The 144,179-nt window shown below is 42.1% G+C and overlaps 1 protein-coding gene across 1 annotated transcript; it reads right to left on the minus strand.

Annotated features, from left to right (window-relative positions):
* Positions 1–28,067: 28,067 nt before the first annotated feature.
* tmtopsa (teleost multiple tissue opsin a) lies at positions 28,068–95,571 on the minus strand. The gene is made up of 4 exons (XM_031806353.1): positions 95,131–95,571; positions 78,121–78,449; positions 50,017–50,250; positions 28,068–30,453 (listed from the first exon to the last, which is right to left on the minus strand). The coding sequence occupies exons 1-4, from the start codon at positions 95,501–95,503 to the stop codon at positions 30,100–30,102; spliced, it is 1,290 nt and encodes a 429-aa protein (XP_031662213.1). The 5' UTR covers positions 95,504–95,571; the 3' UTR covers positions 28,068–30,099.
* Positions 95,572–144,179: the final 48,608 nt, after the last annotated feature.

The following is a 144,179-nucleotide window of genomic DNA, read 5'->3' on the forward strand; positions in this document are numbered from 1 at the left end:
AAACTCTAACCTGCAATTGTATGCTGATGATACTGTTGTGTATGCTATTGCCCCCACGGTTGACCAAGCTCTAACTATAGTCTGCCTTCATTGTATTACAGAAAAACTTTATTGACCTGAAATTAGTATTGAACGCAAGTAAAACGAAGTATACAGCATGTTGTTCTCTAGAGCACTTAAAAATAACTGATTTCAACATATGTATGATGGTGTCTATACTGACCGTGTACCTGCTTACAAATTTCTTGGCATCTGGATAGATGAAAAGCTGTCTTTTAAAAAGCATATTGATGAGTTAAGAAGCTGAGGATAAAAATTGGCTTCTTCTAAAGAAATAGATCCTGCCTCTCAATAAATAGTAGAAAGCATATTTTTCCATTGACATTCCTATCGGTCCTAGACTATGGCGACATCATCTATATGAACACAACTGCCACTTCATTAAAGCCGTTAGATGCTGTTGTGCACTGCGCTTTATTACGGGTGACAATATTAGTACTCATCACTGCATTCTCTACCAGAAAGTTGGTTGGCCCTCTGTGATGTCATCACTGCATTCTCTACCAGAAAGTTGGTTGGCCCACTTCGATGTCACGTAGGTTGATACATTGCTATGTTTTCATTTATAAAACCCTTCTACAAAAAGTCCCACTACCTAACACCTTCACTAAACTTTAGACATCCCACTGTACCTAACATCTTCACTAAACTTTAGACATCCCACTGTACCTAACATCTTCACTAAACTTTAGACATCCCACTGTACCTAACATCTTCACTAAACTTTAGACATCCCACTGTACCTAACACCTTCACTAAACTTTAGACATCCCACTGTACCTAACACCTTCACTAAACTTTAGACATCCCACTGTACCTAACATCTTCACTAAACTTTAGACATCCCACTGTACCTAACATCTTCACTAAACTTTAGACATCCCACTGTACCTAACATCTTCACTAAACCTTAGACATATGAGTTTTCTTGCACCTTTATTGTGGAACAATCTTCAAAATGTTCTTAAATGTAATGTTGTGGTTCCTCTAGGGCTGTGGTTCCCAAACTCGTTATAGTCCCGTACTCCTTTAAAACACTCAACCTCCAGCTGCGTACCCCCTCTAGCACCAGGGTCAGCGCACTCTCAAATGTTGTTTTTTTCCATCATTGTAAGCCTGCCACACATACACACTATACGATACATTTATTAAACATAAGAATGAGTGTGAGTTTGTCACAACCTGGCTCGTGGGAAGTGACAATGAGCTCTTATAGGACCACGGCACAATTAATAATATCATTTTTTATTTAACCATCTTACATATAAAACCTTATTTGTTTTCCTAGAAAATTGTGAATAACTCACCACAGGTTAATGAGAAAGGTGTGCTTGAAATGGGGTTGTATTGGAGAGAGCCTCAGTCTTAAATTGTTTTCCACACATAGTTTGTGCCTGTATTTAGTTTTCATGCTAGTGAGGACCGAGAATCCACTCTCACATAGGTACGTGGTTGCAAAGGGCATCAGTGTCTTAACAGCGTGATTTGCCAAGGCAGGATACTCTGAGCACAGCCCAATCAAGTAATCAGGCAGAGGCTTCTGGTTAAATTAAATTTTCACAGAACCGCTTATTGCAATTTCGATGAGGCTCTCTTGTTCAGATATCTGTAAGTGGACTGGAGACAGGGCATGAAAGGGATAACGAATCCAGTTGTTTGTGTCATCCATTTCGGTACCTGCCTAATTGCCCACCCAACTCACTCAGGTACTTTGCTATATCACATTTGACATTGTAGGTAAGCTTGAGTTCATTTGCACACAAAAAAAAATCATACAATGATGGAAAGACCTGTGTGTTGTCCTTAATGCAGACACAGAAGTGCTCTAACTTCTTAACCATAGCCTCAATTTTCTCCCGTACACTGAGTATAGTTGCGGAGAGTCCCTGTAATCGTAGATTCAGATCATTCTGGCGAGAAGAAACATCACCCAGAGAGGCCAGTCGTGTGAGAAACTCGTCATCATGCAAGTGGTCAGACGTGAAAATTATGGTCAGTAAAGAAAAGTTTAAGCTTGTCTCTCAATTCAAAAAAACGTGTCAATACTTTGCCCATATCATTGCATAGTGCAGAAAATACACAAGAGTTCAGGGGCCTTGCTTTAACAAAGTTAACCATTTTCACTGTAGTGTACAAAACATCTTTCAAGCTGTCAGGCATTCCCTTGGCAGCAATAGCCTCTCGGTGGATGCTGCAGTGTACCCAAGAGCCGTCGGGAGCAACTGCTTGCGCGTTACCACTCCACTATGTGTCCCTGTCATAGCTTTTGCGCCATCAGTACAGATACCAAAATAAGCAGCAGCTACGTTTGGCTAGTGACGGTTGATGTGATTGTATGTTAATTATTTGACTAGGCTACCTGTATTTGACATTGTGTTGTTAATTCGCTGAACACTAGATGGTTTAATTTTATTTTTTGGCAGTGAAATGAGGCTACTCAGGCGAGAGAAAGAAAAAAAACACACCCAAATGTATAGCCCTTTGAAAAATATAAACGGACTGTTTGACATTTCTAAGAAAAAAAGTGTTTATACATTTAAAAAAAGTGAATCACCTTTTATTTGGCGTACCCCCCTGGCTTACCCCCCGACGGCAGGGGTACCCCAGGTTGGGAATACCTCCTTTAGGGTCATTCAGAAAGCTGATTGAGGACCATATTACTGATGAATGTGTTTGTTTTTTATGACCCTGTTTTTCTTTCTACTTGCATTTTGGATTTATATTGACGTGTGTATTTTCTATAATTTAGGGCTCATCTATTAAGAAGGTGGTGCTGTATTGTAATGTTGGGTGTATCACCAGGTAAGGCCTTCAGGAAACATTTGTTTCTGTCAGGATAAATATCACAAAGTATGTGGTAGTAGTTATCAGACTGGTGCTGATCTTAAACTTATATTTCTGCCTGTCTCAGTATGACTCCCTGATAAAATAAAAGGTTAAATAAATAAATAATATCTTTAACCTGGTTTAGGGGAGGTAATTTTCCTAAACAAGACTAGTCAACATTCATGCACTGTGATAACAAAAACAGTACAACAAAGTGCAAAGGTCAGTTGGAACACTATGAAATGCAGTGAAAGGGTCATATTGAGATGGCCCTATGATTTCTCCATTGAAGAGCATGATCTGTCCCAAGGCAGATGCATTCTTTGCTCAGAAATTAGATGGTACAACTGGTACTCTCTGCTACTTGCTTAAAATAATTACCCTTTGGTGACTAAACTGACTATCAAAATGGTACAGCCTATGAAAGGAAGACCTTACACCCAAGTCAAATAAAATGTTTTACAGCTAAATCAAGTTTACACCGCAGAGTCATTTGGTTCTAGAGTTGGGGTTATGCACACGAGTTAGAGTATCTTGGGCCGATAAATAAAATGATGCATCCCTTTGATAATGTCTTATAACTAGCCCATTGTAGTGTATACATTCCTCTTTAGAGCTATCATGAAGAGGCAACTGGGTAACTAGAGAGGGGTTCCAGCATTCATCTCACTTTCCAGTAGTGCCGAAGATCAGAATTGTTTCCCTTAGAAAAAAAATAATTCCTCTGTACATTATCTCACTGAGAGAAATGAAGTTTGACGTCCAATCAATCTCACAAACGAAGCTTTCGGATCATCTCTGCCGATAAGAGAGACCTCCAATTATCATAGCAAAAGGATCTCACACAAAGGAATTGCAGAAGCTCTTGAGACGTTCACAGAGGGAATATTTTGTTTATTGTCTATTCCATTTTCTTTGGCAATGTAAACATATATTTCCCATGCCAATAAAGCCCATGGAATTGAATTGAGAGTTGTGGGCAGTCTTACCTCGATTGATTCTAAAGTAACACATTGTGGTCCTGGAGTTTCAGTGATATAGCGCAGAGTTCAGTTCCAACCAGGCGACCACTCCTGACTGCTAATCACCACACTAATTTAACTAATTGACCTATCACACCAACTTAAAATATTTATCTATCTCAATGATTAGTTGAATTCCACCTATCTGGTCTCTCAGGTTCTAAGGCAAAGTGGATAATGTCGTGTTCATTAGGGCACAACACAATGGAAAATAGAAATTACTGTTTTTTAGTGGACAAGTTCAGATAGCGACTTAACGTTTCACTCTGTTTTGGATCATTTTCTTCATTTGTGCCTACTGAACACAACCCTGTACTTGGGGCTCTTCAAAGACCAGGGTGGTCTTCCCCTGTATTAGAGGCTTGTTCAAAGCAATGTATAACAGCCTAAGAGCGCTGATGATTTGATTGAATGGATAGTGTGATGGACATCTTTATTGCACTATTTCTCGGTTGGTATAGCACGTTATAATACTTTCAGTTGATCTGTACAACGTCAGCTAGCCTGCTTTCTTCCAAAACCAGAATTTTCAGAATGTCCTGTCATTTTATGGTGATAGACATAGAACGTAGAATGTAATTGGTTAATAATTGGTTAAAGTAAACCAATGGCAGGTCCCTCCCTAGTTCAGGAGGAGAGATCCCTAACATTCAGAAGTTTAACAACTGGAAGTACGAGTGGAAGCATAACATTTAGAATCCATGAATTTCTATAAGGTACACTTACAAAACTTTAATAATTTTACTTAAGTTAGCTTTCAGTTGGAAATACAGACAGTTATGCAAATAGTTTCTCAGCTGTGAAAATGTATTTGGGATTTTTTACATTGCTGTTGTATAATCATATTTGTAGCAAGAAGCAACAAACCATATAAACCACTGTAACTCAATTCACCTTCGTACTTTAACTCTCATTCTGTTATCAGTCTTTCCCCTCCCTCTCTCCCTCTAGCCTTCAGCCTCAGGGACCCAGGAAATTAATTAAACGACGGAAAATGACAGGCTCTCTTTCTCCCAACTCGCCCCAGCAACTGTCCTTTTCCCTCAGGCCCCAGGGACGACACATTGATTTCCCCGCAGTCTAATTTTCTCAAGCCATGTCTTCCAGGGGAAGTTTTTTGTAGCTTGAGTGGGTGGGATAGAGAGAGAGGGAAGAGTGAGAGGGCGGATAGGAGGGAACACACAAACAGTCACTGTCCGTGAAGGCCCTTCAATAACCCACAGCACCGTTCCCTAGGCATCATGGAGGAAGGTCACCCAACAAAGGAAGGACTCCTGTAGTGGCCGCAATTAAGATGCCGTATTGCTGCGTAGCTTACTTGTAATAGGCTGCAGTATAGGAGGGACTTCATGTGGGTTTGCCTGATGCGCAAACAACAACAAAAATATTCAGTTGATCAGAATAGCGATTAACTGTTAATAATTGTGAAGTAAATATATTGGTACTGTGTTTTTAATTTACGGTAAAGAGTCCTTACACATATTTATACTGGGGATATTTCAATTTCTCGACTCAGAGCTCAAACAATATATATTTGTTTTTATTTTTTTATAAAAAAACATCCATCTTGCCTTGCCTGCTGTTCTTCTAGCTTTAGAGAAATACGTAAATATACAAATACATCACAGTGACTAGTCTGTTTGAGGGACCAAGCCTCAATTAAAGGATTTTGTCAGGCAATGATGGAGAGGATAATAGTTATAATTTTTTTCAAACCTTAAGTGTGCTGCCCTTTACAGCCAGAATTGCAAAAGTACTGATTAAAAGCAGGTTAGCGTTTTTTTTTGTCAGGAATCCCATTCTGGAGGCAGCTCTGCAGAGTGGTCACTAGCTGGCACAGCCACAAAGTCATACAATCTGATTTTAAACCTACCCTTAACCTTTTGTTAAATTTGATTTAACTAGGCAAGTCAGTAAAGAACACATTCTTATTTACAATGACGGCCTACCCCAGCCAAAACCAGCCGACGCTGGGCCAGTTGTGCGCCGCCCTATTGGACTGCCTGGATTCAAACCAGGGACTGTAATGACACCGCTTGCACTGAGATGCAGTGCCTTAGACCGCTGTGTCACTCGGGAACCTTAACCACACTGCTAATCCTAACGTCTAACCCTAAACTTAACATGAATAACAATGTCTGTGACAAATGACATTGTTCCAGTTTGAAATGACATTGTTCCAGTGTCAAGAAGTTCAGGTCGGGGCCTCCCAAGTGGTGCAGCAGTCTAAGGCACTGCATTGCAGTGCTAGAGGCGTTACGACAGATTCAGGTTAGATCCCGGGCTGTGTAGCAGACGGCCGTGACCAGGAGACCCATGGGGCGGTGCACAATTGACCCAGTGACGTCTGGGTTAGGGGAGAGTTTGTCCCGAGCCGGGATGTCCTTGTCCCATCGCGCTCTATTGACTCCTTGTGCCGGCTGGGTGCATGTACGCTGACTTCTATCGCCAGCTGTACGGTGTTTCCTACGACACGTTGGCGCAGCTGGCTTCCGGGTAAAGCATTGTGTCAAGAAGCAGTGTGGCTTGGAGGGGTCGTGTTTTGGATGACGTACGGCTCTTGACCTTCGCCTCTCCTTTTCAACAGGACAATGACCCAGCACACCTCCAGGCTGTGTAAAATATATTTTGATTTGTTTAACACTTTTTTGGTTACTACATGATTCCATAGGTGTTCTTTCATAGTCTTGATGTCTTCACTATTATTTTATAACTCCCCAGTCCTTAACGATTACAAGCATACTCATAACATGATGCAATCATCAGAATGCTTGAATATATGGAGAGTGGTGCTCAGTAATATGCGATATTTGTTTTGCCCCAAACATAACGTTTTGTATTAAAATCAAATCAAATCAAATCAAATGTATTTATATGGCCCTTCGTACATCAGCTGATATCTCAAAGTGCTGTACAGAAACCCAGCCTAAAACCCCAAACAGCAAGCAATGCAGGTGTAGAAGCACAAAAAGTTAACGGCTTTACCATATTTTTTGCAGTATTACTTTAGTGCCTCGTGTTCTTCACAAACTTCCATCTTTTCACTCTGTCAATTAGGTTAGTATTGTGGAGTAACTACAATGTTGTTGATTCATCCTCAGTTTTCTCCTATAATAGCCATTACACTCTAACTGTTTTAAAGTCGCAATTGTCCTCATGGTGCTATCCCTGAGCTGTTTCCTTCCTCTCTGGTAACTGGGTTAGGAAGGACTCCTGTATCTTTGTAGTGACTGGGTGTATTGATACACCATCCAAAGTGTAATTAATAACTTCACCATGCTCAAAGGGATACTCAATGTCTGCTTTTTACAATTTTTATCATCTACGAATAGGTGCCCTTCTTTGCGAGGTTTTGAAAAAAACCTCCCTGGTATTTGTGGTTGAGTCTGTGTTTGAAATTCACTGCTCGACTGAGGGTCCTTACAGATGATTGCATGTGTGGGGTACAGATATATTAATTGGCACCTTCTACCATACCTGGCACCTACTACCATACCCCTTTCAAAGGCAGTGATGTAAAATATTTAAGTATATAATAATGTACTTTCTACTCCATACATTGGAACATCCCTGGTCATCCTACTGCCTCTGATCTTGTAGACTTACTAAACACACATGCTTTGCGTGTAATTTATGTGGAGTGTTTCACTGGCAATCTGTAAATAAAGAAAAAAAACAAGATCACTTTTAATTGAGTCATTTTCTATTAAGATATCTTTACTTTTATTGAAGTATGACAATTACGTACTTTTCCCAATACTGTTCAAAGGCACTTCATATTTTGTCTTGCCCATTCACCCTCTGAATGGCACACATACACAATCCATGATCTCAATTGTTTTAAGGCTTAAAAATCCTTCTTTAATTAACCTGTCTCCTCCCCTTAATCTACACTGATTGAAGTGGATTTAATAAGTGACATCAATAAGGGATCATTGCTTTCGCCTGGATTCACCAGGTCAGTCCAGGTCATGGAAAGAGCAGGTGTTCATAATGTCCTGTACACTCAGTGTATACAAGAAACATGTCCAGATTGATATTGTATGACAATATCTTGTTCCCCATGATAGATGAAATCACATTACTATGGTCCGAACTTGATTCCTGCCCAGGTCAATGGATTATTCCACTGATGGATGATTAAGGGGCTTGGGTTCAGGGGGTCCCTAAAAAAAATCACGGCAACTCTTACTTAATCCATCACGTGAGGGGTGTAATCACTTGTTGATGGGTGAGTCTATACAGGGAGATGGGAGGTAGGGCGAGACTGATGAAGATCAAGGGAGCAGTGGAGGAGAGGAATAGGAGGAAGGTAAATCACTGCCTCTGCTTCAACAATTTAGACCAGCCGTCAGCCAGTGAGAGATTAATGGAGAATGGAACACTATCGGTTTTCCCTGGAAATGTTCTCCTCTGGCCTGAGTGATTCAACTCCTGATATCCTCACTCTATCTCCAGTTTTTCCCCTTCGGCCCAACCCACTGGGCACAGGTGTTAGTTTACTTTCTAGTTTTGATTTACATTTGGTTGAGTTTGCAAATAACGTAAATTCAAACAAAACATTTTTCCATATCATTGGATTTAGGTTAAAAGTATAAATATGAAATGCCCTTACGTTGCCCATTGGCACAGACATCAATTCAACATCTATTCCACGTTGGTTCAATGTAATTTAATTGAAATGACGTGGGATACAACGTTTATTCAACCAGTCTGTGTGCTGTGGGTAATGACTTTTTGCAAATCCAATCAGTTTTCCATGTTGATTCAACATCACATATATTTGTTCTGTTGAAATGAAACTTGTGTACTAAGCTTAAGTATAGTGGTTCAAGGGATACTTCAGGATTTTTGGCAATCAGTTCATGTTCATTGGGTTCGTGATGAAAAAGGATGGCTCCTGGGAGGAGTACGTTGAAGAGCTCCAATGATTTTTCGTTGCTAATGACATTGATAAGGCCGTAAAGAATGCACTGTGTGGCTGAGTTTGTGCAGGGGGGAGTGACATATTCTACATGACATTCTCTGCTCATCTCCGACCCTGCTTTCTGCAAAGGGTTATGAGGATAAAGTGGCATGTGATGTGACATTTCAGACCAGCTCCGTCAGAAATTGTGCAGAGATTTAATTTTCATAACTGTAAACACAAGGCAAATCAAAATGTCTCCAGTTTCATTGCGTAGGTCTGCGTAGGTTTTCAGGGGGACTGTAATTTTGGAGATCAGCTGGAGCCGATGTTGCGTGACAGAATTGTTTGTGGGGGTATCAGATGAGTCTCTCCAATGGCACCTATTGGCTAAAACCCAAATCCTTGGCGGCTTAGACTGCTGCAATTAATGCTGACTGCTTTACACTGTGAGACCAGATTCTCCGACTGTGTCTGACATTCGTCTCACTGTACGTAGTCGGCTTGGGGGGGGGCTGTTTCACATGTGTGTGTGTGGGGGGGGGGGGGCATAATTCCAACAGCTGTAGGTTTAGTGCTGCAACCTGTCACTATCGTAAACGCAGGGGACGTATAGCTCGAGTATGTTTGAAAAAGTCCCAGTCTCTGGCAGCTGACCCATGCCCACTAGGGCCACACAGCAGACACATTTGATAAACTGTGAACCCTGAGGAGTAGGTGGTCTATAGTACTCATGGAGGGCCACAGCCCGACAGGAAGAAGGCCTGTATGTCCACAGTCCTGCAAAATAGCCAAAAGCATGTCATGGAAATATATACAGTAAATGCCATTTAGCAGACGACTCCATCCAGTGACGTACAGTCAATACAATTTCACTTATGGGTGGCCTGGGAACCAAACCCATAACCCTGGCATTGCAAGCATGATGTTCTATCAACGGAGCCATACAGAACAGGAAGTTGACTCAGGCTCTGGATGTTTCACTGATTAGCGAGGAAACCTTCCATGGGTTGTGTGCACAGAGCTCTTACAAGGTAATGTCGTTTTAAGGCAATGGTCCCAGGTCCAATTTAAGTTCTGGGTAAGATGTTGTGGACGTAAAAGCTATCGAACGGACCGGCTACCCCTGATCCCTCATTCAGGCCACTGGAGCCAGATAACTGGGCTGCGATTGGTTTGTGCCTTTGGCCATCGAGGTCACGGGGTTTTTATCACATTCAAAACTCTCTGGATTTGATTATCAAGCAGCATGGAGAAGCTTTCCAGAGCCTTGGGCTTTGCATAGGGGCTCCTTTTGTCCATAGCCATCAACCCTAAGTAGCCCCCTGAGTCCTTAAAGGTCACCCAGTACCCCTCACTCTCCGGCTGAAGTTAGATGAGTCTCTGGATAAACCACTGGCCCAGGGGTTTTCAAACCAGTGAAGCACTCTAAGTGGGTTACATCCATTGTAGATGGGCTGCTAGCCCACTATGATGATAGAAAACCCCTGTTTACTGGTCTGTGATGCGTTTCCGTATGGTCTCTGTGCCTTGTTGAGTCATGTGGAATATAATGGTCGGGAGGCACCTGTGTTTATTTGATTTATTTTACCTTTATTTTACTAGGCAAGTCAGTTAAGAACAAATTCTTATTTTCAATGACGGCCTAGGAACAGTGGGTTAACTGCCTGTTCAGGGGCAGAACGACAGATTTTGTACCTTGTCAGCTCAGGGATTTGAACTTGCAACCTTTCGGTTACTAGTCCAATGCTCTAACCACTAGGCTACCCTGCCGCCCCAACCTGTGTGCTATGCATCTAGGACCCTAACTGCCAATGAACAGACCTATACGCTGCTGGATAAAAGAAGCCCTGGTGATTCTTTTTTTTCCCGTCAAGAAGTTCCATCAGTATTTGTCAGGTCGCCATTTTATGGTCTACACCAACCACAAGCTCTTATTGGGCCTGTTCCATCATATGAAGTCAGAGCTTGATACTGGGACCCCATAGTTATGAGCTCTGCTATCATCCAACAAAAGCAGCTGGCTAGTCCTCTGCCACTCGCTACACCTGTCTGAGCCACCACCTCCCTGGGAAGTAATGCTGTTGGAGGGGTGGTGCCTGATGCCCCTCACCATGCTTCTAGGATAGCCGCACTGACCTTGAAGGATCCTGTATGGATGGGCCTCTGGGAGGTTCCTAGCAGACAGTTTGGGCCCTACTGGTCTCGTCAGAGGAACTTTGTGTTGAGGGGCAACCAGGTGGTGGTTCCTGTCCTGGCGAGGGAGGGGGTCATTTCCATGCTGCATGATATGCATCCTGGAATAGTGAGGATAAAGGCACTGGTACAGAGCTATGTTTTTTATTTTTATTTTTTTTCACCTTTATTTAACCAGGTAGGCAAGTTGAGAACAAGTTCTCATTTACAATTGCGACCTGGCCAAGATAAAGCAAAGCAGTTCGACTCACATACAACAACACAGAGTTACACATGGAGTAAAACAAACATAGAGTCAATAATACAGTAGAAAAATAAGTCTATATACAATGTGAGCAAATGAGGTGAGATAAGGGAGGTAAAGGCAAAAAAAAGGCCATGGTGGCGAAGTAAATACAATATAGCAAGTAAAACACTGGAATTGTAGATTTGCAGTGGAAGAATGTGAAAAGTAGAGATAGAAATAATGGGGTGCAAAGGATAAATATATATATATATAATAAATATATACAGTAGGGGGAGAGGTAGTTGTTTGGGCTAAATTATAGATGGGCTATGTACAGGTGCAGTAATCTGTGAGCTGCTCTGACAGCTGGTGCTTAAAGCTAGTGAGGGAGATAAGTGTTTCCAGTTTCAGAGATTTTTGTAGTTCGTTCCAGTCATTAGCAGCAGAGAACTGGAAGGAGAGGTGGCCAAAGAAAGAATTGGTTTTGGAGGTGACCAGAGAGATATACCTACTGGAGTGTGGTGTGTTGTGGCTTATGTGTGGTGGCCTGGGATGGACATGGAAGTTAAGGCGGTGGTGCGCAACTGCATCATCTTTCAGGAGTCATGCCAAGCTGCCTTCACTTCTGCTGAGTTTAAGGAGTTCACTGGGCGGAACAGAATCAGACTCGTCACCACAGCCCCATATCATCCATCCTCCAATGGCCAAGCTGAACATGTTGTCCAGACAACCAAGGAGGCTCTGTCTAGGATCTCAGTGGGTGACTGGCAGACCCGACTGTCAAGGTTCATGCATGTTACACCCACGATCTCTTCTGAGAATTTTCCAGCCAAGCTGTTAATGAACAGGCGATTGACAACTGTCTTAGACCGGCCGCAGCCAGACTTCACAAGTGACATGCGTCTTAGGCAGGAGGACGATGTACACAACGAGTTTATCCACTTGGAGGAGCTGCTCTGCAGGCGCTAAGTTAATTAATGAAGCCAGTGACTGATGTGGTGCCTTAAGTGGGTCCCTGCAGTCGAGGAAGAAGCCTCCTGTCTCTTACAGGACTCCTGCGGGGCTACAAAGCAGCAGCATCCATTTGCTGCCACCTCCTTCCTCCCTGGCCTGGATGAGCTCGACACCTTTAGGCGGAAGCGGAGTGCCAACTTCAAAGCTATTCTCTGATACTCAGCGCCAACATACAGCTGAGCCCTTTCCGGACCCAGCTAGGGTGCCACCTTCACAACATTATGGGGAACCCACTAAAGTTCACAGTCACCTGCAGACACGTTGTTCATGTCCATTGCCTGCACCATGGAGTAAATAGCCTAAACTTACCGATGTGCCTCGTCGTTGTTGGATTTCTACTTTCACCATGTCACAGACCTAATTGAAAGTGACCAATGGAAAGTGATCCAACTTCTAATACCTTCACTCTATCCAACTGTTGATATCTCCACTGTATCCAACTGTTGATATCTCCACTGTATCCAACTGTTGATATCTCCACTGTATCCAACTGCTGATATCTCCACTGTATCCAACTGCTGATATCTCCACTGTATCCAACTGCTGATATCTCCACTCTATCCAACTGCTGATATCTCCACTGTATCCAACTGCTGATATCTCCACTGTATCCAACTGCTGATATCTATCTCCACTGTATCCAACTTCTAATACCTTCACTCTAACCAACTGCTGATATCTATCTCCACTGTATCCAACTGCTGATATCTATCTCCACTGTATCCAACTGCTGATATCTATCTCCACTGTATCCAACTACTGATATCTCCACTGCATCCAACTGCTGATATCTATCTCCACTGTATCCAACTGCTGATATATATCCCCACTGTATCCAACTTCTGATATATAGCCCCACTGTATCCAACTTCTGATATCTATCTCCACTGTATCCAACTTCTGATATCTATCTCCACTGTATCCAACTTCTGATATCTATCTCCACTGTATCCAACTGCTGATATCTATCTCCACTGTATCCAACTGCTGATATCTATCTCCGCTGTATCCAACTGCTGATATCTATCTCCACTGTATCCAACTGCTGATATCTATCTCCGCTGTATCCAACTGCTGATATCTTCACTGTATCCAACTGCTGATATCTTCACTGTATCACTCTTCAACTCATGATATTCTCACTCGTTCCAGTTTTTCCCACTCCTACGAGGCCCCGGAATTATTTAAGATCTTTCCATCGTTCCATTCCACTTGCTGGGCCTGGGAGCCCGGCAGTGGTGCTTAGTGACAAATGTGGGGGGAAAGAGGAAAGGAAGAGGGGGGGATGACGACCATAGAGGAGAGAGAGCGTCTTTATGAAACCTTAGTGTCAGGGTCGTGGTCAAGGGGCACAAGGGAGAATACGCTGAAATTAGTTATCGTAAATGTCACTGGCAATATCCAAAGGGACTTTTTGAAGGAGAGATATCTGTGACCTAAATGAGCAAACTGGGGCGAAAGGGGGTTTCGTTTATCCCTGCAATAGGAATCCAATTTCAGTTGGGGAAACCCATGAAGGGTGGTTAGGAAAGATTGTGGTAACAAAATGAACAAGAGACCATTTGAAAAACTCAAAGTATATACTTTTTTACTGATTTAATCTTTATTTATCCAGGTTAGTCTTATTGAGTTAAAATCTATTTTACAAGAGAGCCCTGGTCCAACCAAGAGGCGATTTTTTTTTCTTCAGGCGTAAAGAAAAAACAACGCTCCATAAACAAATTATATACGTAGACACACATACATTACAATTACAGTGCATTCAGTAAGTTCAGACCCCTTGACTTCAGCCAAATTTTTTACATTACAGCCTTATTCTAAAAAAAAAAATGTTTTCATCATCTATCAATCTACACACAATACCCCATAATGACAAAGCGAAAATGTTTGCAAATGTATAAAAAAAATTAAACAGAAATACCTTATTTGCATAACTATTCAGACCCTTTGCTGTTAGACTCGAAATTGAGATCAATTGCATTCTGTATCCATTGATCATCCTTGTTGATGTTTCTACAATTGGATTGGAGTCCACTTGTGGTAAATTCAATTGATTGGACATGATTTGGAAAGGCGCACACCTGTCTGTATAAGGTCCCACAGTTGACAGTGCGTGTCAGAGCAAAAACTAAACCATGAGGTTGAAGCAATTGTCCGTAGAGCTGCGAGACAGGGCTGAGTCAAGAGACAGATCTGGAGAAGGGTACTAAAACATTTCTGCAGCATTGAAGTTTCCCAAGAACACAGTGGCCTCCGCCATTCTTAAATGAAAGAAGTTTGGAACCACCAAGACTCTTCCTAGAGCTGACCACCCGGCCAAACTGAGCAAACAAGGGGGAGAAGGACGTTGGTCAGGGAGGTGAAAAAGAAACCGATGGTCACTCTGATAGAGTTGTAGAGTTCCTCTGTGGAGATGGAAGCACCTTCCAGAAGGACAACCATCCCTGCAGCACTCCACCAATCAGGCCTTTATGGTACAGTGGCCAGACAGAAGCGACTTCTCATTAAAAGGCACAAGACAGCCTGCTTGGAATTTGCCAAAAGGCGCCTAAAGACTCTCAGACCATGCGACACTAGATTATCTAGTCTGATGAAACCAAGATTGGACTCTTTGACCTGAATGCCAAGTGCCACATCTGGAGGACACCTGGCACCATCCCCAAGGTGAAGCATGGTGGTGGCAGCATCAGGCTGTGGGGATGTTTTTCAGTGACAAGGACTGGGAGACTAGTCAGGATCGAGGCAAAGATGAACGGAGCAAAGTACAGAGAGATCCTTGATGAAAACTGCTCCATAGTGCTCAGGACCTCAGAATAGGGTGAAGGTTCACCTTCCAACAGGACAACGACCCTAAGCACACATCCAAGACAATGCATGCGTGGCTTCGGGACAAGTCTCTGAATGTCCTTGAGTGGCCCAGACAGATTTTGGACTTGAAACAGATCAAACATCTCTGGAAAGACCTGAACCTTTCTGTGCAGCAACGCTCCCCATCCAACCTGACAGATCTTGAGAGGATCTGCAAAGAAGAATGAGAGAAACTACCCAAATACAGGTGTGCCAAGCTTGTAGTGTCATACCAAAGAAGACTCGAAGCTGTAATCGCTGCCAAAGTATCTTCAAAAAGTACTTAAAGGGTCTGAATACTTATGGACATGTTTTTAGTTGTTTTTATTTGGAATACATTTGAAAACATTTATCAAAAATGTTTTTTCATTGTCATTATGGGGTATTTGTGTATAGATTGAACTATTTAATCCATTTTAGAATAAGGCTGTAACATAACAAAATGTGGAAAAAGTCAACGGTTTGAATACTTTCTGAATACACTGTACATACAGAAACATAGAAACAATGTAGATAAAAAATTAATCATTTGGATTAATTGGTCATTTGCCTCTGTCATTCTGGTTGGTATGAGTAGACATTTTTTATTTTCTTTATTTTATATAACTTTTGTTTAAAATAATTGATGGAACCCTTTATAACACTTGAGTGGAAAATCTGACACAAATTGCACTGTTAATTTTTAGACAAAAGAAGGGGACAATGATTGAGCAATTGTGGAGTGTTGAGCCCAAGACGATTATCCTACTGTACTGATTGACAATATAGTCAGTTGCTATGACAGAAGAAAAGTGGAAATGGAATAGACAAGGATTTTGGAAAGCATGTCCATTGTTGGCAGGCTAATGAAAATCAAGTGAACGATTAATGACCTCTTCGTTGACCTTTTGACCTGAACGATACTTTCTTTGGGCGGCTAAAAAGTGACAGTATTTCACTAAGGTCATTTTACGATTGAAATAGATAAAACAGGAAGTTTTGTAGTCCCAGCCCTTGGAGAGCTGCAGTGTCTGCAGGCATTTGTCCCGTCCAGACAGCGAAGCCTGAATCGGCAGCAGAGCTCGTAACCTCCTCCGTGAATGGGATAGAAACTAAATTGGATGAAGACAACAATCAGTTAAATGTGATATGTGCTGCCTCCCAAACGGTGCAGTGGTCTAAAGCACTAGCAGCGCCACTATAGATTCTTGGTCCAGGCTCCATTGCAACTGGCCGCGACAGAGAGACCCATGCACAATTGGCCCAGCTCACGCTGACACGGTCACCAGGTGTATGGTGTTTCTTGCAACACACTGAAGCGGCTGGCTTCCGTGTTAAGTGGGCATTGTGTCAAGAAGCAGTTGGTTGGGTTGTGGTACTTTAGGGCGACACACTATTGGCCCAGCGTCGTCGGGGTTTGGCCAGAGTAGGCCGTCATTGGGAGTCCCATAGGGCGGCACACTATTGGCCCAGCGTCGTCGGGGTTTGGCCAGAGTAGGCCGTGATTGGGAGTCCCATAGGGCGGCACACTATTGGCCCAGCGTCGTCGGGGTTTGGCCAGAGTAGGCCGTGATTGGGAGTCCCATAGGGCGGCACACTATTGGCCCAGCGTCGTCGGGGTTTGGCCAGAGTAGGCCGTCATTGGGAGTCCCATAGGGCGGCACACTATTGGCCCAGCGTCTTCTGGGTTTGGCCAGAGTAGGCCGTCATTGGGAGTCCCATAGGGCGGCACACTATTGGCCCAGCGTCTTCTGGGTTTGGCCAGAGTAGGCCGTCATTGGGAGTCCCATAGGGCGGCACACTATTGGCCCAGCGTCGTCGGGGTTTGGCCAGAGTAGGCCGTCATTGGGAGTCCCATAGGGCGGCACACTATTGGCCCAGCGTCGTCGGGGTTTGGCCAGAGTAGGCCGTCATTGGGAGTCCCATAGGGCGGCACACTATTGGTCCAGCGTCGTCGGGGTTTGGCCAGAGTAGGCCGTCATTGGGAGTCCCATAGGGCGGCACACTATTGGCCCAGCGTCGTCGGGGTTTGGCCAGAGTAGGCCGTGATTGGGAGTCCCATAGGGCGGCACACTATTGGCCCAGCGTCGTCGGGGTTTGGCCAGAGTAGGCCGTCATTGGGAGTCCCATAGGGCGGCACACTATTGGCCCAGCGTCGTCGGGGTTTGGCCAGAGTAGGCCGTCATTGGGAGTCCCATAGGGCGGCACACTATTGGCCCAGCGTCGGCGGGGTTTGGCCAGAGTAGGCCGTCATTGGGAGTCCCATAGGGCGGCACACTATTGGCCCAGCGTCGGCGGGGTTTGGCCAGAGTAGGCCGTCATTGGGAGTCCCATAGGGCGGCACACTATTGGCCCAGCGTCGGCGGGGTTTGGCCAGAGTAGGCCGTCATTGGGAGTCCCATAGGGCGGCACACTATTGGCCCAGCGTCGGCGGGGTTTGGCCAGAGTAGGCCGTCATTGGGAGTCCCATAGGGCGGCACACTATTGGCCCAGCGTCGGCGGGGTTTGGCCAGAGTAGGCCGTCATTGGGAGTCCCATAGGGCGGCACACTATTGGCCCAGCGTCGTCGGGGTTTGGCCAGAGTAGGCCGTCATTGGGAGTCCCATAGGGCGGCACACTATTGGCCCAGCGTCGGCGGGGTTTGGCCAGAGTAGGCCGTCATTGGGAGTCCCATAGGGCGGCACACTATTGGCCCAGCGTCGTCGGGGTTTGGCCAGAGTAGGCCGTCATTGGGAGTCCCATAGGGCGGCACACTATTGGCCCAGCGGCGTCGGGGTTTGGCCAGAGTAGGCCGTCATTGGGAGTCCCATAGGGCGGCACACTATTGGCCCAGCGGCGTCGGGGTTTGGCCAGAGTAGGCCGTCATTGGGAGTCCCATAGGGCGGCACACTATTGGCCCAGCGTCGGCGGGGTTTGGCCAGAGTAGGCCGTCATTGGGAGTCCCATAGGGCGGCACACTATTGGCCCAGCGGCGTCGGGGTTTGGCCAGAGTAGGCCGTCATTGGGAGTCCCATAGGGCGGCACACTATTGGCCCAGCGGCGTCGGGGTTTGGCCAGAGTAGGCCGTCATTGGGAGTCCCATAGGGCGGCACACTATTGGCCCAGCGGCGTCGGGGTTTGGCCAGAGTAGGCCGTGATTGGGAGTCCCATAGGGCGGCACACTATTGGCCCAGCGGCGTCGGGGTTTGGCCAGAGTAGGCCGTGATTGGGAGTCCCATAGGGCGGCACACTATTGGCCCAGCGGCGTCGGGGTTTGGCCAGAGTAGGCCGTCATTGGGAGTCCCATAGGGCGGCACACTATTGGCCCAGCGTCGTCGGGGTTTGGCCAGAGTAGGCCGTCATTGTAAATAAGAATTTGTCCTTAACTTACCAAGTTAAATAAAGGTTCAATTAAATAAAAATAGAAAAAAACATACATTACTTTGTTGAACTCTCAAACTTAACATTTTTTATTTCATGATGCTTTGTTTCTAATTGTTTGCTTTTGTGAAGATTCACAATGTTGTGTGAAGTGAATTTAATAGTATGACAACTGGAATTATTTGAGTCGAGGTTTCTGTCTATAAGGTGAATCGAACAGTGCATTTAATAATAAACCTATACACTGCCTTAAAAGTGGTGCATTGTCAATATCCAACCAGTGATAGTTTGAGGAAAGTACACTTATGAATATTTAGAATGAAAATGATGTACCGTGAACATTGAGAGAATAGATGTTTTAGACCAAATGCTGCTAAAATCATCCCTTGTTTCAGCTAGTGGTTTTGCAATGCAGATGTCCATATACCATCTACCTGCCTGTGCTTTACAAGTCAAATTAGTGAGGATAGTTGTGATCAAGAAGCGAATGTCAGCACGCTTACTAATGTCCTGCTAGATTTTAGATTATGTAAACATTTTAACCTTCAAAAACAACTTTCTCACAACCAATCAATCACTATCATTTTCTGAACTTCAGCAGCCTTAGAAATGCTCATATCTAACATTTACATGCATCTAAGACAAATGTACATGGAATTTACATGCATGTAAAACTCATTCTAAAATAACTTTTTAATATTTTCAAATATCCATAATAAATCCAACAGTAAAGATTGACATATTAAGCTTGGGGCATGACCTCTTCAGGCAAAGCCTAACACTGTTTGCTAGCTCTCAGTTCAACCAAGGTGCGTGACATGAGTAACAAACTGGACCTACAGAGGGTGGTCAGCCACTCTAAGGAAATTGAAAGTTTAATTAAATCTATAGTTTTAAATAATACAAAATATACAGTTTTATTGAACTTATCTTCAAGTGTTGCCAAATATCTTCTGTAATGTCCCACCTTTCTAACCTATGTCCACCCTCTAGTGCAAGTGTCCTCCTACTCTCATTTTCTTGACCCGAGACGCAAAGCTCATTTCACTACCAGACAGACTCCAACCCAAAGAACTATAGCTATTTAATCCCTCTCTTCCCTCTGTATCAATCATTACCTGAAAGTGTGATACCACTGAAAAGCTCATTGCTATCTGAAAAAAACCTCTCATGCTACAACAATAAACAAAAACAAAAAATATATATATATATGTTTCTCTGACAAACACTTTAGAATTACAGTTTTAATTTGTCCCTCCCTCAGATTTAGAGTTTAATGCAGGCCTGGGAAACTCCTCGGGGGCCTGATTGGTGGTCACACTTTTGCCCCAGCCCCAGTTAACACACCTGACTCCAATAATCAACTAATCATGATCTTCAGTTTAGAATGCAATTAGTTTAAATCAGGTGTGTTCGCTAAGGATGGGGAGGAAAGTGTAACACCAATCCGAGGACTGGAATTGCCCAGGCCTGGTTTTAGAGAGAGGTTCTCATCATATTAGATGGGGCAAATAACATGTCCTTGCATAATCATCTCCCTTTTCTGTCTATTATTCGTCTAATTCCCATCAACCACTGTCTATGTAATTCAATTGTATAATCAACCCACTCTGCACTGTGGAACATTACAGAGACAAAGTGTGATCTTAATATAAATCACTCTGTCACAATGACTGACCGCCTTGTATGATTTTACGAGCTTTTGAGTCACCGTGGCTTCCGTCTTCCAACCGTGACCTAGTGCGCGTCCTTTATAATGCACTACTTTTGAGCAGAAGATAATAGAGTGCCATTTGCGACACAGACTTTTGTCTTCTGTGGTGATAAGGCAGACCCACAGTGTGTAGAAGTGTTAAAGTGTAGGAATAGGCTACGTGATCATGTCAGTCATAAGGCACTTCATCTGTGTTGTTGAATTGGATGACGCTTTCCTTAATGGATCATTATCAGCTAATAAATTCTTTAGTGTCCACAATTTCGAGATCTTTGAAGAACTTGTCTCTTTTTTTCCCCACACTTTTTCACAGATTACTCTACATACACTCCCCTCTTAGATTTGAAAATAGAATGTCACCTTATATATATTTTTTGTATTTTCATACATATCATTACCGTTTCGAAATAAAAGCACTTTTTGCATCTAGTCCCCTCATTTGAAGAAGTCAGAAGTAGTCAAGACGTTTTCACTAGGTTTACTTTAGTATATTAAAGTAATTGTTATTAAGTATAATTGGTCCGATAATTGGTCACAAGCAATGACTACATACAGCTTGTGACTCTACAAACTTGTTAGATGCATTTGCGGTTTGTTTTGATTGTGTTTTAGATTACGTTTAGCCTGTTTTCACAAAGCGTCTCAGAGGAGGAGTGCTGATCTAGGATCAGGTCTCGCCGTGTCCATATAATCATATTTACTATGATCTAAAAGGCTAAACTGATCCTAGATCAGCACTTCAGAGTTAATTCACCTGGAATTCTAATCCTGACCCTGTAGAGCTTTCTAGTCATGGATTCCACAGCCTGTCACTCCAATGTTATGCTTGTAATGATAACCAACTGATGCCAGAACGTGTCTTGGAACTAGATTGGCATTTCTAAAGTAAATCATCCGTTTGTCATTATTATGACGTCGTCAGGTTTAGTTTAGATGGCTATGTTACCATTATCTATCACCTATCGTCATCAAAAGCCTAAACTCAGCTAAACTCTGGTGCTCTTCATGCAATCTGAGGTAGCTAGCTAACGCTACGTTAAAGAAAGGCGGGAAAACATTCAACTGCCTATACAAAATTGGAGGTATGGCTGTCGTCTGCAGTGCTGTCAACACAACAGCAGTAGTTATATGAGTGGGTCACACAAAATCCCAAGTGTTTGAGTCCCTCTCGACAACAACTAGGCCGTCATTGTAAATGAGAATTTGTTCTTAATTAACTGACTTGCCTAGTTAAATATTAAATAAAAGTAAAATATTTAAAAAATCATGGACTGATACAAAACTAGAAGAAAGTTTGTCTGTCTGTTTGTACAGGATATTTCCCAGTGCATTTGAAAAATGAAGAAGAATGATATATATGAAAACCAGCCAAAATTAATTGATTGAAAGCAAGGATATTGGGCAACTAGGCTTATCTATTTTTAATTTTCTCATTATCATCCTCAGTGGGGAGCCCTCATCACCAGTACCAATTTAGGAAGTCGTGAAAAGGGGGAGAGGAAGCTTACATCTGCTCCAGACTCCAGTGGTAATTGGCTCCAGGGTTTTGAAAGGTTTTCTAGCAGAGCAGGGCTGTTTATACATTTTTGTTCTGAGCCCAAGTCTGCAATGTTGCTTAACAAAAAGGCTGTATAGCCTAATGGAGGCTATATTATATCAGATCTACTGGGGGCTAGATTATATTAGATCTACTGGGGGCTAGATTCTATCAGATCTACTGGGGGCTAGATTATATTAGATCTACTGGGGGCTAGATTATATTAGATCTACTGGGGGCTAGATTATATTAGATCTACTGGGGGCTAGATTCTATCAGATCTACTGGGGGCTAAATTCTATTAGATCTACTGGGGGCTATATTCTATCAGATCTACTGGGGGCTAGATTATATTAGATCTACTGGGGCTAGATTATATTAGATCTACTGGGGGCTAGATCCTATTAGATCTACTGGGGGCTAGATTCTATTAGATCCACTGGGAGCTAGATTATATTAGATCTAATGGGGGCTAGATTATATTAGATCTACTGTGGACTAGATTATATTAGATCTACTGGGGGCTAGATTCTATTAGATCTACTGGGGGCTAGATTATATTAGATCTACTGGGGGCTAGATTATATTAGATCTACTGGGGGGTTCAATTCTATCAGATCTACTAGCCGACACTCACATAGCGGTTGATTTGGCAGTGTTGGAGCCGGAACTGTGTTAGAGCTGTCAGATCCACCAGTGGCACTCTGCATTGTACATTTAAATTTTAGTCATTTAGCAAACGCTCTTAAGAGGACATCGCTAAGCGGACATAGCCATTGGCTGCATGGAGTCGCATTAGCAGGAATCCCATATAGCTTTGTTAACAAGTTCGAACACTGGAATGTGAGATTATCAACACCTCGATTAGGCTGATAGAAATACTCATTATTTTGTTGAATGATTTTCCATTTGGCTGTCATTATGTCTATATAGACTTCACTTTCTTATTCTGAACTTCTAATGGGAGTGGGACGGGTGTGGCTTCGTGACAATGACCACACGAGCAGCAGCTCACCAATTTGACAGCTCTAACGCAGATACATCTCCGACACGGCCAAAAAAACACAGGTCGGCGGGTGTTGTTGGCTATCACATGTTAAAGCTTGAATTGATTAAATTTAGGCCTAGGATAATGTGTGGGGTTTCAAAATGTACGGACTGGGACCAGAAATCAGCCCTGGAAACATTTCGGGCGATTTTGCTGTGACATTTAGCTTCCATTTCTTGCTGCTCACTACACACTCGTAATTATAAACATAATACAATTTCACAAATACAATAGTTTTTTTGTACTCTATTTGTCAATAAATAATCACATATACTTCTTGTAATATGTCACGCCCTGATCTGTTTCACCTGTTCCTGGGATTGGCTCCACCCCCTCCGGGTGTCGCTTATTTTCCCCAGTGTATTTATCCCTGTGTTTCCTGTCTCTCTTTGCGAGTTTGTCTTGTATGTTAGTCAAGTCAACCAGCGTGTTTTTCCCGTACTCCTTTTGCTATTCTCTTTTTGATAGTCTTCCCGGTCTTGACCCCTGCTTGACTCTGGACTACTTCCCCACCTGCCTTATCATCCTGCCTGATCATCCTGCCTGTCCTGACCTTGATTCTGCCTGTCATTCGGTACTGTTTGGACTCTGAACTGGTTTTGACCCTTTTGCCTGTTCATGACCATTCTCTTGCCTAACCCTTTGGATTAATAAACATTGTAAGACTCCCACCATCTGCCTCCTGTGTCTGTATCTGGGTCTCGCCTTGTGTCATGATATAATACATAATTGTATTTTTACAATGCCCAAATAATTAGCTTATTAATTAAATAACCATAACAATGATACCAATAACCATGGCTATTTGCTTGTGTTCAGACTACCCCTTGATTTGTGCACCCATCATGTCATCATATGTATTCTGTATCACTACAGAACCGATAAGAGAAAGGTGAAGTAAGCAAGTACGTTAATTTGATCGTTTGACAAACCCTTACCCATGTCCTTTCTGCAATGCAATAATGATTGCCACATTAGTGGACTCCCTCGAATTTCCAACAAATAAGGTGTTCTGGAACTGATTTCAAGAGTAATCTAAGGGGGGACATGCTGCTGCTGCAAACACATCTTGAGCGTCCTGAGCGGTCAGATGGAATAATAGTCTTTTAAAAAATCCAACGAGGCAACTTCTTGTAATAATACATATAATGAATCAATTATCTATTGAACTTCCTGCCCCATCTCTCTGTATATTTACTCAGTGGTTCATCATTTTGCTGCTGGCCATCCACTGATAGCTGGGCACACAGCCAATCGCCATGGCAGTGAGTGTTATTTGGCATGAGCGGAAGATAAATTCCACCTGTTGGGGTGCGTCAATTCAAGACAGATTTGGAGCACTACAGGTGTCACAGACGCTATTCATTGACAGGAGCAGAATACAAAAAACATCAACAGCCTCCAAGCCATGTGCTATGATTTAAATGCAATTTCAAATCTCACAGAATATTTCTCAGTGGTCTAACCTGTGGTTAAGGATAAGAAGAACATGCATTTTGGACAGATAATTGCCACAAAATGGAAAAAAACGAAATCACAAAAACAATTATGAATTAAGTTAATTAATTCAGTTAAGGATTACTTTTACTAACACTAGAGTAATCTAAAAGTTATTGATTTAAAACAATGCTAATTATTCGTAGTGGCAGCTTGTGTAAACTGTGAAATAAAAATGAACGGCAACATGATGGAATGGAGGCGAGTAAATCATGGGGGAGGGGGAAATAACTAAGTGGAAAACCGTCCTCATTACTCAAAAGAAGTCAACTTTCCGTCAAAGTTCAAGAGCAGCTTTTCATTTCCTGCTGCTGTTTTTGTTTTCCTCTTCTTTAATCACATCGAGGAGTCCTTGATGTTCTACAACTGCGGGAAGGTGAAGATAGGACGCAGGACCTGTGTCATTACAGGGCAGGTATTTATCAAAACAACTGAATGAATCATTTTCTTTGCTCATTCAGAATGTGAGGACACCAGGCTGTCCACAAGGTTAATAAGCAAGTACCTGCAGACTTCTGAGGGAAATCACAAGACCTAAGACAATGAGGGCCAGCCATGTGGATTATTAAAGTGGCTCTTATCTCTACTCTGCTAAGGCCTCTCTGAACACTAGTGTCCAAATTATAGCCCCACACAGCAAACTCCAAATGTCTACTTCACTCCAGGCTAATAGCATCAGTTTGGGTCCTGATTCCATCAACCCCAAGGTATATTACAAGGAGTACAATCTAGAGAGGCCCTGGCCACAGTGCCCCAAGGAGGATAAGTCCCTCTTCTCAAGAGTCTGGCTGGCATACTCTTCTGCCTCCCTTTGTTAATTTTTATTTAACCGTTATTTTATCAGGGAATCTTACTAGATTCTATTAGATCTACTGGGAGCTAGATTCTCTCAGATCTACTGGGGGCTAGATTCTATCAGATCTACTGGCTAGATTCTATCAGATCTACTGGGGGCTAGATTCTATCAGATCTACTGGGGGCTAGATTCTATCAAATTTACTGGGGGCTAGATTCTATCATTCTATCAAATTCTATTATTTTTATTTTTTTGTAGGGAGTCATGCTGAGACCAACGTCTCTTTTACAGCAGATAACTGAATTACAGAAATTACAGAAAAATTCCCAGAAAAAAAAACAAATACAAATGCAAGCCGAAAGAAAACACGAACATACCAATAAATACACAGCCATTCTGAGTGATTGTCTTCAACCTATGGAGAATCATTTCTATCCTGTTGGGAGTGATCTCTTCCAGGATGACAATGGCCCCATCCACAGGGTATAAGTGGTCAATGAATGGTTTGATGAGCATGAAAATGATGTAAACCACATGCCGTCTCAGTCATCATATATTATTAACCCAATTGAACACATTCTGGAGCGACACCAATCCACCATCAACACAACACCAAGAATGGTGTTGCATCCCTCCAATAGAGTTCCAGACAGTTGTAGAATCTATGCCAGGGTGCATTGAAGCTGTTCTGGTGGCTTGTGGTGGCCAAACGCCCTATTAAGACACTTTATGTTGGTGTTTCCTTTATTTTGGCAGTTTGCCAGAAAGGCTTGTGGTTTAAACTTGTGGTTTAAGCTTGTGGTTTAAGCTCGTGGTTTAAGCATGTGGTTTAAGCTTGTGGTTTAAGCTTGTGGTTTAAGCTCGTGTTTAAGCATGTGGTTTAAGCTCGTGGTTTAAGCTCGTGGTTTAAGCTCGTGTTTAAGCATGTGGTTTAAGCTCGTGGTTTAAGCTCGTGGTTTAAGCTCATGTTTAAGCTTGTGGTTTAAGCTCGTGGTTTAAGCTCGTGGTTTAAGCTCGTGTTTAAGCATGTGGTTTAAGCTCGTGGTTTAAGCTTGTGGTTTAAGCTCGTGTTTAAGCATGTGGTTTAAGCTCGTGGTTTAAGCTTGTGGTTTAAGCTAGTGTTTAAGCATGTGGTTTAAGCTCGTGGTTTAAGCTCGTGGTTTAAGCTTGTGTTTAAGCATGTGGTTTAAGCTTGTGGTTTAAGCTCGTGGTTTAAGCTCGGGGTTTAAGCATGTGGTTTAAGCTCGTGGTTTAAGCTCGTAGTTTAAGCTTTGAAGGCCATATACAGTATAGGGTACATTATATTGTCTGTTACGGATTCCCTACTGGCAACTGTTATCAGCACCTCACAACTCTGAGCTTTTGATCCACTCCCCATCACCCACAACCGGAACCTGAGAGTTTAGGGGGAACCATAAACCTGCCTCTCAAACTCTCTCTAACCTGCGTGACCTGTGCCCTGATAGGTTGCTAGGGTTACTAGGGGGTCGGACAGCTCATGTTTGTGAGGTGTTGATGTTTCCCTCAAGCAGTTGCAGAGAGCAACATCTCGATCTCTGCCCATCAACAACAAAACTCATTTACATTAAGTGTACAAAATATTAAGGACACCTGCTCTTTCCATGATATAGAAATACCAGGTGAATCCAGGTGAAAGCGTTGATCCCTTATTGATGTCACTTGTTAAATCCACATCAACCAGTGTAGGTGAAGGGCAGGAGACAGGTTAAAGAAGGACTTTTAATCCTTGAGACAATTGAGACATGGATTGTGTATGTGTGCCATTCAGAGGGTGAATGGGCACGACAAAAGATTGAAGTGCCTTTGAACAGAATATGGTAGTAGGTGCCAGACGCACCGGTTTGAATGTGTCATGAACTGCAATGCTGCTGTTTTTTTCCACACTCGACAGTTTCCCATGTGTATCAAGAACAGTCCACCACCCAAAGGGCATCCAGTCAACTTGACACAACTGTGGGAAGCATAGGAGTCAACATGGACCAGCATCCCTGTGGAATGCTTTCGACACCTTGTGGAGTTCATGCCCTGACGAATTGAGACTGTTCTGAGGACTAAAGGGGGTGCAACTCAATATCAGGAAGGTGTAAATCTCTGGACTGGCGAGATTGTGTGCGTGCCCAAAGGGAGTTGTCTGACATTAGTATATTGTTCTTCGTAGTTAGTTACTACTGTTGTCCCTCTGAGTTTACTGTGGGATGTAATACACTGCAGGTGGCATATGCAATCTATACATTCCCTATTCTCTAAGATTTTGTATCTGTGCATTTGTGCCCGGGTATATTCATTGGGTATGTATGTATTCATTACCTCTGTTACAATACCACTACCATTCCCACTTTTCATCCCCATGTTCGTCTTCCTCAGTTTAAATAAACTTTACCGGGTGTGTTAACTCTTGAGCTGCCTGTTAAGTGGGTCCAAGGTCAGAAACTACGTAGAGCCAGGCTGTTAAGTGGATCTAAGGTCAGCAAATACGTAGAGCCAGACTGTTCATTACCTGTAACCTAGCCCTTACTTAAAGCTATTTAAATGGCCTTCTTGACCAGGTAGTCATACGTGGAAGGGAGGATAAGTGAAAAAAGGTGTGTGAATTACTATTACTACCGTAACAGTGTAATTTAAAAGTTGGCACTACTCAGCGACCTTGTGGTTAGAGCCCTGAGATTGGAAGGTTGGGGGTTTAATCCTTGGTCAAGTCATACCGAAGACTCTAAAGGACCTGATGCCTCTCTACTTGGCACTAAGGAGATAGATTGGGGGGTATAAGGCCTTGTGATAGACTAGATCTGTCCAGGGGGGGGTGTACTTTTCATCAAGATACCTCACACTACAGAGATAGGCTTCTGCCCTATGGGTCGTTCCAGCTCAGATAATGCTACCTTATTATCATTGGTCTGCATATTGTGTAACACCTCTATATAACTTTATTTTACAGTTATCAGATACTTGTTTGTACTTTCATTGGGCCCAGTGTGTACCGCAGCTCTGTACAGAATACATCAACAACAGAAGACATTGTTTAAAAATTAAAAAAACTTTATTAAACCGCAACCGTCAAAACAGTATGAAATTCTTCTCACTTTGTTGTCACATTATTTAAGTATAATATATGTAACTGGTCTGTCCATTTATTTATTTCTAAAACAAACATACAGTCATACAGTCCATAGTCAACTGTCTCTGTGGTCAGTTAGTTAAGGACACATCTATGTACAGTGTTGAATGCATTTCTTTCCCCCCCCAGTGAGATAATATTCCACTACAAATGGTTGCACATATTCATCGTGGTCAATTCAAGCATTTAATAACTCCTACATAACCATTCTATTGTTAATATTTAAAAAATGGTGTAACATCAACTTCTCTGATTTTAAGCAAACAAACACATTTCAAACAATATGCAAATGTGGGACTCCTGTCAGCTCATTGTAAATAAGTTAACTGACTTGTCTAGTTAAATAAAGGGTACATTTACAGTAAATGATGTAAGGCTCAAGGCCAGTAATAGTAAAACTCATATGATCACATGCTCTTAACAACTCCTCTACTTCCTCTTTGTACCGTCATGTCATAACAAGCTGTGCACTTTGTCATTCTTCAGACCCAATTGGGTATGATGTAAACGTGATTATTTTCATAGTTTGTACTTAAACTGATATTCAAATTAGACCAATTAAGTCAAAGTAAACAAACTTGCTAGCAGTACAAGTAGCTAGCAGTAATTCATATATTATCACTGTATAATTTCCAGGTAATTACTGTCAGACCTTTTAATTGATAACTTCAAAGTCTTTTTTTATATAGATGAGGCCTGCGTTGTTTGAAGCATTTTACAAAAAGTTAGAAGTGTACTACAATCATTTCACGTCATTATAGGCTTAACCGGGAAGTCCCTTGTTTTGACCAAGTGTGGGTAACACAAACTGGCAAAAAGAAATGTAACCAGGGATGTAGTGATAAAAAAAGGGTAATTGCTGATTACCAATCAAGATGATGGGTGGCGAGTAACGCCCATGTTAACGTTAGCAATTCTAATTTAGTGGGTTGATATCTAACCATGTCTTACAGTAAGACACATTCTGTCTCGACACCTAGCTAATCGTAGGCCTAAATCATAAAATCTGCAATCATATTTCACATGAAAAGAAACAAACTATTGTATCATAATGCTGTAAAGTTGTTTAAAGGCTCAGTGCAATTAAAAAAAACGTGATTTTCACACTATGAGGTTGGAATAATACCGTGAAATTGATGATCATGACAAGTTTGGTGTCAGACAACCAAAGAACCTTTTTGGAACCCTTTTTTCTAACCCTGGACCTCCAGCCTCCACATTTTATCACCTGATGATACGTTTTAAGTCGTTTTTTTGTACATTTTTGCATATTTACAGAAAATGAAGAAATATACATACCAGACATGCTACCTATGTTTTATGACAAATGATATACAACAAGTGACGTGTGACTAGTTACAGTTGAATATGTTTTAAGTGTCGAGTGATGAAACCAATTTAAAATATTTGATAGAAAATGTAATACAGCAATAGATCAATGCTCAGAATTCATTAACAGTTCAATTTCCTCGTTACCTTTTGTGGGGGGGGGGGTTTCTGAGCGCTTTGTCATCTTCACACCTTTGAAACGTGTCTCCTGAAAATACTTGAAATACAATACTTGAGTTCCCTCAATCTGTGACTCCAATCTCCGCTCAGTACAAAAATACACTCTTCATCTCTCTCTGTTTTTTTTGCACTATAAAGGTACACTGACAGGGGGTGAAATCACATCGACATGTCATGGAACTAATATATTTGACAAAACATTAGAAATTGCACAAAATAAATTGGGGTTCTTCGCACCATTCTCTCCCCACTCTCGGTCCATAGGCGTATTTGAGCTAGTAAACGGCGACAGAATGTATAAGCTTGTGCAGACCCAGACAGATTGATGTCCTTCTTCAAGATGCACTAGCAGCTCCTGCGGCTCCCCTTCCAAAGAGTCCGGAGGCATTCAGATTTTATAGCCTGCTGTCCATCATACTGACAGCACTAAATCCACTTTGATGACTCCTCTGGATCCTCCTCCCCTCCCTGTAATTGGTTCCTAGGGGTTGTAACCCCTGTTCGCCCCAGAACGCCATTGTAGTGGGCCACTAGTGACACAATGGTGGGCCTGACCATGTCAGAGTAAGCAGGGGCGGCTGAGTCCAGGGTTGCATTCCCCAGCTGGGGGACGTCGCTGGTGGGCTGCCCAAGGGAGGCAACCATGAAAGTTAAGTTGTGTTGGTTGGTTTTGCGGGCACTGCCTCGGGCGGCTTTGGGCAGTGCCTTGGAGGAGTTCCTGAGGCTGGAACCCCGCTGAGGCTCTTGGCACCTCAGCAGCGCTCGGAAACACCTGTGGAACTGGCATACCAGTGCACACACACACACACACACACGCCCACGTTCAAACACACACACAACATGCAGACGGACAAACAGAAGGATGCAGAGACAGTAGATAATCTGTTGGCTGTGTATTATCAGATTGATCCACTAAGGAATGGTCAGGCTAGAAAACACATCCAGTCATGGCCTTTCTTAAAATGGGGAAAACAAATTATGTATGTACTATCGTTAGCCTTTATTCATTGCAAACAGCAGTGTTAAGGTTTAAGGACCATTTACTAATGTACCTACTTCAGGTTGTTACCTACCCCAACTCCACGAAGACTACTTAGAGATACAAGTGTACCTGCTTGAGGTTAAAATATGCCATTTATCATACAGTCATGCGTGCATACATTTTACGTATGGGTGGTCCCGGCAATCGAACCCACTATCCTGTGGTTACAAGCGCCATGCCCTACCAACTGAGCTACAAAATCACATCTCCACAGGCACAATCACATAAACTCTCCAACTTCCTGCTGACAAACAAGGGGTCCATACAAGTTGAGCCTTTCTCACCAGGGAAATGAATTCGCTCCGTGACACATGACTCCCGCTCTCTTTCTCTTGAGAAGTGCAATGGTTGATAATTACGAGCAATTCAGAGCCGTCTGATTGGAGACCTCCGTTTCCTTTTCATGTGGAACAAAGCTGAGAGACACTAATTATTTGTGCATTTCCCAAATGGAATTAAATGCTGAATTAATTACATTCTCAATCAAGAATGGAACAATTTCAGCTTTTTCAATTGGATAAGTGTTTGCTAATGTGAAGTACTGGTAACCTTAAATGGAAAAAGCCTGCTGAGGTAAGAGGACAACAGAGACTTATTTTCTCACCCGTACCCTAACCACTACATCATAGTCCCGTCCCAGAGAGATGAGCAATGATTACAATAATGGACTAGATGGAGTCAGGTCTATAATTATTGGCACCCTTGATAAAGATTAGCAAAAAATATTGTATACATTAAATAATACAAATAATACAAATACTGAACTATATTGTATTAAAAAAAAAACACCCCTGTTTGCAGCACCCTCCCCTTGCGAGGGTAACAACACTGAGCCTTATTCTAAAATGTTTTATGACATTGGAAAACATGTTGGGAGGGATTTTAGACCATTCATCCATACAGAATCTTTCCAGATCCTTGATATCCTTTGTCTGTGCTTATAGACTGCCCTCTTTAATTCAAACCACAGGTTTTCAATAGGGTTCAAGTCTGGAGACTGAGATGGCCATTGCAAAATGTTTATTTTGTAGTCAATTAACCATTAACCATTGAATGTGTGCTTGGGGTTATTTTCTTGCTGGAATATCCACCTCCGGCCAAGTTTCAGCTTCCTGACAGAGACAACCAAGTTTTTGGCAAAAATGTCCTGGTACTGGGTAAAGTTCATGATGCTGTTGACCTTAATAAGGGCCCCAGGACCCGTGGAAGCAATATAGACCCATAACATCAAAGATCCACCACCATATTTTACTGTAGGTGTAAGGTACTTTTCTGCATATGCTTCTGCCTATCAACAGAAATAGATTGGATTCTGCATGAACACGCCATCTATATTTAAAACCCACAGTGATCAGGAAACTACAGATGATCTATCTCACGTTTCACTCCAAAGTCAAAAACTCACAGCTCAGATATTTAATTTATTGGAAGCAGACAGATTGAATTATTAAAAAACTCCAGATCCCGTTTTAAAAGCATAACAATTAGGCCATTGGTTTGTTTTTTTATTCCAGGCATGCACACATTCAGATGGAGACAGAGACCTTAGTAGAAAAATCCTATGGCCCAGGCTGAACTTTCACAACCCTCCCGTCCTGTACCGCCATCTTAAGGGCACTGACGTCACCTCCCTTGAGAAAACGTAGTGTACTTAGTATACTCAGCATATTTCATGTATACTTATAGTCTACTACATTTCCTCAAGAGAAGTCAAAAAGTAGAGAGCCCTACGGCACTGTTGCCTCTTCAGACGGAAATCACTAAAACAGAGACACCCCCCCCACACACACACACACACACACACACACACACACACACACACACACACACACACACACACACAGAGAGAGAGAAAAGATAATCCAGACAAAACCAAGATACAGTAACAAAGATCCACAATCCCCATCTCATGATGTCATATCGGAGAGGCTAGAGACTGGCATGAGGTGGATAGAACCTCTATGATCTTGTTGTTGAGCATCCCCTGGTTTTTGTCAGCTGTCAAAACACAAACCCTACTGGGGAGAGGATAGATGAGTGAGAGGTGGAAAGCAGAACAGGAGACAGCAAAAGGCCATAATACTGTATGGGTGATATAGGGGGAAACATCAAATAGTGGGTCTAAGACCAGGATGGAAAGAACTGTGATACGTAGGTGGAATGAGAGAAGTTGTGGGAAAGTTTGTAATGAACTTTGACTGTTCTGGTCTGGTTCAGTGCACTGAAGCTAGATCTAAATGTTTCATTGGCACTGGTTGAAAAACACCTGAGGGGTATGTCACGAAGAGGGGTGGAGGAGTTGGTTAGCTCCAAGGCTGGCTCTGCAAACACAGCAGTTTATATAAGGCCGGGAGTCCAGCCGAACCTTCTAGTTGACAAAGGAAATTCAAGGTAAATTGAAGGTAAAACTACCTTTAAAGCTACAATCAGTAATTGAAACAATAACAAAGAGTACTCCCACTTATTTTATTTAACCGTGTAAGTCAGTTAAGAACAAATACTTATTTTTACAATGACGGACTACCGTGGAACAGTGGGTTAACTGCCTTGTTCAGGAGCAGAACGACAGAAATGTACCATGTCAGCTCAGGGATTCAATCCAGCAACCATTCAGTTACAGGCCCAACGCTCGAACCACTAGGCTACCTGCTGCCCCAAAATGGGTATTTGTAATGTTTTGAGGCTATACGGCGTTTCTTTATACTTACATTGTTTACAAACATAGGAGTAAAACAGCTTATATGTTGTGTTCTGATAGCATACGACAATTGAACTAAGCTCATGGAGGCATTTATAAGTTACATCAATGGGTACATATACAGTACCAGTCAAAAGTTTGGCCACACCTACTCATTCTTTATTTTTACTATTTTCTACATCGTAGAAAAATATTGAAGACAAAACTATAAAATAACACAATCATGTAGTAACCAAAAAAAAAGTGTTAAACACATCAAAATATATATTTATATTTGATATTCTTCAAAATAGTCACACATTGCCTTGATGACAGCGTTGCACACTCATTTTAAAGGAAATACACAGAGTATTCAAAACATTAAGAACACCTGCTCTTTCCATGACATAGACTGACCAAGTGAAACCAGGTGAAAGCTATGATCCCTTATTGATGTCACTTGTTAAATCGACATAAATACGTGTAGATGAAGGGGAGGAGACGGGTTAAAGAAGGATTTTTAAGCCTTGAGACAATTGAGACATGGATTGTGTATGTGTGCCATTCAGAGGGTGAATCGGCAAGACAACATATTTAAGTGCCTTTGAACAGGGTACGGTAGTAAGTTCCAGGCACACTGATTTATATCAAGAACTGCAACGCTGCTGGGCTCTTCACACTCAACAGTTTCCCATGTGTATCAAGAACAGTCTACCACCCAAAGGACATCCAGCCAACTTCACACAACTGTGGGAAGCATTGGAGTCAACATGGGCCAGCATCCCTGTGGAACGCGTTTTATTTTTATTTTTTTACCTTTATTTAACTAGGCAAGTCAGTTAAGAACAAATTCTTATTTTCAATGACAGCCGAGGAACAGTGGGTTAACTGCCTGTTCAGGGGCAGAACGACAGATTTGTACCTTGCAACCTTCCGGTTACTAGTCCAACGCTCTAACCACGAGGCTACCCTGCCACTTTGTAGAGTCCATGCCCAGACAAATTGAGGCTTTTCTTTAAGGCAAAAACGGTGTTTCTAATGTTTGATATAACCAGTGTATATAGACAATTTTATTCACAAAAACTGTTGTGAGCCAACTGTTGAAAGGACTTGAGGAAGAAAGGGAATGGTAAAGGGGTGGGTGTACCTAGTCAGTTGTACAACTAGAAATGCCTTCAGCTGAAATGTGTCCTAAACCCCTCAAGAGTTGTAATGTGAATGACCTCGCTGACAGGAACTGATCATAAAAGCGGGGAGATGTACACAGCTGGACAACAGTTTTTCTCCGTCATTACTACCGATATGTGATTGAGGTGGAAATGTTACATGTTTGACTTGCCAGTAGAAATGTCAGATGTATAACCTTTAAAATGCTTCAAGCGCTTCATTCTTTTAACCGCAGACTATTTTCACTTTGTTTGGCAGCTCCTTTACTGGGCCTTTATAAAGGTAGCAACTCTAAACAAAATGCTACAGTTCAGCAACATCATTTGGATATTTGTTTCCTTACCTCATAAGCAATAGGAAATGTGAATTATTTTTTGGATTATAATGGACATTTTGGTTGGGGTTTGATAAACGTTTAGTCGGGACAATTGATGTCTGCCATTTTAAAGTGGAAATTACAAAGTTTAGAAGCCTTTTTAAACCTCAAATACACTACATGTTTGCATTATCTGCTGTGCAGGACATTTCCTGCATAAAAACAGGGTGATCAAATGAAGACCCTGCATCTGTACGCTCGTTTTTGTAGCCATTTTAACAATCCCCCATCAGCAACATCCCATGGCCACCTTCACTGTACTAAGAGGGAGAGAAGAAGCTAATTGTACTCACCATATACACAGTGCCATACTGTTGTCTTCGACGGTCTTCAGTGAGACAAACACATACCGCTACTTGTATCTGTACAGCATTTTTAGTCTTCAACTCGCCTCAACTCACAGTTTCCATTGTTACGGGCTGGGAGGAATTGAAGACTGAAAATGACATACAGGACATTCCGGGCTCCGATGAGCGGGCTCAAAACATCCTTTAAGGTCAGCCATTGGTGGGATGTATTTGAGGTCAGCCATTGATGGGATGTATGATTTGAAAGAGGCACGATGAGACATTGGAGCATTCATACTGTCATTACGTAGCATTATATCATTAATAGCGAGCTTGTGAGCAATAAACCTACATTTAAGATATAGAGGGCTTTCAACTGTGAACACCAGGGTTTTACTGTTGAGTAAAAGTTGCGCTTGATACACACAACGCTGGACTCATAGGAAAAAGTTAATGGAGCTGTATGTACATAACTACCTCAATTACCTCATACCCCGGCACATCGACTCGGTACTGGTGCTCCCTGTGTATACAGTAGCCATGGTATTACCTGGTGCTCCCTGTATTTACAGTAGCCATGGTATTACCTGGTGCTCCCTGTATTTACAGTAGCCATGTTATTACCTGGTACTCCCTGTATTTACAGTAGCCATGTTATTACCTGGTACTCCCTGTATTTACAGTAGCCATGGTATTACCTGGTGCTCCCTGTATTTACAGTAGCCATGTTATTACCTGCTACTCCCTGTATTTACAGTAGCCATGTTATTACCTGGTGCTCCCTGTATTTACAGTAGCCATGTTATTACCTGGTACTCCCTGTATTTACAGTAGCCATGGTATTACCTGGTACTCCCTGTATTTACAGTAGCCATGTTATTACCTGGTACTCCCTGTATTTACAGTAGCCATGTTATTACCTGGTACTCCCTGTATTTACAGTAGCCATTTAATTACCTGGTACTACCTGTATTTACAGTAGCCATGTTATTACCTGGTACTCCCTGTATTTACAGTAGCCATGTTATTACCTGGTACTCCCTGTATTTACAGTATCCATGTTATTACCTGGTACTCCCTGTATTTACAGTAGCCATGTTATTACCTGGTACTCCCTGTATTTACAGTAGCCATGGTATTACCTGGTGCTCCCTGTATTTACAGTAGCCATGTTATTACCTGGTGCTCCCTGTATTTACAGTAGCCATGTTATTACCTGGTACTCCCTGTATTTACAGTAGCCATGTTATTACCTGGTGCTCCCTGTATTTACAGTAGCCATGTTATTACCTGGTACTCCCTGTATTTACAGTAGCCATGTTATTACCTGGTACTCCCTGTATTTACAGTAGCCATGTTATTACCTGGTACTCCCTGTATTCACAGTAGCCATGGTATTACCTGGTGCTCCCTGTATTTACAGTAATCATGTTATTACCTGGTACTCCCTGTATTTACAGTAGCCATGGTATTACCTGGTACTCCCTGTATTTACAGTAGCCATGGTATTACCTGGTGCTCCCTGTATTTACAGTAGCCATGTTATTACCTCCCTGTATTTACAATAGCCATGTTATTACCTGGTACTCCCTGTATTTACAATAGCCATGTTATTTTTACTCATTGTTATTCATTATTCACTGTGTATTTATTCCTCGTATTACTCAAACATAAAACCTCCGATCAGAATAACTCAACAAAAATACACTGCTTTATTTGTCCGCGAGTGGAATACATTTGATAACAAAACAGTGTGGGGGGGATATAGTATATCAGAATTCATACTGATCAATTATTTGTGTGTTTGTGGATATTTTATTAATCACCTCTTTCCTAGGTATGCAACAATGGGATCTCCCCTCGAGGCAACTCCAGGAGTTTAGCTATACTGAAGCAACTGTCTGTATGACAGTTCACTTCCTTGCCCTGACCACTGTTCAAAACCCCTTTATTTGACTCACTGGTCCAAAGAGCATAATAACTAAAAAAAATAACACACACAATACAAGGGTTGGAACCGGTTCAGGGAAAAGAAACAAAAACCAGAGAATAACCACATTTTTCATGGAACAGAACCAAAGCTGAGAATGATAGTGATCTACACTGTTTCCAGGAAGCATTACTTTAAAAGCATGGGAATCAGTTAATGACGATCTTTTATGTTCTGGGATTTTTTTTCTTCTCAGTTCCACAAAAAAAAAAAAAAAACATAACAAAGCCTCTACACAAATCCCTCAGTGTCACTCAGAAACTAATTCCAGTGTCTGCCTGCCACTACCAGTGTGTGTGTAGGCTACTTGCCCCCCCCCCCCCCCCCCGAAGCAAGCGTAGACTACTGTAGTTAATGACGTTACATACGTGATTGAGAAATTAGGGAGAGAGATTTTTTTTTTTACTAGAGAACAAAGGATTCACTTTATCAATGCTAGTTAAGGAGTTAAGGAGTTATCACGTTTCACATTGGATTTATTAACTACAAAAAAGGTATGTGTTTTTATTTTCATTCTGGTGCCTCTCTGCACACACAAGCTTGTTAGATAGCCAGCTCATTAGATAGCCAGCTCGTTAGCTTGCCAGCTCATTAGATAGCCAGCTCGTAAGCTAGCCAGCTCGTTAGATAGCCAGCTCATTAGATAGCCAGCTTGTTAGCTAGCTCTTGAAAACTCAAAGCGGCACTATGTGTAATAAAAATAAAAAATAAATATATATATATATATATATATATATATATATATATATATTTCACCTTTATTTAACTAGGTAGGCTAGCTGAGAACAGGTTCTCATTTACAAATGTGACCTGGCCAAGATAAAGCAAAGCAGTGTGACACAAACAACAACACAGAGTTACACATGGAATAAACAAACGTACAGTCAATAACACAATAGAAAAAGTCTATATACAGTGTGAGCAAATGGTGTGAGGAGGTAAGGCAATAAATAGGACATATTAGAGAAGTAATTACAATTTAGCAAATTAACACTGGAGTGATGGATGAGCAGATGATGATGTGCAAGTAGAAATACTGGAAATAGAGGTGTGCAAAAGAGAAAGAAAAGTTAATAAAACAATATGGGGATGAGGTAGTTGGATGGGCTATTTACAGATGGGCTAATGAAATGGAACTGAGAGTCATGATCAGGGGATAGCTCTGGTCCAACGGTAGGTAGCTCTGATCCAACGATAGTTAAACCAACTCTCTGAAGTTCAAAGACATTCAAAGTTCCTCCATAGAAGCCACTCCTCCGTAGGTATAATACTGTGGGCCTAATTCAGATATTGCGCGTCATAACAACAAGATGCCTAGCGCTTCATGCCCAGCGCTCTCCTTACCCGCAAAATGTTAGTCCTACTCCACACCTTACACTACACTTGTCTGTCTAATGCATATACAGTTGAAGTCAGAAGTTTACATACACCTTAGCCAACTACATTTAAACTCAGTTTTTCACAATTCCTGACGTTTAATCCTACTAAAAATTCCCTGTCTTAGGTCAGTTAGGATCACCACTTTATTTTAAGAATGTGAAATGTCAGAATAATAGTAGAGAGAATGATTTACACTACACTTGTCTGTCTAATGCATGTACATAGCTTGTCTGTCTAATGCATGTACATAGCTTGTCTGTCTAATGCATGTACATAGCTTGTCTGTCTAATGCATGTACATAGCTTGTCTGTCTAATGCATGTACATAGCTTGTCTGTCTAATGCATGTACATAGCTTGTCTGTCTAATGCATGTACATAGCTTGTCTGTCTAATGCATGTACATAGCTTGTCTGTCTAATGCATGTACATAGCTTGTCTGTCTAATGTATGTACATAGCTTGCGCGCTCCATAGCAATCTGCTCTATCCATTGGTGAAGGAATTTAATTTTAATCTAAATGTTTCCAAAATATATATTTGATTTTAGAGGTTTAAAAAGGAACAGAAAGGAACGATATGAACTGTAACTTTTTGTTTGGCTTCAAACCGGTTCAGGACTTTATTTTGCTGGTCGGGAATAGTGGACTGGAACAAAACAAATAACGGGTTCTGTTCACAACGTAACGATTGGAAAATAATTTTGGTTCAAACCCTTGCAATGTGGCAGTACTTTCGATTGAGTTACATTTCCCGTCTCTTAGTTGGCACGGCCTTGATGTTTCTGGGAATAAAGCAAATGTCCCTAACAACAACTGCATTCAGAGCAATAGTCATCCACTCTGCCCACATGATAAGGCAACACTGGCGGACTGCAATAGCATCAAATAGTCCCCGCGATATGCAACTGTTCAGGGAAGTCAGGAACCAATACACGCAGTCAGTCAGGAAAGCTAAGGCCAGCTTCTTCAGGCAGAAGTTTGCATCCTGTAGCTCCAACTCCAAAAAGTTCTGGGACACTGTGAAGTCCATGGAGAACAAGAGCACCTCCTCCCAGCTGCCCACTGCACTGAGGTTAGGTAAGACGGTCACCACCGATAAATCCATGATTATCGAAAACTTCAACAAGCATTTCTCAACGGCTGGCCATGCCTTCCGCCTGGCTACTCCAACCTCGGCCAACAGCTCCGCCCCCCCCCCGCAGCTACTCGCCCAAGCCTCTCCCGGTTCTCCTTTACCCAAATCCAGATAGCAGATGTTCTGAAAGAGCTGCAAAACCTGGACCCGTACAAATCAGCTGGGCTTGACAATCTGGACCCTCTATTTCTGAAACAATCCGCCGCCATTGTCGCAACCCCTATTACCAGCCTGTTCAACCTCTCTTTCATATCGTCTGAGATCCCCAAGGATTGGAAAGCTGCCGCAGTCATCCCCCTCTTCAAAGGGGGAGACACCCTGGACCCAAACTGTTACAGACCTATATCCATCCTGCCCTGCCTATCTAAGGTCTTCGAAAGCCAAGTCATCAAACAGGTCACTGACCATCTCGAATCCCACCGTACCTTCTCCTCTGTGCAATCTGATTTCCGAGCCGGTCACGGGTGCACCTCAGCCACGCTCAAGGTACTAAACGATATCATAACCGCCATCGATAAAAGACAGTACTGTGCAGCCGTCTTCATCGACCTTGCCAAGGCTTTCGACTCTGTCAATCACCATATTCTTATCGGCAGACTCAGTAGCCTCGGTTTTTCGGATGACTGCCTTGCCTGGTTCACCAATTACTTTGCAGACAGAGTTCAGTGTGTCAAATTGGAGGGCATGCTGTCCGGTCCTCTGGCAGTCTCTATGGGGGTGCCACAGGGTTCAATTCTCGGGCCGACTCTTTTCTCTGTATATATCAATGATGTTGCTCTTGCTGCGGGCGATTCCCTGATCCACCTCTACGCAGACGACACCATTCTATATACTTCCGGCCCGTCCTTGGACACTGTGCTATCTAACCTCCAAACGAGCTTCAATGCCATACAACACTCCTTCCGTGGCCTCCAACTGCTCTTAAACGCTAGTAAAACAAAATGCATGCTTTTCAACCATTCGCTGCCTGCACCCGCACTCCTGACCAGCATCACCACCCTGGATGGTTCCGACCTTGAATATGTGGACATCTATAAGTACCTAGGTGTCTGGCTAGACTGTAAACTCTCCTTCCAGACTCATATCAAACATCTCCAATCGAAAATCAAATCAAGAGTCGGCTTTCTATTCCGCAACAAAGCCTCCTTCACTCACGCCGCCAAACTTACCCTAGTAAAACTGACTATCCTACCGATCCTCGACTTTGGCGATGTCATCTACAAAATTGCTTCCAACACTCTACTCAGCAAACTGGATGCAGTTTATCACAGTGCCATCCGTTTTGTCACTAAAGCACCTTACACCACCCACCACTGCGACTTGTATGCTCTAGTCGGCTGGCCCTCGCTACATATTCGTCGCCAGACCCACTGGCTCCAGGTCATCTACAAGTCCATGCTAGGTAAAGCTCCGCTTTATCTCAGTTCACTGGTCACGATGGCAACACCCATCCGTAGCACGCGCTCCAGCAGGTGTATCTCACTGATCATCCCTAAAGCCAACACCTCATTTGGCCGCCTTTCGTTCCAGTACTCTGCTGCCTGTGACTGGAACGAATTGCAAAAATCGCTGAAGTTGGAGACTTTTATCTCCCTCACCAACTTCAAACATCTGCTATCTGAGCAGCTAACCGATTGCTGCAGCTGTACATAGTCTATTGGTAAATAGCCCACCCATTTTCACCTACCTCATCCCCATACTGTTTTTATTTATTTACTTTTCTGCTCTTTTGCACACCAATATCTCTACCTGTACATGTCCATCTGATCATTTATCACTCAAGTGTTAATCTGCAAAATTGTAATTATTCGCCTACCTCCTCATGCCTTTTGCACACAATGTATATAGACTCCCCTTTTTTCTACTGTGTTATTGACTTGTTAATTGTTTACTCCATGTGTAACTCTGTGTTGTCTGGTCACACTGCTATGCTTTATCTTGGCCAGGTCGCAGTTGCAAATGAGAACTTGTTCTCAACTAGCCTACCTGGTTAAATAAAGGTGAAATTAAAAAAAATTAAAAATAAAAACAACACTAGGGTAACATCAGTCTGTTTTACTGACTGATTAGGCAACAACACTAGGGTAACATCAGTCTGTTTTACTGACTGATTAGGCAACAACACTAGGGTAACATCAGTCTGTTTTACTGACTGATTAGGGAACACTAGGATAACATCAGTCTGTTTTACTGATTAGGCAACAACACTAGGGTAACATCAGTCTGTTTTACTGACTGATTAGGGAACACTAGGATAACATCAGTCTGTTTTACTGACTGATTAGGGAACAACACTAGGGTAACATCAGTCTGTTTTACTGACTGATTAGGCAACAACACTAGGATAACATCAGTCTGTTTTACTGACTGATTAGGGAACAACACTAGGGTAACATCAGTCTGTATTACTGACTGATTAGGGAACAACACTAGGATAACATCAGTCTGTTTTACTGACTGATTAGGCAACAACACTAGGGTAACATCAGTCTGTTTTACTGACTGATTAGGGAACAACCCTAGGGTAACATCAGTCTGTTTTACTGATTAGGGAACAGCACTAGGGTAACATCAGTCTGTTTTATTGACTGATTAGGCAACAACACTAGGGTAACATCAGTCTGTTTTACTGATTAGGCAACAATACTAGGGTAACATCAGTCTGTTTTACTGACTGAGTAGGCAACAACACTAGGGTAACATCAGTCTGTTTTACTGACTGATTAGGCAACAGCACTAGGATAACATCGGTCTGTTTTACTGACTGATTAGGGAACAACACTAGGGTAACATCAGTCTGTTTTACTGACTGATTAGGCAACAGCACTAGGATAACATCGGTCTGTTTTACTGACTGATTAGGGAACAACACTAGGGTAACATCAGTCTGTTTTACTGACTGATTAGGCAACAACACTAGGGTAACATCAGTCTGTTTTACTGATTAGGGAACAACACTAGGGTAACATCAGTCTGTTTTACTGACTGATTAGGGAACACTAGGGTAACATCAGTCTGTTTTACTGATTAGGCAACAACACTAGGGTAACATCAGTCCGTTTTACTGATTAGGCAACAACACTAGGGTAACATCAGTCTGTTTTACTGAGTGATTAGGCAACAACACTAGGATAACATCAGTCTGTTTTACTGACTGATTAGGGAACACTAGGGTAACATCAGTCTGTTTTACTGATTAGGCAACAACACTAGGGTAACATCAGTCCGTTTTACTGATTAGGCAACAACACTAGGGTAACATCAGTCTGTTTTACTGACTGATTAGGGAACAACACTAGGATAACATCAGTCTGTTTTACTGATTAGGCAACAACACTAGGGTAACATCAGTCTGTTTTACTGACTGATTAGGAAACAACACTAGGGTAACATCAGTCTGTTTTACTGATTAGGGAACAGCACTAGGGTAACATCACATGAATGTATAGCCTAAGTGGTAACAATAAATTAGATTAGAACGATCTTATCAGAAATAACTTAAAGTGAAGTGGGTGACAAGGACGTTTCACAAGTTGTTAAACATACAAGATCAGCCAATTCGTTTTTACAGTTGGTCGTATTGAGAGAGAAAAATGCTGTCTCAATGACAAAACTACAACCGATGACTTTTAATTACGTTAATTGTCTCCGATTGATTGGTTGTTTGCTTATGAGGAAATACAGAAACTAACTGTTACGGTCTGATGAAGGGTTGAACGTCGTAGACAAAATGGATCAGCAGGGAATATACAATGAGGTCCAAAATTATTGACACCCTTGATAAATATCATTTAAATACTGAGCTATATTGTATAAACAAACAAAAAAGGATGTTCTATTATTTTATACTATTACAAATGCTTAGAGAGATTTTGTTTAATGTAGTTTTTATCAAAAAGGTTAGGGTAAAAATGATTGACACCTGTTTTCAATTGAAGCACTAGAGCAAAGCATTATATTATACAGCTGATGCTGCAGATGCAGCGAAATCCTTTGTCCGCGCGCACACACACACATTCACACGCACGCACACTCGCTCGCATGCACACACACGCACACACATACACACACACATACACAGCTGTCTTCTTAAACCTGTCTGGAAAAAAACTATACTATATCTTTGTCGAAAGAAATGATCTGAGCTGCATCCGATTAAACACGCGCTCCTTTCGTTGCCTTCATTTGGACACCAAACCCAAAGAAATGTAAACACATAGAGTTTGCTAAACGGCATTGGAACTTGGATTGGAACCGGTGCTTTGGTCAGATTACATGAAATTATAGGTATTTTTTTGGCACGCACACCAGTGGTGGGTTTGGCATCGAAAAGAGAATGCATCAGCAGAAAAGAGCCCCGTACCTACTGTAAAATATGGTGGATCTTTGACATTACGGGGCTATTCTGCGACCATGTCTCACAGCTGTTTGCTTGTGAAGGTGTACTGAAGGAGTACTGAAGGAGTACTGAAGGAATACTGAAGATCTACTCAGGGAATACTGAAGGAATACTGAAGGAGTACTGAAGGAATACTGAAGGAATACTGAAGGTGTACTGAAGGAATAATGAAGGAATACTGAAGATCTACTGAAGGAATACTGAAGGTCTACTGAAGGAATACTGAAGGTGTACTGAAGGAATACTGAAGAAATACTGAAGGTGTACTGAAGATGTACTGAAGGAATACTGAAAGAGGACTGAAGATCTACTTCAGGAATACTGATGTGTACTGAAGGTGTACTGAAGATGTACTGAAGAAATACTGAAGGTATTGAAGGAATACTGAAGGTGTACTGAAGGAATACTGATGTGTACTGAAGGTGTACTGAAGATGTACTGATAGTGTACTGAAGGAATACTGAAGGAATACTGAAAGAGGACTGAATATCTAATGAAGGAATACTGAAGGAAAACTGAAGGTGTACTGAAGGAATACTGATGTGTACTGAAGGTGTACTGAAGATGTACTGATAGTGTACTGAAGGAATACTGAAGGAATACTGAAGGTGTACTGAAGGAATACTGAAAGAGGACTGAAGATCTACTGAAGGAATACTGAAGGTGTACTGAAGGAATACTGATGTTTACTGAAGGTGTACTGAAGATGTACTGATAGTGTACTGAAGGAATACTGAAGGAATACTGAAGGTGTACTGAAGGAATACTGAAAGAGGACTGAAGGAATACTGATGTGTACTGAAGGTGTCCTGAAGATGTACTGATAGTGTACTGAAGGAATACTGAAGGTCTACTGAAGGTGTACTGAAAGTCAACTGAAAGTATACTGAATGTCTACTGAAGGTGTACTGAAGTTCAACTGAAGGTGTACTGAAAGTGTACTGAAGGCCTACTGAAGGTCAACTGAAGATGTACTGAAGGTGTACTGGAGGTGTACTATAGGTGTGCTGAAGGTGTACTATAGGTGTACTGAAGGTCAACTGACGGTGTTCTGAAAGTGTACTGAAGGTCAACTGAAGGTGTACTGAAGATGTACTGAATATGTAGTGAAGGTGTACTGAAGGTGTACTGAACGTCAACTGGAGGTGTACTGAAGGTGTACTGTGTCCCATGGAATAAATGTTGTGTATCTTAATGTTTTTCCTCATAATCCTGGACTATCGGACCACCATTTTATTATGTTTGCAATCGCAACAAATAATCTGCTCAGACCCCAACCAAGGTGCATCAAAAGTTGTGCTATAAATTCTCAGACAACACAAAAATTCCTTGATGCCTTTTCAGAATCCCTCTGCCTATCCAAGGACGTCAGAGGACAAAAATCAGTTAACCACCTAACTGAGGAACTCAATTTAATCTTGAACAAAACCCTAGATGCAGTTGCACCCCTAAAAACAAAACAGAAATTCTCATAAGAAACTAGCTCCCTGGTATACAGAAAATACCCGCGCTCTGAAGCAAGCTTCCAGAAAATTGGAACGGAAATGGCGCCACACCAAACTGGAAGTCTTCCGACTAGCTTGGAAAGACAGTACCGTGCAATATCGAAGATCCCTACTGCTGCTCGATCATCCTATTTTTCAAACTTAATTGAGGAAAATAAGAACAATCCGAAATGTCTTTTTGATACTGTCGCAAAGCTAACTAAAAAGCAACATTTCCCAAGTGAGGATGGCTTTCACTTCAGCATTAATAAATTCATGATCTTCTTTGAGGAAAAGTCATGATCATTAGAAAGAAAATTATTGACTCCTCTTTAAATCTGCATATTCCTCCAAAGCTCAGTTGTCCTGAGTCTGCACAACTCTGCCAGGACCTAGGATCAAGAGAGACACTCAAGTGTTTTAGTACTATATCTTTTGACACAATGATGAAAATAATCATGGCCTCTAAACCTTCAAGCTGCATACTGGACCCTATTCCAACTAAACTACTGAAAGAGCTGCTTCCTGTGCTTGGCCCTCCTATGTTGAACATAATAAACGGCTCTCTATCCACCGGATGTGTACCAAACTCACTAAAAGTGGCAGTAATAAAGCCTCTCTTGAAAAAGCCAAACCTTGACCCAGAAAATATGAATATGATGATTAATCTTGATGGTTGTACAGTCGTCTCAAATAAAACTGTGAAGGACCTCAGCGTTACTCTGGACCCTGATCTCTCTTTTGACGAACATATCAAGACTGTTTCAAGGACAGCTTTTTTCCATCTACGTAACATTGCAAAAATCAGAAAAGTTCTGTCCAAAAATGATGCAGAAAAATTAATCCATGCTTTTGCTACTTCTGGGTTAGACTACTGCAATGCTCTACTTTCCGGCCACCCAGATAAAGCACTAAATAAACTTCAGTTAGTGCTAAATACGGCTGCTAGAATATTGACTAGAACCAAAAAAATTGATCATATTACTCCAGTGCTAGCCTCCCTATACTGGCTTCCTGTTAAGGCAAGCATTACATGGGCTTGCTCCTACCTATCTTTCCGATTTGGTCCTGCCGTACACACCTACACGTATGCTACGGTCACAAGACGCAGGCCTCCTAATTGTCCCTAGAATTTCTAAGCAAACAGCTGGAGGCAGGGCTTTCTCCTATAGAGCTAAATTTTTATGGAATGGTCTGCCTACCCATGTGAGAGACGCAGACTCGGTCTCAACCTTTAAGTCTTTACTGAAGACTCATCTCTTCAGTGGGTCATATGATTGAGTGTAGTCTGGCCCAGAAGTGTGAAGGTGAACGGAAAGGCTCTGGAGCAACGGACCGCCCTTGCTGTATCTGCCTGGCCGGTTCCCCTCTCTCCACTGGGATTCTCTGCCTCTAACCCTATTATCTGGAGTACTCCTGTCTTATCCGGTGTCCTGTGTGAATGTAAGTATGTTCTCTCTAATTCTCTCTTCCTTTCTTTCTTTCTCTCTCGCGGAGGACCTGGGCCCTAGGACCATGCCTCAGGACTACCTGGCATGATGACTCCTTGCTGCCCCCAGTCCACCTGGTCGTGCTGCTGCTACAGTTTCAACTGTTCTGCCTGCGGCTATGGAACCCTGACCTGTTCACCGGACGTGCTACCTGTCTCAGACCTGCTGTTTTCAAATCTCTAGAGACAGAAGGAGCGGTAGAGAAAATCGGCTATGAAAAGCCAACTGACATTTACTCCTGAGGTGCTGACTTGCTGCACACTCAACAACTACTGGGATTATAATTATTTGACCATGCTGGTCATTTATGAACATTTGAACATCTTGGCCATGGTCTGTTATAATCTCCACCCGGCACAGCCAGAAGAGGACTGGCCACCCCTCATAGCCTGGTTCCTCTCTAGTTTTCTTCCTAGGTTTTGGCCTTTCTAGAGAGTTTGTCCTAGCCACCGTGCTTCTACACCTGCATTGCTTGCTGTTTGGGGTTTTAGGCTGGGTTTCTGTACAACATTTTGAGATATCAGCTGATGAGAGAAGGGCTATATAAATACATTTGATTTGATACTGAAGGTGTACTGAAGGTCAACTGAATGTGTACTGAAAGTGTACTGAAGGTCTACTGAAGATGTACTGAAGGTGTACTGAAGATGTACTGAAGGTGTACTGAAGGTGTACTGAAGGTGTACTGAAGATGTACTGAAGGTGTACTGAAGGTCAACTGATAACCCTATTTTTTTCACTTTGTATTCATGTGGATGATTACGAGCGTGTCTCTCTCAACTACTTATGAAGATATAGGTGACCCCATGGTGTAATGTTACGTTATGACAGTCATGTAGGTGAACCCATGGTATAATGTTACGTTATGAAGATATAGGTGACCCCATGGTGTAATGTTACGTTATGACAGTCATGTAGGTGAACCCATGGTATAATGTTACGTTATGAAGATATAGGTGACCCCATGGTGTAATGTTACGTTATGACAGTCATGTAGGTGACCCCATGGTATAATGTTATGTTATGAAGATATAGGTGACCCCATGGTGTAATGTTATGTTATGAAGATATAGGTGACCCCATGGTGTAATGTTATGTTATGAAGATATAGGTGACCCCATGGTGTAATGTTATGTTATGAAGATATAGGTGACCCCATGGTGTAATGTTACGTTATGAAGATATAGGTGACCCCATGGTGTAATGTTACGTTATGAAGATATAGGTGACCCCATGGTGTAATGTTACGTTATGAAGATATAGGTGACCCCATGGTGTAATGTTATGTTATGAAGATATAGGTGACCCCATGGTGTAATGTTATGTTATGAAGATATAGGTGACCCCATGGTGTAATGTTACGTTATGAAGATATAGGTGACCCCATGGTGTAATGTTACGTTATGAAGATATAGGTGACCCCATGGTGTAATGTTACGTTATGACAGTCATGTAGGTGACCCCATGGTGTAATGTTACGTTATGAAGATATAGGTGACCCCATGGTGTAATGTTACGTTATGAAGATATAGGTGACCCCATGGTGTAATGTTATGTTATGAAGATATAGGTGACCCCATGGTGTAATGTTACGTTATGACAGTCATGTAGGTGACCCCATGGTGTAATGTTATGTTATGAAGATATAGGTGACCCCATGGTGTAATGTTACGTTATGAAGATATAGGTGACCCCATGGTGTAATGTTACGTTATGACAGTCATGTAGGTGACCCCATGGTATAATGTTATGTTATGAAGATATAGGTGACCCCATGGTGTAATGTTACGTTATGACAGTCATGTAGGTGAACCCATGGTATAATGTTATGTTATGAAGATATAGGTGACCCCATGGTGTAATGTTACGTTATGACAGTCATGTAGGTGAACCCATGGTATAATGTTATGTTATGAAGATATAGGTGACCCCATGGTGTAATGTTACGTTTTGACAGTCATGTAGGTGAACCCATGGTATAATGTTATGTTATGAAGATGTATGTGACCCCATGGTGTAATGTTATGTTATGAAGATGTATGTGACCCCATGGTGTAATGTTATGTTATGAAGATGTATGTGACCCCATGGTGTAATGTTATGTTATGAAGATGTATGTGACCCCATGGTGTAATGTTATGTTATGAAGATATAGGTGACCCCATGGTGTAATGTTACGTTATGACAGTCATGTAGGTGAACCCATGGTATAATGTTATGTTATGAAGATATAGGTGACCCCATGGTGTAATGTTACGTTATGACAGTCATGTAGGTGAACCCATGGTATAATGTTATGTTATGACAGTCATGTAGGTGAACCCATGGTGTAATGTTATGTTATGAAGATATAGGTGACCCCATGGTGTAATGTTACGTTATGACAGTCATGTAGGTGAACCCATGGTGTAATGTTATGTTATGAAGATATAGGTGGCCCCATGGTGTAATGTTACGTTATGACAGTCATGTAGGTGAACCCATGGTGTAATGTTATGTTATGAAGATATAGGTGACCCCATGGTGTAACGTTACGTTATGACAGTCATGTATGTGAACCCATGGTATAATCTTACGTTATGAAGATATAGGTGACCCCATGGTGTAATGTTACGTTATGACACTCATGTAGGTGAAGCCATGGTATAATGTTATGTTATGAAGATATAGGTGACCCCATGGTGTAATGTTACGTTATGACAGTCATGTAGGTGAACCCATGGTATAATGTTATGTTATGAAGATGTATGTGACCCCATGGTGTAATGTTATGTTATGCAGCTGTAACCTTTCCCCTAATTCGCAGGTTTTCCAGAAATTCCCAGAATCCTCCAACCTTGATTTCTGGAAAACCTGAGGATTTTGCAAGTATGACCATACCGTTCTAACAGTGATGAGCAGGATTATCTATCTCACCTGCTTGTTCATGAAGATATAGATAACAGGGTTGAAGACCGTGCTGGTCTTGGCCATGATCGCGGGGACGATGCTGGCCTCGGGGGTGACCAGGCCAGGACGTCCGAAGGTGGCCAGCAAGGCCATGACCCCATACGGCAACCAGCACATCAGGTACACCATCACCATGACTACCACCATGACGAGAACACGCTGCTCCCTCTTCCTGCTCATAGCTGTGTTGATGGCGGTAACCTGCCGAGGCAATAAGCAGGGAAGGAGAGACGACGTGTGCAGTCGATGAAAGAGAAAGGTAACAGGGGGGGGGGGGGGGGCATAGAAAGACAGGAAGTGAGATAGAATAAGCTTTAGAATGTCATTCTTGCTCCTCAGACACAGGGAACACAGTGGCATTAGAGTGGAATCAGAGAAAGACAATGAAGGGAATGAGATGGAGTAGCTTTTCCCAGACAGGCATGTTCTGACAAACAAACAGAAAGTGCTTAGCTATTGTTTAGGAGTCCTCATTTTATAGAGTTTTCCCCAATAGTAAACAGTTGGTCGGCACCAGAGGAGGCTGGTGGGAGGAGCTATATATATACTTACCTTTATTTAACTAGGCAAGTCAGTTAAGAACAAATTCTTATTTACAATGACGCACTATCCCGGCCAAACCCGGATGACGTTGGGCCAATTGTGCGCCGCCCTACGGGACTCCCAATCACGGCCGGCTGTGATACAGCCTGGAAATGAACCAGGGTCTGTAGTGACACCTCTACCACTGAGATGCAGTGCCTTAGACCACTGCACCACTCGGGAGCACCGTTCCATAAAACACATCATATGGAAACCACGTTTGACTCCTTCCATTATTAATTCCATTCCAGACATTACAATGAGCTGTACTCCTATAGCGCCTGCCACCAGCCTCCTCTGTTAGGCACAATGCGACATCAGGGATACATGTCACGTGTCTTGACATGGCTGGATTCTGAGGAACATACTCATGCACACACACTATAGAAACACACACACTATAGAAACACACACACTATAGAAACACACACACACACACACACACAGTACCCGCTGGGATTCTTGCTCCACACAAACATGAGCTGTTTTTATTTCACTGTCTGCGTTGTTTCCCAATGGCTACCCGTAATATCAAATCAAATGTTATTTGTCACATGCTTTGTAAACAGGTGTAGACAGGTGTAAACAGGTGTAAACAGTGAAATGCTTACTTAGGGCCCTTCCCAACAATTCAAAGAAAAAAAAGATAAATTAATAGTAAAATGTATATTTTTTAAAAGAATAACACGTGGACCAAATAAACAAGTTTCCACGGAGACAGACACTTTGACAGAAATCCGGGTTCAAAAAGCCTCTGACATGATATAGGGGATTGGAGTGTTTGCAGCCACTCTGTCACGGATCCCTCCGGAACATTCATTACGCACACCTGTCCCCACTGATTAGTACTTGTATAAGTACTTGTATAAGTGTGTCCTTTGGTTTCCATTGGGCTGACCATTATTGTTACAATGTCCATTGGTGCATGTGAGTACCTGTGCTGTGTGTTTTGGCTTTTGTGCCGTTGTGGATTGCGCAGATGATTACGGGTCTCGTCCCGTGTGTTAATCATTGTGAGCTTGTGTTATTTATTCAAGGTACTCCTCTCTTTTGTTTGGGTTTCTACCCTGTGTTTTGTATAGTGTTTGTTTGGTCTTCGTACCTTTACACGGCACGCTGTACTTTGGGCTTAATAAAAAAAACTATTAAGACTATTAAAACTATTACGCATTCCTGTGCCTGTCTCCTGAAACATTTATGCCAGCGTGACACACTCAAACAACATCAGAAAAAAAACATTACTGAAGCCTAAAACAACTTCCAGGTTTCAGCCATCAATCACTAATCTCATGGCAGCTAATCATGACAGCAAGATTCACTCAATCCGTCTCTGCCTTTGTCTCTCCAAAGACAATCCTGTGATGATTTGATAAATGTTGGTCTCTTCCCACTCCCCTATGTATTGTGGGTTAGGGTTAACTAGGCACTAGCGAACAAGGGGGTATTATCACATTTCAAACTATTTTGATATAAATTAGTCCCAAACATTACCATAATTATTATGTTTACTGTGGGAATTACCAGGAAATTGGTTACGGATTGGACTGCTTGGGACTCTTTATTCCTGCTGCTGTTGAGGCCTCTGCGTCATAAGCAACTTTTTTCAGTTTGGCCTAGAGGCAGAGACCAATTTAATCAAAAGCATTTTAAGCAGGAAAAGGTCAGAATTGGAGAGGAAATGTCAAATCTTCGATGGATGCAAGGCTTTTCATCCACTCCATTTTGGCTCTAAACAACGCTTTGGTCCATAAAATAACTGTTCATCTGGTGAAAGGGCACTAAATGGGTTCAAAGAGCGTTCGATTGAACCCATTAAGCATCCTTTGATTTCCCCAAACAGTCGACTAAGAGACTGATCGGGTAAATCATGACTCTGCTCATTAACTTTAAAAGGAAAGAGGAGATACAAACACAGGAAACAAAATGTCCCTCAAGGAGCATTGTGTTGTAGCCAAGAAGAGGTCAACATTATTGACATCCCTAAAGGTTCTTAGAAATAAAGTAATGTATAGTTTTGAATTTGGTCTCATATTCATACCACACAATGACTACATCAAGCTGGTGACTACAAACTTTCTGGATGCATTTGCAGTTCGTTTTGGTTGTGTTTCAGATTATTTTGTGCCCAAGAGAAATTAATGGTAAATATTGTATGAGTGAGAAAGTTACAGAGGGTCAAAGATCATAACCCTAAGACATGCTAACCTCTCAACATTACCAATTACAGGGGAGCCCCCCCCCCCCCCACTTTATTGGGGGAAAATGTACTTACTATGACTGTCATATGTGGTTGACCCACCTATCTATCTGTAAGTCGATCTGGATAATAGCGTCTGCTAAGTCAGGGGTTACCAGTTTTTTTCACACAGGCCCCTCTTCCAGCATTGGGGAACATCCCAATTTTTCAAATTGTGTACTAATGAATACAAAATGAAAAGCTGAAATGTCTTGAGTCATTAAGTATTCAACACCTTTGTTATGGCAAGCCTGAATAAATTCAGGAGTCAAAATGTGCTTAACAAGTCACATAATAAGTTGCATGGACTCACTCTGTGTGCAATAATAGTGTTTAACATGATTTTGAATGACTACTTCATCTCTGTACCCCACACATACAATTATCTGTAAGATCCCTAAGTTGAGCAGTGAATTTCAAACACAGATTCGACCACAAATACCAGGGAGATTTTCCAATGCCCCACAAGGGCACCTATTGATGGATGGGTAAAAAAAACAGAATATTGAATATCCCTTTGAGCATGGTGAAGTTATTAATTACACTTTGGATGGTGTATCAATACACCCAGTGACTACAAAGGTACAGGCGTCCTTCCTAACTCAGTTGCCAGAGAGGAAGGAAACTGCTCAGGGATTTCACCAAGAGTCCAATGGTGATGTTAAAACAGTTACAGGGTTGATTAATGACTAGGAGAAAATTGAGGATGGATCAACAGCATTGTAGATATTTCCCAATACTAACCTAATTGAAAGAGAAAAATTAAGGAAGCCTGTACAAAATAAAAAATATTCCAAAACATGCATCCTGTTTACAAAAAGTTAAAAATAGGCAAGATTCTTGTAATATTACTCTTGGACCATGATAGGGCCCAAGGTAGCTTCGCCTTCCTTCTGCATATCTAAATCACTGTCCAGAAAGTAATACTGCAAAAAAGGTGTCAAAGCAATTCACTTTTTTACCTGAATACAAAGGATTGTTTGGGGCAAATCCAATACAAAACATTACTGAGTGCCACTCTCCATATTTTCAAGCATAGTGGTGGCTGTATCAAGTTGAGAGTATGCTTGTAATTGTTAAGGACTGGAGAGTTTTTCAGGATAAAAAATAAATAGAATGGAGCTAAATACAGGCAAAATCCTAGAGGAAAACCTGGTTCAACCTGCTTGTCACCAGACACTGGGAGATGAATTGCCCTTTTAGCAGGACAATAACCTAAAACACAAGTCCAAATCTACACTGGAATTTCTTACCAATAATACAGTGAATTTTCCTGAGTGGCGAAGTTACAACTTTGACTTAAATCTACTTTAAAAAATGTATGGAAATACCTGAAAATGGGTGTCTAGCAATGATCAACAACCATTTGGCAGAATTGAAAGAATTAAAAAATAAAAAAATTGGGCAAATGTTGCACAATCTAGGTGTGGAAAACTCTTAGAGACTTACCCAGAAAGACTCACAGCTGTAACTCACTGCCAAATGAGCTTCTCTTTTCTAAAAACATGTTTTTACCTTGTCATTATGGGGTATTTTGTGTAGCTATTGTGTGTAGCTCCATTCAGTTTTTTGTTTTTCCTGAAAAATTCTCCAGTCCTTAACAATTACAAACATACCCACAACATGATCACAGCCATTAAACTCTTTAACTGTTTTAAAGTCAACATTGACCTCATGTTGAAATCCCTGAGCAGTTTCCTTCCTCTCCGGCAACTGAGTTAGGATGGATGCCTGTATCTTTGTACTGTCTTCGTGTATTGATTTTTTTCTGAAGGCATTGTATATGTAGTATGGAAGATGTATTGGTGGCCTGAGATCAGTGAAACAATACTACACAGAATAGAAGCAGCAGTAAGGGAACGGGGAATACCTAGTAAGTTGTACAACTGAATGTCTTCAACTGAAATGTGAGTCAGAGAGGTAAGGGAGGCTGCCTTAAACAACATCTTCAGCACCATGGGAACAGTAGGTTAACTGCCTTGCTCAAGGGCAGAGTGACAGATTTACCTTGTCAGCTCTGGGATTTGATCCAGCAACCGTTCAGTTACTGGCCCAACACTCTAACCACTAGGCTACCTGCAGTAGCAGTAGCAGTAGTAGCAGTAGCAGTATCAGAAGTAGTAGTAGTAGTAGCAGTAGGAGTAGCAGCAGCAGTAGCAGTAGAAGTAGTAGCAGTAGCAGTAGTAGTAGAGGTAGTAGCAGCAGTAGTAGTAGTAGTAGCAGTAGTAGTAGAGGTAGTAGCAGCAGTAGTAGTAGTAGTAGCAGCAGTAGCAGTAGTATTAGAGGTAGTAGCAACAGTAGTAGTAGTAGTAGCAGCAGTAGCAGTAGCAGTGGCAGCAGTAGTAGCAGTAGCAGTAGTAGCAGCAGTAGTAGCAGTAGCACTAGTAGCAGCAGTAGCAGTAACAACAGTAGCAGCTGTAGTACCAGCAGTAGCAGTAGCAGTAGCAGCAGTAGCAGTAGAAGTAGCAGCAGTAGAAGTAGTAGTAGCAGTAGTAGCAGTAGCAGCAGTAGCAGTAGAAGTAGTAGCAGCAGTAGTAGCAGCAGCAGTAGCACTAGTAGCAGTAGCAGTAGCAGCAGTAGTAGAAGGAGCAGCAGTGGTAGTAGCATCTCCTGTTTCTGTAGCTGAGACAGCTTGATGTACAAGTACCACAAGACCACTGAGTTGGTAAATTCACAGCATAACCCTAACCTTCAATGAGTAGTCAACCTCTCTGTAGTGTGAACAAAGAACCCATTGTCTTTTGAATGTAATACTGCAGTCCATTTATTTTATGCAGTCGCAAAAAAAATGTTTAGAATTTAGATTTAGAAAAATAGTTTTGTGGTATTAAATATAATCAAGGTGCTGTGTCAGTGTGTGCCAGTGTTACTCTGGCTGACACTGTAATGGCAATAAACTAGAATAATTAGCATGTGTCAAATGAAAACGGTCTGAAATCTGGTTCCATTGGAAGTTTCATTTTAATAACAGCAAGGCCCGTGTTAAGGCTATGACGGACCCTCAGAAGGTCTGAATGTGATTGCCTTTGACCTCCGTTGCCCTCACAAGCTACACACAAAACAACAACAAAAACTATGTTTATGAGGACTTGTGGTATAAACATAGGCGAGGGGAAACGCTGGTGGACACCGCCTTACAAATGCACTTCTATGCGTGCTTAATTGTATGTAAAAATCAACTTAAACTGTGGCCTGCATAAAAGTATTAAGAGCCACGGGTCATTCCAGAGCCCTGTCTCCATGCCATGTCTCCGTAGTCTGACTGACCAGCTACACTACGTATAGTGCTGTGAACAGGGTGTTAAATTGGAATTACATGCGCTGTCAAACAATGTAATGTCAGTGAAAGGCAAGGGAGAATACCATATGGTCAACTTTTGTTTGCCTGAAATGTATTTGAACATTAGCATTGCTTACAGTACATCTATGCGTCATCCTTACAACTCTGGCTAACAATCAATCTGGAAGTCTATACTGCCCCACACCAGTGTCTCCTTAAAGCAAGCCAACAACTACGAGAAGACACTTTCTTTGCAGACACAGCGCCGGCACCAGCCCACAAATTAGAGTGCCTTAATGGGCTTAATTAATCCACATAATCAGTCAATTTAAAGCAGTAGACAACCTAAATGGATTAAACGTGTGCAACCGACTTCGCACCGGTCGGTGAAAATCCCCTAATGCTGGAGTGAGTCGATACCTCGCGTCCCCCGTGCTGTCTGCTTCCTTCAGCGCCAGGGACAACATGGACCTGCAGGTAATTATACTGGATGAGTGGAAGGTTGTCTGTATGTCCTTGTCGAAGGTGAAATCTGGGGCCTCTGATTTGAGTGTAATGCTCAGGCTACTATAATGAATTACCCTTAAGGTGCAGGAAGTGCTGGGAGAGCAAGAAACCTGTGGTCTCTCATGCCCATGTAATGTCCAATCTATTTCCAGCGTGTGTCGTATCACCGAGGAGTTGGGTGATAAATGATGTGTTCATATGCCCCCCTCCCCACCTTCATATGCCCCCCTCCCCACCTTCATATGCCCCCCTCCCCACCTTCACATGCAAAATGACCATGTACTGTTAGCCGAGGGAAGACAAACAGGCCTATTCCACCTATAGGGCTGCATGCCTCACTCATCAACCCCAGAAAGACAAACAGGCCTATTCCACCTATAGGGCTGCATGCCGCAAGCAACAACCCACAAACCTGCCACCCGCACCACCGCATGACTTCCCTCAGAAGACTCTTATAAAGCAGAGGGCAGATCAATGTGGGTTAGCATCTGCCAAACAAAAGAGGTCTGCCAGAATGTATCGTCTACGCATCACAATCTTGGGAGAGATGAGCCGGAACAGAATGGTTTACAAAAGATTAAAACTTTCTGAGTGAAGACTGAATTTCATACCTCCCTAACATAATCCTGAGACCAGAACCACACCAGTTTCTCTCAGGGGCTTTTAAAATCAAGGCAAGGCCTGAAACCAAGGCAAGGCCGCAATCAAGCTTTATAGCGATGCTTATTCTGACCTCTGGATAGGTTTCCTTTCCTAAAATTCTGTATAATGAGGAAGAATCTGTGGAATCATAATGGAATCAATCAGGCCATCTTGAAGTTCTAATGATTGTTCTAATGACAACATTATCTGTTCATTCATTATAGTCCTTTAAAAACCGGATGTATGTTAAATATTGTGTGCTATTGGAAAATAAAAATGTTTGACTTTGGATGACCAAGTAATGATGTTTGTAATGAACTTTAGGTCTGTTTTCCTAAGAAGTTAAATACGCGTTGTGTTTCGTTTCCTTCTTCACACCTGAAAATATATTTATCAAAGGCTCTTTCTATGTTGTTCAGTATTAGAGGGGGTGGGGAGGTCATACACCTCCCAACAAAACAAATAAAGACACAGGGGCACATTCATTTCAAATCAGACTCAAACATCCACACAATGACATATTCCCAAACACACACCAAGCCCAGAAAGACACACACCAACCCGATAAATATACACACCAGACACACACCAACCCCCTAAAGACACACACCAACCCCAGAAAGACACACACAAACCCCATAAAGACACACACACCAACCCCAGAAAGACACACACAAACCCCCTAAAGACACACACCAACCCCATAAAGACACACACACCAACCCCAGAAAGACACACACAAACCCCCAGAAAGACACACACCAACCCCAGAAAGACACACACAAACCCCATAAAGACACACAAACCCCATAAAGACACACACAAACCCCAAAAAGACACACACCAACCCCCTAAAGACACACACCAACCCCAGAAAGATACACACGCAGCACTTTTGACTGCCTGTTTCGCTTCAGCATTCCAATTCCTGAGTCCACATGGAGTCCCTGCCAGTCCTGCTGTAGCCTGGTAAATGTGATAGATCGTACACTTTGGGTCTCCCACATTAGGCTACACGAGGCTATAGTGGCCTGCTGAGACTCACTTGTAAAAGCTCTCTCTCTGTAAGAAGACTTAAACACTCAACTGCGCCCAGCAACAAACGCTCACAATCATTTGACATTTTAGGTGACACTCTTATCCAGAGAGACTTACAGTAGCAAGGGCATACATTTTCATATCCCCCCCCACCCCCGTAATGGTTCCCCCGTGATGAATCTAACCCAAAACCCTGTCATTGCAAGCACCATGCTCTACCAACAGAGCCACACGGGACCCCACCAAACCCTCCTTCTCTTTGTGTCGCACCATCAAGGTGTTTCCCTTCTGTGTGAGAGGTCAGACACAGGGAATGATTATTGCTTTAACTGAAGGAAAAAAAACTGTGTTAACTTACATTGAGGCAAAGCACCGCCAGGTGTTATTAAAACATTAAATTGAGGCAAAGCACCGCCAGGTATTATTAAAACATTACGATGAGGCAAAGCACCGCCAGGTGTTATTAAAACATTACATTGAGGCAAAGCACCGCCAGGTATTATTAAAACATTACGATGAGGCAAAGCACCGCCAGGTGTTATTAAAACATTACATTGAGGCAAAGCACCGCCAGGTTTTATTAAAACATTAAATTGAGGCAAAGCACCGCCAGGTATTATTAAAACATTAAATTGAGGCAAAGCACCGCCAGGTGTTATTAAAACATTAAATTGAGGCAAAGCACCGCCAGGTGTTATTAAAACATTACATTGAGGCAAAGCACCGCCAGGTATTATTAAAACATTATGTTGAGGCAAAGCACCGCCAGGTATTATTAAAGCATTATGTTGAGGCAAAGCACCGCCAGGTGTTATTAAAACATTATGTTGAGGCAAAGCACCGCCAGGTGTTATTAATGTCACGCCTGCTCCTGCTCTTCCCCCCTGGCAGTCGAGGGCGCCAGGGTGCCCTGCATTACGCACTCCTGCCACCATCATTTACGCACACCTGCCTTCCCTCGTCACGCGCTTCAGCGATATTGGACTCACTCAATGACCTGTTTACTACCTCCCCTGTGTTTGTCAGTTCCCCAGCTCTGTTCCCCACTGCTGCATAGTTTGTCATCTGTCTTTGTGTTTCCCAGTTCTGACGCTGTTCCTGTCCTGTTGCCTGTCCATTCCTAATAAAATGTCAACTCCCCGTACCTGCTTCTATTCTCCAGCGTCATTCCTTATAATTAAAGCATTATGTTGAGGCAAAGCAACATCAGGCGTTATTAAAACATTATGTTGAGGCAAAGCACAGCCAGGTTTTATTAAAGCATTATGTTGAGGCAAAGCCCCGCCAGGTATTATTAAAGCATTATGTTGAGGCAAAGCACCGCCAGGTGTTATTAAAGAATTATGTTGAGGCAAAGTACAGCCAGGTTTTATTAAAGCATTATGTTGAGGCAAAGCACCGCCAGGTGTTATTAAAGAATTATGTTGAGGCAAAGTACAGCCAGGTTTTATTAAAGCATTATGTTGAGGCAAAGCACCGCCAGGTGTTATTAAAGTAGGTTGAGGTTAAAAGTTTAGAGTCAATTGGAGGTGAAGTTCAGGAGGGTGCAGTGATTTTAAATCAGAAGGCAACGGTTAGGAGTGCTGAGATACATTCCGGCTTGGAGGAGTGCTTAGACATATTCTGGCACCATGAGCGCCAGCTCTACGCAAATAATAATATAAATGAAAAAGCAGAAGTGACATATTGGAGCTCCTGAGTGGCACAGTAGTCTAAGGCACTGCATCTCAGTGCTTGAGGCTTCACTACAGACCCTAGTTTGATTCCAGACTGTATCACAACCGGCCATGATTGGGAGTCCCATATGGCAGCGCACAATTGGCCCAGCATCGTCCGGGCTTGGGGAGGGTTTGGCCAGGGTAGGCAGTCATTGTAAATAAGAATTTGTTCTTAACTGACTTACCTAGTTAAATAAATAAAATATTGGACACATGGAGCATCCGAGATCGCTCCAGCAAACACCCGTGGAAAAACAAAAAAAGAAAGGAAAATCTTTTTCATGAACTGCCTTGAAACCTTAAAGAGTCTTGTTTAACTCTACGTGAGTGTTGTCCTGGTTGATGAGTTCATATTGGGTCAGCTACACTGCTGCCACCAAACCCAACCATCTGGAGAGGTTCCAGAGAGCCGAAGTGTCTGCCTGTCTGCATGCCTTCATTCCAACCAGGAACAGAGTAATACGCTTGAAGAACAAGAACTCGTGGTCAAGGCCAATTAGGTACTACTTGTGTTGTTAAGGAGATGAGCTATTTAGATAAATGTACTGAGATGATGCACGAGTACAATGGTCCTGAGGAGCATCGGAGTCTACAGGCTTCAGCTGTTGTACTCAAGGACAAGAAGCATGTCACACCCCTTAGTATTCAATTAACCAATATTACTCATGTGGTTGTTTTGAACTGCAGTGAACACGAGCGTGAGGCTCTCTGGTCTTTCTTAACCCTTTAAACCTAGCCCCCCCCCCTCCCAGCATTCCTGTGATAATTTATATAATATGTGTCCTTTTGCAGTTCAGTGTTGGGGCACTCTAACTTTACCCACTCAGAGGCTGTAAAAACACTCAAAATCAGTCACCAAAGATCTGGGATAAAGGCAGGAATTCAGTTGGTGAGGGATTCATATTGCACCATTAGTAGAGACCTTGAAGAGTAGGAATACTGAAGATAAATAGTTGCAATGTAAAAAGGCTAAAAAGCAAGAATTCTTTGAGAAAGAAATTGCTCAACCAGACGGTTGATATGTCAGTAAAAAAGTATGGTGGATTTATTTTGTATTAAAAATACTTATTTTGGTGAAAAAATATAATTGAATTGTTGACACACTATATTAGGTAACATAAATTGGTTAAACCACATTTCGTGACCCATGACCCATTAATCGATATTGAGACTTAAGATTACCTATAAATGTATGCCTATAATAGTAATACTCTCAAGATTAGTCTGAACATGTTGTGAACACGGTGGATCAATTGCAATTTTAAGAACATTGCACTATTCAGCACTTGTAAACTACATTCATATCAATGTATACTGAAGAAAAAAATAAACACATTCATTTCAATGTATACTTAAAAATATAAGCTAAACATGCAACAAATCCAAAGATTTTACTGAGTTACAGTTCATATAAGGAAATCAGTCAATTGATATAAATTCATTAGGCCCTAATCTATGGATTTCACATGACTGAGAATACAGATATGCATATGTTGGTCACAGTTACCTTAAAAAAAGGTAGGGGCATGGATCAGAAAAACAGTCCGTATCTGGTTTGACTGCCATTTGCCTCATGCAGCACAACACATCTCCTTTGCATAGAGTTGATAAGGCTGTTGATTGTGGCCTGTTGTTGGATATTGGCGGGAACTGGAATAATCTGCCGTATATGTCGATCCAGAGCATCCCAAACATGCTCGATGGGTGACATGTCTGGTGAGTATGCAGGCCATGGAAGATCTGGGACATTTACAGCTTCCAGGAATTGTGTACAGATCCTTGCAACATGGGGCCGTGCATTATCATGCTGAAACATGAGGTGATGGCCACGGATGGATGGCACAACAATGGGCCTAAGGACCTCATCACGGTAACTCTGTCATCGATAAAATGCAATTGTTTTCGTTGTTCTTATGCCTGCCCATACCATAACCCTACCGCAACCAGGGGGCACTCTGTTCACATCAGCAAACCGCTCGCCCACATGACGCCATACATGTGGTCTGTGTTTGTGAGGACAGTAGGACGTACTGCCAAACATTCTATAACAACATTGGATTCGGCTTATGGTAGAGAAAGGAACATTTAATTATCTGGCAACAGCACTGCTGGACATTCCTGCAGTCAACATGCCAATCGCATGCTCCCTCAAAACTTAAGACATCTGTGGCATTGTGTTGTGTGATAAAACAGCACATTTTAGTATGGCCTTTTATTTTCCCCAGCACAAGGTTCACCTGTGTAATGATCATACTGTTTAATTAGCTTATTGATATGCCACACCTGTCAGGTGTATGGATTATCTTGGCAAAGGAGAAATACTCACTAACAGGGATGTAAACTAAATTTACTGACTTTGGACTTCTTAACCACCGGTAGAGCTCTGTTATTTCCTAAATAAACATAAAGTTGAGGGGAAAAAACTATTAGAGTTCTTACTGTAGTAATATAATATATCATATATAATATGTTATATAGCATAATATAATAATTTTACACTTGACAAACATGGTGTAAAAACTAAATATAGGCAGGTTAAGCAAACACCAGGACACCCATTACCAGACAGAGATTAATTTACACATGTGCACACACACACATACACACACACACACACACACACACACGCACACACACACAGCTCCCAACCTCAGAGCAGGGAGAATCTCCTCCCTTGAGCTTTAAACCCATTCAGTATGCCATCATTCTTATTCATAGTCCCAGTATGGCTCCAGTTTTAATGCATTGTAGGGATGCTAAATTCCAACAGCAAATTAATTGTATTCATGAATATTTTATTTCAAATAACACAAAGAGCAAACCATTAGAGGTGTGAAATGTGTTTGTTTTTTTAGAAACATAATAACAGATTGGCGACGTCAGTTGTTTTAGGAAGGCTTGTATTTATCATAGACATTGGATTGCTGCAGAACACAACATATCTGTAGATAGCTAAATATCTCAGGTTGTTATTGAGGCTTTCACACTTTGCAGCTACAGTATATTTAACTATTGAGCAATTACCACATTATGTGCACTGCTTTATCATGTGCCTTTTAAAAGTAATTCACGCATCCCACAGAGTTTACCACAGTGTTTACCATGAATGCGATCTTTGCAAACATTGTGGAAATTGCCTTTAATAAAAGGAGCTTTGTTGGTAGTGCAGAACGAATGAATCCTGTCCAAAGAGCCAGCGGGTGTACTAAACCACGTTGAGATGCGCATCGTTTCCACATTGCCTGATGTCTGTGGGAGACACATCTTTAGGATTGTGTCCATAGAAATGTTTATTTCGTTATTTCGTTATTTTTTTTATGAATGACAATTTATTTATTCACTGTGTACTCAAGACAGGGAAGACTGTAAAATAAGACAATCTCCCGGAGACTAAGCCATCCTAACGTCTGTAAAGTTATTTCCTTCTGGATGTTCGGACCTTAGTTCTGTTGTTATGTCTTTGTTTTAGTATGGTCAGGGCGTGAGTTGGGTGGGTTGTCTATGTTCCTTTTTCTATGATTTGGGATTTCTGTGTTTGGCCTAGTATGGTTCTCAATCAGAGGCAGCGGTCAATCATTGTCCCTGATTGAGAACCATACTTAGGTAGCCTGGTTTCACTTTTGAGTTGTGGGTGATTGTTTCCTGTTGTAATGTTTGTTTCACATTTCAGGACTGTTTCGGTTTTCGTTTGTATCATTCACTTTGTTATTTTGTATTCTTTAGTGTTCAGTTTAATAAACTAAAATGAACACTTACCACGCTGCACATTGGTCCGATCTCTCCTACTCCTCCTCGTCAGAAGAAGAGGAGAACCGTTACACTGGAATCTTCTTCTTTGATTTAGCAAAGACCCTCAGTTTTCCAAACCAGAAACAAGCAAGTGGCTTCACTGTTAAAGGCAACATTTTAAGGGGCAATCTGCAATTGCGACATCTGCTTTCTTTTACTTTTAATTCATGACAATCAGAGGCAGCTGTCAATCATTGTCCCTGATTGAGAACCATACTTAGGTAGCCTGGTTTCACTTTTGAGTTGTGGGTGATTGTTTCCTGTTGTAATGTTTGTTTCACATTTCAGGACTGTACTTTTAATTCATGACATTCAGACCCATTGATTAATGAAGAATACAACGTATACACTGAGTATACAAAACATTGAGAACACCTGCTCTTTCCATGACATAGATTTACCAGGTGAATACAGGTGAAAGCTATGATCCCTTATTGATGCCACTTGTTAAATCCACTTCAATCAGTGTAGATGAAGGGGAGGAGACAGGTTAAATAAAGAAGGAACGTGGATTGTGTCTATGTGCAATTCAGAGGGTGAATGGTCAACCCTGCTGGGTTTTTCACACTCAACAGTTTCCTGTGTGTATCAAGAATGGTTCCCCACCCAAACTGTGGGAAGCATCTGAGTCAACATGGGCCAGGATCCCTTTGAAACCCCTTGTTTTTTCCTTTGTTTGTAAACAAAGTAATTGTAAACAAACGATGTATAGCCTCAAAACATGGTTAAAACAAAACATTTCTGTACAGATCGAAATAGGTTGGCAAGAAAAATCTGCTAATCAGCCAGGCCAGTGCTTCAATTCCGATGTAGAATTCTCTGGGGATTAAAGATATCTAATCTCAAAAGACAGACGTGGAGACAGGAGTAAGATTCGCAGTGGCTTTCCTGAATATGCCAAAGTATGACAGTGATATTACCGTTCATCACTCACAATCGTTGAATGAAAGCCAGGGCCTCACTTTGTTTTGGACAGATGGTGAAGGAGCGTCGGTGTGAGACACCAAATTATATATTTTACAGCTAATGACAGAAAGTAAAATGGGTTTGTTTTGGCAATGCTCACACTTGTTGTCATTGAGTCAGAGGCTGTAGCCGCTGCACTAAGAAATTAAGTGAATTAACACGAATCAACTCGACCCATGCATAGATTGATATAAACATTTAATATAACACCTACCCCCACTGAATGTGCTGTAACTGGAAACCCACTCAGATGGACGGTGACAGCTTGTATGAAGTGGAATGGGTGGAGGGAGATATTAGCAACAAAACTAACATATTTCTCAATGCTGTGTTGTACACTCTCAAAGAGTTTATTTGACTTTTGCCACCAAAGATGGCAGACCATAAATGTTTGCAAAATGATGAAGAGCTTTTTTTTTAGCTTCTTTGAACTTACCCCTTTTCCCTTTTTGTTTGGCCCTGATGCTAAACTATTGTCCCTCTCTGACGCTCGAGATCATCAGGCTGCTCATTATTACGCACACCTGTCACCATCGTTACGCGCATTGGGGCATCATCAGACTCACCTGGACTCAATCACCTGCCTGATTACCTTCCTATATCTGTCACTCCCTTTGGTTCTTTCCCTAGGTGTTATTGTTTCTGTTCTGTTGTTTCATGTCTGTACGCTACTCATGTTTCTTGTTCTGTTCCTTGTGTTATTTATTATTAAAACTCCCTGAACTTGCTTCCCGACTCCCAGTGTACACGTTACAACTATGAAGAGCTAATTTAGCTTTCTGTCGGTTTCTACAGTGACGGGTAGGTAGCTAATTGAGATGCTTCAATGTGGTCCTATTGAGCCCGTTAAATGTTCTCTAGAACCGTGTGGAGCTTTGTTCAGTGCTTTAACTTTTTGAAGTTTTTGTCCGAAGAAAAGGTCGACCAGCTCCAGCGTTTGGATAGGTGTATAGGTGCCGTCTCAGATTATTGCATGGTTTTCTTTTTTCGTAAAGTTTTTTTTTAATCTGACACAGCGGTTGCATTAAGGAGAGGTATATCTATAATTCCATGTGTATAACTTGTATTATCATCTACATTTATTTCTGTTGAATCGATGTGGCTATGCAAAATCACTGGATGTTTTGGGAACTAGTGAATGTAACGCGCCAATGTACACTCAGATTTTTTTATATAAATATGAACTTTATCAAACAAAACATACATGTATTGTGTAACATGAAGTCCTATGAGTGTCATCTGATGAAGATTATCAAAGGTTAGTGATTAATTTTATCTCTATTTGTGCTTTTTTTCTCTCTCTCTTTGGCTGGAAAATGGCTGACTCTATTGGTTATTGGTGACCTAACATAATCGTTTGTGGTGCTTTCGCCATAACTCCTATTTGAAATCGGACACGGGTGGGATTAACAATAAGACTACCTTGAAAACGATATAAGATACATGTATGTTTAAGGAATTTTAATTATGAGATTTCTGTTCTTTTGAATTTGGCGCCCTGCAATTTCACTGGCTGTTGTCATATCGATCCCGTTAACGGGATTGCAGCCATAAGAAGTTAAAAATCCTTTGAATTTGGGGAGAATTTGTTTTGATGTTGCACTGACAAGCACACCCACAAAATCTACAGCAATACTTTACGTAGTGTAGCTTGTTCATTTTTTTTCTCTATTACATTATATCAACCCATGATGCAGTGAATGGTCCTGTGTTGCAACCTTTTTCCAAACAGGAAGAAAATAAATAGAAAACATTATTTTGGGGGGGGGACTTCTGTCACTGAACATGAAAGCAAAAACACTTTGGTAACTCAGCAACACGTGGTAATAAGTGTGAGGTATTCCCTACGGGTCGGCCAGATGTGGCAGACCTCGCTAAGTGCTAAATCACAGATGTGGCAGACCTCGCTAAGTGAAAATCACAGATGTGTCAAAGCAAATATGATAATCACCTAAAACTGAGGGATTGAGGAAAAATTACTAAATCTGAACGGATATTCACTGTTAAGGGATAAATGTCCGTCACTCTATTGCTAAATCGGTGCTCTTACCCACTTTACAGCTAATTGTTTTATTAAAAAAAGCTTTTACCATCACCAAATGTAGTAGCCTGGGCACCAGACTCCTTACCTAACATTCCACTCCTTGGCACCCCTGTAATTTTCCAAAGTCTTTGACAAATGACAATACACAGTGGACATGTAACAAACAAACAGACACTCAAACTGACATACACCAAATACACAGACAGCACATTGACACCTTAAAAGTATAATTAGGAGGTGTCGTTGTAATAAAGACTTTAAGCACTTTCAATACGAAGCCATGCGCGTTAAATAGCCATTTTTGTCTGAACTAATGAAAGACTACACTCTGGTGTCCATGCCAAATATTTCTCTATTTTAATGCAACAGGTGTGTGGTATTATCTTGACAGCTGTGAATCCCTCTCAAACCTTCCTATCGATAGAAAATGGTTGCCCAAATCAACAGAAATTGGACCGGAGAAGAGACATGGTGGAATGGCATTTACAGAGAGGAGAAAGCTTTCATTGGGAATGAAGGATATGGAAAGAGACAGACAGAGAGGGTCAGACAGAGAGGGTCAGACAGAGAGGGTCAGACAGAGAGGGTCAGACAGAGAGGGTCGGACAGAGAGGGTCAGACAGAGAGGGTCAGACAGAGAGGGTCAGACAGAGGGGGTCAGACAGAGAGGGTCGGACAGAGAGGGTCAGACAGAGAGGGTCAGACAGAGAGGGTCAGACAGAGAGGGTCAGGCAGAGAGGGTCGGACAGAGAGGGTCAGACAGATAGGGTCAGACAGAGAGGGTCAGACAGAGAGGGTCAGACAGAGAGGGTCAGACAGAGAGGGTCAGACAGAGAGGGTCAGACAGAGCGGGTCAGACAGAGAGGGTCGGACAGAGAGGGTCGGACAGAGAGGGTCAGACAGAGAGGGTCAGACAGAGAGGGTCGGACAGAGAGGGTCAGACAGTGAAAGTGTCAGACAGTGAAAGACTCAGACAGTGAAAGTGTCAGACAGAGGGTCAGACAGAGAAAGAGTCAGGCAGAGAAACAGTCAGACAGTGAAAGAGTCAGACAGTGAAAGAGTCAGACAGTGAAAGACTCAGACAGTGAAAGACCCAGACAGTGAAAGACTCGGACAGTGAAAGAGTCAGACAGTGAAAGAGTCAGACAGTGAAAGAGTCAGACAGTGAAAGAGTCAGACAGTAAAAGAGGCAGACAGTGAAAGTCAAACAGTGAAATAGTCAGACAGAGGGTCAGACAGTAAAAGAGGCAGACAGTGAAAGTCAAACAGTGAAATAGTCAGACAGAGGGTCAGACAGAGAAAGAGTCAGGCAGAGAAACAGTCAGACAGTGAAAGAGTCAGACAGTGAAAGACTTGGACAGTGAAAGAGTCAGACAGTGAAAGAGTCAGACAGTGAAAGAGTCAGACAGTGAAAGAGTCAGACAGTGAAAGAGTCAGAGTGAGAGTCAGACAGAGAATGAGTCAGACAGTAAAAGAGGCAGACAGTGAAAGTCAAACAGTGAAATAGTCAGACAGAGAGTCAGACGGTGAAAGTCAGACAGTGAAAGAGTCAGACAGTGAAAGAGTCAGACAGTGAAAGAGTCAGACAGTGAAAGAGTCAGACAGTGAAAGAGTCAGACAGTGAAAGAGTCAGACAGTGAAAGACTCAGACAGAGAAAGAGTCAGACAGTGAAAGACTCAGACAGTGAAAGAGTCAGACAGTGAAAGAGTCAGACAGTGAAAGACCCAGACAGTGAAAGACTCGGACAGTGAAAGACCCAGACAGTGAAAGACTCGGACAGTGAAAGAGTCAGACAGTAAAAGTGTCAGACAGTGAAAGTCAGACAGTGAAAGAGTCAGAGTGAGAGTCAGGCAGAGAAAGAGTCAGGCAGTGAAAGAGTCAGACAGTAAAAGAGTCAGACGGAGAAAGAGTCAGACAGCTAAAGAGTCAGACAGAGAAAGAGTCAGACAGAGAAAGAGTCAGACAGAGAAAGAGTCAGAAAGAGAAAGAGTCAGACAGAGAAAGAGTCAGACAGAGAAAGAGTCAGAGTGAGAGTCAGGCAGAGAAAGAGTCAGACAGTAAAAGAGTCAGACGGAGAAAGAGTCAGACAGCTAAAGAGTCAGACAGAGAAAGAGTCAGACAGAGAAACAGTCAGACAGTGAAAGAGTCAGACAGTGAAAGACTCAGACAGTGAAAGACTTGGACAGTGAAAGAGTCAGACAGTGAAAGAGTCAGACAGTGAAAGAGTCAGACAGTGAAAGACCCAGACAGTGAAAGACTCGGACAGTGAAAGACCCAGACAGTGAAAGACTCGGACAGTGAAAGAGTCAGACAGTAAAAGTGTCAGACAGTGAAAGTCAGACAGTGAAAGAGTCAGAGTGAGAGTCAGGCAGAGAAAGAGTCAGGCAGTGAAAGAGTCAGACAGTAAAAGAGTCAGACGGAGAAAGAGTCAGACAGCTAAAGAGTCAGACAGAGAAAGAGTCAGACAGAGAAAGAGTCAGACAGAGAAAGAGTCAGAAAGAGAAAGAGTCAGACAGAGAAAGAGTCAGACAGAGAAAGAGTCAGAGTGAGAGTCAGGCAGAGAAAGAGTCAGACAGTAAAAGAGTCAGACGGAGAAAGAGTCAGACAGCTAAAGAGTCAGACAGAGAAAGAGTCAGACAGAGAAAGAGTCAGACAGAGAAAGAGTCAGACAGCTAAAGAGTCAGACAGAGAAAGAGTCAGACAGAGAAAGAGTCAGACAGTAAAAGAGTCAGACGGAGAAAGAGTCAGACAGCTAAAGAGTCAGACAGAGAAAGAGTCAGACAGAGAAAGAGTCAGACAGAGAAAGAGTCAGAAAGAGAAAGAGTCAGACAGAGAAAGAGTCAGACAGAGAAAGAGTCAGAGTGAGAGTCAGGCAGAGAAAGAGTCAGACAGTAAAAGAGTCAGACGGAGAAAGAGTCAGACAGAGAAAGAGTCAGACAGCTAAAGAGTCAGACAGAGAAAGAGTCAGACAGAGAAAGAGTCAGACAGCTAAAGAGTCAGACAGAGAAAGAGTCAGACAGAGAAAGAGTCAGACAGAGAAAGAGTCAGACAGCTAAAGAGTCAGACAGAGAAAGAGTCAGACAGAGAAAGAGTCAGACAGAGAAAGAGTCAGACAGAGAAAGAGTCAGACAGAGAAAGAGTCAGAGTGAGAGTCAGGCAGAGAAAGAGTCAGACAGTAAAAGAGTCAGACGGAGAAAGAGTCAGACAGCTAAAGAGTCAGACAGAGAAAGAGTCAGACAGAGAAAGAGTCAGACAGAGAAAGAGTCAGACAGCTAAAGAGTCAGACAGATAAAGAGTCAGACAGAGAAAGAGTCAGACAGAGAAAGAGTCAGACAGAGAAAGAGTCAGACAGAGAAAGAGTCAGACAGAGAGCGATGACCAAACATAGAAGAGAAAAATAGCAAAAGGGAATTGCAGAGAAAGAAGCCACGGGTCAGGAATATGGGCTCTGTTCCAACGTTCACACTAAAAGTGAGAATGATTAGATGTATTGAGCATGCTTTCTAACTGTTTGAACCTAGACTGTCTGATAATCATGGTCAATGGATCTTTACCTGCAGTTTCATGTCAATCATTTCACCTGCTAAAGGTTTCTCCAAGGTAGATTCATTACCACATTCCCTAAATCTAATTGGCCGCTGAAGTTTCTCCCAATCTATTAGGTCAGCTTCAAATAAAGACAATTTCATAAACGAACAGGACATTGCATATATCAATCCAAATATGTAGACTATTCATCGGGGCGGCAGGGTAGCCTAGTGGTTAGAGCGTTGGACTAGAAACCACACGGATGCAAGTTCAAACGTTCTGCCCCTGAACAGGCAGTTAACCCACTGTTCCTAGGCCGTCATTGAAAATAAGAATTTGTTCTTAACTGACTTGCCTAGTTAAATAAAGATTAAATAAAAAATCTGAGCTTATTTGTTGTCAAACTTGTGGCACTATAAGCTTTAGAGTGGTTGTGACTTTATTCTAGTGGAAGTCATGGAGATGTAACACTCCATTGATCAAAACACACATGGATTATACATTGGGGAGGCAGGGTAGGTTAGAGGGCAGCCTAGTGGTTAGAGCGTTAGAGCGTTGGACTAGTAACCGGAAGGTTGCAAATTCAAACCCCTGAGCTGACAAGGTACACATCTGTCGTTCTGCCCCTGAACAGGCAGTTAACCCACTGTTCCTAGGCCGTCATTGAAAATAAGAATGTGTTCTTAACTGACTTGCCGAGTTAAATAAAGGTAAAATAAAAAAATTACGTGACTTTAAGGGAAATGGAATGTTTCATGGTGACCGTGAAAGTACCTCCAGACAAATACATCACCCAACAAATTCATTAATTATAACACAGAATTACACGTACAGTATAAGGTTTCAGATGATACAACCTCAACTCTCTTTTTATGTCCTCACAAAAACAATCAGATACCTCCGACAAAATTACTGAACCGATGGCCTCTTGTCAATTTTAATTCTAGCAATTTCGTCAGAGCAAATATAGAGCCAAGATAAAGGATAATTCAAGTTGCGGGGGAAGCCAAATTGAAATGTAAGATGTCAGGTCGGTGATGCAGACAATTAAATATTAGGCGGTTCCACACTCAGGAACGTTATCAAAGACATCCCTAATAGCTGAGTGATTCATCTTCAGTGGTTGATGTCAGTCATAAAGTGGCCACGGCTTAATGGAAAGGAATGACATCTATGATTATGGCCTGGCACCTTGCCATGGAAAAGTAGTCATTTGTTTTTATGAGTACTCTCTGTGTGTGTGTGTGTGTGTGTGTGTGTGTGTGTGTGTGTGTGTGTGTGTGTGTGTGTGTGTGTGTGTGTGTGTGTGTGTGTGTGTGTGTGTGTGTGTGTGTGTGTGTGTGTGTGTGTGTGTGTGTGTGTGTGTGTGTGTGTGTGTGTGTGTGCGTGTCATTTCACATCAGTAATAAATTACATTCACTAGGACGGTTCTTCTCATAGGTTGCAAATGGCATCAGGCATCAAGAATCTCCTCATTACTAATGCCTCATGTAATACAAAATCACACACACACACACAGCTACCCAAAGGGCTCACTTCGCCCAATCCCCCAAAGCAGGTACAATTTCATACACTTGCACACCTTCAAAACAGACACACTCTTTGCTTCACTGCTTTTCGTTTAGTCCCCTGAGACACACACACACACACACACACACACACACACACACACACACACACACACACACACACACACACACACACACACGCGCGTCCTGGGACCTGTTCTGGTTATAACAGCCATATTATCAAGCAACTGGAAGCTCTGCACCCAATAGGGAGGAGGGAGTGGAGGAGGGGGTCGAACCCTTCAGCAACGCATCACAAAGTGAGTGGGGGACCAATTACAGTATTTCAGACAATCAAAGTGAGTGTGATGCTGTCAAAAAATATGGAGGGTGGAAAGGGGCTCAATTGCAGGAGGCCACTGGGAATGTCATTCCATGTCACTGTTATGAAACAGCAGAGTACTTTAATAACAGCTGTAAATCTAAATCATATTAAATCTAATCAAATCATAAAAGCTTACAGCCTTTTGTCACTCCCTCAAACCACACTACTGCGATATAAACCAATTACAAAGAACAAAACCAAACAAAACAAGACAGCCACTTCCTGATAATTTCCCTGTTTTTTTTTTCTCTAGCAGCCTTTGTGGCGAACTTGGTTGGTTCTGGAGCAGCACTGATAGTGGCTGTGCATGGTCGGTCATCGTGTGCACCTGTCAGAGACAAAACTGGCACATGTGGCATCTCTGGTCTACCTCTGTCTGACTATTGGCCATCACATTTGGCCATCGACGTCAGTCTGCACAACTGGCTGTCACAAAGCTTCAGAATTGAATTGCATTGTAGGACAGATATATAGGACAGTATCTTAACGTCCTCTATTGGCTATGTAGTACTAAATTGGTTTCATCATGACAACAAATGTAAATCAACGTGTTTATGTCAGTAACAGTTTGTATAGATATTAAACGTTCTGGATGGGACATTTGGACCCAGCCTAATAACTGCTCATACCTGTCAGATCTACAAGAAGTGTCTGGTGCAAAGGATAGATTAGAAATTGAACACATGACTCACCCTCTAAAGCAAATGGAAACTTCACATCACCTCTTTGAGCGTCTTCAATCAGGCTTTAGGGTCACAATCACAGCACGGAAACTCTGGTCAAAGTGGCCAACAATCTATTACTAGCGACTGAATCTGGCAATCTTAGCTTTCTCATCCTACTGGACCTCTACGCTTCCTTTGGCATTGTTTACCATTCTATCCTCCTCGGAATCATGGAAAAGACTCTGGAAATCACCGGAACAGCCTTGGGTCATGTCCTAGCTGTCAGACCGGCAGCAGTTTGTGACCCTGGGGCATTTCAAATCCACCCATGCTCATGTCTGCTCCTGTCCCCCACAAGGCTCAGTCCTAGGGCCTCTCCTTTTCATTATCTACATCCTGCCCCTCGACCAAATCATCCGCCAACACGGTCTCCATTTGCACTGTTACGCTGATGACACAGAAATCTATTTTCACTCCAAACCCACCACTGACCTCCACCCGTCGTCACTCATCAACCTCCTAAAATAAATAAAATCATGGATGAGCTCAAACCTTCTGAAGTTCAACGGCAATAAGACAGAGGCCATGTTGTTGGCACCCAGATCTCTCCTGAAGAAGGAGAGGAGTTGAGGAGTTTGACCTCGACTGCTGCCCTGCCTCTCAGGTGAAGGATCTTTCCTTTGATGCCCACACTAAAACCATCACTAAATCTGCCTTCTTTCTCAAGAACATCGCCAGACTCCACCCCTCCCTTACAGACTCAGCTGCTGAAACCCTTATACATGCCTTCATTACCTCATGCATGGACTATTGCTTCAATATATCAAGAACTCAGCTGCGAGACATCTCACCCGCCCTAAATCCTGAGAGCACGTTACACCCACACTCCTCCACCACTGACCTCCAATCAAAATTCAGATTAACTTTAAAATCCTTCTACTCAAACAACGAATCCCTGCATGACTTGGCTCCCTTCTATCTCTCTGACTTGGCTCCCTTCTATCTCTCTGACTTGGCTCCCTTCTATCTCTCTGACTTGGCTCCCTTCTATCTCTCTGACTTGGCTCCCTTCTATCTCTCTGACTTGGCTCCCTTCTATCTCTCTGACTTGGCTCCCTTCTATCTCTCTGACTTGGCTCCCTTCTATCTCTCTGACTTGGCTCCCTTCTATCTCTCTGACTTGGCTCCCTTCTATCTCTCTGACTTGGCTCCCTTCTATCTCTCTGACTTGGCTCCCTTCTATCTCTCTCACATGCTGCCACAAAACACATCTAAAAACACCACATTCAAATCCAACAAGTATTCAAATCTATAGAATAGGCATCATTACAAAGATAATTTATTATTAATTGGTTACATGCATGTCTTAAGAAACATTGCTGTGCTTTGAGTGTTGTGAGCGTATGTAATCGCAGTAATTATATTTTGAAATAGAGCTCAAGGGGTCATTTGTAAGAGGTGTTTGGCAAGGTGATTTGAAAAACTGCAGCTCTTTCTTAAAACTACTTACAAAACAAATGTTTTGTGATATTAAGGTTCTAACAACGACAGTGTATTATTTGCGGTCACTTTTGATAATGGTGTTTTCCCGCTCATGGAACTACCATGTGTGCACTGCTCCACTTCAAATGTGAAGAAAAAGCCTAATAGTTTCAACATTTAAAGCTAAATGTTCTGATCTGTTGCGTCAGCCACATTGTGTAAAGGTTTTCCTCCTCTTCGTCTGAAGAGGAGGTGTAGCAAGGATCGGACCAAGATGCGGTGTGGTAAGTGTCCATGGTTGTTTATTTAAAAAAACATAAACTGAACACTAAATTAAATACAAAACAATAAACGTGAACAAAACCGAAACAGTACCGTGTGGCGAACAAACACAGACACTGAAACAAACACCCACAAACAAACATTGAAACCCAGGCTACCTAAGTATGATTCTCAATTAGAGACAACTAACGACACCTGCCTCTGATTGAGAACCATACTAGGCCGAAACATAGAAATCCCCAAATCATAGAAAAACAAACAGACTGCCACCCCAACTCACGCCCTGACCATACTAAATAACGACAAAACAAAGGAAATAAAGGTCAGAACGTGACACATTGAGTGAAAGTTTTTTTGATGCCAGTGGTTGTATTAATGTGGGATGTATCGCATCCCACCTCTGTTCCAGAATATGTTTGGAATATTTATTTCTCACACAGACTAGGTAAACTTTTGTACTATGGGGGGATAGTAAATTGACATATGTTAGTGCTTTTGTTGTTCTTTAGGCCCACTCATCTTGTTGGCTGACGAAAAGTACATGTGGACAGTTCTTCCAATATCTTCAAAATGCACCTCAGAATTGGATAAGGAAACTCACAGTTGCGTCCTCTATGTGTCTGTCTTCACTTGTAGCTTGTGAGAAAGACCAGATCACGTGATGGAGAGCCATGTGAGTGAGAGATACTTCGGAGTGCTCAGCACTCAGGGAGAAGGGAACAACATAGCACTCTGTGCCAAAGGCGCCTTACGGCCACACAAAGGGGATGCCGCCATGAAATTCGAGGCATTATCAAGTGCTTGTCAAATTGTGAATGAGAGACTGATGAAGTGTGTACAGTCTGAGCAACAAAAAAAAAGCAGAGGTCATGCCTTTCAAGCGACTTATTTCAAATCATCATTAGAGTCGCATCATGCAACCTTACAATGTATTACAAATCAAAACATATAGCCCAACTTTTGCAGAACAACTAAAGTTACATGCATTACTCTAAACTCTAAATTAAATATATAGGAAATCCTATTTCTTTGTTAATCACTCAACACAGAATAGCCTCATGTCCACACTTGTCACGACTTCCGCCGAAGTTGGCTCCCCTGCCTGTTCGGGCGGTGCTCGGCGGTCGTCGTCACCGTCCTACTAGCCGCTACCGATCCCTTTTTCGTTTGTCTGTTGGTTTTGTCTTATTAGTTTCACCTGTGTGTATTTTGGTTTAATTAGCTTCCCTATATGTAGTAGTTTGACCCGCATTGTTTTGTGCGGGATTGTCTTTTGCTAAGTGTGTACATATTAGGTCGTAGTGTATTTTATTTTCTATACTGGACACCCTGTGGTTTTGGGTTGTCTGGTATAGTGTCCTGCGCCCTGTATTGTATTGGGCTTATCAGTTTGGTGTGCAATAGTAAAGCACTTTACTCCGTTACTCTCTCTCTGCGTCTGATTCCTGCACACACACCTAGTCCCGCGTGACAACACTCCCTCAAATCGTTTGGAGAAAATATCCTTTCTATTTTATTCAGCTCTGTTCAATTGTATTCTTCATACTATAAAAAAATATACTATAATGCCACAGAATTCTAAACAAATCGTACCTGCTAAATGAACTAGTGTAGCCCACAGCCATCAGGACCTAACATGAGGACAACTCAGAATATGCTATTCAGTTCTTCTGAACAACATTTTCTTCATATTATGCTTCTTTAGATTTATTATGCTTCCTGGATTTATTGTGAAGGGTTAGGCTATATTACATGGATTTACTAGACTTTTGTAAATGTAGATGTTCCAAAGGTCTGCATCAGTGGCTTGTAGGCAATGTGTGGAAGCCAGGAGATACTACGTGTGTTTATGTAGCCCAAAATAGTTATACCTGGAACTGAAAAGGGTTCTTCAATGTTGTCTACCACGGAACAGCCAGAAGAACCCTTTTGGAACTCATTTTTCGGAAAGTGTTGTGTTTTAACAGATTATTGTCAAGGTATGCTCTCCATTTGAAGTGTTAGCTACATGAGTATCTACAGACAAGTCTGTCTTGGGAAAAAGAAAAGCAAGGGTACTACTGGATATTACATGGTATCCATAGGCATTGATCAATCAAATATCACATTCTCTGCATTGTTGGGAAGGGCCCGGAAGTATTTCACTGTAAGGTCTACACCTGTTGATTTCGGCACATGTGACAAATACGATTTGATTTGATTTGAATAACATTTGATTTGATTTTAATCGATGATACGGAGTGACTTGGTGTAGGTTTCAGGGTACTACACTCTTAGAAAAAAAGGGTTCCAAAATTATTCTTCGGCTGTCCCCATTGGAGAACCTTTTTTGGTTCCAAGTAGAACCCTTTTGGTTCCAGGTATAACTATTTAGGGTTCTATGTAGCACCCTCTGTGGAAAGGGTTCGACAAAAAAATACATTAACACCAACAATGGGTAAGCTGCATCATTGCAAATGTCCCTCACTCACCTCCCCTACGGTGAGTGGCTATTTATCATTGATAAGGTAGAGATGGTGGAGCCTGTCACAGCTTAAAATAGATGAATCGATTTCGCTATCCTCGTGTGGCTCGGACCAAAGACGAGCACTTTGGTAGATTGGGGAATTCAACGCTGTCAGCTTCTCTGCTTTATTGGTCAAGTACTTGCTTGACAGGGAATAATTTGAGAAGAAATAACATTTTTAAAAAGAAAGGAGGGAGGGAGGGATATGCTTATTAAAATAATGGAAAGTGGTTATTATTCATGGCTGCCCGTCACTCCTCATGGTTGTTGAAGAGCCGCTGAGTGTTTATCATTTTAAGACATGATGCACTGACAGTTGAGCGAGCTGTACTCCTGGGAAGAAATCAGAGCAGGGCGAGATACACTGAGAGAGAGAGAGAGAGAGAGAGAGAGAGAGAGAGAGAGAGAGAGAGAGAGAGAGAGAGAGAGAGAGAGAGAGAGAGACCTCCCCGGAGCGACAACGGTGCCTTTACAGCTTGTCTGCTCATATTTCCCCGGTCAGAGATGAGTGTGGAAGTGAAAACAGGACTTGCTGTAGTTCATCATGATTTAGTGTGTTGGAAGTATCGTAACATACGTAATGGTTGCAGGCGAGACACAATTGTGGTTTATTCCATATACTGTATTTAACAGCTGAACAGCATTTTAAGGCAGGTGGTAAAGTTCCTGCAACAGTAAAGTTGCTGCAAAAATACCCCACAGTGTCTATCGTTCTAAGTAAGGAGGGGGAGGTCTAGAAAGGGCCACGATGGTGATAACATACTGTATGTCTCTGTATCTGCAACTCAGCACTGCTGAGAAATAGTCCATGCATTTAATAGTGTCCACTGTAACACAGTTATGTGTGCGATAGCCACTGTTTTATGAGTTAATTCATGAATTTAAGAAAACAAGTGTCGTTGTCCTACTCACCTGTTTGATTGCATGCATCAGTTTAGCATAGCAGTAGACTATGACCAGGAAGGGGACGATGAGGCAGAAAACAAAGAGGCAGATGATGTACGAGACATTGTTGGCGCTCTTGGCCATCCAGTCCACTGAACAGGTGGTGCCGGGCCCCTCGGGGCCGTAGCGGCTCCAGCCGAAGAGCGGCGGCAGGGTCCACATCAGTGAGTAGACCCAGGAGAAAGCGATGCCCAAGGCTACCTTCCGGTAGTTGGTGGAGTCGGCCTCGGTTGGACCCATCATGGTAGTGTAACGCTCGTAGGAGAGCACGGCCAGGGAGATGAGGGACACGATGCCTTGGAACCAAAACACAGACACGCGCTCAGAATATGTTGAACAGGGCCAATACAGAAGTTCATACAGGAAGGGCAAGACAACATCACAGACTTCTGACTTCAAACACATGTTTACCTTTGGGGTGTTTGAACAAAAGGCAGGCAAAGCAGTGGGACTGCTTATGCAGTTAAGTAATGAAGCACAAGGTGGTGTGGTATATTTTATTTACCTTTATTTAACTAGGCAAGTCAGTTAAGAACAAATTCTTACTTAGTGTTCCTAGGCTGTCATTGTAAGTAAGAATTACACACTACCACAATACCTGAGCTGACAAGATATATATCTGTCATGTTCAGTGGCAGAAAGAAAGAAATGTATCTTGTCAGCTCAGGGATTTGAACCAGCAACCTTTCGGATACAGACCCAACACTCTAACCACTAGGCTACCTGCCGTGCCTACACTCTAATCACTAGGCTACCTGCCACCCCCTCTAATCACTAGGCTACCTGCCACCCCATGGCTAAGGCCTGTTCTTATCTCACCACAAACTCCCAAGGTAAATTATTGCTATTATAAACTGGTTACCAGCGTAATTAGAGTAGTAAAAGTACATGTTTTGTACAGACCGTGGTATACGGTCTGTCAGCCAATCAGCATTCAGGGCTCGAACCACCTACTGTAGTTAATAATAGACGATATAATGCTTGAGTGTATGCTGGCTTCCAACTGTAATGCATTCATTTAGGTTGCTATTACTTTGCAAAGAGAGATTCCAATGTACTATGGAAAATGTAAGGGTGATCACTCTACATACAGTAGCAAAGGAGGTAGAATTGAGGTTTTAGACATTATGCAGGAGGGCCCATTATACCAGCAATGATTTATATTTTATTTAACAAAGAGCGAGATGATGTAAGTCAATTAAGAACAAATTCTTACTTACAATGACGGCCTACTGGGGAACAGTGGGTTAACTGCCTTGTTCAGGGACAGAACAACAGATTTGGACCTTGTCAACTCAGGGATTCAATCCAACAACTTTTCAGTAATTGGTTCAACGCTATAACCACTGGGCTACCTACCACCAAATTGATGCCACAAAACCTGTCAATGCACACACTTCCTGCTACTGAACCCCGAAACCTGACCCCCGTCATCCTCTTTGTCTTGTTTGTCATTTACTTTGAAGTGAAAATGATCCATGAAGATGTCCTTCACGGCCATTGATTTCCAACAGCGGTGAAGCAGACGCAACCAGTCCTCTAATTAAAAAAATATGGACCAGACCATTTTTCCTGTATAGTTCTCCTCAGCTTATAACGGCAATGGGGGATAATGTACTGTGGCAGCGCAGGTTGTTAACGCTGGTTCACAGTATTAATAAATTACATTCATGCCTGAGTACATGTGTAATATACAGCTGTTGGCTAACTGAGCCGCAGGCAAAGCTCTGAGATTTTAGTCACATGTTTACCTCATACTGTACGATCACAGCTGCTACATTGTGGGTTTGCATGCTACATTGTGGGTTTGCATGCTACATTGTGGGTTTGCCTGCTACATTGTGGGTTTGCCTGCTACATTGTGGGTTTGCATGCTACATTGTGGGTTTGCCTGCTACATTGTGGGTTTGCCTGCTACATTGTGGGTTTGCATGCTAGATTGTGGGTTTGCCTGCTACATTGTGGGTTTGCCTGCTACAATGTGGGTTTGCTTGCTACATTGTGGGTTTGCCTGCTACATTGTGGGTTTGCATGCTACATTGTGGGTTTGCATGCTACATTGTGGGTTTGCCTGCTACATTGTGGGTTTGCATGCTACATTGTGGGTTTGCCTGCTACATTGTGGGTTTGCCTGCTACAATGTGGGTTTGCTTGCTACATTGTGGGTTTGCCTGCTACATTGTGGGTTTGCATGCTACATTGTGGGTTTGCATGCTACATTGTGGGTTTGCATGCTACATTGTGGGTTTGCATGCTACATTGTGGGTTTGCATGCTACATTGTGGGTTTGCCTGCTACATTGTGGGTTTGCATGCTACATTGTGGGTTTGCCTGCTACATTGTGGGTTTGCCTGCTACATTGTGGGTTTGCATGCTACATTGTGGGTTTGCCTGCTACATTGTGGGTTTGCCTGCTACAATGTGGGTTTGCTTGCTACATTGTGGGTTTGCCTGCTACATTGTGGGTTTGCATGCTACATTGTGGGTTTGCATGCTACATTGTGGGTTTGCATGCTACATTGTGGGTTTGCCTGCTGCATTGTGGGTTTGCCTGCTACATTGTGGGTTTGCCTGCTACAATGTGGGTTTGCTTGCTACATTGTGGGTTTGCATGCTACATTGTGGGTTTGCATGCTACATTGTGGGTTTGCATGCTACATTGTGGGTTTGCATGCTACATTGTGGGTTTGCATGCTACATTGTGGGTTTGCATGCTACATTGTGGGTTTGCATGCTACATTGTGGGTTTGCATGCTACATTGTGGGTTTGCCTGCTACATTGTGGGTTTGCATGCTACATTGTGGTTTGCATGCTACATTGTTGGGTTTGCATGCTACATTGTGGGTTTGCCTGCTACATTGTGGGTTTGCCTGCTACATTGTGGGTTTGCCTGCTACATTGTGGGTTTGCCTGCTACAATGTGGGTTTGCTTGCTACATTGTGGGTTTGCCTGCTACATTGTGGGTTTGCTTGCTACATTGTGGTTTTGCTTGCTACATTGTGGGTTTGCCTGCTACAATGTGGGTTTGCTTGCTACATTGTGGGTTTGCCTGCTACATTGTGGGTTTGCTTGCTACAATGAGGCTATCAATTAAAACTTGGTATGTTTTCATTGATATTCTTGACCCATCTGGGCTGGTGAGATTTGTGGATTTATGAGTTCTGAAATTGCAATATATATATATATATATATTAAATTACACCAATAAATACTTACTGTATCTCATGGTTTCTATACATAGACATCCAGATACTCCATTAAAAATAAAGTGCCCAATATCTTCTCCGTGCACTGACCCCAGGACCCCAGTGACATCTAATTAAACAACAAACCATCTAATTAAACAACAAACCATCTAATTAAACAACAAACCATCTAATCAAACAACAAACCATCTAATTAAACAACAAACCATCTAATTAAACAACAAACCATCTAATCAAACAACAAGCCATCTAATCAAACAACAAGCCATCTAATCAAACTGATGCTCCGCTGATGGAGAGCTGTATACAGCCAATCAAATTACTCAAATCAAATAGGATTACTCTAAAATAATTTGTGTTTTATCCATGACTCACACAGAGTGACAGCGAATACGAAATCTAATATTCCCGTCATTATGTGGAGTAACCAACCCGGCGTCTGTTCTTGGCCCTCAGGGCATAACGCAAATCTTATTTAAGGTTAATTTGGACTTTTTGTAAATAGGTTATGTTGGTTGGCAAAGCAGATGCCTCTGCCCAAGATTGGGCCACCTCGCTAGCATGTAATTGACATGGGACTGATTATTCAAAATAGGGCCTTATGGAGTGGGACACCAACTCGTAGGACGTCTTTTCTTCTTTAACTAGGACCCCGGTGTAATCAGAGAGGCAAGCTAAATCTAATAAACTCAAAATAAATGTGATCTGAAATGTTTTTAAATGAACTTAATAAGATTAAATTCACTTGAGCAGTTCCCCCATCTTGGGTTAATCCCTCATGCATTGTGTGTTTGTTTTTCACACACAAAAAATGTAATAATGTAAATGTTCTGGTATTATACGGTTTGTCCCACACAAGATGGAATGATACCTACATTTGTCAAATAATTGACTGCCGTCATTTCTGATATCCATTGTGGCCGATAACTAAACATCTGGAGATCTTTAATCAGTGCAATGTTTTCAGACAAGTTTCCCTATCAAATAGATACTTGAGAGCTCACCACATTTCACCGCAACTGTTTTGCTCAAGGTTTTCATGCATACACGTCTGTAGTTCAACCCTAGTCTGTATGGGTTCCTATTTGAAGATTAAGGCTGTACAAAATACATAACCTAGCGTCAGAATCTGTTGTACCATAAGGAAAATATAAATCAGCAAGAGAATGAATAGAGGCCCATTGTTAAAGGTTTGGACATAGAACTGAAATGCACAGTGCCTTCAGAAAGTATTCACACCCCTTGACCTTGCCAAATGTTGTGTTTTAAACAGATTTTTTGGTAACGATCTACACAAAGTACTCTGTAATGTCAAAGTGGAAGAAAAATTTGTTTACAAATGTTAGAGTTGATGAAAAATGTAACACTAATACATCTTGATTCAATGAGTATTCAACACGCTGACTCAATACATGTTTTTTAGACGTTCCTTCAGCAATGCTTCGTGATCATGCATCCAATGAAGGTAAGAACGTTTCAAAAGAGGAAGAAAGTATTTTCCAGTACAATGGAGGACAACAAATTTTCTGAAAGATAAGGATAAAAATGCAAAGAGAGAAGAGTTGGACTGGCTAAATGGGAGGCCAGCCTGCTAACTAAGCAAGAGAAGAAGAGTTGGACTGGCTAAATGGGAGGCCAGCCTGCTAACTAAGCAAGAGAAGAAGAGTTGGACTGGCTAAATGGGAGGCCAGCCTGCTAACTAAGCAAGAGAAGAAGAGTTGGACTGGCTAAATGGGAGGCCAGCCTGCTAACTAAGCAAGAGGAGAAGAGTTGGACTGGCTAAATGGGAGGCCAGCCTGCTAACTAAGCAAGAGAAGAAGAGTTGGACTGGCTAAATGGGAGGCCAGCCTGCTAACTAAGCAAGAGAAGAAGAGTTGGACTGGCTAAATGGGAGGCCGGAGCTGCTAACTAAGCAAGAGAAGAAGAGTTGGACTGGCTAAATGGGAGGCCAGCCTGCTAACTAAGCAAGAGAAGAAGAGTTGGACTGGCTAAATGGGAGGCCGGAGCTGCTAACTAAGCAAGAGAAGAAGAGTTGGACTGGCTAAATGGGAGGCCAGCCTGCTAACTAAGCATGAGGAGAAGAGTTGGACTGGCTAAATGGGAGGCCAGCCTGCTAACTAAGCAAGAGGAGAAGAGTTGGACTGGCTAAATGGGAGGCCAGCCTGCTAACTAAGCAAGAGGAGAAGAGTTGGACTGGCTAAATGGGAGGCCAGCCTGCTAACTAAGCAAGTCACAGGAAAGATGTGACTATAATAATGTTTTCCAGTCTTTAACCTGCTGTGGTCTCAGGCCATTAAGTCGAGGCAGCAGGTTCTAAAGTCATTAAGTCGAGGCAGCAGATTCTAAAGTCATTACAGACATCACTTATCTACAACAATGGCAGCTTAGGTCCAGGGGCAAGACGGATGTATGCAACATTCAACTGTTTAACAGATTCTAAAAAATAATTTTAATAATCTTACTATGGCTAGCAGGGTTGGTCAATTCCATTTCAATTCCAGTCAATTCAGAAAGTAAACCGAATTCAACATTTTCCTAACTGAAAAGGATTAAAGAGATTTGTAATTGACATTTCAGTGTACTTGATTTGTCTGGAAATGAAATGGAATTGACCCCAACCCTTAAACTGGTCAACTCACAACATCAACTAAAGGACGATATGCAGACTTGAGATCTGCAGTCTCTACTTGAAACTACAATAAATCCGTCACCCTGCCTACGTTTTAGTTCCTGATCTGTTTCACCTGTCTTGTGCCTGTCTCCACCCCCCCACCAGGTGTCTCAGATTTTTCCCCATAAATCCCCTGTGTATTTATACCTGCGTTTTCTGTTTGTCCGTTGCCTGGTCGTCTTGTTTTGTCAGGTCTTACCAGCGTGTTTCCCATTTCTCCAGTTCTCAAGTTCTTGTTTTCTAGTCGTCTCGATTCCGACCCTTCTGCCTGTTCTGACCTTGAGCCTGCCTGACGTTCTGTCCCTTATTGACTGTGCCTTGGATTACGAACCTCTCCCTGTGTCACGACTTCTGCCGAAGTCGAAGCCTCTCCTTTGGGCGGTGCTCGGCGGTCAACGTCACTGGTCTTCTAGCCATCATTGATCCATTTTTCATTTTCCATTGGTTTTGTCTTGTCTCCCTACACACCTGGTTTCAATCCCATTCATTACCTGTTGTGTATTTAACCCTCTGTTTCCCCTCATGTCTTTGTCAGAGATTGTTTGTTATTCAGTGTTGTGTTGTTTTTGTATTGGTGTGCGACAGGTCCTCGTACCCACTTTGTTTATTGTTTACATTTAGTGTTTGGAGTACGTTTCGTTTATTGTTATTAAATACCTCCATTACACTTCTCCTGCACTTGACTTCCCTGCCACCTATACACACGACTCTGACACCCTGCCCTCAACCTGCCCTTTGACTGTCCCTTTATTATAATAAATATTCTGAGAACTGGACTATCCGCCTCCTGTGACTGCATCTGGGTCATTTCCTGAGTCGTGCTAGTTATGCTAAAAAAGCTGAGGGATAGGCCGGGAGAAATGTAACCACTCTCAAATTCATAGACAGAGCTATGGATGCAAGGACTGACCATCCATGATATGAAAAAATATATAGTTTTAAAGATGCACTATGCAGAAATCACTCTGCCATTTCCTGGTTGCTAAAATTCTAATACCGTAGTTCACCTAATTTCAGTTTGTGACAAAACAAGCAAGTATGACGTAGAGAATCATTGTACCCTCTAGACATGCTGTGAAATATATTTTCCATTAACAAAAATCTTGTATTTTCAGCTGCTTGAAGCTGGTGTACAAAACCCTAAAGTAAACTCAAAGAATATACTTAAAAATGGGAAGCATAGAAATAGAGCACATAGAACAGATCTGCCGCTTCTTAGACTTGCTTTCAATGAGAATGACCGATCTATATCTCACATGTCTCTGTGAATTTGGTCGGGTTGCCCAAAAAAGTGACATATTGCAGCTTTAACCATCTTTTGGTGCTACTATGGTGTTTGTTTACATTTACATTGTTTACAAACATTGGGGTTAAACAAGCTTATATTTTAGGTTTTGATGGGGTGTGACAGTTTAACTAAGCTCATGAGGCATTTAGAAGTTATATTTTTGAAGAATCAATGGGTATATTATAATTCATTTATAAGTCCAAAAATTGATGTAGCAACTAAGGATTCTAGCCTCAACACACATTTCTGAGGAAGTCTTCCATTGACATGAATTAATGATTTAAGCAAAATTCTGAGTGTTGCACGCTTAAGGGGTTATCCCTGGTCAGTATTTTCCGTCACACAGCTAACAGTGTGGGTGCTGACGAGTGTGGACTTTTGATGACATACTGTTTATGTATGACACATACTGATGATGTATGACACATACTGATGATGCATGACACACACTGATGATGTATGACACATACTGATGATGTATGACACATACTGATGATGCATGACACATACTGATGATGCATGACACATACTGATGATGTATGACACATACTGATGATGTATGACACATACTGATGATGCATGACACACACTGATGATGTATGACACATACTGATGATGTATGACACATACTGATGATGCATGACACATACTGATGATGCATGACACATACTGATGATGCATGACACATACTGATGATGTATGACCCATACTGATGATGTATGACCCATACTGATGATGTATGACCCATACTGATGATGTATGACCCATACTGATGATGTATGACCCATACTGATGATGTATGACCCATACTGATGATGTATGACCCATACTGATGATGTATGACACATACTGATGATGTATGACACATACTGATGATGTATGACACATACTGATGATGTATGACCCATACTGATGATGCATGACACATACTGATGATGTATGACCCATACTGATGATGTATGACCCATACTGATGATGCATGACACATACTGATGATGTATGACACATACTGATGATGTATGACACATACTGATGATGTATGACACATACTGATGATGTATGACACATACTGATGATGTATGACCCATACTGATGATGCATGACACATACTGATGATGTATGACCCATACTGATGATGTATGACACATACTGATGATGCATGACACATACTGATGATGTATGACACATACTGATGATGCATGACACATACTGATGATGCATGACACATACTGATGATGCATGACCCATACTGATGATGTATGACACATACTGATGATGTATGACACATACTGATGATGCATGACCCATACTGATGATGCATGACACATACTGATGATGCATGACCCATACTGATGATGCATGACACATACTGATGATGCATGACCCATACTGATGATGCATGACACATACTGATGATGTATGACACATACTGATGATGCATGACACATACTGATGATGCATGACCCATACTGATGATGCATGACACATACTGATGATGCATGACCCATACTGATGATGCATGACCCATACTGATGATGCATGACACATACTGATGATGCATGACACATACTGATGATGCATGACCCATACTGATGATGTATGACACATACTGATGATGTATGACACATACTGATGATGCATGACCCATACTGATGATGCATGACACATACTGATGATGCATGACCCATACTGATGATGCATGACACATACTGATGATGCATGACCCATACTGATGATGCATGACACATACTGATGATGTATGACACATACTGATGATGCATGACACATACTGATGATGCATGACCCATACTGATGATGCATGACACATACTGATGATGCATGACCCATACTGATGATGCATGACCCATACTGATGATGCATGACCCATACTGATGATGCATGACCCATACTGATGATGCATGACCCATACTGATGATGCATGACACATACTGATGATGCATGACCCATACTTTAAAAATATATATATTTCACCTTTATTTAACCAGGTAGGCTAGTTGAGAACACCTTTATTTAACCAGGTAGGCTAGTTGAGAACACCTTTATTTAACCAGGTAGGCTAGTTGAGAACACCTTTATTTAACCAGGTAGGCTAGTTGAGAACACCTTTATTTAACCAGGTAGGCTAGTTGAGAACACCTTTATTTAACCAGGTAGGCCAGTTGAGAACACCTTTATTTAACCAGGTAGGCTAGTTGAGAACACCTTTATTTAACCAGGTAGGCTAGTTGAGAACACCTTTATTTAACCAGGTAGGCTAGTTGAGAACACCTTTATTTAACCAGGTAGGCTAGTTGAGAACACCTTTATTTAACCAGGTAGGCTAGTTGAGAACACCTTTATTTAACCAGGTAGGCTAGTTGAGAACACCTTTATTTAACCAGGTAGGCTAGTTGAGAACACCTTTATTTAACCAGGTAGGCTAGTTGAGAACACCTTTATTTAACCAGGTAGGCTAGTTGAGAACACCTTTATTTAACCAGGTAGGCTAGTTGAGAACACCTTTATTTAACCAGGTAGGCTAGTTGAGAACACCTTTATTTAACCAGGTAGGCTAGTTGAGAACACCTTTATTTAACCAGGTAGGCTAGTTGAGAACACCTTTATTTAACCAGGTAGGCTAGTTGAGAACACCTTTATTTAACCAGGTAGGCTAGTTGAGAACACCTTTATTTAACCAGGTAGGCTAGTTGAGAACACCTTTATTTAACCAGGTAGGCTAGTTGAGAACACCTTTATTTAACCAGGTAGGCTAGTTGAGAACACCTTTATTTAACCAGGTAGGCTAGTTGAGAACACCTTTATTTAACCAGGTAGGCTAGTTGAGAACACCTTTATTTAACCAGGTAGGCTAGTTGAGAACACCTTTATTTAACCAGGTAGGCTAGTTGAGAACACCTTTATTTAACCAGGTAGGCTAGTTGAGAACACCTTTATTTAACCAGGTAGGCTAGTTGAGAACACCTTTATTTAACCAGGTAGGCTAGTTGAGAACACCTTTATTTAACCAGGTAGGCTAGTTGAGAACACCTTTATTTAACCAGGTAGGCTAGTTGAGAACACCTTTATTTAACCAGGTAGGCTAGTTGAGAACACCTTTATTTAACCAGGTAGGCTAGTTGAGAACACCTTTATTTAACCAGGTAGGCTAGTTGAGAACACCTTTATTTAACCAGGTAGGCTAGTTGAGAACACCTTTATTTAACCAGGTAGGCTAGTTGAGAACACCTTTATTTAACCAGGTAGGCTAGTTGAGAACACCTTTATTTAACCAGGTAGGCTAGTTGAGAACACCTTTATTTAACCAGGTAGGCTAGTTGAGAACACCTTTATTTAACCAGGTAGGCTAGTTGAGAACACCTTTATTTAACCAGGTAGGCTAGTTGAGAACACCTTTATTTAACCAGGTAGGCTAGTTGAGAACACCTTTATTTAACCAGGTAGGCTAGTTGAGAAACCTTATTAACCAGGTAGGCTAGTTGAGACACTTATTAACCAGGTAGGCTAGTTGAGAACACCTTTATTTAACCAGGTAGGCTAGTTGAGAACACCTTTATTTAACCAGGTAGGCTAGTTGAGAACACCTTTATTTAACCAGGTAGGCTAGTTGAGAACACCTTTATTTAACCAGGTAGGCTAGTTGAGAACACCTTTATTTAACCAGGTAGGCTAGTTGAGAACACCTTTATTTAACCAGGTAGGCTAGTTGAGAACACCTTTATTTAACCAGGTAGGCTAGTTGAGAACACCTTTATTTAACCAGGTAGGCTAGTTGAGAACACCTTTATATAACCAGGTAGGCTAGTTGAGAACACCTTTATTTAACCAGGTAGGCTAGTTGAGAACACCTTTATTTAACCAGGTAGGCTAGTTGAGAACACCTTTATTTAACCAGGTAGGATAGTTGAGAACACCTTTATTTAACCAGGTAGGCTAGTTGAGAACACCTTTATTTAACCAGGTAGGCTAGTTGAGAACACCTTTATTTAACCAGGTAGGCTAGTTGAGAACACCTTTATTTAACCAGGTAGGCTAGTTGAGAACACCTTTATTTAACCAGGTAGGCTAGTTGAGAACACCTTTATTTTACCAGGTAGGCTAGTTGAGAACACCTTTATTTAACCAGGTAGGCTAGTTGAGAACACCTTTATTTAACCAGGTAGGCCAGTTGAGAACACCTTTATTTAACCAGGTAGGCCAGTTGAGAGCACCTTTATTTAACCAGGTAGGCCAGTTGAGAACACCTTTATTTAACCAGGTAGGCTAGTTGAGAGCACCTTTATTTAACCAGGTAGGCCAGTTGAGAACACCTTTATTTAACCAGGTAGGCTAGTTGAGAACACCTTTATTTAACCAGGTAGGCTAGTTGAGAACACCTTTATTTAACCAGGTAGGCTAGTTGAGAACACCTTTATTTAACCAGGTAGGCTAGTTGAGAACACCTTTATTTAACCAGGTAGGCTAGTTGAGAACACCTTTATTTAACCAGGTAGGCTAGTTGAGAACACCTTTATTTAACCAGGTAGGCTAGTTGAGAGCACCTTTATTTAACCAGGTAGGCTAGTTGAGAACACCTTTATTTAACCAGGTAGGCTAGTTGAGAACACCTTTATTTAACCAGGTAGGCTAGTTGAGAACACCTTTATTTAACCAGGTAGGCAAGTTGAGAACACCTTTATTTAACCAGGTAGGCTAGTTGAGAGCACCTTTATTTAACCAGGTAGGCTAGTTGAGAACACCTTTATTTAACCAGGTAGGCTAGTTGAGAACACCTTTATTTAACCAGGTAGGCAAGTTGAGAACACCTTTATTTAACCAGGTAGGCAGGTTGAGAACACCTTTATTTAACCAGGTAGGCAAGTTGAGAACCAGTTCTCATGTACAATTACGACCTAGACAAGATAAAGCAAAGCAGTTCGACAGATACAACGACACAGAGTTACACATGGAGTAAAACAAACATACAGTCAATAATACAGTATAAACAAGTCTATATACGATGTGAGCAAATGAGGTAAGATAAGGGAGGTAAAGGCAAAAAAAGGCCATGATGGCAAAGTAAATACAATATAGCAAGTAAAACACTGGAATGGTAGATTTGCAGTGGAAGAATGTGCAAAGTAGAAATAAAAATATTGGGGTGCAAAGGAGCAAAATAAATAAATAAATACAATTTAATAAATACAGTAGGGAAAGAGGTAATTGTTTGGGCTAAATTATAGATGGGCTATGTACATGTGCAGTAATCTGTGAGCTGCTCTGACAGCTGGTGCTTAAAGCTAGTGAGGGAGATAAGTGTTTCCAATTTCAGAGATTTTTGTAGTTCGTTCCAGTCATTGGTAGCAGAGAACTGGAAGGAGATGCGGCCAAAGAACGAATTGGTTTTCGGGGTGACCAGAGAGATATACCTGCTGGAGCGCGTGCTACAGGTGGGTGATGCTATGGTGACCAGCGAGCTGAGATAAGGGGGGACTTTACCTAGCAGGGTCTTGTAGATGACATGGAGCCAGTGGGTTTGGCGACGAGTATGAAGCGAGGGCCAGCCAACGAGAGCGTACAGGTCGCAATGGTGGGTAGTATATGGGGCTTTGATGACAAAATGGAGGGCACTGTGATAGACTGCATCCAATTTGTTGAGTAGGGTATTGGAGGCTATTTTGTAAATGACATCGCCGAAGTCGAGGATTGGTAGGATGGTCAGTTTTACAAGGGTATGTTTGGCAGCATGAGTGAAGGATTCTTTGTTGCGAAATAGGAAGCCAATTCTAGATTTAACTTTGGATTGGAGATGTTTGATGTGGATCTGGAAGAAGAGTTTACAGTCTAACCAGACACCTAGGTATTTGTAGTTGTCCACGTATTCTAAGTCAGAGCCGTCCAGAGTAGTGATGTTGGACAGGCGGTCAGGTGCAGGCAGCGATCGGTTGAGGAGCATGCATTTAGTTTTACTTGTATTTAAGAGCAATTGGAGGCCACGGAAGGAGAGTTGTATGGCATTGAAGCTTGCCATACTGATCATCATACGGATGATGTATGACACATTGATGATGTATGACACATACTGATGATGTATGACACATACTGATGATGTATGACACATACTGATGATGTATGACACATACTGATGATGTATGACATATACTGATGGTGTATGACACATACTGATGATGTATGACACATACTGATGACACATACTGATGATGTATGACACATACTGATGATGTATGACACATACTGATGATGTATGACACATACTGATGATGTATGACACATACTGATGATGTATGACACATACTGATGATGATGTATGACACATACTGATGATGTATGACACATACTGATGATGTATGACACATACTGATGATGTATGACACATACTGATGATGCATGACACATACTGATGATGTATGACACATACTGATGATGTATGACACATACTGATGATGTATGACACATACTGATGATGTATGACACATACTGATGATGTATGACACATACTGATGATGTATGACACATACTGATGATGATGTATGACACATACTGATGATGTATGACACATACTGATGATGTATAACACATACTGATGATGTATGACACATACTGATGATGTATGACACATACTGATGATGATGTATGACACATACTGATGATGTATGACACATTGTTCCTCCTCTGAGTATTTTCCTGACAAACCTGCATAAAACCAGCCTGCGTCCATAACACTGAAACAGAGAAATAATCACTTCAGCAGTGACTCTGTGACTTGTACAGTAATTCCTTAGCCACAGCTGACGGAATAAGGAGCCTTGTTGTGGTAGCTAAGCAACAGTGCTTAGCTACCACACTCCGTGCCTCAGATTCAGATGCCAAATACTTGTCAAAGAGTTTTAGTAAATTGTCTCCTTGCGGATGGCACATTGGCTGTGTTTATATTTGTTTCACTAATTGGTATTTTTTTAATTGGAAAAATCAGATCTGAAAAATATCTTATGTGATTGGTCATAAACTCAATTTGTAGAAAATATGTCCGAATTGGGCTGCCTGTGTAAACGTTGCCTGAGATACCATTTCAGAGGCTAATTTAAGCGATGCGAAACCACGAATATCTTTCAGATATAGTTGGTAACCTAGAAAGCTATAAAGCGAGACTAAGAGACGTGCTTCAGTGTGTCTGAAATGATTACAATGAAATACCAAATCCCGTTCCAAAATTACTAATACATCTCTGAGTAGCTGGTATGATGGTGTGTGAGCTTCCTTTCAATTTGGAGACATAAAACTCTTTGAGAAGAGAAAAAGTCAAGATTGTTCTGCGAGTATAAAACGTTTTAACAATGTCACAAAGAAACCACCAATGTAGCCTGAAGGGATGTACTAACAATGTTCCTATATCAAAGAAATTTGTAAATGTGTTCTGATACTGCCCACAACGCCACAGAAAAGCACTTTTTCGAGTTTCAGAAGAAAGCTGTTGAAGACAGGAGAACATCATTTTTCGAACTATATCAACTTTCTTTCTTATTTCCCAATAACACATTAATTACAGCCTGCTGGAGTATCACTCAAAATCATTTTCAGGAAAAACGCATCTATATATTTAACAGGCCAATAGTGATGGTTGTATTCTGTTGTTCACCGTGGCTCACTGCCACTACCTAGGAAGCATTTCTAGGCAAACCAGTGTGGAAGACTTTTTAATGAAACATTTCATCTAAATTGGATGGCAAATACTAGATTCATGGTACAAAGTTGAATGTGCAATTTTGAGCATGTGTGCATTTGCCCCCCCCCCCCTGAATGTCTCTGCACCGCCCTGCATCGCTTCATCACAAGGGACAGATGGAAAACCAACACGTATATCTCTTTGTGACCGCATGTCGGGCTGACAGTACAGCCTTTAACGTTGGTCATCACGAAAGGGACTAGTATTGGCTGTGATTTGGGGCAGCTAAAAACTGGTTTAGATGTGCCATACTGGATTGAAACATGACATTATTTTCAAAATGGTGCCAATTGGTATCAATGCAGGTCTGGACAAATAAAAAACGTGTATGCTAGTGGGTTTTTTAACGGAGACTATTAACGAGAGCTATAGCTGCTCAATACTGTTGTATTAAGATAACAGAGAGCCCAATATGTTATTAAAAGGGGAAGGGGAACAGGCTCCGATCTAGAACAACCTGAGCAGCCCCAAATACGGCCAGTTGAATTAAACTTGTGTTTTTATTGGCAAACAGATCGCAGGAATATAGATGATTCTTCCTGTACAGCCTATTGAGGCATGGTTGGATGGACTAATGCACTTTAGACAGTTTAATGTGCAAGGCAGCAAGAGAGTTGGGCTTTGGGGAGAGTTATGAGGATGCCCAACTCCAAAAACAACTGTAAAAACCAACAACACAAAGAGGTCGACTGATATCTCTGAATAAGCCAGACTGGAGTATTTACATCAGCAGACAATTTATCTCATGAGACTAAGCCAGCATGGCACAGATCTAAATCAAATAATCAAGGGAAATTCCAGACATTTGTGAGGGAGTGAAACAGCATCACAGAACTGATAACATTGCACAATTCAGCTCGCTTGAAATCACATGACATTAAGTCAAGGGTATCCTGAATATCTGGTAGACAGCGAACCTATTACACAGCATGTTTTATCAGTAATTATAAACTGGGTGGTTGGAGCCATGAATGCTGATTTGGCTGACAGATGTGGTATATCAGACAGTATACCACAGGTATGACAAAACATGTATTTGTACAGCTCTAATTACATTGGTATTCACTTTATAATAGCAATAAGACACCTCGGGGATTTGTGATATATGGCCAATATATCGGATAAGGGCTGTGTCCAGGCACATGCATTGGCCATATACCACACACCCTCGGGCCATATTGCTTAAATAGACAGTTATAACACCCACACCTGATTGTGACTGAAGCTTTAAGTATCTTTTGAGTATTATAATGTTATATATGATTCTTGGCAAAGAGGCCTATGGTGAGTCTATTGTTGACTTTACAATATGTCTTGCACAGTCATCCAACCAAAATGCAAGGTCGGTGAGAGTACATGACAGCGACCTGCCGGTGCCCTCAAATGCCTTTTCATTATCCTTTGAAGTCAACATATTTCATGGCAACTTTGATAGTAGCCTTCCTGACAGTTCCTGAAAACCATTAGAACAGATTATAACATAGAGTATATGACTCGCGATACGTTGGGGGGGGGGGGGGGGGGGGGCGCTTTAAACAGTTATAACGAATAGACAAAATGTCTAAACACTTTTTGCAAATATGATGAGTCCTTTAATGTATATGGACGCCAGTGGACGGAAGAGCTATTTACATGTACTGTAGCCTATACTTACAATGATGAACAATATAATGCAGATTGATCGACCAGAGATATTTTTTTACTAGCCTGTTTTGAAAATGTTTATAACAAGTTAAGGTATTTCATTTATTTTGAATATTTTAGCTATCACAAATAAATGAGTGACTTTGATTGATTGATTGATTGATTGATTGATGATTTTGCGACAAGATTTCTGACCCATCATTAACCTTGACCTGCAAACCATCGTAAGAAGCCTATCGACGTGCAATTGTAACATTCAAATGAAATTATAAAATAATACTACCAAGCATAGGCTGTCCCCTCTTTACGCATTGTGCTGGCCAGATTCCAAAAGTGCACACCACATCTAGGGTAGACTAGCTCTTTTAAAACCACATTTTGAAACGTAACCAAACATTAATGAAGCAAAGTTACAGTACACTTACCTAATAGTGAATTGGCAAAGCCGTACCATACACACCCACTTTCTCCTATGAGCCATCTTCCCTGTGTACTTGCCGCGAAACTGAACGGAGTTCCCACCACACACACCAGCAGATCACTGAATGAAATGTTAATCAGTAGCAAGTTGATAGGCGAGCGCAGCACCTTGTAACGGCAGAAAAGGACGAGAACCAGGAGGTTGTTGAAGAATCCGAAGCTGCCAATAAAGCCCAAACACACTGAGACTATCAGGTTCCCGGTCGGGCTGAGAGTGGTGCGGGATAAATTGTGTTCCAGGTGCCTGTCTGCAGCACCAGTACACAGCGCGCTATTGGCCCTCGTGCAGCCGCTGAAGCTCACGTTGGACACGATCATCGCAATCCGTTTTCGCTACACAAGCGCGCGCAGTGGATTGAACAAGAGCTAATTTGTGCTTGGCATTTTTAGGAAAGTTGGAAAAATGTGGGCTTCTGAGTTGGCTAACAATATATTAAAGTTGATGGCAGAGTCACTTGTTGCTCTGGGGAATTTGTTTTCCAAAAGTGGATCAAAATAGGCCGCGCGCTCGTTGGGAATGTATAACTTTGTTTTCCAGTTCAGGGTTTAAAACCAGCACAAAGTTTGAGGGGGCTGTGCTCCACCGTGTGGTAGTCTACTTAGAATCCACACGCACGGCTGGACAAGACTCCCCCCGTCAGTGTTTATATTGCTGTACCACTTTCACAGCTGACGTCTACGCCAGTGAACAGCACGTCCTCACAGGGTCTGTGCTATGCTATCCCGGGTCCTTGGAACATTACAGAACAAGTGGACTACAGCAGGCTACACCTTCCATATGCTGACTATCAACTTACTTCGATTAAAATCTAACAAGATTTAGGCTAAGTGCAGTGCTGTGATAGTTTCAGTGATAGGCTCATGTTTTGTGCGGTAGTAACCGCCACACGTTCCTGTTGGTTGCGGGCGCTGTCCATGGTCCTGCAGCCTGTGTGTCCTGAAGTCATTGCCAATTTGACATCAAAGTTCTAGAAAACGCCAACAATCAACGGTGCGGACAATTTCAGAATCCCCTGAGAGAAGAGTCTTCTGTATCAGGCCAAGACTGCTCCTATTGTTTTTCTTGCCTTTTCAGTGGTAGCACTTAATCACTTCTTGAAAGGTTAAATCAAATGTAAGTCAGTTATAGGCTACCTACAGCCTGTGCCTGTTTTGTGCTTGCTATCAGTCTGTATTTGTTGTTAGGGCCATTAATAATTTCTCAGTAAAACAAAGTTAATGTTGCAGATCCACTATAGTCTGTTCATTATCTGTAAATCTGTGTTTTATTGTCATAGTAGGTGATGGAGAATCTCAGACTGAGAAGATGGGACATTTCATACCATTCTTTTGATAGGATTAGAGCTCCTGTTCAAGAGTGTGGTGTGTGTGGTTTAGGATATAGATGGGTCAAAGTAACACCTTGCCACAAACACTAGCACATACTTTTTGAGACTATTTCAATCGTTCCATTGTATACTGGACAAGCTTCAAACTAACCTCAAGTATTTGCAAGTATTTTACATACAATGCATTTGGAAAGTATTCAGACCCCTTGACTTTTTCCATGTTTTGTTTCCTTACAGCCTTATTCTAAAATTGATTAAATAGTTTTTTCCTCATCGATCTACACACAATAACCCATAATGACAAAGCAAAAACAGGTTTTTAGAATTTTTTGCAAATGTGTTAAAAACTAAAAACTGAAATATCACATTTACTTAGGTATTCAGAACCTTTACTCAGTACTTTGTTGAAGCACCTTTGGATACGATTACAGCCTCGAGTCTTCTTGGGTGTGATGCTATTTTGTTTTAAACGCTCTACAACCAATCTTTCTTAGTGTCCAACAAGCTTTCTCTGCCCTTGACCTTGTTCTGAACACCTCCAAAACAAAGGTCATGTGGTTTGGTAAGAAGAATGCCCCTCTCCCCACAGGTATGATTACTACCTCTGAGGATTTAGAGATTGAGGTAGTCACCTTATACAAGTACTTGGGAGTATGGCTAGATGGTACACTGTCCTTCTCTCAGCACATATCAAAGCTGCAGGCTAAAGTTAAATCTAGACTTGTTTTCCTCTATCGTAATCGCTCCTCTTTCACCCCAGCTGCCAAACGAACCCTGATTCAGATGACCATCCTACCCATGCTAGATTACGGAGACGTAATTTATATATCGGCAGGTAAGGGTGCTCTTGAGCGGCTAGATGTTCTTTACCATTCGGCCATCAGATTTGCCACCAATGCTCCTTATAGGCCACATCACTGCACTCCAAACTCTTCTGTAAACTGGTCATCTCAGTAAACCTGTCACAAGTCCCACTGGTTGATGCTTATTTATAAAATGCTCTTAGGCCTCACTCCCCCCTATCTGAGATATCTACTACAACACCTGTTCTGCCAGTCACATTCTGTTAAAGGTCCCCGAAGCACACACATCCCTGGGTCGCTCGTCTTTTCAGTTCACTGCAGTTAGCGACTGGAACGAGCTGCAACAAACACTCAATCTGGACAGTTTTATCTCAATCTCTTCATTCAAAGACTCAATCACAGACACTCTTACTGACAGTGATGGCTGCTTTGCATGATATATTGTTGTCTCTACCTTCTTGCCCTTTGTGCTATTGTCTGTGCCCAATATTGTTTGTACCCTGTTTTGTGTTGCAACGATGTTGTGTTGTTGTCATGTTGTGTTGCTACCATGTTGTGTTGTCATGTGTTGCTGCCATGCTACGTTGTTGTCTAGGTCTCTCTTTATGCAGTGTTGTGTTGTCTCTCTTTTCATGACGTGTGTTTTGTCCTATATTTATTTATTTTTTATTTTTAGCCCAACCCCCGTCCACGCAGGAGGCCTTTTGCCTTTCGGTGGGCCGTCATTGTAAATAAGAATTTGTTCTTAACTGACTTGCCTAGTTAAATAAAGGTTAAATAAATGTAATTTTAAAATAATAATAATAAGCGTGGCACACCTGGATTTGGGGAGTTTCTCCCATTCTTCTCCGCAGATCCTATTTTCAGGTCTCTCCAGAGATGTTAGATCAGGTTCAAGTCCGGACTCTGGCTGGGCCATTAATTGACATTCAGAGACTTGTCCAGAAGTCACTCCTGCATTGTCTTGGCTTTGTGCTTAGGGTCATTGTCCTGTTGGAAGGTGAACCTTCACCCCAGTCTGAGGTCCTGAGGGCTCAGGAGCAGGTTTTCATCAAGGATCTATCTGTACTTTGCTCAGTTAATACTTCCCTCAATCCTCACTAATCTCCCAGTCCCTGCAACTGAAAAACATCCCCACAGCATGATTCTGCCACCACCACGCTTCATCGTAGGGATGGTATTGGCCTGGTGATGAGTGGTGCCTGGTTTCCTCCAGACGTGACACTTGGCATTCAGGCCAAAGTTTCATCAGACCAGAGAATCTTGTTTCTCATGGACTGAGAGTCCTTTAGTTGCCTTTTGGCAAACTCCAAGCGGGCTGTCATGTGCCTTTTACTCAGGAGTGGCTTCCGTCTGGCCACTCTACCATGAAGACACAATAACCCATAATGACAAAGCAAAAACATGTTTTTAGAATGTTTTGCAAATGTATTAGAAACTAAAAATTGAAATATCACATTTACTTAAGTATTCAGACCCTTTACTCAGTACTTTGCTGAAGCACCTTTGGATACGATTACAGCCTCAAGTCTTCTTGGGCATGATGCTATTCTGTGTTAAACACTCTACAACAAATATTTCTTAGTGTCCAACAAGCTTTCTCTACCCTTGACCTTGTTCTGAACACCTCCAAAACAAAGGTCATGTGGTTTGGTTTCATCAGACCAGAGAATCTTGTTTCTCATGGTCTGATAGTCCTTTAGGTGCCTTTTGGCAAACTCCAAGCGGGCTGTCATGTGCCTTTTACTCAGGAGTGGCTTCCTTCTGGCCACTCTACCATGAAGACCTGCTGCAGTGCTGCAGTGCTGCAGAGATGGTTGTCCTTCTGGAAGGTTCTCCCATCTCCACAGCAACCGATTGCTCAGTTTGGCCAGGCGGCCAGCTCTAGGAAGAGTCTTGGTGGTTCGGAGCTGTCTCTGATCTCTACGGACAATTCCTTCTACCTCATGGATTGGTTTTTTCTCTGACATACACTGTCAACTGTGGGACCTTATAGAGACAGGGGTGTGCCTTTCCAAATAATGTCCAATCAATTGAATTTACCACAAGTGGACTCCAATCAAGTTGTACAACCATCTCAAGGATGAACAATGGACACAGGATGAACCTGAGCTCAATTTCGAGTCTCCATAGCAAAGGGTCTGAATACTGATGTAAATAAAGGTATTTCTGTTTTTTAATTGTAATACATTTGCAAAACTTTGAAAAATTGTATGTAGATTGAGGAGTGAAAAATGGTATTAAAACATTTTAGAACAAGGCTGTAACGTAACAAAATTTGGACAAAGTCAAGGGGTCTGAATACTTTCCGAATGCACAACCAGGTCTTAACAACCAGGTCTTAACAACCAGATCTTAACCACCAGGTCTTAACAACCAGGTCTTAACCACCAGGTTTTAACAACCAGGTCTTAACAACCAGGTCTTAACAACCAGATCTTAACCACCAGGTCTTAACAACCAGGTCTTAACCACCAGGTCTTAACAACCAGGTCTTAACAACCAGGTCTTAACAACCAGGTCTTAACAACCAGATCTTAACAACCAGATCTTAACAACCAGGTCTTAACAACCAGGTCTTAACAACCAGGTCTTAACAACCAGATCTTAACAACCAGGTCTTAACAACCAGATCTTAACAACCAGGTCTTAACAACCAGATCTTAACAACCAGGTCTTAACAACCAGATCTTAACAACCAGGTCTTAACAACCAGATCTTAACAACCAGATCTTAACAACCAGGTCTTAACAACCAGGTCTTAACAACCAGATCTTAACAACCAGATCTTAACAACCAGGTCTTAACAACCAGGTCTTAACAACCAGATCTTAACAACCAGGTCTTAACAACCAGGTCTTAACAACCAGGTCTTAACAACCAGGTCTTAACAACCAGATCTTAACAACCAGGTCTTAACAACCAGATCTTAACAACCAGGTCTTAACAACCAGATCTTAACAACCAGATCTTAACAACCAGGTCTTAACAACCAGGTCTTAACAACGTACTGTTTTTCCAGCTCACGGACACACAGTGGTGCACAACTACATTATCTGTGACCTTTTTGTTCTCCCTTTTGAGCTGTATTTCCCCCTCAGTCCCATTGTTTCTGTGTACCTTCTCACTTGACATACAAGTAGAGTTCTAAGGATTCTATTGAGATATACTGTAGTACACTGGCAGAGCACGCTTGGTGGTTCAGGCTTGATTTAAACAGTTCCTTTGGATTCCTTGTTGTTTCCCTCAAAAGCCACTGATGCTATAATGGGCATGATGCATTTCTGAATGGAATCGCATGACTCCCTGACTTGACTTGTGAATTGTAAAAACAAACAGCCTCTCTTGAAAGATTACCCGCAAGCCTGCATGGAGCACGAAGCACGACTCTCATGTCACGGACAGTTATAATTTACCTGTTCTGAGAGAACTGTGAAATCCTTGCTACTTTCTTTGCATTTGTGTGAATTATCTCTGTTAGTATATACATTTGAAAAGCATGTAGAGCTGTACAAATACATATTTTGTCATACCTGTGGTATACTGTCTGATATACCACATCTGTCAGCCAAATCCAATTTTTTATTGATATGTTTAATGATGTATCGACCTGCACAGACTGTTTAGTGATGTGTATTATGTGTTAGGCTATTAGTTGGTTGTGTTGTACTTACCAGTACCCAGTGTTCATGGGGTCCGCCATGCCAATCAACCTGCTGTCTGCCAATCACGGGAATGCCTGGAATGTTCTGATGCCTGGCATCCTGGTGGTTGGTGGAGAGGCGTGGAGGGGGGTTGGGCAGGGAGCATTGGAAATTAAGACCAGGTTTAGCCATTGTTCTCTCTCTTATGTCTGGCCTTCACAAGAGAAGGTCATGGTTGTTTTGTAGGTTATCCTTCATTTTTTGGGCTTGGACTACGGCCAAACAGTAGCCTGTGTGAAGTTGGGTTAATAAAATTTAAATGTGTAAACACAATCCTCTGTCTGGACAATTGTTCCTTTATATGATCTAGTCAGGTCATATTAATAATCAAAATATATATATATATATCACACACATAAAAAACAGCCTTAGGGCTCTATTCAGTCTGAATCGGATTGCGCAATAGAAATGGAAGGTAATTTCCAATTGAGCCGACATATGCAATGTTTACTGTGAATGCAGTCTCCGCTAAATCCCTTACATTTCAATCATGCTGTAAAACTAAACTTCCGCAATGCGGATTAAATATAGCCCCTAGTAGCCTATTGATTTGATGACATAATGAAAAACTGCAGAAATGGCAACTGGATGACTAATGTATGACTTTCATAATTTACAACTCACTCATAAAAAAAACTATATTCTACAGTATATAAGGAATATGCATGTAAGGGTGTGTTAATTAAGCAACACTTAGCATCAAGGGGCCTATGACGGAACGCTTAGAACACAGCATTTAGAAATGCAGCATTTAGAACACAGCATTTAGAACACAGCATTTAGAACACAGCATTTAGAACACAGCATTTAGAACACAGCATTTAGAACACAGCATTTAGAACACAGCATTTAGAAATGCAGCATTTAGAACACAGCATTTAGAACACAGCATTTAGAACACAGCATTTAGAACACAGCATTTAGAACACAGCATTTAGAAATGCAGCATTTAGAATGGCACCTACAGCACTCTCTAACATGCAGAACACATATCATTAGAATGCCTCACTATATTTATATAATAGAACTGTGAACTTCTATTTGCCAACATTCTGACATTTCCGTGGCCCTTTGCATAAACTCAAAGGAACCTATTATATTCCCTGATAAACTTGGAAACTGCTGATGATGACATAAGTACTCCTGAATCACATGGCACGGACGCTTTCCAGATGTCGCCAGTATGAGACAAATTCATTGCGGGCAGACCTCTCCTCCTTCGTGCATACATGTACATAATGTATGTCAGTAGATTTTGTGCATCAGTGTTGCATGTGTAGCCTACACACTACGCTAAGTGGTTTGGGAGTTATGTAATGTAACACTATTCTATTGTCACTTGCATGGCCATATTCTTTCCTATTCTTACTACACTAAGGAAAGTGCTTTCCTTTGGATCCACACTTCCGTTGTATTTAAAAAAAAAACTTTTAAAAAAAAGCTTAATTTACCCCTGAAAATAGCATGGCGACATTTAAGAGGACAAATACGCAGCTCTAATTGGGTTGGATTAAGACATTATAGGTCCTCTGCTGAATATCATTTCCATTGAATAATCTCAGTGGGCCTTCCGTGGTATTTCAACAAGGTTTTCAGGTCAATAGTGTAGATAGAATTCAGAGATCTATCATTGTACAAGAGGGCCTGACTAAAGTCACAAGGTTATTGGGTTTAACCTTTAACCTTTATCCAGGACATTCTCAACTGGATGTTGGATGGTTCCATTAATCAGTGTCACGTCTGTGAGTCCAATGAGAACCCAAAGAACAAAACCTTAGGCTACTATTAGTCTAATCAGTGTGACCATTTACAGCATGTTCATGTACACCCACTGCAGACCAGTAAACCACCTGCTATGTTTTTCCCATATGAGTCTGGTTGAAGACCTGAGCCAACTCCCCGTGCTTACCATGGCGAGCGTCGTACTGGTCAGGCACCGTGTTATGCGGTGGAGCGCACGGTGTCTCCAGTGCGCGTTCACAGCCCGGTGCGCTACATCCCTGCTCCCCGAATCTACCTGGCTAGGGTGAGCATCCAGCCAGGGCGGATGGTGCCGGCTCAGCACGCCTGGTCTCCAGTGCGTCTCTTCGGCCCAGGATATCCTGCGCCGGCTCTGCGCACTGTGTCTCCGGTACGTCTGCACAGCCCAGCACGTCTTGTACTAGCGCCCCGCATTTGCAGGGCGAAGATAACCACCCAGCCAGGACGGGTTGTGCAGGTTCTAAGCTCGAGGCATCCAGTGCGCCTCCACGGCCCAGTGTATTCGGTGCCTCGGCCAAGGACAAAACCTCCTGTATGTCTCCACAGCCTGGTAAGTCCTGTGCCTGCTCCCAGAGCCAGGCCTCCTGTGTGTCTCTCCAATCCAGTGTTGATCCATGGCAAGAAACCTCCAGTGATGATCAATGGCACAAAGCCTCCAGTGATGATCAATGGCACAAAGCCTCCAGTGATGATCAATGGCAAGAAGCCTCCAGTGATAATCAATGGCACAAAGCCTCCAGTGATGATCAATGGCACAAAGCCTCCAGTGATGATCAATGGCAAGAAGCCTCCAGTGGTGATCCGTGGCACGACGCATCCAGTGAGGAGTCATGGCACGAAGCCTCTAGCGACGGCCTCCAGTCCGGAGCCTCAAGCGACGGCCTCCGGTCCGGAGCCTCCATCAACGTTTCCCAGTCCGGGGCCCGCAACGAGGGTCCCCGCACCAGAAGTGCCACCAAAGTGGGGTGAGCCAGTGGTGGGGTCTGTGTCCCGCACCTGAGCCGCCACAGTGGTTAGATGCCCACCCAGACCCTCCCCTATAGGTTCAGGTTTTGTGGCCAGAAACCGCTCCTTTAGGGGGGGGGGGGGGGGCACTGTCACACCCTGACCTAAGAGAGCCTTTTTATGTCTCTATTTGGTTTGGTCAGGGTGTGATTTGGGGTGGGCATTCTATGTTTTGTTTTTCTATGATTTTGTATTTCTATGTTTTGGCCGGGTATGGTTCTCAATCAGGGACAGCTGTCTATCGTTGTCTCTGATTGGTAACCATACTTAGGTAGCCCTTTCCCTCCTTTCAGTGTGGGAAGTTAACTTTGTTTGTGGCACATAGCCCTTAAGCTTCACGGTTGTTTTTGTATTGTTTATTGTTTTTGTCGGCGTCATCCTAATAAAAAGGAATATGTACGCTCACCACGCCGCACTTTGGTCTACTTCATTCGACGGCCGTGACATTATTGAAAATAATTAATCACACAAAAAACAACAACAATAGTCCAACTATTGGTCAATTGGTCAGATTACATTCTTGTGGCTAGAAATAGTATTGTATGCCTCTTATATCACTACCTATATGAAGTTGTGAGATTTTTAAAGGCCCTAATGTAGCCGTTTTTACCTCCGTATCAAATCATTTCTGGGTAACAACCTTTCTGTAATAGATTCCAATTAAAATGGTTAAGAATAATAATAATAATAATAATAATAATAATACATTTAGCTTTTTAGACAAAAAAAACTATTCCTCAAGACATAATTTTGCTAGGGCTGCCTGGGAATGGTCTGAGGGGGGAGTGGAAGGGCACCAAAGTGGTGGCGAGGCCAAATGGGAGGGATATGTCATCTGAAATCCAGCTGTTATTATAGAAGAAACACTTGAGTCCCAAATCTTCTGTTTTTTGATTTACGTGGCAATTTCCTGGAATCTTGGATCATGGTCTCATAATTGTAAATGTTAATTCAAGAACCTATTATCTGAGCCTAGTTGTGTGGGTCGCATAAAAAGCACAAGGCTGTCTTTACTCTGCTTGATGATATATTTTCTCTCCTAGGTTCTGTGCCTGTCTAGTGAAAGGATAAAAGCCGTCTATCCAGAAAAGCTGTATTGAAGGTTATGAGAAATGGAAAGTACACTGTATCCACATATAGAAACGGAACATAAAGAACATGTATAGTCTCATGATGTAAGTTGTTGAATACTGTTGTGTCTCGTTGGTTTCATAACGAGTCATAAGTCTTTCAAACAATTCAATAACAATTCAATAACGATGAGACCGGAAACAGGAATCCGCTCCACCATTTATATACAACGTGCTCAGTCTTAGTACATAGAACCCTCATGATGCTCTGCGGCACAACTCCAGTACATCACATCTCCTCCCCCTACTTAAAACCTCTTAAGGATCCGCCCCTTTTTTCAATTTTCGCCTAAAATGACATACCCAAATCTAACTGCCTGTAGCTCAGGACCTGAAGCAAGGATATGCATATTCTTAGTACCATTTGAAAGGAATCACTTTGAAGGTTGTGGAAATGTCAAAGGAATGTAGGAGAATATAACACATTAGATCTGGTAAAAGATAATACAGACAAAACCAAACGTTCTTTTGTATTTTTTTTGTCCCATTATCTTTGAAATGCAAGAAAAAGGCCATAATGTATTAATCCAGCCCAGGTACAATTTAGATTTTGCCCACTAGAAGGCAGCAGTTTATGTTTATGTGCAAAGTTTTAGACTGATCAAATGAACCGTTGCACATCTGTAAAAAAAAAATGTATCGAGACTGCCCAAATGTGCCTAATTCGTTTATTAATAACTTTTCATGTTCAAAATTGTGTACTCGTCTCAAACAATAACATGGTATTCTTCCACTGTAATAGCTACTGTAAATTGGACAGTGCAGTTAGATTAATACGAATTTAAGCTTTCTGACAATATCAGATATGTCTATGTACTGGGACATTTTCTTGTTACTTACAACTTCATGCTAATCGCATTAGCCTATGTTATCTCAACCGTTGCGTGGATGAGACACCGCTCCCGAAGAAGTTAAATTGTCCCCATTATGAACAACAGTCCTGAGACGGTGACGGTGAGGCCCTAGGTGTCGACTGCTAGGTCAGGGTGTCACCCAGGAAAAGTTCTGGACCACTCATGACTGGTGGGTCTGTCGGTTTGGCTATTTTCAACAGTAACTGATTTGTGTGCCTTCTCCAGATGACGTCCTCTGCAGTCTGGACAGTGTAGGATACAGTTCAATGACTGTAGCAGGAACCCACTTCGGTCCTGTCCTAGCTAAGACAGTTTATCAAGGATTGAAAGCTCTGTCTTTTGCTTTTCAGTTGACAACGTTTGACTTGCCTCTGTTGACGTCACACTGTCTCCTTTGCGGTCGGAGGTTTGAATAGGTCAAAGCTTGTGCGTAGCTCTCTCTTCCTGAATAGGCGAAGCCTTGGTGGTTGTGTGAGGCGTATTGCTGCAGGATAGAAAGTAGCTGTTCAAGCCTTGTTACAGTGTCCCTTGACCCTGGGACACTTTTAAGGCATGTTTCATGGTCTGTACAAACTCTGATCACTTGCTATGAGCACGAGAAACATTCTGTCTTCAAATGGGCCTGTGAAGGTGATGTGTATGTATTGACATGCCTCTTCAGGCCAATCGAACAGATGAAGAGGTGCAAGTTGAGGTATGTTGCAAACCTTTTGACATGAGGAACATGTTTTCACTTTCTTCTCAATGCTTCCATCCAATCCATAGCTTCATGTGATTTCCATCATGCAAACCATTCCACAAGGACCTGAGTGTAGCTGTTGCAACACTGGTTTCCTCAGCGAAGGCAGAATGATAACTCTCCTCCCCCACAGCAGACAACTTTACTGACTGGTTAATTCTCCTGGAAAGGTAAGGTTTCAGTTCAGGAGCATCTCCTACAACTTACCTTTAATGATAATGTCTATCACTTCAGATAACAACCAGGTAGTTTCTGGTGTTTCTCTGAACTTGGGTTGAAGTGACTGGTGCGGTTAACAGGTAATGTTAACCTGGAAAGTCCATCATTGTTGCAGTGCAACTCTGAATTGCGATACTTGGGGTATCCAAGATAGCCTTGTGAAGGCCTGTGGCATCAATAACGTGTCCAAGGTATTCAACCGCTGATTGAATTTTTTTTTATTTAACTTTTATTTAACTAGGCAAGTTAGTTAAGAACAAATTCTTATTTACAATGACGGTCTACCGGGGAACAGTGGGTTAGCTGCCATGTTCGGGGGCAGAACAACATATTTTTACCTTGTCAGCTCAGGGATTCGATCCAGCAACCTTTCGGTAACTACTAGCGCCCCAAAAGCACATTTGTCCTTACGACCTCACAGTCCGTAGTCCTTCCACATCTGTAAGGTCGCATCCAAGTTTCAAAGATGGTTTTCTTTGTTTTTTCCAGTTACGAGGATGTCATCCAGATAGCGTTGTTCTCCTAGCGATTCACTCAAGATCTGCTCCATCGCCCTCTGGAACAGCACTGGCGCACTTGTGATTCCAAACGGTAGATACCTGAAGAGTCTCTTGTGTGTCACGACAAAGGTCAGAAGCTCCTTTGACATTTCATCCACGTGCATCTACAAGTAGGCTTGGCAAAGGTCAGTTTTGCTATACTTTTGACCCCCAGCTAAGCCCACAAAAAGGTTGTTGATGTGTGGTAGCGGATGCTGCTCAGCGGACAACACAGGATCCACATATCCTAATTCCACCATCCTTTGTAAGGACTGGTATGATGGGTGTTTTCCCTTCACTCACACTGACCGGCTCCGGTACTTTGTTCTTGACTAAAGTGTACAAGTCATCCTCAACTTTCGTTCTGATAGCATAAGGTACTGGTTGTGCTTTTCAAAAATGTTGGTTTGCTGTGAGGCTTTTTTATTTTACCTTTATTTAACTAGGCAAGTCAGTTAAGAACAAATTCTTATTTTCAATGACAGCCTAGGAACAGTGGGTAAACTGCCTTGTTCAGAACAACAGATTTTTATCTTGTCAGCTCAGGGATTCAATCTTGCAACCTTTTGGTTACTAGTCCAACGCTCTAACCACTAGGCTACCTGGTGGTTCCTAGTCCAACGCTCTAACCACTAGGCTACCTGGTGGTTCCTAGTCCAACGCTCTAACCACTAGGCTACCTGGTGGTTCCTAGTCCAACACTCTCACCACTAGGCTACCTGGTGGTTACTAGTCCAACGCTTTAACCACTATGCTACCTGGTGGTTCCTAGTCCAACGCTCTAACCACTAGGCTACCTGGTGGTTCCTAGTCCAACGCTCTAACCACTAGGCTACCTGGTGGTTACTAGTCCAATGCTCTAACCACTAGGCTACCTGGTGGTTCCTAGTCCAACACTCTCACTATTAGGCTACCTGGTGGTTCCTAGTCCAACGCTCTAACCACTAGGCTACCTGGTGGTTCCTAGTCCAACGCTCTAACCACTAGGCTACCTGGTGATTACTAGTCCAACGCTCTAACCACTAGGCTACCTGGTGGTTCCTAGTCCAATGCTCTAACCACTAGGCTACCTGGTGGTCCTAGTCCAACGCTCTAACCACTAGGCTACCTGGTGGTTACTGGTCCAATGCTCTAACCACTAGGCTACCTGCCGCCCCTCAGGCAGGCTTAATGCTAAACTTCACTGTAATGTATTTCATGATACCCTGCTCTTCATGAAAGACTCTTCCATGTTTCTTTAAGATGGAGGTTAGACCTGTGTCTCCATGTATCATTGTATGCACCGATGGCCAGTTCAGGGGTGACTTTCTCCAACCATGAACGCCCAAGTGATGGATAGTCTTCTTTCACACTGTAAAGTGGCAGCTTTTCAATTTGTTTCCGTTGAACTGAACTCTGATCTCAGTGATGCCTCTCACGGCAACAGATTCACCTGTGTAAGTCTTTAACACAATGTGTGCTGGCTGAAGTGAAAGGTGTCTCAGTGTTTTTTTGTAGACTGTGTCTGACACAAGAGATACAGCTGCCCCTGTGTCAATCTCCATAGGTACCGGCTGCCCCTCTAGTAAAGGAGAGACATAGTCGCCGTGTGGCCTCCCAGAAGCAGTCAGTATATTCAGTGTGACTTCCTCGTCTGATGAGTCACTCACCTCTGTTCTCCTGAACAACAATGTGAACGTGTCTCTTTTTCTTTCATTGGAATGACTCTTTTCTTGTTTTCAATGTATGACGTTTTCTTTGAGGATTTATTTTCTTCTGCAGGCTCGTTCGATGTGGCCCTTTTTACCACTGGCTGGGCCATCCATGTCCTTTACCACAGGCTGGGCCATCCATGTCCTTTACCACAGGCTGGGCCATCCATGTCCTTTATCACAGGCTGGGCCATCAATGTCCTTTATCACAGGCTGGGCCATCCATGTTCTTTACCACAGGCTGGGCCATCCATGTCCTTTATCACAGGCTGGGCCATCCATGTCCTTTATCACAGGCTGGGCCATCCATGTCCTTTATCACAGGCTGGGCCATCCATGTCCTTTACCACAGGCTGGGCCATCCATGTTCTTTACCACAGGCTGGGCCATCCATGTCCTTTACCACAGGCTGGGCCATCCATGTCCTTTATCACAGGCTGGGCCATCCATGTCCTTTATCACAGGCTGGGCCATCCATGTCCTTTACCACGCGCTGGGCCATTCATGTCCTTTATCACAGGCTGGGCCATCCATGTCCTTTACCACACGCTGGGCCATTCATGTTCTTTACCACACGCTGGGCCATCCATGTCCTTTACCAATGGCTGGGCCATCCATGTCCTTTATCACAGGCTGGGCCATCCATGTCCTTTACCACAGGCTGGGCCATCCATGTCCTTTACCAATGGCTTGGCCATCCATGTCCTTTACCACTGGCTGGGCCATCCATGTCCTTTATCACAGGCTGGGCCATCCATGTCCTTTACCACAGGCTGGGCCATTCATGTCCTTTATCACACGCTGGGCCATTCATGTTCTTTACCACACGCTGGGCCATCCATGTCCTTTACCACTGGCTGGGCCATCCATGTCCTTTATCACAGGCTGGGCCATCCATGTCCTTTACCACAGGCTGGGCCATTCATGTCCTTTATCACACGCTGGGCCATTCATGTTCTTTACCACACGCTGGGCCATCCATGTCCTTTACCAATGGCTGGGCCATCCATGTCCTTTATCACAGGCTGGGCCATCCATGTCCTTTACCACAGCCTGGGCCATCCATGTCCTTTACCACACGCTGGGCCATCCATGTCCTTTACCACAGCCTGGGCCATCCATGTCCTTTACCACACGCTGGGCCATCCATGTCCTTTACCACAGCCTGGGCCATCCATGTCCTTTACCACAGGCTGGGCCATCCATGTCCTTTACCACAGCCTGGGCCATCCATGTCCTGTCTCTGCGTTTCAGTTTTCAACACTTTTCCTAATGAACTCAACTGCTGTGCCTCTTTAGCAGCTCGTTCCGTGGACACACTAACTTCAATGGCCTTTCGCCAAAGTCATATTACTTTCAGTCAATAGACTCTTGTGTAACTTCACTCCGTAGCCCACGTAATAGTCTGTGTCAAATCTGTGTTATTTAGAACGTCATTAAACTCACAGTACTCGGATAGCTTGTTTAAACGCAGCAGCAAACATTGTCACTGATTCTCCTTCTTCCTGTTTTCTTCTGTGGAACGTTTCAACAATAACTAGTGGTTTTTGGTTAAAAGTGTCCTTTCAGTATTTCCACAATATCCCCATACGTCTTATTACCTGGCCTGTCCGGCTGTACCAGGCCGTGTAGTAAGTTAAATGTATTTGGCCCCATAACACAAAAAAAATGTAGCCGCAATTTTGTCCTCATCAATGTCAAGGACAAAATACTCAAACCGTTCTGTATATGAGCTCCATTGCTCAATAAATCAAACTGTCCAATATTTCCAACATTACCAGACATTTTTTGTTTCTCAATAGGCTCCTGATTGTCAATTACTTCAGTATTGTCCTCAACCACGGCAATATGTTCCTCAGTCACGTGATCTTCAATCACTTCAGTATTGTCCTCAACCACGGCAATATTTTCCTCAGTCACGTGATCTTCATTCACTTCAGTCACTGATGTTTCATCCTTAAGTTCGCTCATTTAACAGTTTTATATTCCAAAAGTTCAATGTTGAATAACTGTCCTTTGCTTTTTAATCACGTTGTTTTCCCGCTCCAACGTCCTTCTCAAATCCTTTTCTGCCGTCCATGACGATGCTAACTCTTTCTCTCTTAGCTAGCAATACACTGTGCTAACATTAGCCTAGACGGTACCATGGAAAATAACAGTTTCCTGTAGGTTCAGACTTCCCGGTCGCCAATCTTTTGTTATGTCTCGTGGGTACTATAACCGCGTCTTTATATCAATTCAATACTGATGACACATGAGACAGGAATCAGACAGGAATCAGCTCAACCATTTATGCTCAACCTTAACACATAAAACCCCTATGATGCTTTGCGGCACAACCCTAATACACCCCTGAATACACTGTTAGGCTATATTTAGGTGCCATGATACCGTAATAAGTGATTGATATGATTCCTCTTACAATCATGTTGTTTGAAGAAAAAAAATAATTCTGGTTTACTTTACTTACTTTAGCATTTATTTACTTAATTATAATGAAAATTCTGTTTTAGCCATGGCTGGAAAATATTGTGGCAGCCGTGGCATTTTTGTACTTGCATTGTGAAGTAGAGGCCTTTACGATTCAAGGTAAAGTGTCACCCGTTGATGTTGCACTTAATTTAAATTACTCTCATGTAGAATCTCTGGATCTCTGTATGCATGTGGGCATTCCGTTGCCATATTGTCAGAGACAAAAACATGTCACAACAGAGGCAAGGGGAGAGAGTCAGAGGAAACAAATAGCAGGAGAGAAGCGAGAGAACACGTAAAGAGAACAACAGGCAGAAAAATTGCGTCTGTGAGTGACAGAGAGGGGTACACATAGAGGTTAGTCATTAACAACACAGCAACCAGGCCTTCACATGGCTCTGTGTGTATCAGCTCGGGGTGGATGTTGGAATGTTGTATAATCGAATGAAACCAAATCAAACATTATTTGCCCCTTTCCCCGAATACAAGTGTAGACCTTACCGTGAAATGCTTACTTTTACAAGCCTTTAACCAACGGTTAACGGTTCAAGAACCGTTAAGAAAATATTTACCGAATAAACTAAAGTTTAAATTTATAAATAGTAACACCATAAATAACAATAATGAGGCTATACACACAGGGCACCGGTACCAAGTCAGTGTGCTGGGGTACAGATTAGTTGAGGTAATTTGTACATGTAAGTGGGGGTGAAGTGACTATGCATAGATAATAAACAGTGAGTAGCAGCAGTATAAGATTAACTCAGTGATAATGGTAGGATAGGATGAACTTTAATGCCCCAAGGAGAGAATTGTCTTCGACACCCAGTACTGCTGTATATAAAATAGACACATTATATTATACACTCAACGCAATACATACATTACACATTACCCAATATAAGCAGGTATATGCAGATAATTGTGCGTTATAAATTAACCAGTCCAACCTAATGGACGAACAGAAGAATGTGTGTATGGTAGCCTGGTATGGCAGCCTGGTGTGGCAGCCTGGTATTGTACTGTCAATGTGCCCTTGTACTGTCAATATGCCCTTGTACTGTCGATATGCCCTTGTACTGTCAATGTGCCCTTGTACTGTCAATGTGCCCTTGTACTGTCAATGTGCCCTTGTACTGTCAATATGCCCTTGTACTGTCAATGTGCCCTTGTACTGTCAATGTGCCCTTGTGAAAGGCACTTAACCCTAATTGCTCCTGTAGGTTTCTCTGGATAAGAGAGTCTGCTAAATGACTAAAGAGGGCGTATCCTGTGTATGAACATTACATGGGGAGATAGACCGATAGACAATAGAGTCCATTTCCAATAAGTTTGCATGACCTCCTCACCTCTTTCCCTCTGCTGAAAAATCATCACCACCCTGCAACTTAATTTGCCTCAGGGACTAAGGGGTCAGCGGCCAGAATTCACGGATAAAGTGCAACCTCAACACCCCTAATAAATGGGATCAACACGGCACCCAGTTTATCTGGACACTCGTGTTTTTCTGAGCTCATGTATTAAAGGCTTGGTTTGCAGTTTGTCAAGTAACACTTGAGAGGACTACATTTCAGCTGATTGCTGGGATATAAAGTAACAAAGGGAAATACATAGAGCATTAGAAGTATTTTCGCTGGAAACAATCATGTGTTAGACAGTTGAAATGAAATGTTGAAAAAGTGCCTGTGGCTGCATGCCTGTTCTTGTGGATTTCTAGGAGTGAAGAAGCTGTCTGACATATTACAACTTTGATAGAGTTGATGATTGATAACCGAACAGATGATTGAATGTCATTTTGGGAAAGGAACATGGATTGATCCAGGTTCCTTATCTACAGTGCCTTCAGAAAGTATTCATACCCCTTGACTTATTCCACATTTTGTTGTGTTATAGCCTGAATTTAAAATTGATTAAATTTATAATTTTTCTCATCCATCTACACACAATACCCCTTAATGACAAAGTGAAGACTTGTTTTTAGAAATATGCGCAAATGCATTGCAAATTTAATACAAAAATGTCTCATTTACATAAGCATTCACACCTTTTTCTGGGTAAGTCTCTAAGAGCCTTGATTGTGCAATAATTGCCAATAATTTTCTTTTTTAATTCTTCAAGCTCTGTCAAATTGGTTGTTGATCATTGCCAGACAACCATTCTCAAGTCTTGCCATAGATTTTCAAGTTGATTTAAGCAAAAACTGTAACTCGGCAACTCATGAACATTCACTGTCTTCTTGGTAAGCAACTCCAGTGTAGATTTGGCCTTGTGTTTTAGGTTATTGTCCTGCTGAAAGGTGCATTAATCTCCCAGTGTCTGGTGGAAAGCAAACTTTCCTCTAGGATTTTGCCTATGCTTAGCTCCATCCCATTTGTTTTCATCCTGAAAAACTCCCCAGGCTTTGCTGATGTCAAGCATACTCAGACCATGATGCAGCCACCACAATGATTGAAAATAAGGAGGCGGTTTGCTACTCAGTGATGTGTTGTGTTTGGTTTGCACCAAACATAAGGCTTTGCATTTAGGCCAAAACAGTGTATTCCTTTGCCGTGTTTTTTGTGTGTTTTTTGCAGTATTACTTTAGTGCCTTGTTGCATATTCTGGAATATTCTGTATATTTTTATTCTTCTGTCATTTAGGTCATTATTGTGGAGTCACTACAACATTGTTGATCCATCCTCAGTTTTCTCCGATCACAGCCATTGAACTCTGTAGCTGTTTTAAAATCACATATGGCCTCATGGTGACATCACTAAGCAGTTTCCTTCCTGTCCTCCAGCTCAGTTCAGAAGGACGACTGTACCTACGGCGTGTCTTGGTGGTTTAATACATCATCTACAGCATAATTATTATTAACTTGACCATGCTTTGAGAGATATCCCATGTATCATTTGTTATTCTTACCCATCTACCAATCACTGCCTTTCTTTATGAGGTTTTGAAAAAGCCCCCTGGTCTTTGTATTTGAATCTGTGTTTGAAATTCAATACTTGACTGAGGTACCTTACAGATGTTGTATGTATTGGGGAAAGAGGAAGGTTTAGTCATTCAAAAAACATGCCAGCCCCTATTATTTCACACAGACTAAGTCCATAGAACTTATGTTATTTGTTAAGCCATATTTTACATATTTTACTTCTGAACAATTTAGAATTGCCTAAACAAAGGGGGTGAATACTTATGCAACAACTATATTTTTGTTATTTAATTTCTATTCATTTGTAAAAAAATATATATATACATATATAAACATTATGGGTTTTTTGGTGTAGATAAATACAATTAAATATAATAAATACAATTAAATCTATTTCATTTCAACTATGTAATGAAATTCAAGGGGCTGTAGACTTTCTATAGGCCCTGTACCTGAGATAGTCATACAGTACCTGGTATAGTCATACAGTACCTGAGATAAATAGCCCCTTAGGCATAGCTCAGAGGCAGACATTTTCACAACAGAAACAAGCGGCATTGCTATCAAAATAGTATATATATATATGACTTGTCATGATCTAAACATCTGTCTCAACAGTCATTTAGAAACCCATTTGGAGTCCGCAGTGTGAAGGCAGAAATAAAGTGGATTTGGAAGGTACCACATTTCGAAACTGTACACCTGGCTCAACGTAGTCTCAAGTCTGTGATTGAACCTGTGATGTTCCAACATTTCGACAAAGGTGGGATAGATTGCTTCAAATGATTGTAATCTAAATGTAATAGGAAATGTAATCTAAATGTAACAGGAAATGTAATCTAAATGTAACAGGAAATGTAATCTAAATGTAATAGAAAATGTAATCAACGTCATTACCAAAATGTATTATTTATCATCAGAGGGGCCATAAACAATAACTAATAATGCTGCATACTCCAGGAAAGGTTCAAATCTCGCCTTTATGGTAAAAATAGTTAAATTGCTGAGATGTAGTCATTTTTTGAGGACATGATGACTCCTTGCTGTCCCCAGTCTACCTGGCCATGCTGCTGCTCCAGTTTCAACTTCCACCTGACTGTGCTGCTGCTCTAGTTTCAACTGTTCTGCCTTATTATTATTCGACCATGCTGGTCATTCATGAACATTGAACATCTTGACCATGTTCTGTTATAATCTCCACCCGGCACAGCCAGAAGAGGACTGGCCACCCCACATTGCCTGGTTCCTCTCTAGGTTTCTTCCTAGGTATTGGCCTTTCTAGGGAGTTTTTCCTAGCCACCGTGCTTCTACACCTGCATTGCTTGCTGTTTGGGGTTTTAGGCTGGGTTTCTGTACAGCACTTTGAGATATCAGCTGATGTACGAAGGGCTATATAAATAAATTTGATTTGATTTGATTTGAAGCTCAAATACACAGTAGAAATATGATACAAATATTCAATTTCAATATTTTATTATGTATTTCCTATTCAATAAAACTTTATGAATAAGGCTTCAAATAAGAAATAGTCTTCCTTATAACTGCAAAATACATATTTATGTGTTTAGTGTTAGAGAACATTTGCTTATTTTCTAATGGTCTCTCTTGATCAAAACGTCTGACTCCATCTCACAGAGCTTGGCTTCCTGAACTCGTTAGGAACTCGCCTTTCATCTCATATTAATCTGTGAATGTTTCACAGAGCTCTAGCTTGGCTTCCTGAACTCATTAGGAACTCGCCTTTCATCTCATATTAATCTGTGAATGTCTCACAGAGCTCTAGCTTGGCTTCCTGAACTCGTTAGGAACTCGCCTTTCATCTCATATTAATCTGTGAATGTCTCACAGAGCTCTAGCTTGGCTTCCTGAACTCGTTAGGAACTCGCCTTTCATCTCATATTAATCTGTGAATGTCTCACAGAGCTCTAGCTTGGCTTCCTGAACTCGTTATGAACTCGCCTTTCATCTCATATTAATCTGTGAATGTCTCACAGAGCTCTAGCTTGGCTTCCTGAACTCGTTAGGAACTCGCCTTTCATCTCATATTAATCTGTGAATGTCTCACAGAGCTCTAGCTTGGCTTCCTGAACTCGTTAGGAACTCGCCTTTCATCTCATATTACTCTGTGAATGTCTCACAGAGCTCTAGCTTGGCTTCCTGAACTCGTTAGGAACTCGCCTTTCATCTCATATTAATCTGTGAATGTCTCACAGAGCTCTAGCTTGGCTTCCTGAACTCGTTAGGAACTCGCCTTTCATCTCATATTAATCTGTGAATGTTTCACAGAGCTCTAGCTTGGCTTCCTGAACTCATTAGGAACTCGCCTTTCATCTCATATTAATCTGTGAATGTCTCACAGAGCTCTAGCTTGGCTTCCTGAACTCGTTAGGAACTCGCCTTTCATCTCATATTAATCTGTGAATGTCTCACAGAGCTCTAGCTTGGCTTCCTGAACTCGTTAGGAACTCGCCTTTCATCTCATATTAATCTGTGAATGTCTCACAGAGCTCTAGCTTGGCTTCCTGAACTCGTTATGAACTCGCCTTTCATCTCATATTAATCTGTGAATGTCTCACAGAGCTCTAGCTTGGCTTCCTGAACTCGTTAGGAACTCGCCTTTCATCTCATATTAATCTGTGAATGTCTCACAGAGCTCTAGCTTGGCTTCCTGAACTCGTTAGGAACTCGCCTTTCATCTCATATTACTCTGTGAATGTCTCACAGAGCTCTAGCTTGGCTTCCTGAACTCGTTAGGAACTCGCCTTTCATCTCATATTAATCTGTGAATGTCTCACAGAGCTCTAGCTTGGCTTCCTGAACTCGTTAGGAACTCGCCTTTCATCTCATATTAATCTGTGAACGTCTCACAGAGCTCTAGCTTGGCTTCCTGAACTCGTTAGGAACTCGCCTTTCATCTCATATTAATCCGTGAACGTCTCACAGAGCTCTAGCTTGGCTTCCTGAACTCGTTAGGAACTCGCCTTTCATCTCATATTAATCTGTGAACGTCTCACAGTGCTCTAGCTTGGCTTCCTGAACACGTTAGGAACTCGCCTTTCATCTCATATGAATCTGTGAATGTCTCACAGAGCTCTAGCTTGGCTTCCTGAACTCGTTAGGAACTCGCCTTTCATCTCATATTAATCTGTGAATGTCTCACAGAGCTCTAGCTTGGCTTCCTGAACTCGTTAGGAACTCGCCTTTCATCTCATATTAATCTGTGAACGTCTCACAGAGCTCTAGCTTGGCTTCCTGAACTCGTTAGGAACTCGCCTTTCATCTCATATTAATCTGTGAACGTCTCACAGTGCTCTAGCTTGGCTTCCTGAACTCGTTAGGAACTCGCCTTTCATCTCATATTAACCTGTGAATGTCTCACAGTGCTCTAGCTTGGCTTCCTGAACTCGTTAGGAACTCGCCTTTCACATCATATTAATCTTGTCCGTCTATGATAAACAAATTTGTTTAGATGAATGGTTATAAATTGATCTGAATGTGCTACAGTGATGAAACCACTCTCTCCTGCTGCGCTACAAAAAGAGACATACTCCTGTGTCTGTGAGAATCAGGGCTACCACTCAATGCAAGCCTTTTTGAGCTATAATGTCCACAGATCAATTTATAAGCGCAAAATATCAGTCGGAGCTGGTACAAGAACCATGCAGGTCCCTAAAACAGAGGACTTTACATCTAAGAGGTAATGTCAGTGTGTCTTCTCTGTGTTGACAAAAATGGGCCAAAATCCTGACTTCAAATACACGTGTGTAATTCATGGGTGTCAATTCATGATTGACAGAACAATTTGTGTCCCTGCACATGAATCTCAAGTCAGAATTCAGCCCAGGAACACAAGCCTGTCTGTTACAACAAGGTCACTGCATTGACAGCCATTTTATGTCCCAAAGGATACTTCTGTTATGGAAGTAAACTACAAAAGCCATCACTCATCACCAGTGAAACTGAAGTTAAGGTTATTGGAATCAATGTGCAATCAAGGCTCAATACCCACAGTCATTGCTCCTCTTGTCAAAGCTGAGCAAGCAGAAATATATATTGGGTAGCAGTGCAAAGAATCACTTTGCCAGGGTTTTCAACAAGGTCACTATCGCTTATCACACTAATAATCAAATTATGATGGGATATTACTGTAAACCCATGTACAGCATTGTCTCAAGATCTGATACATTTTTTCTGTTGATGGTGTAATCTCATCAAAGCTTCCAACAAAAACAGTTTTGTTATCATTGTTGTATTACTGTGTGTTGTGTGTATGTGCGTGTGTGTGTGTGTGTGTGTGTGTGTGTGTGTGTGTGTGTGTGTGTGTGTGTGTGTGTGTGTGTGTGTGTGTGTGTGTGTGTGTGTGTGTGTGTGTGTGTGTGTGTGTGTGTGTGTGTGTGTGTCTTTGCTGTACCAGCAGTTATGAGGTAAAAACAAGAATTGCAACGATACATAGTATACGATCAAGTCTGTCCTGTGTGTAACAGCCCATAAGAGTCACCTGTAGACATACAATTATTTACTTGGTCATTTCACCTGAAATGTGTCATATGATATGAGCTCGTGAAATGAGCGGTGAGTGGCGAGCATCATCCTCCCAACGGTTAGTCATTACTCTTCGTCAAGGAAATGGAAAATGAGGAGTTGGGGAACAATGCAGCATTAAAGCCACAGCGGAGCAGGCAAAACAATATGTAGCAATTAACGGAACTGCTCTGACTTTATCCTCAGGGAGCCAATGCCATTTCAGAAGCACATAAACAAGAAGTAGGGCTGGCCCTAGCCTATTGGGGGCCCTAAGATATACTTTCTTTGGGGATCTCAGACGATACAAAAGAGAGTTTGAATAGGCTAGTAACAGGGGTAACAATTTTGGCTGATCATTTTAGAAAGACAGGTCCAGATTATCTAGCCCAGCTGATTTGTAGGGATCCAGATTTTGCTGCTCTTTCAGAACATCAGCTGTCTGGATTTGGGTTAAGGAGAAGCAGGGGGCGGCTTGGGCAAGTTGCTTCAGGGGGTGCTGAGATGTTGGCCGGGGTAGGGATAGTCAGGTGGAAAGCATGGCCAGCCATAGAAAAATGTAACTGACTGACTATATTGGTTCCTGACTTCCCTGAAAACTTGCATATCGCCGGGGCTATTCGATGCTGATGCTAATGCTGAACGCCACAGGATGTTTTTGTGCTGGTTAAGGGCAGTCAAGTCTGGGGTGAACCAAGGGATACATCTGTTCTTAGTTCTACATTTTTTGAATGGGGCATGCTTTTTTAAGATGGTGAGGAAAGCACTTTTAAAGAGCAACCAGGCATCTTCTACTGACGGGATGAGGTCAATATCTTTCCAGGATGCCCGGGCCCGGTTGATTAGAAAGGCCTGCTCTCTGAAGTGTTTTAGGGAGCGTTTGACAGTGATGAGGGGTGGTCGTTTGACCGCGGACCCATTACGCACGCAGGCAATGAGGCAGTGATTGCTGACTTCCTTGTTGAAGACAATAGAGGTGTATTTAGAGGGCAGGTTGGTCTGGATGATATCTAGGAAGGTGCCCATGTTTCTGGATTTAGGGTTGTACCTGGTAGGTCAGGTCACTGTATTCTACTTGTTTTGGTTGCTTATGGCTAGGGCCGGCCCTGAGAAGAAGTCTTTGGAAGAGGAGTTTTGTGTTGTGTTGGGTGGCAGTCTGGTCTGGTGTGATTTATTACATTTGACATTTTAGTCATTTAGCAGACGCTCTTATCGAGAGTGAATTACAGTTAGTGCATTCATCTTAAGATAGCTAGGTGGCACAAACACATATCGAAGTCATCGTAAGTACATTTTGCCTCAATAAAGTAGAAAAGTCAGAGCTAGTAAATCATGTTTCAGTAAAGTGTGTTAGTTCAAGGGAGTTCTGACACAAATAAACACAAGCATCAAAACACCCTGATTATTAAAAGGCCCAATGCAGCCATTTTTATATCAATATCAAATCATTTCTGGGTAATAATTAAGTACCTTACTGTAATAGATTTCCATTGAAATGAGCAAAACAATATTTTTAGCAAAAAAACTATTTCTCAAGCAAGAATTTTGATAGGACTGTCTGGGAGTGGTGTCGGGAGGGGAAAATTGAAAACCAGCTGTTATTGGCAGGGAGATTTGGAAGTCTCTTTGATTCTGATTGGTTTTGAAATCAATCCACCATTGTGCCAATTCATGTCAGACATGCTTTTAAGTTATGTTCCCAGTAGGTCCCTCCGGTCCTCTGGCACTGGCCTTTTAACTATCCTAAAGTCTGGGACCAAGAGGCATGGAGAGGCAGCCTTTAGTTACTATGCCCCCAGCCTCTGCCAGAGAACCTGAGGGGACCAAGAGGCATGGAGAGGCAGCCTTTAGTTACTATGCCCCCAGCCTCTGCCAGAGAACCTGAGGGGACCAAGAGGCATGGAGAGGCAGCCTTTAGTTACTATGCCCCCAGCCCTCTGCCAGAGAACCTGAGGGGGGCTGAAACTGTGGACATATTTAAAAGAGATCTTAAAACACACCTCTTACCTTTGCTTTTCATTCGGGTACTTTTTAGTTGTTCAGTTTGTGTCACTATTGAGTTTTTTATCTAATGTTTGTTGTGTAGTAAATATTTAAGCTTTTCTTTTCATTCATTTGAATGAGTGTTTCCTGTAAAGCACATTGCGTTGAATTCCATGTCTGAAATGTGCAGAATAAATATAGCTTGATTTGATTTAGTCTTGGTCTATTACCTAATTTATCACATGATGATGTCACCATGGAAGGCCAAAACTCCATCTCACCAAAACAGGCTGTAATTCCAAGCTATCTTTTCCAACAGCTTTTACACTAAAATGGAATTATCATCATTTTCACAATTTCACAGTATTATTCCAACCTCATAGTGTGGAAATATATATAAAACACAGGAACATATATTTATTTTAACTACACTGGGCCTCTTAATGGCCAACAAACTTCAAAGTGTTTCCTTTCAAATGGTACCAAGAATATGCATTTCCTTGCTTCAGGGCTTCAGGGCGAAAATTGGGGGAAAAAGGGGCGGATCCTTAAGAGGTTTTTAAAGGCCAGCGTTAAAGCAAGGAAATCTTTCCCAAGTTGGTATTTTCTCCTTAACTCTCCTTAACTCTCCTTAACTCTCCTTAACTCCTTAACTCTCCTTAACACTCCTTAACTCTACTTAACTCTCCTTAACTCCTTAACTCTCCTTAACTCTCTTTAACTCCTTAACTCTCCTTAACTCTCCTTAACTCCTTAACTCTCCTTAACTCTCATTAACTCTCCTTAACTCCTTAACTCTCCTTAACTCCTTAACTCTCCTTAACTCTCCTTAACTCCTTAACACTCCTTAAACTCCTTAACTCTCCTTAACTCCTTAACTCTCCTTAACTCTCCTTAACTCTCCTTAACTCTCCTTAACTCCTTAACTCTCCTTAACTCCTTAACTCTCCTTAACTCTCCTTAACTCCTTAACTCTCCTTAACTCTCCTTAACTCTCCTTAACTCTCCTTAACTCTCCTTAACTCTCCTTAACTCCTTAACTCTCCTTAACTCTCCTTAACTCCTTAACTCTGTGCCAAATGTGCTTTCTTTGTTGCTGCACTATACGCCCTATACTGAATGAGTGACGTTATGCTTATTACAATGTACTTAAAGCTGATCCTTTCCCTTGAGCGCTTTAGACACCCCCAATATCGATGTAGTAACAACATTAACGCAGGGATTCATTCCTCAGTGATGTTCTCGTATTCTCAGGCGAAAATCACATTCAAGGATGAATGCTGCAGTTGTCGGCTCAATTAAAATGACCTTTAAGTGTCTATATGCGCTATAACACTAAGGCTGGATTGAATCCCAGCCTTAGTCTTTACAGTTTCTTAGGCGTTTGGCGATAAGAGCAACATTTTAATCGGTCTTAATAAACAGGCCCAATTTATATGCTTCACAACTTCCCTTATGGCACTATAGCGCTCACAGACATGCACTCAAAGACCTCACGGAATTCAAATTTAGAAACACTGTTAAAAGGATTTCAAGCATGCAAAATCTCCTTGGAGGGGGACATGGTGGAGATGGAACGGAGAAATGTTAAGCATTTAGTGCAGTTCTATATTTAGAGCTCTTTAAATTAGCATCCGTTCTCCACCTCCACCCCATTCTGAACAGTAATTTAGCTGGCAGTGAGCCAGAGAAACTGTCCACCACCGACACACCATGCAGTGACATGGTTGATTTCCTACCTGGGGACCACTGACACTTTTAATCACGTCCTCAGGGACAGAGGGAGGGAATGAGGAAGACACAAAAGAAAGGGAATAACAGACAGATAGTAAAACAGTGAGAGGGAACCACCCTATTAGGTCAACAGTCAGTGACAAACCTAAACAGCACATAGAACATTCCTGTTCATTCATTTTGTTAGCTAGCGTAACAGGACGTCATTTTGTTAGCTAGGGTAACAGGACGTCATTTTGTTAGCTAGGGTAACAGGACGTCATTTTGTTAGCTAGGGTAACAGGACGTCATTTTGTTAGCTAGCGTAACAGGACGTCATTTTGTTAGCTAGCGTAACAGGACGTCATTTTGTTAGCTAGCGTAACAGGACGTCATTTTGTTAGCTAGGGTAACAGGACGTCATTTTGTTAGCTAGCGTAACAGGACATCATTTTGTTAGCTAGCGTAACAGGACGTCATTTTGTTAGCTAGCGTAACAGGACGTCATTTTGTTAGCTAGGGTAACAGGACGTCATTTTGTTAGCTAGGGTAACAGGACGTCATTTTGTTAGCTAGGGTAACAGGACGTCATTTTGTTAGCTAGGGTAACAGGACGTCATTTTGTTAGCTAGCGTAACAGGACGTCATTTTGTTAGCTAGCGTAACAGGACGTCATTTTGTTAGCTAGCGTAACAGGACGTCATTTTGTTAGCTAGGGTAACAGGACGTCATTTTGTTAGCTAGGGTAACAGGACGTCATTTTGTTAGCTAGCGTAACAGGACGTCATTTTGTTAGCTAGCGTAACAGGATGTCATTTTGTTAGCTAGCGTAACAGGACGTCATTTTGTTAGCTAGCGTAACAGGACGTCATTTTGTTAGCTAGCGTAACAGGACGTCATTTTGTTAGCTAGGGTAACAGGACGTCATTTTGTTAGCTAGGGTAATTGGACGTAATTTTGTTAGCTAGCGTAACAGGACGTCATTTTGTTAGCTAGCGTAACAGGACGTCATTTTATTAGCTAGCGTAACAGGACGTCATTTTGTTAGCTAGGGTAATTGGACGTAATTTTGTTAGCTAGCGTAACAGGACGTCATTTTGTTAGCTAGGGTAATTGGACGTAATTTTGTTAGCTAGGGTAACAGGACGTCATTTTGTTAGCTAGGGTAACAGGGCGTCATTTTGTTAGCTAGGGTAACAGGGCGTCATTTTATTAGCTAGGGTAACAGGACGTCATTTTGTTAGCTAGGGTAACAGGACGTCATTTTGTTAGCTGGGGTAACAGGACGTCATTTTGTTAGCTAGCGTAACAGGACGTCATTTTGTTAGCTAGCGTAACAGGACGTCATTTTGTTAGCTAGGGTAACAGGACGTCATTTTGTTAGCTAGCGTAACAGGACGTCATTTTGTTAGCTAGCGTAACAGGACGTCATTTTGTTAGCTAGCGTAACAGGACGTCATTTTGTTAGCTAGCGTAACAGGACGTCATTTTGTTAGCTAGCGTAACAGGACGTCATTTTGTTAGCTAGCGTAATAGGACGTCATTTTGTTAGCTAGGGTAACAGGACGTCATTTTGTTAGCTAGGGTAATTGGACGTAATTTTGTTAGCTAGCGTAACAGGACGTCATTTTGTTAGCTAGGGTAATTGGACGTAATTTTGTTAGCTAGGGTAACAGGACGTCATTTTGTTAGCTAGGGTAACAGGGCGTCATTTTGTTAGCTAGGGTAACAGGGCGTCATTTTATTAGCTAGGGTAACAGGACGTCATTTTGTTAGCTAGGGTAACAGGACGTCATTTTGTTAGCTGGGGTAACAGGACGTCATTTTGTTAGCTAGCGTAACAGGACGTCATTTTGTTAGCTAGCGTAACAGGACGTCATTTTGTTAGCTAGGGTAACAGGACGTCATTTTGTTAGCTAGCGTAACAGGACGTCATTTTGTTAGCTAGCGTAACAGGACGTCATTTTGTTAGCTAGCGTAACAGGACGTCATTTTGTTAGCTAGCGTAATAGGACGTCATTTTGTTAGCTAGGGTAACAGGACGTCATTTTGTTAGCTAGGGTAATTGGACGTAATTTTGTTAGCTAGCGTAACAGGACGTCATTTTGTTAGCTAGCGTAACAGGACGTCATTTTATTAGCTAGCGTAACAGGACGTCATTTTGTTAGCTAGGGTAATTGGACGTAATTTTGTTAGCTAGCGTAACAGGACGTCATTTTGTTAGCTAGGGTAATTGGACGTAATTTTGTTAGCTAGGGTAACAGGACGTCATTTTGTTAGCTAGGGTAACAGGACGTCATTTTGTTAGCTAGGGTAACAGGGCGTCATTTTGTTAGCTAGGGTAACAGGACGTCATTTTGTTAGCTAGGGTAACAGGACGTCATTTTGTTAGCTGGGGTAACAGGACGTCATTTTGTTAGCTAGGGTAACAGGACGTCATTTTGCTAGCTAGGGTAACAGGACGTCATTTTGTTATCTAGGGTAACAGGACGTCATTTTGTTAGCTAGGGTAACAGGACGTCATTTTGCTAGCTAGGGTAACAGGACTTCATTTTGTTAGCTAGGGTAACAGGACGTCATTTTGTTAGGTAGGGTAACAGGACGTCATTTTGTTAGCTAGGGTAACAGGACGTCATTTTGTTAGCTAGGGTAACAGGATGTCATTTTGTTAGCTAGGGTAACAGGACGTCATTTTGTTAGCTAGGGTAACAGGATGTCATTTTGTTAGCTAGGGTAACAGGACGTCATTTTGTTAGCTAGGGTGACAGGACGTCATTTTGTTAGCTAGGGTAACAGGACGTCATTTTGCTAGCTAGGGTAACAGGACGTCATTTTGCTAGCTAGGGTAACAGGACATACTGTATGCATCACAGTTTTTGTAAACCTTTAGAATGTGATTTTCGCAAGCTGGAGTGTTTGACTGGTTCTAAGGGTTTCCGATTGTCACCTAACTTTGGACAATATACAGTATGGTAGCAGCGTCCAGTCTTATACTCAACAAAGTCAATCAAACGCACTTGGAGGCCAAATTATGACTTGAAAAATAAGCACCTTAAATACACTTTTGTTAAAGTCTTCTATTGTCAGTAAAAGCCCAACCTAAGAAAGGATTCAGCCACATTCATCTACTTGCACTCTGCACTCAACCATGAATACGCTTTCACTGAAAAAAACTAGGAATTTGTTCATGGGATGCCACTGCACAAGGCCGCTCTGTATATAAAGGACCTCTGAGTCATTCTTGAATTGAAGCGGTAAATGCTGTCCCTTGACTTTGGCACCATGTAAAATCAATTTAAAATTACAAAAACATGACAAGTAAAAGTTGTTGTGTTTTTATTTAGCTGTTATTTATTAGCTGTTATTTATTAGCTGTTATTTGTTAGCTGTTATTTATTAGCGGTTATTTATTAGCGGTTATTTATTAGCTGTTATTTATTTAGCTGTTATTTATTAGCTGTTATTTATTAGCTGTTATTTATTAGCTGTTATTTATTAGCGGTTATTTATTAGCGGTTATTTATTAGCTGTTATTTATTAGCGGTTATTTATTAGCGGTTATTTATTAGCTGTTATTTATTAGCTGTTATTTATTAGCGGTTATTTATTAGCGGTTATTTATTAGCGGTTATTTATTAGCGGTTATTTATTAGCGGTTATTTATTAGCGGTTATTTATTAGCTGTTATTTGTTGGCGGTTATTTATTAGCGGTTATTTATTAGCTGTTATTTATTAGCGGTTATTTATTAGCGGTTATTTATTAGCGGTTATTTATTAGCGGTTATTTATTAGCTGTTATTTATTAGCTGTTATTTATTAGCTGTTATTTATTAGCTTACCCTATTTAGCTGTCTATGAACTACCTCCGCAAAGCAAATGCATGATTCACACTAATGAGTTAGGTCAAAGCATATACCCTGAAATTCCCTTTTTGAAAAAAAAGGTATTCTGTTCTCAAGACAGATTTTTATCTCTAAAGCAACAAGATAATGACCCAGCTTGTTGCTATCAAAGGGTCTACTATCCTACACAGTGTAGAAACTACATAAAGACAGCTCCTCTTCCAGCGCTGAACGAGCCCTAGCATTCAATGACAAATTAGGTCTTGGCGATACGTTGGCACAACCTTTGTCAGTAACGGAGCATGACGTTGTCTTTTTCACCATGATCAATGAAGGAAAGACACAAATAAACTTGCGCTATCAGCTGCGTGATGGCAGAGTGGAGAGGGGGAGGGGGGCAATGTGAATAGTCTGGGTAGCCTTTTGACTAGATGTTCAGGAGTCTTATGGCTTGGGGGTAAGAAGCTGTTTAGAAGCCTCTTGGACCTAGACTTGGCTCTCCAGTACCGCTTGTCGTGTGGTAACAGAGAGAACAGTCTATGACTAGGGTGGCTGGAGTCATTTTAGGGCCTTCTTCTGACACCGCCTGATATAGAGGTTCTGGATGGCAGGAAGCTTGGTCCCAGTGGTGTACTGGGCCGTTCGCACTACCCTCCCAGGTAAAAAAAACTACCTCAACTAACCGGTGGGCACATTGACTCTGTACCGGCTCCCCCCTGTATATAGCCTCCACATTGACTCTGTACCTTAATACCCTGTATATAGCCTCCACATTGACTCTGTACCGTAATACCCTGTATATAGCCTCCACATTGACTCTGTACCGTAATACCCTGTATATAGTCTCCACATTGACTCTGTACCATAATACCCTGTATATAGTCTCCACATTGACTCTGTACCGGCTCCCCCTGTATATAGCCTCCACATTGACTCTGTACCAGCTCCCCCTGTATATAGTCTCCACATTGACTCTGTACCGGCTCCCCCCTGTATATAGTCTCCACATTGACTCTGTACCGTAATACCCTGTATATAGCCTCCACATTGACTCTGTACCGGCTCCCCCCTGTATATAGCCTCCACATTGACTCTGTACCGTAATACCCTGTATATAGCCTCCACATTGACTCTGTACCGTAATACCCTGTATATAGCCTCCACATTGACTCTGTACCGTAATACCCTGTATATTGCCTCCACATTGACTCTGTTCCGTAATACCCTGTATATAGCCTCCACATTGACTCTGTACCGGCTCCCCCCTGTATATAGCCTCCACATTGACTCTGTACCGTAATACCCTGTATATAGCCTCCACATTGACTCTGTACCGTAATACCCTGTATATAGCCTCCACATTGACTCTGTACCGTAATACCCTGTATATAGTCCCCACATTGACTCTGTACCATAATACCCTGTATATAGTCTCCACATTGACTCTGTACCGGCTCCCCCTGTATATAGCCTCCACATTGACTCTGTACCAGCTCCCCCTGTATATAGTCTCCACATTGACTCTGTACCGGCTCCCCCCTGTATATAGCCTCCACATTGACTCTGTACCGGCTCCCCCCTGTATATAGCCTCCACATTGACTCTGTACCGTAATACCCTGTATATTGCCTCCACATTGACTCTGTACCGTAATACCCTGTATATTGCCTCCACATTGACTCTGTACCGTAATACCCTGTATATTGCCTCCACATTGACTCTGTACCGTAATACCCTGTATATAGCCTCCACATTGACTCTGTTCCGTAATACCCTGTATATAATCTCCATTATGACTCTGTACCGGCTCCCCCCTGTATATAGCCTCCACACCCCCCTGTATATAGCCTCCACACCCCCCTGTATATAGCCTCCACATTGACTCCTCCCCCCTGTATATAGCCTCCACACCCCCCTGTATATATTGTTATTTTTTACTGCTCCTCTTTAATTAATTGTTACTTTAATCTCTTATTCTTATCTGTATTTTTTTAAACTGCACTGTCAGTTAGGGGCTCGTAAGTAAGCATTTCACTGTAAGGTGAAACACCTGTTGTATTCGGCGCATGTGACAAATACATTTTGTCCGGAAGGTGCGGTGGAAGCTTGTGATTGAGAGCGGGCGTGACCTCTTCTGTCGACCTCGTTTACATCTACATTACGCCTCTGCGTGTTCTCCTAAGGATAGGAATGGAAAAGAGTAAGACCCGGTGCGTTCATTATGCTTCCTACTTTGAGCGTGAGCTGAATTCTCTTATGGCAGACAGCAGACGTTAACGCATCAGCTCATCTACTTATCTGATACATAAGGGTATAACATACAATAAGAAGTGAAAAGGTCTAGTTAGTTAAGCAACGTTTGTGAAGAAACTTAAATAACTTTAATAGGAGCCCATGAATAGATGCGACTGATAGTTTGGCTATTCATCAGAATGGTACATTTGTGTTTCCGGGGGGTCAATGGCAAAGTTACATTACTGTTCCATAGCGTCTACTTTGTGAATGTCAGACAGTGTTATGTCTGGGAGTCTATGAATGGTGTGCCTCTGTTATGCTGAGTTTCTGAACTTTTGGGTAAGTGGGAGTTTTCTGAATGAGTGGCCCTGCATCCCACTGCTGGCTTCTGGCTGAAGCTAAGCAGGGTTGGTCCTGGGTGGTCCCTGGATGGGAGACCAGATGCTGCTGGAAGTGGTGTTAGAGGGCCAGTAGGAGGCACCCATATTCATATACTCATACATATTCTTTATCCCCTTACACTGTGTATAAGACAGTAGTTTTTGGGGGGGAATTGTTAGTTAGATTACTCGTTGGTTATTACTGCATTGTCAGAACTAGAAGCACAAGCATTTTGCTACGCTCGCATTAACATCTGCTAACCATGTGTATGTGACAAATACATTTGATTTGATTTTGATTTGATTTGACAGTTGTGGCTGCTTTGCATGATGTATTGTTATCTCTACCCTCTTGCACTTTGTGCTGTTGTCTGTGCCCAATAATGTTTGTACCCTGATTTGTGCTGCTGCCATGTTGTGCTGCTGCCATGTTGTGCTGCTGCCATGTTGTTCTGCTGCCATGTTGTGCTGCTGCCATGAGGTGTTTCTATAATTGTGTTGTCATGTTGTGTTGCTACCATGCTGTGTTGTCATGTTGTGTTGCTACCATGCTGTGTTGTCATGTTGTGTTGCTACCATGCTGTGTTGTCATGTTGTGTTGCTACCATGCCGTGTTGTCATGTTGTGTTGCTACCATGCTGTGTTGTCATGTTGTGTTTCTACCATGCTGTGTTGTCATGTTGTGTTGCTACCATGCTGTGTTGTCATGTTGTGTTGCTACCATGCTGTGTTGTCATGTTGTGTTGCTACCATGCTGTGCTGTCATGTTGTGTTGCTACCATGCTGTGTTGTCATGTTGTGTTGCTACCATGCTGTGTTGTCATGTTGTGTTGCTACCATGCTGTGTTGTCATGTTGTGTTGCTACCATGCTGTGTTGTCATGTTGTGTTGCTACCATGCTGTGTTGTCATGTTGTGTTGCTACCATGCTGTGTTGTCATGTTGTGTTGCTACCATGCTGTGTTGTCATGTTGTGTTGCTACCATGCTGTGTTGTCATGTTGTGTTGCTACCATGCTGTGTTGTCATGTTGTGTTGCTACCATGCTGTGTTGTCATGTTGTGTTGCTACCATGCTGTGTTGTCATGTTGTGTTGCTACCATGCTGTGTTGTCATGATGCTGCCTTGCTATGTTGTTGTCTTAGGTCTCTCTTTATGTCGTGACGTGTGTTTTGTTCTCTATTTATATATTTTTAATTTGTTTATTTTTAATCCCATCCCCCGTCCCCGCAGGAGGTCTCTTGTACAGCTGGGCCCTGCTTATACATGTTTAAACATACAGTTTGGGTACAATGATTAAGAAACTACACAAGACAAACTAAACGATCACAGATAACACAAACAAATACAGCAGCAGATTGTTACGTTTACACACAGGTTATTCCCCTAACAGGTTATTCCCCTAACAGGTTATTCCCCTAACAGGTTATTCCACTAACAGGTTATTCCACTAACAGGTTATTCCACTAACAGGTTATTCCCCTAACAGGTTATTCCCCTAGCAGGTTATTCCCCTAACAGGTTATTCCACTAACAGGTTATTCCACTAACAGGTTATTCCCCTAACAGGTTATTCCCCTAACAGGTTATTCCCCTAACAGGTTATTCCACTAACAGGTTATTCCCCTAACAGGTTATTCCCCTAACAGGTTATTCCACTAACAGGTTATTCTACTAACAGGTTATTCCCTTAACAGGTTATTCCCCTAACAGGTTATTCCCCTAACAGGTTATTCTACTAACAGGTTATTCCCCTAACAGGTTATTCCCCTAACTGGTTATTCCCCTAACAGGTTATTCCACTAACAGGTTATTCCCCTAACAGGTTATTCCATTAACAGGTTATTCCCCTAACAGGTTATTCCCCTAACAGGTTATTCCCCTAACAGGTTATTCCCCTAACAGGTTATTCCATTAACAGGTTATTCCCCTAACAGGTTATTCCCCTAACAGGTTATTCCCCTAACAGGTTATTCCACTAACAGGTTATTCTACTAACAGGTTATTCCCTTAACAGGTTATTCCCCTAACAGGTTATTCCCCTAACAGGTTATTCTACTAACAGGTTATTCCCCTAACAGGTTATTCCCCTAACTGGTTATTCCCCTAACAGGTTATTCCACTAACGGGTTATTCCCCTAACAGGTTATTCCATTAACAGGTTATTCCCCTAACAGGTTATTCCCCTAACAGGTTATTCCCCTAACAGGTTATTCCCCTAACAGGTTATTCCATTAACAGGTTATTCCCCTAACAGGTTATTCCCCTAACAGCACAAGAACTTGCATTACCCGAAACAGTTACAAGCAATACAAAAATACAAATCCTCCAATAAATGTTTAAAATGAGCGACTGGGGGACAAGAGTCTCAAGTTTAAGTTTAGTCTGCAGGCTTATTCCATAGGCAAGGAGCGTAACAGGAATAGACAGCCATCCCCAACTCTGTGGAAATCGCATGGGCCTCAAGTGTAATCCATGCTTGTGACCTGGTTTTAGGAATTCTAATTCTAATGTTGATGAGTGATGATAAAATAAATGATTGGTTATGTAGTAAGGAGAAGGGAAAACCAACATACACTGGAATAGCAGACAGCTTCACTCATCGTGCATGTTCAATCTAAAGATATATTCATATTCATTTTATTTCAAATACGATACATAAGACATGTGTGTAGACTGTGGACACACATTTTCAGAGGAAAAAACAAGTCATTATCAGAATGAGCAAAGAGAATTTCCTCGACTTAGAGTGGGCACTTGCGCTGTATCTCCTGGGTGTATCCTGAACCCAGACATACTTCTACTCTGCTTTAAATATAATAGGGCCAGAACAAGTGGCGCAGACATACTTCTACTCTGCTTTAAATATAATAGGGCCAGAACAAGTGGCGCAGACATACTTCTACTCTGCTTTAAATATAATAGGGCCAGAACAAGTGGCGCAGACATACTTCTACTCTGCTTTAAATATAATAGGGCCAGAACAAGTGGCGCAGACATACTTCTACTCTGCTTTAAATATAATAGGGCCAGAACAAGTGGCGCAGACATACTTCTACTCTGCTTTAAATATAATAGGGCCAGAACAAGTGGTGCAGACATACTTCTACTCTGCTTTAAATATAATAGGGCCAGAACAAGTGGCGCAGACATACTTCTACTCTGCTTTAAATATAATAGGGCCAGAACAAGTGGCGCAGACATCTACCGAAGTCATCGGACTACCACACAGCCATTCATCAAAGTCTCTGGTACTCTCTTACCATATGGAAATTCACCCTCAGCCATCGAAAGTGTCTGGGCTTCCATTGGTAGACGTGACGCTGACACCCTGCTAGACCAGGAACAGATAGTGAATCGGCAGTTAACTGCGTCTCATGAGGAACACGAGGAAACACAGCATGGGTTTTTATCTATGGGCAAAGGGATGAATCATAATCTATTGGCCCTCGGACGCTTTCAATACTAATGGACCCCGTGGGATTTTTTGTTTTGAGGATTAATAACGGCCTTGTCATGTAAGGCCCACTCATGTCACTAGCGGCCCTCAACTAACCGGTGCCCCCGCACATTGACTCTGTACCGGCTCCCCCCTGTATATAGTCTCCATTATGACTCTGTACCGGCTCCCCCCTGTATATAGTCTCCATTATGACTCTGTACCTGCTCCCCCCTGTATATAGTCTCCATTATGACTCTGTACCGGCTCCCCTCTGTATATAGTCTCCATTATGACTCTGTACCGGCTCCCCCCTGTATATAGTCTCCATTATGACTCTGTACCTGCTCCCCCCTGTATATAGTCTCCATTATGACTCTGTACCGGCTCCCCCCTGCATATAGCCTCCACACACCCCTGTATATATTGTTATGTTTTACTGCTCCTCTTTAATTACTTGTTACTTTTATCTCTTATTCTTATCTGTTTTTTTTTAATTGCACTGTCGGTTAGGGGCTCGTTAGGGGCTCGTTTCACTGTAAGGTCTACACCTGCTGTATTCAGCGCATGTGACTAGTACAATTTGATTTGATGTGATGTTTTGGATCATTATTTTTTTGACAGCTGCTGTGTTATTAATTCAGTTCCAATATGGATGAGGGTTTTTTTATGCAACATTGTTCACCGCCAATTAATCTTGGGGCCCAAAGACATTAGCCATGTCTCGTCGTCTTTGGCATTTACAAACGTTAACCAAAAGAGGAATTTAGATTGAGAGAAAACAAAAGGTATTGAATCGATTGTGATTTGCTGAATACAAACTCAGAGCCTCGAAAACAGCCAGACAGCACCAAGAGGGCTACGTGATCTAAATAGCTGTTTAATCGCAATGCAAATAAGGACCAGCTTTAACAGACCGGAGATTATGACACAGAAATGGTTTAGCATGACTACAGATCAAAGACAGTAGATGGGAAGATTAGATACAACGATTGAATGATTACGCTTTGAAATGATTCATCCGTATTTACTTTGAGTTTTTTGGAGAAAGACTCTCAATGGGGGGCCTGAGAAACTCTCAATCACCCATCACCGCCAGCACCTTGGAGGCCCAGCACCTCATCTCCACCAGCACCTTGGAGGCCCAGCACCTCATCTCCACCAGCTCCTTGGAGCCCCAGCACCTCATCTCCACCAGCTCCTTGGAGCCTCGGCACCTCATCTCCACCAGCTCATTGGAGGCCCAGCACCTCATCTCCACCAGCTCCTTGGAGCCTCGGCACCTCATCTCCACCAGCTTCTTGAGCCTCGGCACCTCATCTCCACCAGCTTCTTGGAGCCTCGGCACCTCATCTCCACCAGCTCCTTGGAGCCTCGGCACCTCATCTCCACCAGCTCCTTGGAGCCCCAGCACCTCATCACCGCCAGCACCTTGGAGGCCCAGCACCTCATCTCCACCAGCTTCTTGATCCTCGGCACCTCATCTCCACCAGCTTATTGGAGCCTTGGCACCTCATCTCCACCAGCTCCTTGGAGCCCCAGCACCACAGTATGGTGTAATGGGTTCCTTTGGAAGGTCCAGATAGCGCCAAAGGTCAGTTTCTCAGAAAGTAAAACTACTAATGGACTAAAATGCTAAATGGAAATTCTGAATTGAAATAGGATTTTAGTCCAGGCTTAATCTGTGTCTAGGAAATCACCTCAAACGGTTCTAAAAGCTGCTGTTGTGCATGCTAAGGTCATCAAAATATTTGTTCTTGAGTTGCGGTGTCATTTTGCATCCCTTGCCTTTGCAACCATTTACAACACGTTGAAATGATGTAGAGTTACACATGTGTAACCTTTATTTAACCCGGCAAGTCAGTTAAACAAATTAAATATCTCATATTCTATTTAAACATCTTAATTTACTTACTAGTATAATGTGTGTCCCTCAGTTTTATGTCACTGGTGTTACTGCCTTGAAAATCACTCATTAACGATATACTGTACAAGGATTATTAGCTAAACCCTTTTAGTATGTTACATTTGAGGATTTAATTGATCATTTGGTGTGTCTAAATCCAAAGTGTCACTTGATGTTAGTCAATTTATTAGGGAAATAACATTGTGAGCAAAATGATTCATCATTAGTAAATCCAGCAGATAAAGAAGACTGACAAATTCTTTAAAACGACGTTATAGGTGGTTTATGGTAGAGAAAATTAACACAAATTCTCTGGCAACAGCTCTGGTGGAGAGAAATAATGAGAGAAATAATATTTTTGTGCGTATGGAACTTTTCTGGGATCTTATATTTCACCTCATGAAACATGGGACAAACACTTTACATGTTGCATTTCTATATTTTTGCTCAGTGTAGACAATACAATATTTAATATTGGACGGAAAACAAGTTTGATTTGCCCAGGAAAATGTTTGAGCACATCCGTGATTATGAAATACTAGTGAAGTTGAACACAGACATTGGGAAATGTGTTATTAGAGAGCTTTATACAGCTGTTACAGAATGTGTCAGACTTCTTAACTCACAGCCGAATGCGTCTACAGACCTTCCTAAAGGAGTTAGGCATCGGATTTAGCCCAAATGTTACAGGGAACACATGGTCCATTGGCATGAACACTAGCCAAAGTGCAACTGGGAGTACTACTACACGGTTGATTTCCTATCGTTCACGGCTGAGAGAGAGTGGTTAAGTAACAGTTCTCACACACAGCAACTGAACACACACACACACTACTGACTGAACAGTAGGTACTAAACCATTTTCTTTTCCATTGACACTAGCTTTAGCCGGAGTGCTAGAGGGAATGTAATGGTCCATTGGCCCATGAAGTAAGCTCCGATATGACTGCAACGAAAACCATTCCTCATCACCAAGGGACAGGGGCACCAGGGCCAGAGAGAGGAAGAAGGGGAGAGAGAATACGAAGGGAAAAAAAAGTTAGACACAGAGAGAGATAGACTTTATGGATTACCTCTCCGTTGTCTTTCGAACAACCCACGCACGCGTGTCCTTCCGCCCACACCGGGCCTCCACTCGTCCCCGCTCAATGCGGCAACCAGGGGGGCTAATAACCTCGGGATTCACGACGCTCCTTCACAACGTGGTGCAGGACCAGACCCAGGATGAAATTGTGTAATTACTTCCCCCACTAACGCACTAGCTCCACAATGACCGGCTCAGACGAGACTCATGCATCTCTTTGGGGTGTGTGTGTTTGCAAAGGGGGGGCATTTCAACAGGAAATAAGGTAGTGCTACATTATTAGCGAGGACACGGGCACAGTGATGTCGCAAAGGTGCTGACAAAGCCACAGACGCCGCAGAACATTGGCCATGCATATGGAACAGGGCCCCACTCACAGGAGATGAGATCTGTACCTTTGGGAGAAATTAATTCCAGTCAGCAGAAGATTTATGTTTTGCGGTGCCCAATGTGAGACAGAACTTCACTGACTGTGACAAAGTCCGCAAAGACAGAGAGGAAAATGATGTGAAATTATCTTTTTCATCAAGCTTAGTTCATAAACCACCCTCCCTCTCACCCTTCCTCTCTCACCAACACCCAAAGCCAAATTAAAGCCCACATTAAAACATTGTCGACAGTTAAGGCACCGGAAAGTTTTTGACATAGAATTCTCTTGGTCTTAAGTGTAATGGGTTTATCCAACAATTAGGTGCCTTTTGAGTAGTGTAACTGGGTGGAAGGGAAAACGGTTTTACTTCATCTTATTTTAACATTCTGTCATAAAGAGCACATGTTCCACCTCAACACAGATTGTTCTGAAATAGTTTCTGTTCTTAGAAACAGATAAGATTAGAATTCCTGCAACATTATTTAGTTGAAATATAATTTGATCTTTGAGAAATTAAGGTAATTAATTGCACCCGAATTGGCCATTTTTAATTTATAGGATTCCTTTTTTATTCAATAAATATAGTATCTAACATCAAATTTTGGACAAAACTTTTTTTTTCGAACAATGAGACATGAGGAATCCAAAGAAATAGTCAAAAGCCACTCATGGACATCCCACATCCCACGTCAACCCCAAACCAACAACGAGTACAGAGTCTAAGTTCTCTACAGTATGTCTGACAAGTAATATGGAGTGGTTTGTTTCAAACTACACAAATGATTCCAGAACAATCTGCGTTGGTGGGTGTCATGGCTTGCTGAAATGACTTGGAACAATCATGACACAAGGCAAGACCCAGATGCAGACACAGGAGGCAGATGGTTGGAGTCTTACAATATTTATTAATCCAAAGGGTTAGGCAAGAGAATGGTCGTGAACAGGCAAAAGGGTCAAAAGTCCAAATGGTACCGAAGGACAGTCAGAATCAAGGTCAGGGCAGGCAGGATGATCAGGCAGGATGATCAGGCAGGAGGGAAAGTAGTCCAGAGTCAGGCACGGGTCAAAACCAGGAAGACTATAAAATAGAGAATAGCAAAAGGAGCATGGGAAAAAACACGCTGGTTGACTTGACTAACATACAAGCCAAACTGGCCCAGAGAGACAGGAAACACAGGGATAAATACACTGGCCCAGAAAGACAGGAAACACAGGGATCATCAAATCAAATCAAATGTATTTATATAGCCCTTCGTACATCAGCTGATATCTCAAAGTGCTGTACAGAAACCCAGCCTAAAACCCCAAACAGCAAGCAATGCAGGTGTAGAAGCACGGTGGCTAGGAAAAACTCCCTAGAAAGGCCAAAACCTAGGAAGAAACCTAGAGAAGAATCAGGCTATGGGGGGGTGGCCAGTCCTCCTCTGGCTGTGCCGGGTGGAGATTATAACAGAACATGCCCAAGATGTTCAAATGTTCATAAATGACCAGCATGGTAAAATAATAATAATCACAGTAGTTGTCGAGGGTGCAACAAGTCAGCACCTCAGGAGTAAATGTCAGTTGGCTTTCCATAGCCGATCATTAAGAGTATCTCTACCACTCCTGCTGTCTCTGGAGATTTGAAAACAGCAGGTCTGGGACAGGTAGCATGTCCGGTGAACAGGTCAGGATTCCATAGACGCAGGCAGAACAGTTGAAATTGGAGCAGCAGAATGGCCAGGTGGACTGGGGACAACAAGGAGCCATCATGCCAGGTAGTCCTGAGGCATGGTCCTTGGGCTCAGGTCCTCCGAGAGAGAGAGAGAGAGAGAAAGAAAGAGAGAAAGAGAGAATTAGAGAGAGCATACTTAAATTCACACAGGACACCAGATAAGACAGGAGAAGTACTCCAGATATAACAGACTGACCCTAGCCCCCCGACACATAAACTACTGCAGCATAAATACTGGAGGCTGAGACAGGAGGGGTCAGTAGACACTGTGGCCCCATCTGATGATATCCCCGGACAGGGCCAAACAGGAAGGATATAACCCCACCCACTTTGCCAAAGCACAGTCCCCACACCACTAGAGGGATATCTTCAATCACCAACTTACCATCCTGAGACAAGGCCAAGTATAGCCCACAAAGATCTCCGCCACGGCACAACCCAAGGGGGGGCGCCAACCCCCCTTATAAATACATTTGATTTAGAAAATAAACATAATTAATTTTTTCATGTTTATTTGATTTATTAAATAAACATGAATAACACCTGCTCTTTCCATGACATACTGTAGACTGACAAGGTGTAGCCACAGGCAGAATAGTTGAAACTGGAGCAGCAGCACGAACAGGTGGAATGTGGACAGCCAGGCGTCATCAGGCCAGGTAGTACTGAGGCATGGTCGTAGGGCTCAGGTCCTCCAGGAGAGGAGGGAGACAGAGAGAGAGAATTAAACTCACACAGGACACCAGATAAGTGAAGAGAATTAGACCAGATATAACAGACTGACACTACCCCCCCCGGCACATAGTCTATTGCAACATAGATACTGGAGGCTGAGACGGGGGACACTGTGGCCCTGTCTGACGATACCCCCGGACAGGGCCAACCAGGTAGGACATAACCCCACCCACTTTTCTAAAGCACAGCAGCCCCCCCCCCCTCCACTAGAGGGATATGAACAAGGATGAGTATAGCCCACGTGTATCCGGAGAAAAGAGCATTGCAGTAGTCTAATCTAGAAATTACAAAAGCATGGATTAGCTTTTCTGTATAATTTTTCAGATTTTTGCAATGCAATGAAGATGAAAAAAAGCTGCCCTTGAAATATTCTTGATATGTTCGTCAAAAGTAATGCAGGGTCCAAAGTAATGCACAGGTCCTTCACAGTTTTATTTGAGACGACTGTAAAACCATCAAGAATTGTCAGATCAAACCGCAGATCTCTTTGCTTCTTGGGACAGAGAACTAGCATCTCTGTTTTGTCCGAGTTTAAAAGTAAAACATTTCCCGCCATCCACTTCCTTATGTCTGAAACACAGGCTTCAAAGGTAGGCAATTTTAGGGCTTTAACATTTTGACAGTGAACAGTGAAGTCTGTAGAGCTGTTGATACCATGTCAGTGTGAAAAGTAGGGAATTAGTTAGGGAAACTGACAGATCAATAACATTGCATTGCTATACCGAGTCTAATAAAAACTCACTTTGCGCTGTCAAAAACATCAGGATTGTGACGACTCCCACCGAAGGTGGCTCCCCTGCCTGTTCGGGCGGCGCTCTTATTTTGTTTCTTGATTCATGTCTATTTAAGCCTGTTAGGCCCGCCTATTTTTGTGCGGGATTGTTTTCTGTTAGTCAGGATGTGCGTGTTTGTGTTAATGTCCGTTTGTGCCCTGTGTTGGGTCGGACTATTTTTTCTGTCGATTTTACGCCTGTTGTTTTGGGCGTTCGTTTGGGAATCCAAATAAAATCGGTTTCCCCAGTATCCTCTGCTCTCTGCATTTTACTCTGCACCCACCACTCCAGGCGATTGTGAAAAGAATATTGCTCTTCAATCCTTGTGCTGCTGGTCTTGTGTGATTGAGGCAAAAATAAGAGCTCTAATGATACATTATCGAACAAAAACTGGCCAAGTTTACTTCTGTTGAAATTGGACAAAACAAAGGCTACAACACATTTCCCTACACACAACAGCTGTTAGATACTGCTACCTGACAGATAGCTGTAGAGGCTAGAGCTGAACTGACTGTGGTAGCTACTAGCTAGGTAGCTAGTTCATTCACTTCTGACAGAACTTCAGTCAAGAGAGGATGAAACATTAGCTAATGTTACATGTCAGTTACACTACACTGAGAATATATATTTTTCTTCTATTAAGTCTCACAACAGTTACCTTGCCAGCTACATTAGTCAAATAAAGAGTAGCCAGTTTCTGCTCTGCTTGCTTTTACAACTCTGAGAAAAAGCACAACACAGTCAGACAGCAGCTGCCTCTGTTCGTCTCTGCCATACTGGTCCTATAAGCCAGCCTTTCAGAAGCTTTGCTTTCAAAGGCGCTGCATGGTCAATCTGACATCTGCATTGGACATGCAGCATTTACGGTATTAAGGCCTCTGCACAAGTCAGGGCATACATACTTCTTGCGCTTCGTGGAGCAGAGCAGAGCAGAGCTGTTGAGTAGAGCTGTTGTGAAGTAAGTTGTCAAGGAAGTGAGTTTTGTATTTATACAGGACCTCCCATCCCCACTGTCAACCAATAATATCAATGTGGAGCTATATGGAGCTATACGGAGCCCTCTGCATTGCTACATTTTTGGAGGGACACAGCGATGCGGTACGGAGCTCAATTTGGCCTCTGCATGCCTCCGGAGGCTCTGCAATTGCATCACACCCTCCCTACGGAACCTCAGAGCACATTTTTGGATCAAGAATAAATTGGCTTTCACACAGCCTGTCCGTATGCTGTGTGGTGTTCACACGGTCCTAAATCCAGCAGTCTACCCGACCGCTCTGAGGAGTCAGCATGGTCCTTTTATTTTTTATATTTTTTTAAATGTACCTTTATTTAACTGCCCCTCCCCGACTCCCCCCACCGTCTCCAGTAAAAGTTGCCCCCCTGTAAACAAGCTATCTTGTGTACCGTGTGTTCACCCTGGAATTATCTATTCAAAATGGATGAACAAAGATTTTTTGGAAAACAACACTACTTCAACTGCAGTGATGCAAGTTTGGATTAATTTAATCGAAAACGCACCGTGTGCAGAGAAGACAGTCAACTGCATACATATTCAAACAAGCTATGCGGCTCAAACTGAATTTTGCTTTACCTGGAAATTCATGGTTACCAGATGCAAAGGGCTTTAAGTCTCTCAATTAGGAGAAACCAAATAAAGTTGTGTTACCAGGTTGGGAAATGCGTTTTACATCATAGGAACTCATGCACTAACCAGGATGTTATCAGAGGATTCTTTGAGTGGCCAAACGACCAGAAATCTGTACTTTTCGATGGACTGAAAGACAGACACGTTATTTGACATTGGCAACCAGAGATTTAACGAACAGAGATTAGAAAGTTTCAACTATGTGCAAATGATCAGCAAAACGACTTTGCAATATTAACCAAACAAGGGAAGGATGTGGGAACCTCTCGCTAAAAAGCTTTGGCACTGTGTTGGTTAGGCTACCAGCCAATGTGCTGTTTTGTATGCAGTGCAGAAGAAATGTCCACGAAGGGTGATTCCGGCAATGTATTACAACAAAGCAGTAAACAATGTGAATCCTATCTAAGCAGGATAGTGTCACCATATCACGCCATAGACCAGCAATATCCCAGACATACTCCATGGAAGGATAGGAGGATAGCCTTGGATATGGGGAAGATTGTAGATGGTTCCCCAGCTGGTGGCCGGCTGTTATTATGCCCCCCCCCCCCCTCCCCAAGTTTTTGTTTTTTAGGGGATGGGGGTGAGGGGGGCATACAAGACTGTAAAAACACCAGGAAATCAGCTGTGATTTTAATTTAAGAAATCTGTTCCAAAGCATTCCCACGCATAATAGAGAGACATGATCGTATACAAATGTAAGCAAGGTTGGAAATGATTATGTTTTGGTCATACATTACATCTGTCTACTAAGGATTTGTAAGTATATTCCGGCCCCCCAAACCTCCACTCAAGAAAACAATCAGCCCACGGCTGGATCCAGTAGATCATCCCTGGCATAGATGGTGGGTGGAGGGGGCACCTTTTTCAACCATCCCTGCTGTTGACAGATTGAAAAGGGTGAGAGGGTAAAAAGCAGACCATGAAAAATGGATGCTGAAATATTAATAGATGACCTTCCTCACTCAAATTCACAATGGCATATTCTGTGGAGGTGGGCATATTCTGTAGAGTGACTGATGATGACATCCTTCCTGGTGAGACTCTCTTCCTGGGGCAAACTGACGTCCTCCGTTCTGACGTCTGTCATCTTGAATGAGGGCTTCTGTTTAACGCATTGTGTTTCGTTGTGTGTGTGTTTCTTTAATACATGAAACCATTCTGTATTTGGTCCCTGCACTTTGTCAAACTGTAATGTTTTCTCAGCCACACAAGACAAGGGTCGTGGAGAATGATCAGGGTCGTGGAGGGTCGGGGCAGTGTGTTTACCATGATGTAGTCAACATAATCAGTCTGGATAGGAGTTAATGATATGGCTTTTCATTCTCAGAATCAACTTTTAAAATTATACTGAATCTAAAATAGTGTTTATTATTGGTTATTGCTGCTTGCTTTTTAACCACTTGTTCAATCAGGAAATTACAAATTGTTGATGCCTTCATCATGACACACAGCTTGTGTTTGCGTCTTCTGGCAAAGTCATGCATATTGGGTAAGCTTCCCAAATAAAGGGTGTTGATAGCAAATGTGAAAATGTGTTGAGGTAGAAATCAGGAAACCAAATGTGACCAAGGGCCAGCATTGCAAACCACAGCTGGTCACGAAAGATTAATCACGCTGTTACAATTTACATTAGTCATAGAGGTATCCATATAATCCATTTGTACAGGTCACATAATCACAGGTTGGGCAACAAATGACCCATATGTACAAGTGTAGGATCGTAATATGACCACTTTCTCACAGCAGGAAATGTCAAGTGAAGGCTTGACACTAGGGAGCTAGGCTTGATGTATGTGTGTTTTGTTCGCATTTCCATTTCAAATCTTTTGTGAGCTGAATGTGTTTTTTTGGGGGGGGGTTGACAATGGGTAAACAGAACATGCACATACAGTTGAAGTCGGAAGTTTACATACACTTAGGTTGGAGTCATTAAAACTTGTTTTTCAACCACTCCACAAATGTCTTGTTAACAAACTATAGTTTTGGCAAGTCAGGTAGGACATCTACTTTGTGCATGACACAAGTACATTTTCCAACAATTGTTTACAGACAGATTATTTCACTGTATCACAATTCCAGTGGGTCAGAAGTTTACATACACTAAGTTGACTGTGCCTTTAAACAGCTTGGAGAATTCCAGAAAATGATGTCATGGCTTTAGAAGCTTCTGATTTACATCATTGACATTATTTGAGTCAAATGGAGGTGTACCTATGGATGTATTTCAAAGCCTACTTTAAAACTCAGTGCCTCTTTGCTTGACATCATGGGAAAATCAAAAGAAATCAGCCAAGACCCCAGAAAGAAATTGTGGACCTCCACAAGTCTTGTTCATCCTTGGGAGAAATTTCCAAACGCCTGAAGGTACCACATTCCTCTGTACAAACAATAGTACGCAAGTATAAACACCATGCGACAAACACAGCCGTCATACCGCTCAGGAAAGAGATGCGTTCTGTCTCCTAGAGATGAACGTACCTTGGTGCGAAAAGCAAAAAATCAATCCCAGAACAACAGCAAAGGACCTTGTGAAGATGCTGGAGGAAACAGGTACAAACGTATCTATATCCACAGTAAAACGAGTCCTATATCGACATAACCTGAAAGGCCGTTCAGCAAGGAAGAATCCACTGCTCCAAAACCGCCATAAAAAAGCCAGACTACGGTTTGCAAATGCACATGGGGACAAAGATCATACTCTTTGGAGAAATGTCCTTTGGTCTGATGAAACAAAAATAGAACTGTTTGGCCTTAATGACCATCGTTATGTTTGGAGGAAAAAGGGGGAGGCTTGCAAGCTGAAGAACACTACTATGTGGAGGTGCTCTGCTGCAGGAGGGACTGGTGCACTTCACAAAATAGATGGCATCGTGAGGTAGGAAAATATGAATATGTTGAAGATATAAATATATGAATATATTGTTAAAGTTAAGTTAAAGCTTGGTCACAAATGGGTCTTCCAAATGAACAATGATCCTAAGCAATGATCCCAAGAATAATTCCAAAGTTGTGGCAAAATGGCTTAAGGACAACAAAGTCAAGGTATTGGAGTGGCCATCAGAAAGCCCGAACCTCAATCCTATAGAAAATTTGTGGGCAGAACTGAAATAACGTGTGCAAGCAAGGAGGCCTACAAACCTGACTCAGTTACACCAGCTCTGTCAGGAGGAATGGGCCAAGATTCACCCAACTTATTGTGGGAAGCTTGTGGAAGGCTACCTGAAACGTTTGACCCAAGTTAAACAATTTAAAGGCAATGCTACCAAATATGAATTGAGTGTACATAAACTTCTGACCCACTGGGAATGTGATGAAAGAAAGAAAAGCTGAAATAAATCATTCTCTACTATTATTCTGACATTTCACATTCTTAAAATCAAGTGGTGATCCTAACTGACCTAAAGACAGGGCATTTTTACTAGGATTAAACGTCAGGAATTGTGAAAAACTGAGTTTAAATGTATTTGGCTAAGGTGTATGTAAACTTCCG

The sequence above is a fragment of the Oncorhynchus kisutch genome, linkage group LG27 (assembly GCF_002021735.2).
Source record: "Oncorhynchus kisutch isolate 150728-3 linkage group LG27, Okis_V2, whole genome shotgun sequence".
In the NCBI taxonomy this organism is placed as follows: domain Eukaryota; kingdom Metazoa; phylum Chordata; class Actinopteri; order Salmoniformes; family Salmonidae; genus Oncorhynchus; species Oncorhynchus kisutch.

What these genes read in the sequence shown, in the direction of transcription:
- tmtopsa (XM_031806353.1), bottom strand. Translation starts at nt 95,503, where the DNA reads ATGATCGTGTCCAACGTGAGCTTCAGCGGCTGCACGAGGGCCAATAGC. An exon ending in CTTTGCCAATTCACTATTAG is followed by an intron (nt 78,450 to 95,130) that starts GTAAGTGTACTG and finishes TTTGGTTCCAAG; the next exon opens with GCATCGTGTCCCTCATCTCC. An exon ending in TGATGCATGCAATCAAACAG is followed by an intron (nt 50,251 to 78,120) that starts GTGAGTAGGACA and finishes TTGCCTCGGCAG; the next exon opens with GTTACCGCCATCAACACAGC.